The 139,827-nt window shown below is 42.6% G+C and overlaps 13 protein-coding genes across 15 annotated transcripts in view; 3 read left to right on the top strand and 10 right to left on the bottom strand.

The window, feature by feature from the left end:
- Positions 1–662: 662 nt before the first annotated feature.
- LOC115829779 (proline-rich transmembrane protein 2) lies at positions 663–2,173 on the bottom strand. Its single transcript, XM_030793943.1, has 3 exons — positions 1,912–2,173; positions 1,165–1,478; positions 663–827 (listed from the first exon to the last, which is right to left on the bottom strand). The coding sequence occupies exons 1-3, from the start codon at positions 2,171–2,173 to the stop codon at positions 663–665; spliced, it is 741 nt and encodes a 246-aa protein (XP_030649803.1).
- Positions 2,174–5,264: 3,091 nt separating this feature from the next.
- Positions 5,265–21,479, bottom strand: mvp (major vault protein). The gene is made up of 18 exons (XM_030793606.1): positions 21,414–21,479; positions 19,403–19,484; positions 18,959–19,125; positions 17,390–17,585; positions 16,715–16,838; positions 15,641–15,772; positions 14,751–14,845; positions 14,180–14,416; positions 13,611–13,709; positions 12,049–12,255; positions 11,015–11,250; positions 10,363–10,560; positions 9,085–9,229; positions 8,546–8,757; positions 8,005–8,121; positions 6,791–6,917; positions 6,384–6,572; positions 5,265–5,941 (listed from the first exon to the last, which is right to left on the bottom strand). Exons 3-18 carry the CDS (start codon positions 19,123–19,125, stop codon positions 5,819–5,821), a joined length of 2,604 nt encoding a protein of 867 aa, XP_030649466.1. The 5' UTR covers positions 19,403–19,484; positions 21,414–21,479; the 3' UTR covers positions 5,265–5,818.
- Positions 21,480–30,112: 8,633 nt separating this feature from the next.
- tlcd3ba (TLC domain containing 3Ba) lies at positions 30,113–36,460 on the bottom strand. The gene is made up of 6 exons (XM_030793643.1): positions 36,336–36,460; positions 35,199–35,282; positions 33,418–33,640; positions 32,648–32,743; positions 31,346–31,455; positions 30,113–30,356 (listed from the first exon to the last, which is right to left on the bottom strand). The coding sequence occupies exons 1-6, from the start codon at positions 36,458–36,460 to the stop codon at positions 30,113–30,115; spliced, it is 882 nt and encodes a 293-aa protein (XP_030649503.1).
- Positions 36,461–43,570: 7,110 nt separating this feature from the next.
- Positions 43,571–49,371, bottom strand: nlk1 (nemo-like kinase, type 1). The gene is made up of 11 exons (XM_030793623.1): positions 48,785–49,371; positions 48,486–48,615; positions 47,602–47,657; positions 47,257–47,363; positions 46,375–46,460; positions 45,731–45,940; positions 45,437–45,538; positions 44,813–44,899; positions 44,344–44,542; positions 43,950–44,043; positions 43,571–43,792 (listed from the first exon to the last, which is right to left on the bottom strand). Exons 1-11 carry the CDS (start codon positions 49,150–49,152, stop codon positions 43,744–43,746), a joined length of 1,488 nt encoding a protein of 495 aa, XP_030649483.1. The 5' UTR covers positions 49,153–49,371; the 3' UTR covers positions 43,571–43,743.
- Positions 49,372–51,749: 2,378 nt separating this feature from the next.
- maza (MYC-associated zinc finger protein a (purine-binding transcription factor)) lies at positions 51,750–57,675 on the bottom strand. The gene is made up of 8 exons (XM_030793624.1): positions 57,608–57,675; positions 57,246–57,396; positions 56,484–56,848; positions 55,448–55,779; positions 53,972–54,035; positions 53,166–53,337; positions 52,499–52,919; positions 51,750–52,312 (listed from the first exon to the last, which is right to left on the bottom strand). The coding sequence occupies exons 1-7, from the start codon at positions 57,638–57,640 to the stop codon at positions 52,591–52,593; spliced, it is 1,446 nt and encodes a 481-aa protein (XP_030649484.1). The 5' UTR covers positions 57,641–57,675; the 3' UTR covers positions 51,750–52,312; positions 52,499–52,590.
- A 1,961-nt stretch (positions 57,676–59,636) lies between these two features.
- Positions 59,637–62,751, bottom strand: cdipt (CDP-diacylglycerol--inositol 3-phosphatidyltransferase (phosphatidylinositol synthase)). Of its 2 annotated transcripts, XM_030793648.1 has the most exons (6): positions 62,616–62,751; positions 61,972–62,106; positions 61,723–61,876; positions 61,279–61,360; positions 61,112–61,193; positions 59,637–60,293 (listed from the first exon to the last, which is right to left on the bottom strand). In XM_030793648.1, the coding sequence occupies exons 1-6, from the start codon at positions 62,656–62,658 to the stop codon at positions 60,148–60,150; spliced, it is 642 nt and encodes a 213-aa protein (XP_030649508.1). In that variant the 5' UTR covers positions 62,659–62,751; the 3' UTR covers positions 59,637–60,147. The 2 variants fall into 2 exon arrangements, with proteins under 2 accessions (XP_030649508.1, XP_030649509.1); XM_030793649.1 differs by lacking the exon at positions 61,972–62,106.
- Positions 62,752–66,568: 3,817 nt separating this feature from the next.
- taok2a (TAO kinase 2a) lies at positions 66,569–83,497 on the bottom strand. Its single transcript, XM_030793600.1, has 20 exons — positions 83,012–83,497; positions 77,909–78,049; positions 75,668–75,739; positions 75,278–75,379; positions 75,043–75,088; positions 74,776–74,872; positions 74,440–74,553; positions 74,048–74,139; positions 73,510–73,603; positions 73,122–73,203; positions 72,595–72,762; positions 72,055–72,252; positions 71,777–71,923; positions 71,416–71,652; positions 70,651–70,779; positions 70,267–70,470; positions 69,637–69,876; positions 68,933–69,145; positions 67,943–68,125; positions 66,569–67,623 (listed from the first exon to the last, which is right to left on the bottom strand). Exons 2-20 carry the CDS (start codon positions 78,038–78,040, stop codon positions 66,706–66,708), a joined length of 3,468 nt encoding a protein of 1,155 aa, XP_030649460.1. The 5' UTR covers positions 78,041–78,049; positions 83,012–83,497; the 3' UTR covers positions 66,569–66,705.
- A 6,326-nt stretch (positions 83,498–89,823) lies between these two features.
- Positions 89,824–101,716, top strand: LOC115829778 (prostasin-like; the record flags this gene model as incomplete). Its single annotated transcript, XM_030793942.1, has 9 exons — positions 89,824–89,857; positions 90,086–90,251; positions 90,655–90,926; positions 92,733–92,875; positions 93,196–93,381; positions 99,454–99,626; positions 99,969–100,240; positions 100,985–101,124; positions 101,438–101,716. Coding segments are annotated over 9 exons (1,665 nt in total), but the record flags the coding sequence as incomplete, so codon positions are not given.
- Positions 101,717–103,043: 1,327 nt separating this feature from the next.
- Positions 103,044–108,033, bottom strand: hirip3 (HIRA interacting protein 3). Its single transcript, XM_030793987.1, has 8 exons — positions 107,966–108,033; positions 106,868–106,988; positions 106,595–106,760; positions 105,541–106,247; positions 105,222–105,425; positions 103,852–104,002; positions 103,398–103,496; positions 103,044–103,243 (listed from the first exon to the last, which is right to left on the bottom strand). Exons 1-8 carry the CDS (start codon positions 108,031–108,033, stop codon positions 103,044–103,046), a joined length of 1,716 nt encoding a protein of 571 aa, XP_030649847.1.
- Positions 108,034–109,578: 1,545 nt separating this feature from the next.
- kctd13 (potassium channel tetramerization domain containing 13) lies at positions 109,579–115,027 on the bottom strand. 2 transcript variants are annotated; one of them, XM_030793689.1, is made up of 7 exons: positions 114,897–115,027; positions 113,807–114,095; positions 111,544–111,713; positions 111,266–111,355; positions 110,836–110,888; positions 109,956–110,151; positions 109,585–109,839 (listed from the first exon to the last, which is right to left on the bottom strand). In XM_030793689.1, exons 2-7 carry the CDS (start codon positions 114,036–114,038, stop codon positions 109,585–109,587), a joined length of 996 nt encoding a protein of 331 aa, XP_030649549.1. In that variant the 5' UTR covers positions 114,039–114,095; positions 114,897–115,027. The 2 variants fall into 2 exon arrangements, with proteins under 2 accessions (XP_030649548.1, XP_030649549.1); XM_030793688.1 differs by lacking the exon at positions 114,897–115,027 and having other exon boundaries at positions 109,579–109,839; positions 113,807–114,038.
- A 2,044-nt stretch (positions 115,028–117,071) lies between these two features.
- On the bottom strand, positions 117,072–127,521 carry sez6l2 (seizure related 6 homolog (mouse)-like 2). Its single transcript, XM_030793683.1, has 18 exons — positions 127,461–127,521; positions 127,174–127,299; positions 126,586–126,807; positions 124,779–124,912; positions 124,358–124,550; positions 124,062–124,247; positions 123,522–123,723; positions 121,827–121,990; positions 121,165–121,359; positions 120,649–120,787; positions 120,200–120,396; positions 119,883–120,098; positions 118,508–118,702; positions 118,140–118,331; positions 118,005–118,043; positions 117,772–117,889; positions 117,419–117,530; positions 117,072–117,101 (listed from the first exon to the last, which is right to left on the bottom strand). Exons 1-18 carry the CDS (start codon positions 127,519–127,521, stop codon positions 117,072–117,074), a joined length of 2,721 nt encoding a protein of 906 aa, XP_030649543.1.
- A 3,169-nt stretch (positions 127,522–130,690) lies between these two features.
- On the top strand, positions 130,691–133,691 carry asphd1 (aspartate beta-hydroxylase domain containing 1). Its single transcript, XM_030793994.1, has 5 exons — positions 130,691–131,131; positions 131,538–131,744; positions 132,311–132,518; positions 133,257–133,370; positions 133,582–133,691. The coding sequence occupies exons 1-5, from the start codon at positions 130,691–130,693 to the stop codon at positions 133,689–133,691; spliced, it is 1,080 nt and encodes a 359-aa protein (XP_030649854.1).
- A 4,858-nt stretch (positions 133,692–138,549) lies between these two features.
- The window catches only part of cabp5b (calcium binding protein 5b), a 5,914-nt gene continuing 4,636 nt past the window's right edge, over positions 138,550–139,827 (top strand). The window contains exon 1 of the mRNA XM_030793789.1: positions 138,550–138,603. Within this exon, the coding sequence (XP_030649649.1) occupies positions 138,556–138,603 (48 nt within the window). The 5' untranslated portion in view covers positions 138,550–138,555. The remainder of the gene's footprint in view (positions 138,604–139,827) is intronic.

Below are 139,827 nucleotides of genomic sequence, written 5' to 3'. Positions count from 1 at the left end.
CAGATAAACAAAAGTCAGCAGTTAAAAAAAACAACAACAAAAATCTCAGAGCAGAGGTTCTGAGCAGACTCTTTCCTGAAGCAGCAAAATCAGTTCATGCACAACACGGATTCCGATCCCAGATCGAACATAAATTCAAATCCATCTAAGCAAAAAAGTACATATTAAAACTAAACTGAATTCATAACAAAATACCCTACCTAAGTCAAGTCTTGAGTATCCCAAGGTTAGTTCAACCAACGTGACAGGGTGTACCGGAATGTTACGTTGGGATGAGTTAAAACCTTTGTTTTAGGATGATGTTGCGATCTGCACTGCACAGTTTGATTTTTGTTATTAGGTTCTCTAGCCTTGTTGTACGTTAATCACATCCGCAAGACAGCACTTTTCTTATCAGGACTGTCCGATGTCAGCAAGGCTCTGTTGCGTTTTGTAAATGTTTGTTACGTCATTCGCTTCAGATAAAAATGTCTACCAGATGAATATATGTGGATATAAAATGTAACCAAACCGACATAAAGAGTGAACCACGAGTCCTATTCAACTCCAATTTTAACAAATGAATTAATTGAGCCACAAATTCAACCATCCATCAGTTCAACCCCAAACCCATACTCATACCCTGTTTACACTTTATCTTGATCTAAAACCAAAACCCCAGTTCAGACCCAGATCCCAGTAACAGGACACTCACGTCCCCAGTTGATGACGATGGCAGCGGCGATGATGAGGAACCCGCCCACCAGTGAGACGATTGACAGGACCTTTGCGTTTCGTCCCAGGCGACGGGCTCCGTCCACGTTCCCCTGCTGCAGGCTGTTACGAGACTGAGAGAGGGAACGAGGGAGGAGAAGGAGGAGTGAGGAGGAAGGAGAGCAGAGAAGAGAAAACACAAAGGGGAAAGATGAAAGGTGCGGTAAAACTCTTTTGAGCTATACGCAAAGAACCACAGAAAATTCAGTCCCTTCTTCTCACTCAGTTTTAGACGGTGACGTTTCAATCTGTGATTGAAGTGTTCTTGAGACTTAACTACTTAGTATCTCTCTCTCTCTCTCTCTCTCTCAAACACACACACACACATACACACACACACACACACACACACACACACACACACACACACACACAGACACACACACGCACCCCACATATCCAAACACGTACCATCACAGAGAACGTCAGTCCCACAATGTTGATTGGCCACACAGGACAGAAGCAGGCCAAGATGGCCAGAATGAGGTAATCGTTGGGTTTGGACCCGTCTCCTGCCGGGTCCGTGGCAGCGCTGGGCTGTCGGGTCAAAGACGGGCGCGGGGAGCCCACGTGGCTCACCGAGCTCGAGCGGCTTCCGAGGCGGGCGCGCCCGTTCAGGTGGTGGGCGGGGCCGTGTCCAGGTTTGGCGTGCTGCTGGCGTGGAGGAGAAGAGCGTGTGGAGGCAGGAGGTGAAACCTCTATAGCGTTAGGACAAACGCCATTACCTACAGAGGGGAAAGAGAGGGAGAAGACATGAAGGAGCGCAGAGAGTAGGTGAGGGAGATTTAGGGGAAGAGACAGACATGCAACACTTTATGTGCATGTTTGCGTGTGTGTGTACGTGAGAGAAAGAGAGAGAGCGAGAGAGAGAGAGAGAGAAAGAAAGAAAGAAAGAAAGAAAGAAAGAAAGAAAGAAAGAAAGAAAGAAAGAAAGAAAGAAAGACAGAAGTAGGTTAGTATCATCAAATCATAAGAGGGAAGTCCCTCTGATGTAATCTAAGTCTTGGAATAATTGAGAAACGCTGTGTTGTGTGTGTGTGTGTGTGTGTGTGTCTCTGTTGGTATGGAAAGCTGGTATGTCACAATACGAAGTATGTCCTGCATATCAGTATGCTACACATGCTGGAGAGGGGTGTCTGCATTTAAATATTGATTTACTTATTTCCATCTTTTCGCTGATCACTGTCAGTTGGCCCACTGGTGGGTCGTCTTTCTGGGTATCAGGGTCTGCAACAGAGGTGGGTTCAGAAGCAGGGGGCGGGTCTTGCTGGTCAGACCTCACTTGTTCTGAGGAGACAGGGGTGTGGCCAGCCTCCACATCGTGCTGGGGATTGGCTACTTGTTCTGTTTGTTGGTGCTGTTCTTCCTCCACAGTAGTGGGGGCGGTAGTAGGTTGGCTGGTTTCTGTGTTCAAAGCCATCTTGAGATTCAAACTTCTGTATATAATCCACTTATTTTTTGTAGCTTGATGTCAGTTTTTTTTCTTCTTTTTTTTAGTCCTTTCCCTTTTTCGGTGGGGGAAGAGAGGTGTTAACTGTGGAAGCAAACAGTAAAATCTTTACTGTCAGTTCTTAAAAATGCATTATCTGTACTCACATCGAAAAACAAGGATTTTATAAGAACACTTCCAAAACCAAAATAAGCGAAAACAACTGCCACCATTTTCCTGTTAAAAATAAAGTCTTGATTCGCTAATACACAACAAACTACCTTAGCACAAATGAGGTTGAATAAACAGATTTACCTCCAGTATCCCAGTGACTGCAGTTCACTGGATTTAAACCCACTTGTGAGAAGGAACCCACTTTACAGTGTGTGTGTCACCTATTATGGGTTTTCGCCTCAGGTAATTTTCTCCTTCACTGGCTACCGAGTCGGGACAGATGGCACAACGAAGGAAAAGTCTGGATGGTGCCTTGTTCTTATCACTGGCCCTTAATCACTGACTTGCCCGTGCGCCAGGAGTTTTGTAGCCTATTTGAACATCAGTCTCGTTTCTCTCACTGGAGAAATCATTAAACCAAGTTCTTTTAACAGCTTCACTCTCTCCGTGTACTCCATGAAACGTCGGCAAGCTTACACACACGGATCACATGGTAACGTATCTCCTTAAACATTTTGGCTGTTCAAATCGTTTTAACTGCTGCGACTGGACACAGAGCGTCGTCAGCTCGTCGAGACTGTTCACTTTTGAAACCCAATAAATTGTATTAATTGTTAATCATGAAAAAAAATATCATTTTCCTGTGATTATTATGCCAACCAGAAAAGATCAAATTTGAGAAAATGGTGGAGGCTTGTACGTTGCATTTTTCTGCCTGGTTTATTTTCTGGGTGTGATTCTGAATGTTCTGATATGAAATGAAACGATATGAAATATACTCCCATATCAAAACATGTTCAACATGTTTATCTGTACCAGTAACACAGCAGCATGACAGGTAGTCAACCAATATTGTGTTATGCTGTCAAAACATGCCCTGCTTAAATTAATTCAAAACCATTGGCTGCACTGAAAACGTCAATATGCCAGAACTGTATGTGTGATATGTGACAATGCTTATTCATCGTAAACGCACGGGGAGAAAAACAGTAAGAGGTGTGTGTGTGTGTGTGTGTGTGTGTGTGTCTGTGTGTATTTGTATGTGTCTGTGTGTATGTAATCATGAGAGAAAGAAAGAGAGAGAGGGTGACGTGAATATCACTTAATTACATTTTTTGTTAGGAATTTTTAAGGACACACCCATCTCAATGGAAATATGATTTTACACGGAGTTAAAAACACTGAATGCATAAAGTAATGTGGCACGTTCATACAGACATAACCTATATTAAAACACCCTCGTGCTTAAACAAACTCAGCTCGCAATACCTTACACCGTTACAGGGGCAGTAGAGTAATTATATGCTTTCCCACATTTGTGTAAATAACGATTTTCTAACTAAGCAATGTTCACATCCGCGCACACTCACACACGTAAACATACACACGCACACAAAACAGAGCTCTTTCATATCTCTACTATAATCGGCTATATATGCTTTATCAAAATGGCTCACGATTAGTATGTAATAAAGTATAGAACATAGTACATAGTACAAGTATAGAACATAGTGCTATGTAGTAAAGTGCAGTATTAACTTCACATCTCCCTTTGAACACGCACGCACGCACGCACGCACGCGGGCAAACACACACACACACACACACACACACACACACACACACACACACAAGGCGACGCGTATTTTGTAGGCTACACTAAGTGAGGAATAGAAAGCAACATATGCAACTGTCCATCATGTGAGCTACATAGCAGCATGCAGAGCGTAACTGCACCCACCTTATTCTACAGCCAGCGAAGATAATATATTCCGATAATCATTCTCATTTTGGATCAATAACAAATACCCGATATTTGTCAAAAGAGACGCAAGTCTGCTGAGACTGATTTTTTCTCTCTCTTTTTTTTTTTGTAAATCAAATCCAGGATAGCCCGTATAAAGCCAGATAAGTGACCGTTTTGTATGAAAGGGATAAAAACACGCGATGAGCTGTACTCCTAAGTCTGCTACCTCAGCTCTCTCCCTCTCTCCCTCCCTCTCTTCTCTCTGTCTCGCACTGCCGAGATGCGAGGATCTCGATATACGGCGGGGTAGAGCAGAAAGATTGGAAGCGGAGGAAGGAGGGGCTAGAGCGGGATGGATATGACTGGAAACTAATTTCACTGGAAGCGCGTAATGAGAGGGGCACCTGCAGTGCGAGTCCTTCTCACTCACTCTCCATTTACTCTGCTGATAAAGCAAGTGGTCTTTTCCCCACCTCCTTCCCGAACAACCCCGCTAACCAGTAAGTAAATAATAATAAAAAAGAACAAATAAATAAATAAATCCGATCGGAAACAATATGGTACTGTAAGTTATATACAGTCAGCTTGTAATTCAAGAAAAAAAAAATTACCTTTTGGCCAGTATGATTTTTTGAGGTTGGTAATACAACCAACATAAAAAATATATCATCCGAGTTATCATTGTTTATTAATGGGCACTTAGTTTCCATATAAGTGGTCATATAAACACTTCTTTAAGTTTTGACCTATTTCCCATCGCATCACGTAGACGAAACTCCTGCAGGACGTCTGGGTACAGGCTGCAGGTGCTTCACTAATTTTAGCTCCACCGTGTGGCAAAGTATTGTTATTACATCTTGCTTCAGCCTTGTCGCACTCCAGTGTGCGGTTTCGAAAGTGTTACAACCGGGCACTGGGTTACCGACTTATCTTCATTGCTGCAGTAGCAGCATTCCAGCACGGTGGACAAGTCAATTTCAATAGCCATTGCTGTTAACCTAGCCACAGTCATCACACATACGATTTTGTTTTCTTCATATGTAAGTTTATTTGTCAGAAACAAGTAAAGCAGCGTCTACGGCTACAGAAATTGCATATAGACGGTATATCGACCGAGAACAACAGAAATGCGTCTCCGTAATACACAAAAAGGCAAAGGCAAAGGCAACAGCGTTTGGTTTGACAGAGTAACAAGAGTGTACTAAGCATTGAGCACGAGGATGCAGGGAAGACGCATTCAGCACATTCGATCGCAATAAGGCACGTTGAACTCATAACTTTAGGCACATCCTAGATTCTAAATGTGACATTATAAACTCCTGACAGTGAGTTTGAAAAAGAGATGGGGAACAGAATTTTTCACAGGTAAACTTATCAAAGGTAACCATGTAAACCGTTTATTTATTTACTAGCGGGAGAATGGGTTCAAGGTACGTTTCTTGAGATAAGTTGAATATATTTCTTACGTATTTTGTACGTAATGTATTTTGTAAATGTTCTGAAAACGTAACTGACTTTAAAATTCACGTTACTGGCTGTTGTCACGCTTTATTGTTCGTCAGTAAATTTAGCAAGGCAACACCAATCATTCTAAAACAGGCTCAACATTCAACAGTGTTCCAGATATTGTCGGGGGACCGTTACAAGAATAGACAGCGCGAACGTCGGTAACTGTACGTCTGACTCTTGCTCTTGCTCATGTTTCCAGTCAGTCGTCACTCGCCCTCTTTGCCCTGCAGCGTGCCGAGAAGGCCATGGGCCGTATTGAAAAGATTGATTGGAGTCGAGCCATCTGTGATCAGTGTCGACTTCAGACCCAAAGACTGCAGCAGCTTCACCTAGAGAAGGAGAAAGAGAGAGAGAAAGAAATAAAGAAAGAAATAATGAAAGAAAGACAGAAAGAAAGAAAAAGAGAGAGGAAGAAAGACAGAAGAGAAGAGATAGAGAGAGAGAGACAGAAAACAGAAAGAAAGAGTTACAGAGGAGGTTTCTTAATGTTCAAAAATCCAGGTCTAAAACACTACAAGGATGGGCATTGCTTCTGTGAGAATATGTATCGCCTGAGATTTAAAGAGTTGGTTTAGCAATACGTCAGGACAAACCAATACTCAGGTGACTCATACATCCACAGCAGAGAAAAAAAAAGACACCAGTACACCACCCCTGCTAAGGTGGGTGTTTGGGCGGAGGTTGTTTCTATGGCAACAGTTACCGTGACTTCACTGCAGTGACTATTAGAGGATAATGAGAATAGCCTAAAAAGGTGAAGGGAAGTTGTACCTGTAGCTCTGGTCCAGCTCTGGCTATGTCTGCCAGCGTGTTGCTTCCCAAACTCTCCACAAGCTGTTTGAAGCGCTGGCTCTCGATTTCGGCCAGCTTCTGCTGTTTCTCCACCTCCAGATGATCCATCTCCTTCTTATATTTCAGTTCCTGTTCGCGTGCCTTCTCCAGCCGAAGTAGCTCTGCCTCCTACAATTGCCCAAAGAGCAAAGAACCACCTCATACATAACAAGGCCTCAGAAGTGCAGATTGTCACATAACCAGGGAGACAGATACCGAGAGAGACGGAGAGAGAGAACCAATAAGAAGTTGGGGTTGTGACACAGGGTTTCATATGGGGGATGTGGAACGAGAGAAGAACTATAAAAAAAGAGTGAGAGGGAGGAAGAAAGGAGAGATATACGTACCGCTTCTATCCGTAGTGCCTCTGCTTTGAGCTTGGCTTCGTTGACTGCTGCTTCTCCCTGAATGCGAGCAGCCTCGGCTCTGGACTGGGCTTCTGCTTTCGCTGCTCCTGTGCTCTCCACTGCAGCACTGAGAACACACACACACACACACACACACACACACACACACCACACACATAGACACACACACACACGCACACGCACACCACACATACGCGCATACACACATACGCGCACACCACACATACACGCACACCACACATACACGCACACACACATACGCGCACACCACACATACGCGCACACACACATACGCGCACACCACACATACGCGCACACCACACATACACGCACACACACACCACACACACACACACCACACACACACATCACACCACACACACACACACATCACACATCACACACACACATCACACACATCACACATCAAACAGCCTGTCAAAGAAAGCTTAACAGAATTCTGAACCTGTAAAGCCAGCAGCAATTTGAAGCCTAAGTATAAGTAGCTGTATTCTGCGACCTTGAGAAATCTAGTTATGTTTTTAAACCTTGAGAAACACTCAGACACCGATGTTGTGACAATCTGAACATAAGGTATGTCGTATAACGAGTACTTAGCACACAGCTAGCCGTGTTTTGGCACCTCAAGGTAAACCTTTGGTACCTTGAGGTTAAGTTTTGGCACCTTGGAGTAAAACTAGTCATGATCTGAGATCTTAAGGAACACCTGGTCAAGTTTAGAAGTAATAACACACAGTTAGGTGCACTGTACCTTAACACCACAGCCTGCCAAGTTTTGAGACACTGAAGGGTTCAGTTAGATGTGTATTAGAAGCTCTGAACCAAAGTAAGCTTTATACTGTATAGCTCAGGTCTTAGCATGCAAGATTAGCAGGCCATTAGTAAAGAGGAGTTCAGTCAGTACAGGCCTTTCTCGGTAAGTGCATTAGGTGATGTGGACTGAGCCACAAGGTTTCTATGGAAACCAACAGGTCAAAGGAAGGTGAACATAAGTGAAAGCGGAGTTGGTAAGCTAGCATGGTCGCGTATACTGGCGCAGAGTATGTGGGAATGTTTTAGCTATCAGTTACGTTACGCTCTTCAGGTTTTGCTCAGAACTGTCGAACGGTAACATTTTCCCTTGGTTATTACGGCTTTTTTTTTGTCTTCATTAAGATGTGTCGTGGTCTCACCTGAGTGCCTCCAACTCTAGCAGCTCTTTCCTGGCTCTCTCAGCCTCCGCCTGATCCGTGATCTTCTGTCTCTCCAGACGACCCCGTGCCTCCTGCTCCAGACGCTCTGCTTCATGTCTGAGAGAGAGAGAGAGAGAGACAGAGAGACAGACAGACAGACAGAGAGAGAGAGACAGAGAGACAGACAGACAGACAGAGAGAGACAGACAGACAGAGAGAGAGAGAGACAGAGAGAGAGAGAGAGACAGAGAGACAGACAGACAGAGAGAGAGAGAGAGAGACAGACAGACAGAAAGAGAGACAGACAGAGAGAGAGAGAGAGACAGAGACAGAGAGAGAGAGAGACAGAGAGAGAGAGAGAGAGAGAGAGACAGGGAGAGAGAGACAGAGACAGAGACAGAGAGAGAGAAAGAGGGAGGAAACAACTTAGACTTGGCAGATTCTGGAATAATTTGAGCAGGAGTCTCTCCTAAAAAGAGAATGCATGAGGAAAAAAACAGACAAAAAAAAAAAGAGAGAGAAATCCATTGTTTTGTCTAACCGTGCAGTGGCCTCCTGCGAGTTGGTGGTGATCTCAATGGCCAACTGGACGCTCTTCTGCAAGGCGTCTCTGGTTCTCTGATCCACCGGCTCAACCGTCTGGATGTCCACACTGCTGATGACCAGACCGTTCTGACTGAACTTCAGGCTGGAACGCAGTGCCATTTTGTCGTCAAAGCCGAAAACGGCGGAGCAGATGATGCGGTTGGAGTTCTGTCAAGGACGAAAAAGGAATCAGAAATAAGATGTGAGGGCTGGATTCAAGACAGAACGAAAAAATGACTCTGAAAATTACTCTGAATTATTCTGACCTCAGGTCAACATCTGAGTTAAAGAAATAATGAAGTACAGTAGTCTGAATCCAACGGAATTATTTCAAATTTTACGTACATCTGTATATTCGTCTGTTTTGATGAATGGTTAAACAGCAAACTGAAAACCAACCAAAAAAAGGGCAAAGAACAGAACGAGTCAGAGGTGCCCGTGACACGTATGGAGGTCGTTGTGGCGACCGATGACATCACCGACAGACGGGGTTACCTTGTGAAAGTCGTCGAACTGCACGCCGGCGACCGCGCCCCTGATCTTGGACGCGATGGCCTTGCACGCGTCGCCAACAAAGTCGGGCACAGAGAACAGAGCGGCAGCTTTGGCGCGGTCTGAATTGTCCTTAACATCAAAGTGCCTGAGAGTGAACAAGTGACATATCGAAAATCTTTTACGTACAGAAAACGTTTTACATCTAGAAAACTTTTCGCATATAGAAAACGTTACATTTTGATACTTCTTTTAACTGACGCCTCGTTTGGGGTATGAACCTGTAACTTGTTCAGTTCAAAACCCAAACCACTAAACTTGATGGATTATTAATCTCGCCGTTGTAGCTGGAGAAATTAAGCGGTAAAAGATGAGGTGAACAGTTCAGCGCCCTGGTGTTTAGGTAGTTATGAAGAAATACAACGCAATCTTTATTACTGCCTATCTTACAGACATGTGTTTATAGAAATTCACCACTGACAACTCTTGGGTTGAGTTATGTGTCGAGGGTCCAAACAAACTGTGAGTCTTTGGGTATCACTACCCTGGTAATATGCACATACTACTGAATATTCTACACTGTTAAATTTCCCATCTTGGCTGGAACTGAGCCCGTATTTAAAAAACAAAGACAAGAGACAGGAAGGAGAGACAGAGAAAGAAAGAGACAAAAGAAAGAGTTTGTACAAAAACGTGAATAGATAATGCTACTATGTTTCACTACAAGCTATATTTGAATATGCAAATACACACACATACACACGTGTGTGTGTGTCTATGTGTGTGTATGTGTATGTGTGTGCGTGTGTGTGTATGTGTGTGTGTGTGTGTGTTTGTGTGTATGTGTATGTGTGTGCATGTGTGTGTGTGTATGTGTGTGCGTGTGTGTGTGTGTGTATGTGTGTGCGTGTGTGTGTGTGTGTGTGTGTGTGTATGTGTGTGCGTGTGTGTGCGTGTATGTGTGTGTGTCTACGTGTGTGCGTGTGTGTGTGTGTATGTGTGTGCGTGTGTGTGCCTGTGTGTGTGCCTGTGTGTGTGCGTGTGTGTGCGTATGTGTGTGCGTATGTGTGTGCGTGTGTGTGTGTATGTGTGTGCGTGTGTGTGTCGTGTGCGTGTGTGTGTGTGTGTGTGTGTGTGTATGTGTGTGTGCGTGTGTGTGCGTGCGTGTGTGAGTGTGTGTGTGTATGTGTGTGCGTGTGTGTGTCGTGTGCGTGTGTGTGTGTGTGTGTATGTGTGTGTGCGTGTGTGTGCGTGCGTGTGTGAGTGTGTGTGGAAACATACCAGTTGTAAGAAAGCTGAAGCTGCAGGCGGGCGTGGTCAGCTGTTTCTATGTTTATGATGTCGGTGCAGAAGTCGGGTCCAAGCAAGAGGCAGATGGCCTTGATGACGTTGGCCCGTTTGGGTTTGTCTCCGGAGAGAGACAGAACCGTAAACTGTTCATCTGGACCCAGCATCACCAACTCAGGGCCAAACACCACTCTGAGAGAGAGAGAGAGAGAGAGAGAGAGACAGGAAGAGAGAGAGAGAGAGAGAGAATGACCTTTATGGATCTACTCAGCTCAAATCATTAACGTGGTGTTCAGTACAGCTATATCCTCATTAGCTGAGACAGAATACACTTATTAAAATGACAAGGGCCTTTTTGCAGTCATACCAAAATGTCAAAGTCAACTGAAGTGTTAGGGTGGAAACTCTAAAGGAATCAGCCTCAAACTCAGCAACCACTGATGAAAAATCTACAAGCACAAACTCCTCACATATCTACAAAAACTAATTATTTACAAAAGTTATTTTCACCAAGTCGACGACTCCCATCTCACTTTCGCACTCATCTGACAGGAAAACTGACTGTAACTTCAGACTATTCAGAAACGCTGACCCTTAGAAAGAGTACCGACCAATCAGGACAAGGCGTAAGCTTGTGCCGTCCTACCTGGCCTTTTTCTCTCTGTAGTCGTAGACCTGCACAGCTGCATTGTGGGGGACGCGGTACGACACCACCCTGGTTTTGTCTCTTTGGTCACCGTCGCTCCTCTGCCTGCGTTCTGACCGATCGCTCAGCGGGTCCCGATTGGACGCCAGGAGCGTCTCCACATTCGGGGGGAGCTCTTTCTCCCACAATTCCTCATCCTGTGTCAGCATGTAGGTGTGGCCGATGACTGCGCGGACCTGGGTGAGGCACCAAAATCAAAAGTTCCTTTTATAACATCAGTGGTCAGAGGAATCAGCTCCTTATATGACCCATTGTTTGTGGTTTCACTATGTGTGTGTGTTGGATTTCTGTAAATGATAGTGTAGATGACGGTACCCGTAGCAACAGCTGTAAAATGACTGTACACGAAGTAACTGGATATAGGTACTGTTCCCAGTAGTTTGGAAAGAAATGAGTAATTGGCGTGTGGTAAATGGTTTCAAAAGTTGCCTAGCAACATCACCACAGAATGTTTTCATCAGCCTCAGAAATCAAATACATCTTTTGCACTATATATATGTGTGTGTGTGTGTGCGTGTTTGTGTGTGCATGTGCAAAAAAAGGATTACGAAGATTACACAGCACTTTTTCCCTGCCACTCTTGGAACTGTCTACAGATATTTTGCAGTGCATCCATATTAATTCTTTCTAAAATTCACGTTTTTTAAAATATGTCTTCAGCTACTCAATGGCTATTTGCTTGGTTTTTTATTCCGCCTGTGTTGGGAGTCGCTTTTGGATAAAAGTGCTTGATAAAATTAACAAATGTAAATAAATGTAAATATTGGTTTTATGTCCTCTTATTTTTCTTTAATGTAATTTTATTAAAACCGTTTTTATATGGTTTGTGGGCGTACATGTTAATGTTACTATTGACGTCTAACTAACGTACTATTAACGTATTATTAATGTATTAACACGTTGTAGTGGTTCTGTGAAGGTCTTTGTGGTCTGCGGATTGCTCTGTGCTCAGAATCAGCAGAGTCAGAACTTACTTTTCCAGTTTTGATGTCTCGAACATAAATCCCCTCGTTTTCGTCCAAGGGGATGGCTTGTCGCCGTAGCACCACCTCCACAGTGGCCGGTGGGACGTACTCGATTGGCCCACGCAGCATCCAGCGGTCACCCGGGCGACGCTGGATAGTGCGCCTCCTGGACAGCCCCTCCCTCTCCTCGTCTTCCAGGTCTTCATCCTCATCTTGCTGATGGAGAGAAAGGGAAAGAGAAGGAGTGAGAGAAAAGAGAGAGACAGGTGATAATAGCACGAGAATGAAATTTGAATGTAATTTGTGGACAGAGCGCGAGCGTACGTGTCAGTGTGAGTGTGTGTGGATGGAGGGATGCAATCCCAAAGGCAAAAAAAGCGAAAGTATTAAAATAAAAAAAAAAATAATGCCAAACAAAAAACGAAAAAAATTAAAAGTGCACGTAGAAAGATAAATGGAGATTAAAGGAAAAGAAGAAGAGAAGTTAGGAAGATGATGGATATGTGCTTTTTTTTTCAAGTTCAGAGTGAGCTTGTTTACCGAAGACAAACCCCTAGCCTGTGGTGAATTCCTCATTCATTGTAAGGCTTTCTACAAAACAATAAAGTTTGTGAGACAGACTGTGCCGTATTCTGAGATTCTGGCTCAACAAGTAAGATTTGTGTGCCCAGTGGGAGGCGTCGAAACATTGTTTGGGTTTTACTTGGTTTTTCACTGCAGCAGTAAAACACAACCGCTCCCTCCAAATGCCAGCATGGCACAGAATCCCTCCTTCTCTCTTTCTCTCTCTCTCTCTCTCTCTCTCTCTCTCGCTCCGAGGTCGCTCAAACCTGCTACAGCCCGTACTCTTAACACTTTCAGTCTAATTTCTCCACCTCTTTCAACCTTCCTCTCTTTCTTTATCTCCTACTTTTCTTCTTTTCTCTATTTTTTCTCTCCCACTTATATTTTTGTCTGACCGTCTAAAAAACCGAATCTTTCCACCTCCCCTCAACCTCAAACCCCCTCCTCTCTCTCTCTTTCTCTTTGTCCCTCCACTTCTTTCTCACCCCGTCAGTGCGTGTTTTCCCCGTGATTGCGTGGGTTTCCGCCGGGTGCTCTGGTTTCCTCCCACCATCAAAGACATGTATGTTAGTGTTGATACTCCGGTCAATGCCCTTGACCAAGGCACTGGCAAAAGAACTAGAGTTGCACTGTGGCTACCCACTGCTCCTGGTGTGTGTGTGCTCACTGCTCCTAGTGTGTGTGTGCTCACTGCTCACAGCTCCTAGTGTGTGTGTGCTCATTGTTCACTGCTCCTAGTATGTGTGTGTGCTCACTGTTCACTGCTCCTAGTGTGTGTGTACTCACTGCTCCTAGTGTGTGTGTACTCACTGCTCCTAGTGTGTGTGTACTCACTGTTCACTGCTCCTGGTGTGTGTGTGCTCACTGCTCACTGCTCCTAGTGTGTGTGTGCTCACTGTTCACTGCTCCTAGTGTGGGTGTGCATATATGATGGGTGAAATGCAGAGGATAAGTTTCCCCATGGGGGTGGATAAAAGTACCTTATCTTCTTCAGTGAAGGCCTCCACGGCTCGTAGAAGGAGCCCCTCCTCCTCTGACAACACGTACACGTCCTGAATACCGTTCTCGAGCCTCTCCCCCGGCCGCAGGAAGAACGAACGCTCACCCTGGAAGGACAAGAAAATGAAAGAGAGAGAGAGAGAGAGAACGGGAGAGGGGGAGAGAGAGAGAGAGAGGGAGTATAAATATTTTGTGCCTGACTCACTCTTTAATTCCTCGCACATGCTTGCAACCGAAACGAAGTCGAGAGCTGAGGAGACGAGAGGCTGAAACAGCTGTGTGTGAACATGAGCCGACTCAAAAATTCATTTAAAGGTAAAAAAAAAAGATCATGAAGGGATGGAGGAGGAAATAAAAAAAAAAATTCTAGAACACACAGAGTCAGATCACACACTGCCCAGCCTCTCATAGGCATAGACGAAGAAACCACAGTGGATTAATTATCTAAAGAGTAAGTGAATTATCAAAAAAAAAAAAAAATCGAAATAGTTATGTGGGATACTTTCTAATGCACACCACTCTGGTCTCTATGGCCCTATATGTATATCTGCAGTCTGGTGAGGAAGAGGAGTCTGACCTTCACCACTCTCTTCTGTCCCAGCTGTGGTTTACCATCCGGGCCGACGGGGTCCAGAACCACACAGTACTGCCTGCTGCTCAGCGTCGTCACGTCAACCACCCCGACGACCTCCTCGGCGACCGAGGGGATGTGCGCCTCGCGGTCGGCCAGAGTCACGAGCCACTCCTCCCCGGTGCGGTGGTCCCGCCCACCTTGATCCCGGAAAGGCCGCAAGGCCCGCACGTGCAGCGCTTTCTAAAGGGGAGGAAGAAAAAGAAAATGAAAGGATTAAAAGGGAAAAGAGAAGTATAGAATGGGAATAAGAGACAGAGAGAGAGAGAGAGAGAGAGAGAGAGATTAACGAGCAAGTGCACACGGTGACCGCTTAAGCCGCGGCTTAATTAAACTTCTGCCTTGTCGACGTTGAAATGTAATCTGTCTCATAACAACGGCCTTTACAGTAAAAGTTTGAAACCAATTTACTGCCACTCCAACCTCATTAACCAGTGTTCTCACGAGAGACTGAACTAAAGACAGAGCGAGAGAAGGACAGAGAGAAGGGGGGGGGGGGGGGCAGAGAGCCTCTTACCTTGTCAGTAAGGATAAACGCATTGACGATGTCAATAACCTCCTCGTGTGCTCCAGGCAAGTATGCTCCCACCTTGCTCACCTGCCACTCCTCACCTAAACACACAAACACACTCACTCAAGCCTGTGTGTGTGTGTGTGTGGGTGTGGGCGTGGGCGTGGGTGTGAATTCACAATGGGTGTGAATACACATTGTGTCTTTCATGTGCATGTGTGTCATTTCATTTTGTTTTTCTTTACTGATGAGATTTTCAGAATTTTTATTTAGATGTTGAATTTATTTTTACTGACACCCATGACACAATGTATAATATAAACACAAATCTAATGCAACATAGGTTACCATCCGGACCTACTGGATCTAGAATCACACAGTACTGCATACCACTCATTCCAGTCACAGTACTATTGGCTGGATCATTTGTTCTGAGAGTGCATGTTCACTGGCAGGGATAAAATAGCACAGGAACTAAAGCTCCTCTATATATTTGCTTGTTTTGCAAGGGAAATAATCAATTTGTAGTTTTGCTGAGCTGGCTTTTCTTGAGGGAGGCCAAACTTTTTATAGATGTATGAACAAGTTCGACTTCAGTTAACTTTTTACAATGCGTTCGTAAATTTGACCAGTAGTTGGCCAGCGTGATGTGTGTATAATATAATAATATTGTTTTCTTCAACAATTTGATGGTCTAGTGAGATACTGTGAATCTGTGTGGAGGTGTGTGTGTGTGTGCAAACAGTGTGTTTGTGTATGCCTGTATGTATGCAAACAAAACCCTGTAAACATACAGTTTGTCTTCTCCTTTATCTGTATGAACTCTCATATAAAACATGTGTGTGCGTGTGTGTGTGGGTGGGTGTGTACACCTGTATTTATGTGTGGACTCTCACCTGTGACTCTGCGCACGCCCCCGCGGTCTACTCCCTCTTTGCGCGCTCTGAGACGGATGGCCTGATTCTCTCTGATAACCGTGGCTTTAATGGTCTCCAGAACCGCCACCTCCTTTCTGGGGATGTACGTCCCTGCAGGGGATCAAATTTCAGGGTCAATGGTCAAGATGTCTCATTTCTTGAAGTTAAGGTCAGATCCTACACTTTTAAAGGACTGGATGAAATGCGGCAAATTAGACTGCGTCCTGTCACTGCCGTTTCCACTTTGAAGCTTTCAGCGTTACCACCGCCGTTTGCCGTGCTCCGAGAGGTTCGGCCGGACGGGATACTCTTTCCGCCGCTATGCTATATTATCTCCTAGCGTCAGTGTGGCGCCCCCACGCTTGCAGGCGAATCCAGGAAATAGGCGCGGGCCCCGACACATGTCACGTTTCCCGTAGATACGCTTCTAAACAGGTGGAAAAGAACCGTCGGCTGACCACGCACGTAACTCAGGACCCAACCGCGGATTCACGCCGTTCCTCGATTCCGTTAGGATGCGTGTGACGACTGGGATTTAGGATAGTATGGGAAACTTTCCATTTCAAAATGGGATTAAAAAAAATTCCAAAAGAAAAAAAAAAAAAAGAAAAGAAAATGAGTCTTACATCCAGCAGCACACGAGAGAAAAAAGTAATTAAAAAGTAATTAGCAGTAAACTGCGATTTTGGATTTAACTTATACTCTCATCCAAGGTAACTCAGCTATCGATTTTCTTTCTCAGACGCAACACGCGCAATTGAAAGATAACCGCGTTTGCTTCAACTGTGAGACTTTGTCGTTGGTGAGTGGAAAGAGACACAAAAGGTAAAAACATAATGACATTCCCTCTAAAAGCTGGCAGCTGAACCCAGAAACGTCCGCCAGCCGGGTCATTTCCTCTATCCCTAGGCTATTGACGCCACAATAATGGCGACTGCGGGCAAGCAGTGCTTTAAATAATGAGGTGAGATCCACGTAAAGCTTTCAATTCAAAGTATCTGCGACATAATGTAAGCACAAGAGCGGATTTAGGGGGGGGGGGGGGGAGTGTACCTGGCCCCTCAAACAACCATTCATCTCCCGCCACCCTCTTCTCGCCGTTCTTCTCCTCAAAGTCCAGCAGCGCCTGCAGACGCAGGGCCGTGTCAGGATACACAACCTGCAGTGGGGTCACATCCTGAGAGAGAGAGAGAGAGAGAGAGAGAGAGAGGGAGGGAGAGCGGAATTAATCACGATATTTATTCAAAAGACAAAAGTCATCTGTCGGTTTTATTACACCACGGTGAGACTGAAAAACAAAGGGAGGGCAGCTGTTATTGCAGAACATGAAGGATTATAAAACTAACCTAATCATTACCTTGTTTATTACTTCATGGGACATGTGCCCAAGACATGTTCAGCTATACTAAGCGGGATGAAACCCAACTCTTAAGCTTTTCACAGCGGCAACCTGTCAGAAACCACAACCAACAAAAAGTCTTTTTTTTTTTTTTTTTTTTTTCTTAAACGTCCTTCTCGAGTGGCATCAGACCAATTCCTGTCCTGGGAGCCCACAAGACAACGCATTTTTTTGCACTAGCCTAGGATTACCGCTGAGAAATACTGGTATGAATGCCTGATAAAGATGTAAATCTCACAAGTCCAATGACATTAATGTGTTAATGAAGGCTATTGAGAAGAGGAGGTGTTTGTGAGACAGTGTCTGAGTGGAAGACCAGAAGCCCGTACTTGTTGCATCTCTTCTCCAGGGTAGAGGGGAAAAGGGTCCTGGGTGAGGCGAATCTCCAGGTCGGCATGACGTAGCTTGGCCTGACCTGACGAATCAAACAGGACCTGCCCTTCTTCGTCACGGGCGACGGGATTTAGCACGATACAGTAATGACGGGGTGGTACCATGGTCATTCGCAATGGGTTGAAAAGAACTCTAGATGGGAAAGAGAGAAAGAGAGGGAGAAAGAGAGAGAGGGAGACAGGAATCAGAGAGGCAAGCACAAATATGTTTCTTATTTCTTATTACTCATTCTTAGTTGTTTTTCTCTCTCTCTCTCTAGCAACTGTGAAATCTAGCAACTGTGGCAACTTCAAAGAAGTATGATTTTAAAGAAGTCACATACTGCGCCCATCAACTGATGGGAAAACCCGGTAATAATAAGGCTATGTGTTTTTAATGTACATTGTACAAAATTAGAGAGCACGTAATCTTAAAACACACATTGTCTCTCTAACATGAAACTGGGAAATACAAGCCAGAGTTAATGGTGTGTTTGACGTCAAAGCAGGGGGGGGGGGGTAGCGGTTGTCTTCACTGAAAACATTTCTGATGTCAGACCCAGCCAAAATGACAGACCCAGCTCTGAGTTATAGACTAGAGAACAACAAACCTGTCCTCTTTTATCTCACAGTTCTGTGGTTTACAGTGAAGCAAAAACAGTTTTCTTTTCGAAACAATCTCAGGCCTCACACACTTAATTACGTCGACCTGCACAAACAGACTCCACCCACTTGCATCAAATAGCAAAGGCAGAGTGAGATCTTGTTTGAAGAACAACAGTGAAAAGAAATAAAGGCCAACAAGAACAGTATGCCTTCTATGTAGCTACATCCTCTTCATTCAGCATTCAGCTAGGAATGCATATTACTGAATTACCAATTCGGCTGGTAATACATAAAGGGATTTTACATTGGAAATCTTTTTTTCTTTGTTCCCACATTTGATGTCACTCTCTACACATATTCCGCAAAGAACGGGCTGCTTTTTGAATGCGGTTAGCATCTCCAAAATCTGTGCATTTAAAGGTTCCTAAAAGAAGCCACCCAAAATTGTGCACACGAGCTGGCAAACGTCTGATGACCTATCTGACATGTTTGTATTAGTGTGCTGTCATTCGCTGTCATTTTGGAGTGGTTCACGTCTTTCGGAATCAGCTAAATTTCTATAGAAAATTTGTATGGAGAAATAAATTGATAAAATGAACCAAAACGACTGGAAAAAAAACTTCAGCCATCAGAATCATGGCCAGTGAGTAAGCACACAGTTACAAATTAGGGAAATTATTGGTGTAATACCAGAACAAAAAAATGACAGACACCAAAGGTAGACTGGGTGCCATAGCCATCCTGGGAATGCAAATTGAACTTGTCTGAGAAAAGCAAATATATGTAAAAATGACTTGGTATACTTAAGGAGGGGCTTGGAGAGGTTTTTTTTTTTACTTTTTTTAAATATTGCATTAATACATTCATTTACCTTGGATGTGATTAAGCTGATTTGGCGAGAGCGGACATAGGTCATCTCACCTTTCATTGTCCTGGCGAATGTAGGTGAGCGGGCCAATCTCAACCCGAGCGATGTTGGTGTTCTGATCCAGCACATGAATGTAGTGGTGGGGTGGGATCCTGATGATTGACGCATCCGTTGGCCCCTCAGCCTCCAGCCCTCTAGTCGCGCCCTTTCTATTTGCCATCTACGATTGGGACACAGTAAGTCGATATGATCACTGTACAGTTACAACCTGACTCATGATAAATAGAGTGGGAGAGAGAGAAAAAAGACCAGCAATAAGTCATAGACTTTAAAGCTTTTCGCTTTTCAGACTCTCACAATAGGGCTTAAATGTATGACTTGTCTGTGTTAAAACACGAACATTCTGTCTTTCCACCAGTTTAAAGTAAACTTTCAAACTGGTCTAATGACATTCTTTCATCACTAACCAGTTTTTTTTCCACAATGGAAAGATTTACCTTGTCAGACAGAAATGCAGCAAACAAGCAGAGGATGTAAATGACCTTCTTGTGGATTTGAGGTCAGAATGCACCTCCTTTCCTTGAGCCGAGAACACAGAGTAATGGAATCAATACATGCCAACAATTCAAAACTATCAATGGAAAACACTTCAGAACACACACACACACACACACAAAAACACACACACACACACACACATACACTCATCCATCACTTAATAGGGGATATATGAATGACAGTGGTACAAACACCAACAAATGTCATTGACAAGTAGGTTTTTTTTTTTTAGTTAAATGTAAAGAATTTATGTCTTTAATGCATTTCCTTAGTTGTATCGAACATGCTCATCAATTCTGAAGTATACTCTGAGAGTTACGAATGTTTGTTTTACGTTTACAGAATTAAACTAGAGACCTCTTCCCGTGGTTGCTGAGCTAAACAGAGACTTGACCTGAATCTTCTCTTCTTTTTGTATGAGAGAGCTGACTGAGAACTAAGTCTGCAGCAGGTCGCTGTAAGTTAATATTTATCTCCCTACGTTCCACAATAGCTTCTTAGAAAATTACAGGACAGTGCGATTTCCCATTGACAAACTGCTGTGTTGTATGCGACGGTATTCCACGTCTATCCGCCCACTGATAATGTTACGGTCTGAATGCACTTCTTTGCCTGAGTCGTTTGGCCTTATCATCACACACTAAAGATAAAGAAAAACTTCCTCTGACCCTACAAGTAACATATCATGTATGTCTGTCATTTTATCTCGTTGCTTCTCACTAACATACACACCTAAGAGCAGGTCAAAGGGTACACAAGTAAAACGACTTTTTTTTTCACATAGCCGTTGGTTTAGATGAATGACACTGACATTACAGAGGTCTGTATTCAAAGCTTGTTGAACAGAGACCTGCAGCCAGTAGAACATACGGAAGAAAAACAGGCTGAGCCAGGTGAACCACAGCGATCGGAAAGTAAGCGCAGTGGATTGTGGGTGGGTGGGAGTTTAAAAGGTTCATCTGTAAAAACTCTGACCTGTTCTTTTCTAAAGATACACAGTCTACTCCCTGTACAAACAAATCTATCATTCCTGTCGAAACAAAGAGGTGACTGAGCGTGAAGGACGGTGGTGGTGATGGTGATGATGAGGAGGATGATGAAGATTGCGTGCGCTAGTCGTTTCTAGGGTGACAAACAAAACAAGCCTGTCAGACCGCGCCTCAAATACATGTGTTAAAATGCTACACAACTTTCACACTATGAAAACATGGTAACTACTCGAACACTGCAGCTCAGTTACGGCAAAGAAGAGGAAAACTCTCCGAGGCGCACGTAATTTACTGCACGCGCTGCTGGTGCAGCTGAGAAGTGAAAGTAGAACGGTGGTTGCGGTGGCGAAGGAAAACATGAAGCAACTCACAGAGTAAATAAACGATTGATTATTGAGATCGATTCTCCTGGTAGAGGATGAACAGAGACGCTCACATTAGACATCACACAAGTTTGACTCGTCATACTAAAAAAAAACCCAAAACAGATGGAACGGCGGAAACAGAGACGATACATTAATTGCATGCTTGCTTGCTTATGTTTAGAACTTTGAAATGACATGTAGAATCAAGAGGCAAACTGCGGGTTGACACAAGCCAAAACCCAATAGATAACTAAATATCTAAACATACATACTTAAATACGTTTAGTTCTAAACATGCGTAAATACGTTCAGGTAGAGGTTCGTGATGAACAGATTCAGCCCAGATAATATCTGTATATGTCTAGCATTGTTCCTATTTAAAGTAGCCATAATAAGTACAAGATGTTTCGCATGGGGCCTTTATATACGACTTAAGAAGAGGCAAACGTCATATTTTAAAGGGAAACGTTACCTACATGACTATCGTGTGATTAAATAAGCTATCTTACGACTTAGTTAAACCACCAAGTTAGTAGCAACGGCATGCTCCAGTGAACGACTAGTAAAAAATCTTGTCAAGCACAAAATCGTGGTACCTTAATACAGCAGGAGAGAAGGTCTCTTGAATCGTCCCGTAGACAGAACACAACGCTTCCTAGCTGGTTCCTATTTAATGAGTAGGCGTGCCGGTAGGAGGCAGTACCGGGAAATAACATGTGATCAAAAGATCTTTGGCGTGACTAAGAGGCAAAACCTCTCAGTCCCATTTGGCTGAAGTTTTTGATTCTTCTCCATTCTCCACCAAAAAATAATAAAACCGATAGAAATGTTCTGCTCTGGGGAGCCAAGCTACCGTTACCAGTGTAAAGGCTTATGTAAGTTAACCGCAGTTAAACGTACTGTCTTCTTTTACAACTTCATGGACATATGCAATTTATACATTACATTTATGTATCTTCGTTTTCAGTCTTAAAGTCTAAACTATTTTTTTTAGGCTATGTAAAAAGTGGTGCTTTTATTTTGAAAGACATTCCTGTTGTGTTCGCAGTTATTCCAGGAAAATTAGCTGTACTGACGGACGTAACAGCTGAGTTGACAGTGTAGTGCACACTTATGTTTCACGGAGAGATTCAGAGGCCACAGTGTGTAAAGTTAAAATTTAATGTTAGAATAATCTGCTTCTAATTTCATTGAATGATTTTCCATTGTAATGTGTTATATTGTCACGTATTTGTTTTAATTCTAAAATACATGCCCCCACCCCACCCCAGCCCACCCCGCCCAGACACAGACACGCACACACACACTGTTGTTTTTAGGTCTCCATTCTTGCGGTAAGAGATACTTTCCACATAATCCATGCTTGGAATAAAACAGTTTTACCTTTCTTTTTTTTTTATGGACATATTTTCATACTTCCTGACGTAGCTGCTCACTGCAAACGATTTTCTCCTGAAAAGACAAAATTAAAGGGCTTGAGCTATATTAGTTTAATAGTTATTTTAGCATTATTTTAAATGATTATATATAATTACTATATAATAAATTATACTTTTTAAAATATAAATTATATCTAATTTATATACTTATTTTCATATAAATTATTACTTATTTTAGTACAGTTATTGAACGCGTTCGTGTTTGCTTTCACACCACACCTGTTTCCTGTGGACGGGAACAGGTGTGGTGTGAAACGGGAGGTAAGTTCCTAAGTTTCTCAAAAATGTATCTAGAGCCTGAGAAGGTTCCGGCAGTAGAAAAGCACCTATGTAGTTTTTTTTTTTTTTTTTAACAGAAACTACATCATCTCATGAGTTACAACTCACCTTAAGTCATAGCCTTCTCTCCGTACTTCTGTTACAGCTCAATACCCAGCAGCAGTAAGCAGGGGAGCAGGGCTTACTGAAAAGGCTGAGCTTTATTCAGCCAACTTCAATTATTACGGCTCCTTTCAAATGCTCTTTTAAAATGTCATTTTAAAATGGTTTGGAAGTACTGAAAAAGACCAAAATCAGATTTGAGGACAGACTTAATATCTAGTGGCAGTGGTGAAAATGCAGTGGATGTGGGGTGGATTCTAAATAATTTGTTTATTTAATTGAATTACAACATTTAAGAATGGGATCATTTGAATTGAGGGCAAGTCCTCAGTTTGATAGAAAATGAACAGCTAAATCAACTTACTTCACAGTATCAGTAAATATTTCTTTTAATCCCATTTTTAATCCCTAAATGCATACTCAAGCCTCTCACCCCCCCCCCCCCCCCCCCCCCCATTTCACAAACACAAACACAAACACACAAACATACAATAAATGACGTGGAATTCCCTCACTGATGTAAGGACCGAAAAAGCCACAGGTGGGTTTCCAGAAAAGTCATTTTGGCTCCAAGAGCTTTCATCACAGTCTTGTTACAAAAAAAGAAAAAAAAGAAAGTTTATCTTTTTTTTTTTTCTCAGAAATGTGTTTATTGCGTAAGAAAAATGTTGAGTAGTCCTCGAAAGCTGTATGAAGATTAAGATGCGTGAGGAAGCCTTACGCCGCCTCCACTGGCCTCCATCTTCGTCTCCGTCTCCGGGCCCATCGGAGTCTCCGGAACCTCCTTCTGATGTTGTCGAGCTTCTCCGTCATAAGGTGTAAATACTCACCCTTACAAAAGAAAGAGAGGTCCAGAGAGAGAGGAAAAGAGGGACTGTCAGATAGAGTGGCAATGAAGTGGTTTAGAAACGGTTCCGGGTTTCCTCAGTGACAGAATGTCTGGATACACAGCACGTCAGGAATGCACGCCCTTTCCTTACAGCTACGACGGGCGAATTCATTTCACTCTAGTTAACGGACTGAAAAGTATCACAGGCTGGGGAAAACGAACTTGAAACTTTTGTTCTATCATCTGACCACTATGGTGAATAGGTCTAAAAGCATGGGGGAGTTGTCAAGGCGACCGGGTCCGATCTTCGGTTCCGTAGTCAGCTGATGTACTGGGTACCCTCTGGCCTGTGTCATGTGCCAGCTTACCTGGCTTTTGGGCACCGTGGTAGATTCTCCTCTCAATTATACAGACAGAGGCCGCAACGTTTCTAAAGCGGAGATTGTGCCGATTCTGTAGGTGGGGATAAGGGAGGGCAGCATATATGCTGTAGGATGAACAGAAATGAACATATAACAGTTAAGAGGAGAGAAAACATTGCTTTATGAGTTATCCGTAGCGGGATAAAGGTCAAACATTAGGCGAGGAGTTGAGCTAGCATCAGTTCAGTGAATGTCAGTGGAATACAGTCGAATAAATTCTTGACAGAGATATGTAAAAGAAAAAGATCATTAGGGACATAACAACCGAAATGCTATTTAGGGTCAGTTAACATGTGAAGATTATGTGCTTATCAAAAAAAAAAAAAATCCTTTTTGAGGAGGAGAGTTGGTCCTGAATCAAATTCAAACTCGAAACTCAACCCAGGATGGTCATAACACGTCTTATCTTTACACGTTATATCTTTATATGTTCATGATAACATCACATAACAGTTACAGTGTAGTTGAGGGTACAGGCTTACAGTTCACACATGAGGGCTAACCGTCCACGCAAGGTGATGTGATCACGCCAGTTCTTCTCCACATCAGTCATCTCTGTGTACAAGAGAGAGATTTGAGAGTTAAACGATGAAAATGTTGGGACAGCCCAAACCTTGTTAAGCAGGTATAGTCAGAACCTTTCAGTAATATGCATGACATGCGTAATCTGCCATATGTTGTGTGATATTCTACCAATCCACTCTTTGTGATCAGTTTGAAAGTAATAATAATAATAATAATAATAACAATAATAATAATAATAATAACAATAATATAGATTTCATGGTAAATTATAGTTCGAGAGGTTACAGTGTTTCACAGGCCAGAGACAAGGCTTAGCACAACAACTTAATGGGACAATGTGGGTCAGTGTGCCTGCAGCCCCCTGGTGGCAAATCACCGTCATTACAACACCCATGATACTATACAAGACAGTGCCCCTAGAGAAAGTGTGACCACTTACTTTCACTTTCTAAATGCAAAACGCCAATACTCAATACTTACACTTAAAAGGAAGATACATGCTTTTTGAGATAGTAGCCCCGAAACTTTTTCCTCGCTTATTTTCACAATGGTCTAATTAAACAATTTAATCGTTAAAGAAATTATGACTGGTTTTCACTTTTACAAAAAGTAGATCATTCTTATTCTTGAACGTTTTATACATCGGATGTGGCTGGCGGGTAAATAACTGTAAATTATTACTAACAGTTTTTATTATTACGAAACGTAGGAACAACCAAAATGCAGTCAATGTTTCACAGAGGAATGTATCATTTGTGTGGAAGGCAGGTCATCGCCTGAGTGTCGTCGAGCTATCTCAAATTCTGTTCCCTTTGCTATGTTATGCTGTGTTGTTCCATTCCGAAGGCTACCTCAGAGCAAACCGACAATTAAACGCAACTGTACTCAGGTGAAAAGCGCACGACTCACCAAACAGAAATCAATTTACAGAGGGATTGTCTTACCTTAAGGACATTGGTAATATGAGACTAGATTAAGTGATTAGATCACTCGAAACGAATCTTACCGCTGAAATAACACTTAGTGGTATCTTGTTTTGCTGTAAACTGTGTGTTTTGGTTTGGGCTTTTACTTACTAGGGGGTGTTCAAGAAAGCGGGTTTAGTGAAAACTCAGAGTTGGCTAACTCAGAGTTAGGTAGTAAACCTCCGAATAGAAGAGCCATAGAGCTCTTCTGTTAGGAGGTTTACTACTTGCTTTGAGTTAACTAACTGTTGAGTTTTCAGTTCTGTTCTCCATCTCAATAAAGGATCGGGTGCAATCGATTTCATTCTCTTCCTCTCCCTTACTTACATGCAGCACTGAACAATAATCAGTCCTCATTCCATTTTTATAGTCGACGTCACAAAAAGAACGCATTACACATAATACATGCGTGTAACAAAAGCGTGGTCGTAAACCACATAATATTGGGGACATATAATTTTAACATGTTATAGGCTATTTTACAATTTAACAGACAATATAACAAATATTATAACTGATGAGAGCATATAACTCAACACTTAGAGTTTTCACTAAACCCGCTTTCTGGAATACCCCCCTGATGATAATCTTTAATTCGTCTGCGCCTCCTCTGATTTTGACACGTAGACCAATGTCGTTTCCTTATTAGGCAGCATTTTCTACACATGTACGTGATTTTGTCTCTTATTTTGGCAATCCACATGAATGCCAACAAAATAATGGAACTCTTGAATCCGTTCAGCAGTTAATAAGTGGGTGTTTTCATCCTGGAATTCAGAACCATCTTTAGGGAAGAATATTTTGGAAATGTGGTGCATCAAGCATGGTTTTCTACTCCTTGATCATAACTCTACCATGCAAATTACACCTAAAACTAAGATCCTTTGGCAGGATGGTCCACACCTTTACAAATCAGTTTTGTTTTAATCAGGAAATATATGTAAAAAGACTTCAGTTGGCCTGCGATGGACTGGCGACTTGTCCAGGGTGTTTCCCCGCCTTTCGCCCTATGAGAGCTGGGATAGGTTCCAGCCACCCCCGCAACCCTAATTAGGATAAGCGGCTTAGATACTGAGTGAGTGAGTGAGAGAGAGTGGACTCGCGACCTGTCCAGGATGTTTCCCCGTATTTCACCCAATGAACGCTGGGATAGGCTCCAGCAACCCCCGCGATCCTAATTAGGATAAGCGGCTTTGAAAATAGGTGAGTGAGAAAGAGACTTTATTTGGCTCTCCCCAAACATAAACCTCGGCGACTTTGCGGATAAAAAGTCTCCCACACACAAGTAGTAAGTTAATTTAAGGGGGAAAAAGGAAAAGCAATCGGCTACTGAACCGTAAAAGTTTTTCTCCTTTTTAAAATACGCATTAGCCTGGGTTTTTGACAATTGGTACCTAATTGCCGTAACTTTTGTAACAATTTGTCGGAACAGTTGAGTTCTGAGACTGTTTCACAGAAGTTGAAAATTCAGCTGCGTGGTCATTTTAAGACATAGTTTTGTGGATTTTTAGCGACTACCTTGCTAGTGAAGTTTGACTTGTAAAATATGATTCGTTCACGAATTGACTCGTTTGACGTATCCCGTTCTGATCCTGGTACTGTGTGAACGTACCATTCTGCGGAATGAGCGTCAAGCCTATTTGACCCATCTCGATCTCTTGTGTCGTTTCCGAAAGATCGAAAATCGTGATATTAACACATTTAGACCAGAAAAATACTGAGGAGAAAAACAGACTAGACAGAGTAAACTTGCGCTAATGTTTGGGGAACATGAACTCAGTTTAAACAAGTTGTAAACAAAGGCACAGAGGGAAGGACCGAAAACGCACTGGCGGCTAATGGCTTTCCAAGTGACAGTATCAGCACGTTGTATCATACCCAGGGCCTAACGACCTTGCTCAAGGGCACAACGGCAGTGGCCAGAGGAAGGCCCGAGGACATTCAAACTCACTGTCCTAGAGTAACATCCCCAGGTACCTGTCCCGGGTTACACGCCCAAAATCCCAATGTCTCAACCAGAGCGCGAATTATACAATGACGGGGAGAGTCAACAATTTCTCCAGGGCTGTATAGCATAGGACGTATAGGATGTATAGCAGAGGATACAGCATAGCATAGGATGTATGAAATAACCACTGCAGACTTATAATGAATTGGTTCACTGAATCTAGTCACAAAAAACTGGGAAAGTACAATTTTCCTGTCTGAGGATCAAGATGACTGAGGACTGAGTTTGAGCAAACAATGAAGAGAATTTAGAATTGAGCACAAAAAGAAGGTGTTTTGTTGTTGTTATTGTTTTTTTGCACAAAAGAAATAATATTTTACGGTGACTCTGCAACATTCTGATACTACAGCTCCAGACAATGTCCTCTTCCGTACAGTAAACACAGCAGACACAACCTTAGTACCAGCTTAAAAAAGAAAAAAAAAAAAGAGAGCGAGAGAAAGAAAGAACAAATAAAAACCAAATCACACTCTGCAAGAGCACAGGAGTATATTTGAGCCAAGAGAATATGAGTTATAAGAGCAGCCTGCAGTCAGGCAAATCAGCCAGCCACAAAAACAGAAGCCCAGTCAGCAGAAACACTTAACATACACAGTTCATTTATGTACATTCAGCTCTCTCATCAAAATAAATACAGCGATGAAAGGAATAAATAATATCTTTTAATAAAATCAACACAAAAATAAATGAAAAACAGTAGTGCTTATTAAATGACTGTATTTCTTTCCCTTGGTTTGTTGGCTGTTTCGGCTCCTTGATACTGGCCCCTCAGTTGAGCTGTGGTTCCCTTTATTCAGTGCTGGTTACGTGCTAGTACATCCTAGTACAGGACTAGTTCCTAGCCATACAGTTATGATTACTTAACATGTACTTAATGTGGCTACATCTGCGCCTTTGGGCACACAAAAAAGCTGTCACACACAACTATTAACATTAACCAAAAAAACCCCCAAAAAAAACAGCCACTCAACCATAACAGTTTTTTTTTTTTTTTTAAGTGCTTGAGAGCTTCTTGTCAATGAGTTGTAACGCATTGTGTTTAATTAGAATGCTAATTTAACATCCTTTACTCTCATACAATCTCACTCAGTCACTCGAACACACACACACACACACACACACACACACACTCTCAAAGTAGCTACACGATAAGCAATGCAATAAGAAGCAGTCCCTTCTTCACATTCTAAATAATACTATTTGTTGATAAAATGGTGTCGCTGTAAGTGCTAACACTCCTCATGACTTGAATGAATCAGAAAAAAAACAACAAAGAAAAAAAATCAAAAACACGTCATTACATTTCAGGCTGGTTGCTTAAAATCACTTCACAGTGGCAACATTGTGTATTCTATAATCGTTGTATGAATGTACTAGAAAACTAACATTCATGACGATGTCTCCTTTGATTCAACACTGCACAGTTCCCCGACTTGACAGCTTAAGTTCCGTTGCAATGAACTGCACAGTAAAAATAATAATAAATAAATAAGAGACAGAAAGAAAGTGTGGTTCAGATTGCCCATGGTGCACTGTCACGTCCTACCTCTCTTTTCTTTTTCTCTTTCACTCCGCTCTCTCTCTCGTTCCACATGGGAACTGGCAGAGCACGTTAGAGGTAAAAATCACCCAACCAGACTAAATCTATCAGAATGAATAAATAAGCCATGATAATAAAACAATAAATATTAATAAAAACCAAACAAACAATCTCTACATAAATTGACAAATTTAAAAAAAACCCAAAACACTAAATGATTAAAATGACGTTATGTACACATATGATGCTAATGGAAAAGCCTTGCTGTTCCCTTTTTCAACGCTCCTTTTGGGAAAAAAAAAAAAAAAAAAAAAAAAAAAAAAAAATCAATAAAAAAAAAATTAAACAAACAGATAAGCAAACGCAACAAGAGAGAAAGAGAGAAAGATACTGCCAGATGGGATAAGGCAGACAAACGCGCGGCGATCTCTCCATCTCTCTTACTCTCTCTCTCTCTCTCCCCCCTTCACTTCAAAAATCCATTCTTACTTCTGTCCTTGGGCTGAACACATAATTGACTACACAGCAGATGGAACACAGACAAGTTGAAATACTGTCATTTGTTTTTTTTTTTGTTTTTTTTTCCCTCTTCTTCCTCCCATCCGTTGTGCAGTCCCTTTTCTTCCTGCAGCTAAGATAATTTGGTAATCTACAAATAATGAAGTACCTTATTTTTGTTTTGTTTTTTTTCTCTATACAATATGATACATCCCCCAAAATTCTAAATCTTTTTTTTTTTTTTTTTTTATAAATAAATACAAGTTATAATGACAGGAGACTGTTGGAACACTCTAAAGAATACAATCTGTTTGTTTCTCTGCCCCAGCCATCATTTCAGTCTCTTTTTCCAAATACTCGCACGAGATTATAAAGAAGGGAAAGAAATAAAAGGTAGAGACATTCGTCTGCTTCATCCCTCTCTCCTTCTCCACGTTGTAATGTCCTCTCTTACTGATTCAGACACCCATGATGCTCCATGTTTCTCAAATTTGGTCGACAACTTTCAAACCCCCTGTCGTGTCCTCCTGACCCCACCCCCCGCGCTCCCCCTCCCACCCCGCCCCCCCCTCCCTTTTTCTCAGTGCCTACGGTCCCTTTACCCCTCTCTTTCTCTCTCTCCCCCCCCCCCCCATCTCTCTCTCCCCCCCCCCCCCCATCTCTCTCTCCCCCCCCCCCCATCTCTCTCTCAGTGTGTATCCGTCTCTCGAGGGCTGTATCCGTTGGCGGGCGGCAGAGTGGCTTTGGGCTCGGGGTCTGAGTCCGTCTTGTCCAGGGGGGGTCGGGTACGGGAGGCTCCGGAGAAGAGGCGGAAAGCGCCCCTGCAGATGAGGGAGAACCAGTAGACCTGCGGTGCCATGAGCAGAGCCGCGCCGAGGTTACAGTGCCAGGGTACGGACAGCGGGACCATGTACAGAGGGATGGATGCGTACCTGACACACAGACAGACAGGCACACAGAGAGAGAGAGAGAGAGAGAGAGAGAGAGAGAGAGAGAGAGAGAGAGAGAGAGAGAGAGACACATTCACACAGACACAGACAGAAAGACACACCCACACAGAGACAGACACACCCAGAGACAGACAGGCACACAGACCGACAGACGGACACACCCACAGAGACAGACAGGCACACACAGACCGGCAGAGACAGACAGACCCACACAAACAGACAGACACACACAAACAGACAGGCACATAGACAGAGACAGAGAGACCGTCAGAGACAAAGACACAGTTAATTGATCAGCATTGGACCACAGGAGAGAGAGAAAACAAAAAACAGGAAGTAGCTTGACCACTGAGCTAGAATGACTTGACAGGGAGATTTCTCATAACTAAGAAGCCACAGCTGTGACTCGATACATCTGTAAACCCATCTACTCTAGACAGGCTATGAAATGCAGGCAGTCTTAAATACAAGAAAGACTTTTTTTTTTTACCTTTTAAAATGATCTAAATCTAACAGTTACAGTGACAAGCATAACGAGATAATCATCCATAACCTGATCAATTCAACACTTTATAGCTGTCCTCACCGCTCATGTCAAAACTACAATCCAGTTTCATAGAGAAACACACAGACAAACAGTATTTTATTATAGTGTACTTATATGGTGGTTGACACCAGCTATTGTGTTTATTCATAACCATGGAGATCCGGCCATTACGGATCAGTGTCTATGCTAACGTCACGTCAAATGACTGATCTCCATGTTTTTACACTCAATGTAATCACTGAACGGATGGACCGGATCTCATTGATCTTATGATCACCTAGACTCAGAGAGAGAGAAAGGAGAATCAAGGACGAGAGAGAGAGAGAGAGAGAGAGAGAGAGAGAGAGAGAGAGAGAAATGGAGTTAGAGAGAGGGAAGCCATGAGAGAGAGAGAGAGAGAGAGAGAGAGAGAGAGAGAACATACCTGCCGTATGCGTAGTAGAGGTAGGGGAAGAGAAGAACTCGACAGACGAAAAAAGTGACCAGCATGACAGCTCCATTCACTTTATGAAGAAGTGTGTGCTGCTGTTTATACTGAGAGACGGATGAAAAACCCCACAGAGAGTGAAGGAGAAAGAGAGAGAAAGAGAGAGAGAGAGAGAGAGGGGTGAGTAACAGAGACTGTAGGAAAGTGAGAGAGAGAATGTTATCAAGCCATGCTTTGCTTCCACTAATTTCTGATCATTGTGATTCACAAACCCCAACAGATTATTAAATATATGAGAGAAACAGATTACCAAATTTATGAGAGAAACAAAGGGAGAGAGAGAAAGGGAAAAAGAAAGACGGAGAGATACCCTTTTCAGACACAGAGCGACAGTACAGGAATGTTTGTCTAAGAGCTTATTTGGACCCTCACGGACACGGAAACGATTTGGAGTTTTGGAGGCGTAATAACCTTGGTGGAAACTGCGGAAAAACCTTTTAAAAAGGACAGAACTTGACTGTTGTGTTCAAGTCCAGTGTCACCTTGGTCTGTCCTCCACCAATGCAAAGGGGCGTCTCAGAATCGAATTCGGCCCAAGCGACCCCACGGTCTGTTTCGACAACTGTACTTTTGTCGTGTTTTGTGATTTCTTTTGAGTGAGATTCTGTAGAAGCAGTGTGAGAATTTGATCATTCAGCTGCCACAAAGTCTGTCAGCCTAGTTCCACAGAAAGCAGACAGACAAGGTGTTGAGAAAGAATTTAAAAAAAAGAAACGCAAGACTGGCAGTGAGAGAAAAGTTACAGTACTGTCTTACATCACTCTGTTCTGAGAGAGAGAGAGAGAGAGACAGAAAGACAGAGAGAGATATACAAAGCTGAAGACCCCATTATTACTTACCCCATAACTGCAAAAAAAAAAAAAGAACCCCCCCCCCCCCCCCCCCCCCCCCCCCCCCCCCCCCCCCCCCCCCCCGACATTTCCTCCCAGAAAAACAGGATTGTAAATGTCTGAGGGTAAACAGTGTTACTGAGAGTTAGGAGAATCATAACCTAATGAAAGGCAGCAGAAATACATGAACTGAAAAGAGAAAGAATACAAAACCAGTGGAAGAATGACTGAACAGAGTCTTGCTGGAGAAAGAAAGAAAGAAAGAAAGAAAGAGAGAGAGAGGGGAGAGAGAGAGAGGGAGAGAGAGAGAAAGAGAGGGGAGAGAGAGACAGAGAGAGAGAGAGAGAGAGAGAGAGAGAGCGAGAGAGCTTGAGTGCTGAAAAGTGGAGAAAGTGATGGTAAGGATCACCTGGATGAGAATTTTGCCCAGGCAGACGGACGGCGTGCTGAGCTCAGCAAGGAACATGACACCCTGAAAATAATCCCCCTTCCCCTGTCTCCAGAACTGAGAGAGAGAGAGAGAGAGAGAGAGAGAGAGAGAGAGAGAGAGAGGGAGATCAATAACTCTGAATAAAAATAACAAGAGACACAACACATGCTGCCGGAGATACAAAGTGGATGCACTGGTTTCCCTTACATCACAGTGGCTTCTGACTTATCTATCTCAAAACACGCTCGCACCCTTTAGACTCAAGGCAACGCTCGAGCGGCGCGTCGTAGCCGACGGTAACCGTTTCCATGGCTCCAGATGGAGCAGATGGGCATGGGTACTGACAGGGTAAAGGTACAGAGGCCTGTTGGGGCCCACATTTAGCCTCAGAACAGACCACGCTACCATCTGACCAACTTTCTCCATGTGGACTTCAGGGAGAATGAGAGTGTGTGTGTGTGTGTGTGTGTGAGAAAAGGAGAGATGGAGAGAGAGAGCTTGGGTCTGTGTTCTATGTTCAAACAGACTAAAAATACACAAAATGGATCCAAAACCTACATATCACATTTCCTCACGGACACTGAGCTGTGTATGTGGAAGAGGCAAGAGCAAGTCCACAACACCACCACCACCACAGCAACTAAAACAGAACTGCCAATGTCACACACACACACACACATACACACACACACACACACACACAAAAAAGAAGTTTTCAGAGATGACAGAGAAAAAAAAAAAAAAGTTACCACAGAAACGGGGAAGCAGACGGTGACCATGACGACGTGGTGCAGCACCATGAGGAACTCCCGCCGCAGGTAGCTGCTCACGGCGGCCCTCACCGACGGCCCTTTGCCCTCCTCTTCGTGACCTTTCACCTGGATCTTGTACCAGTAGCACATGAACATGGCGTAGATGTCGTACACAAAGTAAGGGACGGCGAAGAGGATGTAGGTACTGGTCAGCCAATGCCTGGCAGGAAAGAACAGAGGACAAAAAAAGAAAGAGAGAGAGAAAGAACAAATGAACAAACATACAGAGAGAGAGAAGAAAGAGAGAGAAGAAAGAGAGAGAGAGAGAAGAAAGAAAGAGGGAAAGAAGGAATGAACAAACATACAGAGAGAGAGAGAGAAGAAAGAGAGAGAGAAGAGAGAGATCTGCTGTGTCAGGTGGAGGGACAGAGAGCGCCCAAGATAAGTCGGCGCGGGTCAATTTAATTGAACAAAGTGCATTGGACTCAGGACTTGACGTGTAGACGCGCCACACGCGTGGAGCCCTGGAAGAGCTGCTAGCCATTTTAAAACGACCCTTCTGAAAGATGAAACAACTGCTCAGAAAAGGGTTTTTAAAATGGCTAACGTCCAAACTTGCTGACTAGGGGCGATTGCGGACTAAAGTCTCCTTCGCGCCGGCTCCCATTAGCTTTTAGGCGAGGATGCTAACAGTAGCATTATTTTAGACTTTACTGAGAGCCCGTGAGAGGTAATAAGGCTCCGTAGACAAAGTTCTCGTGGTAAGAAAAAAACGTTTGGTAAGATGCCGGTCCACGAGTGGAAAATTCCTCTTTAAGGCAGTTAAAAAAGCTTGTTAACACCAAGAACAAAGCTGAGGAGAATTTTACTATTCAAACTAGAATTTGAATTTGACGATTTCCTTTCCTTCTGGGGATTAATAAAAGTAAACCATCTTTCCATCTATCTGTCTATTTGCCTTGGCATGTGTGCTCTGGATTTGACTGGCAAATCTCAGTGAAATTGTGTGCTTTTTCTCTGCTTCTGTCATTTGCTTTTTGCATCCATTCCTCATGATTTCCCTAAGTGCCTCCCTCCCTGGCCTCCCTCCCGCCCCCCCCCCCAGTTTCACCTTCAGGTGACACACAGTCATGCCTACTGTAGTGAGGGCTAAGAATTAAACTCACTCTATATGACAACATACACATCTTAACTTGAGTCTGAATCTCACATCACGTTTGAATCCGAGTCCGAATCTCCGCCCGACGTTTCCCCCTCATCTTTAAAGTACCACAGCGGATTTACAGATAAAGCCTAATTAGGTTGAGAGACTAATTAGATTACCAGAGATGCAAGGTGAGCAAAGAGGGGATGGGTACTGCATCTTGTCCACTCAAACTCACACACAGAGAGAGAGAGAGAGAGAGAGAGAGAGAGAGAGAGAGAGAATCACACTTTCGTTTGGGGTGCACACTGATATTCTCAGAGAGGTGTCTCTAAAAGAATCAGACCACAGAGGAAATAACACAATCCCCAAGTCAGAAAAAAAGGAGAGAGAACAAGGAAGAAGAGGAAGAGATAAAAGAAGAAGAGGAATAGGAAGAAGAAGAAAAGGAGGAAGGAGAAGAAGAAGAAGAAGAGGCTAAACGAGGCCCGGAGGTAATTGTGATGACTCAGTGGGAATCTGAGAATAGCAGACGGCATTAGTCCAAACATCTAAAACAAGTGGATCACTTAAAAACAACCTCTCCTCCTCGAGGAACAAACTAGCAATAAAGATGTCATCATCTGACACTCACTGGTCCTCAATGATATCCTTACAGGAAGATGCAATGATGTAACCAGCAGAGGAAGCCATGATGGCCTGAATGGAGGAAACCAACCTAAGAGAGTGAGAGACAGAACGACAACGTGAGAACAACAAAAGCAATAAATAAATAAATAAATCCAATAAATAAAAAACTGACTCTTCTTGTAAACTTAGCAGTGTACCAGTGAACTCAATCATTATTCACTCATTCAATTATCACTCGCTCATTTTAGGAATATTTCTCATCTGATGGGTGTCAAAAAAATATCAAACCCGCTTGACTGTTCTTATATACAAACTACAAAAGCCAGAGGTGACTGGGGGGAGGGAGGGGGGGTTGCAGTTTCTAAAAGAAGTTTAAAAAAAAAAAGATCCATTCTGAGTGTTTCTCTGTGTTTCTCCTCAAAAAAAAAAGTCTCTTGATCAAACAACATCTACACAAATGAACCTGAAGTAAAGCTACACTAAACAGATAAAAATTTCTTTCAGATACCTGCAGCATGGTCGCTCTGTCCCTAACGCAGACACAATGAACCTCTCCTGGTCTGATCTATAGCTCATCAAACCTTTCCTTTTCCTGTTACATGCTGATAATACAGTCTGAAAATGAAATTTACCAAGGGTAATCTGTACACGCTTTTAGATCCTTAAACAATTCTGACAGTGATGTAAATTCATATCCTCACACCTACTGTGATAAGATGTCAGCGGAGTCGAGGGAAATAATCTCTCTCTGGGGGAAACAGTATTACTTTGAGCCGAATGACACGGAGGTATACAAAGAGAGACTGATAATACGGGATCTCCTTTTTCTGTTCTTTTCTTTTCTTTTCTTTTTTTTTTTTTTTTCAAGCCCTAATGGCTCCTTCTGCCCGTGGAATGAGTTGTTCTTCTAAAAAAAAAAAAAAAAAAAAAAAGAAAAAGAAAAAAAAAAAACCCAAACCCTCGGGTAGTTCCAATAGAGGGACATGCTGAAGATTGACTTCTGGGGGGGGGGGGGGGGGGAGTTTTCGTGACACAGATATTGGGCTAAAAACAAAATTGGTAAACAGTCTCCCTGATGCCAAAACAGCCTCAAGCACCCTCTCTCTCTCTCTCTCTCTCTTTCTTTCTGTCTGTCCTTTACCTGGCAGAGACGATAACAGCATCTCGTTCGCTCCACCTTAGGCCCGGTGTGTGTTTGAGGCAGCGCTTGGACAGCAGGAAGAGGCCAGGGAAAAAGACGGATCCGGCCGCGAGGATACTCAACATGGTGCTGGGGAGGGCGGGGGGGGGGGGGCTTGTGTCCGTTTGTCAAGTCTGTCTGAGGAAAGAGAAGCAACGCAGGGTCTCAGCGCCTCTGTATGGACAGGCCAGCCCCAATTCATCTTTTATGAACACTGTCCACACGTCTGAAATGATCCGAGGACCAACGCAATTAAAGATATAACCGACTTATTACAGAGGTATCGACAGGTTAGATGTCATTAGTGTTACGCTGTAATGTGTTCGTGTGTCTTCTTCAGAGTCACTGCGGGAAAACAGTTGCATGAAAAACTTAATTCCACTAGGAGTTAGGTAAGACAACATTATTGAGAATTTACTGATTATTCTCTGAACATCATTTTCCAGTTCCATGTCTAAGACTGTGACTAGTTTTAAACACTTAATCCTCACAAGTATCCGCGCGTACGAGAGGAAAAGAAGAGAAAGAAGTTGGACAGATGGAGGGATGAGATAAGCAGGAAGAGAGCAGAGGGGAAAGGCTCACTAATCACAATGAGTGAAGAGATGCATCCAGTGGCAACTTGATTAAAAAAAAAAAACAGTAGCACAAGTATTATTATGGTGAATTCACTCGGTAAGCAAACTTGCAGTGACTGGAAGCCTACTAAACGAGTAATTCGACAAACAAAAACAAGGATCCTGTGAAAATCCTGTGAAACCTGACAGTGTAGCGAGAATGTTTATGGGAAATGTAGGCTACCTGTGTACTAAGGGATTTTTCCAGCATAACAATGCCATTTAAAGTATGTATAATCTAGATTAACATATTGTTTGCTATGAAATCCTTAAATAATTCTGGGTGAATGAGCTCTGGACTCCTTCTGTTTGATCCATATTTATACTGAGACAGAAAGGGGGGGGGGGGGGGGGGGTCATACCAAAATAGACTCGGAAAGGATTAGCAGGCAGGAGATTTAGAAAGATTACTGCAGGGAGAGGGAGTAGAGATGGACAGAGAGAGAGAGAGAGAGAGAGAGAGAGAGAGAGAGAGAGAGAGAGAGAGAGAGCGCGAGCAAGGGAGGAAGAGTGGCACCACATGGTACAGTAGCTAGACAGGCTAGAAAGGGTAGGCGATGGGGGGTATTGTTCTCTTGTCAGAATGGGGCAAAGACATCTCTGGATACAGCAAAGGTATCTTAGCGTTCACTCTGTTCTACCACTAGTCACACGCATCTTCTGCAAACTCTTTAGAGTTGGCGTGTCGTACACGGATACTGTCAATATAATACTTTCTTGTGTCAAAATCTCTGATATCGTGTCTCGCCGTGGACTTAGTTATCGTTAGGAGACTTTGAAAGTAGCAGGGATGCCAGAAGAAAAACAAAACAGTATTTATCGATAGTATTACACATACGAAGTACAAACCAGACACACAGTTAACAGGCTTTTCTAAGAATCACAAGTGCAAAATGTCCCTTTTATTCCCCCGTCGTGTTCTAAATTATTAATTTAGACATATTTATCAAAGTGAACGTGCCCAAATCTCTTGTAAAATGCGCTGGCTTTTATTTTTCTCATGTTTCAGTCAAAATAACGATGTACTCCTAGCCCTTTCAAGCCAAAACATTACGAAATCTGTTCGCTGGCTACCATACATAGTTTCGGCCACAAAATGCTACACGTCCGTGATGATGTTAACCTCCCCCCTCCAAAATAGCGATACAGTTAATGAATAGGTCTTTATGTGAGACCCGAATTACGATAAATCGCCAAATGTTCAGGCAAACGTATTTAGAGCACGGCCAAATCTTACACAATAATACGCATGCACCACCTTAGCTATATTTTGGCTAGCCAGCCAGCTAGTAGCATCCTTCCTATTGTTATCCAGTTTCGACCGCTAACAGGTTGCAGTAGCCCCATGATATCTTCCACACTAGCCTATACTTCACTTCTTATTATGCTTGTCCTCTATGAGCAAATGTTGGTCTAAAGACAAACCGTTAAAATAAACGCACATTTTCCAACAATGAGGGGTCGGTGAATTAGATAAGACCCCGTAAATGAAGGTAATGTTGGGGTGAAATGGGGTAACAGCTACGGGTCAAATCCCCCAAAATACAACAGTGATCCTGTAAAATAGTTACTTCAGCAAAGCACTTCTGTTAACTGTAGAAAGCAAAATACGTGAGACGTCTGCTAGTGTGTTACTGGGTAAATTGGATATGGAATGGAGGCCAAGGTGAAGAATAAGAGTGTTTAGCAAGCAAAATGCCAAAAGAAGACTCATTTTTACATCAGGGGGTTCAACGGCGATGTCCGTTCAGCTTGCCTTGATGAAGCCTGTCACAGCCAGGGGAAAATCTGTGCACACGGGCCGGGGGGCATCCGGGATACGGTCCACATGTCGGTTAAGGTTTGCGGTAAGTCTTGGATCCCAGAAAGCTTTGACAGAGAGTAGGGGAGGGAGAGAGGGAGAGAGAGAAGTCAGATGCGCAATTTACAAAGGAGACATTGTAACAGTCTCCGTTAGAGTCCGCCATCCATCTCCATCACAACTCACACAGCGAAAATAACCCTAGCTCCGATAACCCATGTCAGATTAACGTTTCTGACTCGCTAAAGAAATAGCTAACTAGCTAACTTGGTTCATTTACGGAACTGGCGCTAGCCTACCTATCGGTCTCTTAAAGTCCGCCCCATGCCGTAGCGGGCTAACTGAATAGAACGATTCAATTCACAGACACTCATTCAGCACGTTCACCAATCGGCTATGGCAAACTAGCAAAAATACTTCACTGTGAACAAAAACAAAGAGAGTGAAGTAATGTTTGCAGTCGCAGCCCCAGCCTTCATGCCAAAGCAGCTCTCTCTATTGTCCTTGTATTTGCCACTGCTAATTATCAGGATTTTAAAGCTGTGTGGATTGGAGTCGCCCCAGATAAGGGTTGAAAGGTCGACTAGGATATAAAGATCCACATTTTCCTCGAAAAACAGCTAACTGCAAGCCTACTAGGGAAGACCGTTAGGTGGGCAAACTCGCTGACATGTAAATTCGGGGATACATGCCGACGTTTGTCTTATAGCGCTCTACTGTAGTTCACAGAGTGGCTGTAGTTTAGCGCGTTGCTAACTCTACTGAAATGGGACTATTATTCTTTAAGATAGATAGTGATATCTATTACGAAGTCTGGATTATCTGGCTACAGCCGCTGAATGATGCTACCTGACAGACAAACAAGAATTATTTAGATATAAACGTTACCAAAACAGTTAAAATCTACTCAGTCTTTTACCTTATGGTGCATCACTTTGGGGCCAAACACGGCATCCGCACTTAAATGCAACACTGACTTCGTCTCTTATGCAGCATGAGAGCAGCTCATTTTACTTTTAAATCTGGGCCGCGTATCCGGGCAACTCATCGCGGATAGGCTGAGAGCTACTGGATCATCCCTCTTGCTTGTCATTCTTTGGATGTGATGTTAATTGATGGAATTATTGGCCAATAGAAAGTAAAAATAAAGTGACCTGATGGCGAAAGCAGGAAGTTAACCATTTGTTAATTTTCACAAATCTCAGTTCTGACTCAATGAATAAGACGACAAACAAATGTTCAGAGTTTTCAATGTTTTATCTCCATTCGGAGACCTGACTGCTCGAAATTCTGATTTTCTCTCTAAAATCAATCTCGTCTGTTTGCAAATCGCACAACTAGCATTTAAATATTTAATGACTATTGTTTGAATTAAACGGGGAGTACCAACTGCAGACTGTACAACCTTTGGTCAAGACAGCGCAATGAAATATTCAAAGGCTGAATGCGTAATGTCTAAGATAATAAAAAAATATCCTTGTAGACTGTTACACTGGTGTACTTTGCAAGATTTACTGACAGAGAGGTCACTTTGATGTTTTTTGCCCCTTCTGCATTTTCCGTTTGCCTGTGGGATTTGGTCCTAACAGCGCTCACACGACTGATAAGGTGGTTTCAACCCCAATTCTGAGACACCATCGCTGAAAACTTTGATTCTGTTTCTAAACTCACCCTCGTAATGATCACGTTTAAGGTTTTTGGTGCAGATTTCGCAATCTACTCCAAAATCTAGCCATTTTCTCAATGTTACTGTAATGTCCGACCCTCTGCGGTTTAGTGCTTTTAGTAGTAACAAATCAGGGTTTACATTCATAAATAAAGTGCCTCGTCCTGGGGGTTACGTGTAACAAAATGTGAACTCCATTACTGTGTCTATTTTGCAGCAATTAAAGGTCTCTGTGAGAACTCCAGTAGTGACTCATGTTCTGCCCTTTTGGCTAGCGCCTATTTTCTATCTGCAGATTGACTAGACAACACAACACAGTCTTCAAGTCTCCAGTGTCTATCATTTTATTGACTAGTCCACTCTAACCATCTTCTTTTTTTCCTTAAGAAATTCAAGTATTTGTCTGGAACACTCATGTCCAAAACATTTTCTTTCAAATGCAGAGACAAAGGGGGAAAAAAATCAAATAAAATAATAAAAACAACATACCAACAACAATTTCAAAAACAGCGTTTTCCAATGTTTTCATATCCATAATAATAACACAAGTATCAAGTATTCTTTTTTTTTTCATCTTTAAAAAAGCCTAACATCTATGTCCTCACGACTAATGCACTTTTTTTTCTCCATTAATTGTCTTTCTCACGCTGTCACTGGCAGTCAGCCAGTTGCTTCAACTAAGAAAAACTGACCATTGATATTATTTCTTCCTTGGTTGCTATAATGCTAAGATTACTACCAACACAACAATAGCAAAAGTGGTCAAACAAACCTAGACTTCCAAAAAAAAAGAAAAAAGAAAAAAAAAAAAACCCAAAGAAGAATACAAAATCAAAATCTCAGTCTAAACTTGGTCACAATACAGAGACATAAAATCCATCCACGAGGGGGAAAAACAAACAAACAAAAAAATCCAAACAGGAACTCAACTTCCCCCCCCATACTAAAATTAAATAACATTATCACAAACAGGGTTTAAAGTTCACTTCAACTCCTGATACACTGCAAATCCTAAAGTGAAGTCCTTATTAAATGCACACGTGCAAATCCTCGACAACTTTCTTGACCGGAGGCAGATGTGTTTTGTCTGTTGGTGCTCTCTGCTCTAATTCGCCCAGGTCGCCATCTAGTGGCAAGATGTAGACAGTCTCGGTTTTCGCGCTAGTTGCATCACCTTGCAGAGCATATATATGTGTGTGTGTGTGTGTGTGTGTGTGTGTGTGTGTGTGTGTGTGTGGGAACACCAGGAATAACGGTAATGAGGGTCAGGTAAATGGGCCTGGCTTGAACAATGTCTCTGTACAGTCTGGTCCATGGTCTGCTGTTAAAAACCTGAGCTCTGGACTTTTAACCATAAAGTGAAAAAAAAAAAAAAAAAATATATGAATGAGCAGCAGCAGCATTTTCCCAACAATATGTGACAGCTGACCACCATTCCAACATCTCTCTTTGAAGAGGTGGAGAGGGAGGGAGAGAGAGAGAGAGAGAGAGAGAGATGTAGAGACAGCGGTACAGTGGTGTGGTTCTGTGCAGAGAACTGATATCATTGTAGATCACAATGCAGTATATGCCATTAGTAACTGTGCGATTTACGTTATACACACTTGCCAAGGGCACTATGGGACATCTGAGGTAATGAGATTATTAACAACACAACACTGCACTTTCCCCAAAGCACAACACACACACACACACACACACACACACACACACACACACACACACACACACACACTCACTCGCTCGAGCAACAAACCTGACAAACACACGGCAACAAACAAAGGCCATAACTGAATATCTTGAAGAGTGTACATGTGTTCTTCGATAAAAACACATGAGTGTGGTCTCACTCACACACGCACGCACGCACGCACGCACACGCACTGCAATCAAGCCTACATAAAACATAAAGGAGCTTAAACACACCAACATTAAATAAATTAAAATCGTAAATAAATACAACCCAGAAGTATTCAACCAGCACACTAATGTCCCAGCTCCTTCCATTTCCACCCCAATAACAGAACAGAACATTGCTGTCATGTTCAGTATGGAACAGGGGCAGGACTCCGAAAGGGTGATTCAGGTTACAAGCCATAAAAGGAAACATTGTGTGACATCACAATACCCAGGAGGACAGTGCAGGACTCCATGGCAACGGTTAAATGAACTGCATTGGTTAAGAATCGTACAGTACGGTTGATTTTGTGAGGATTTTTCTTTTTCTATTTTTTTTTTTTTTTTACACGTGTAACAGCGACTTACTCAGCTGTGCTTTAAGCGACAGAAGGACAGCCTAAAAATATCCTAAAAAAAAAAGAACGCGCAAGAAACAAAAACTATAAGTTAGAAAGAATAAAGGGATACTATATCTTTGAAATGTAAATATGAGAAACACATAGGCTTTGCAAAGACATTTAAATTAAGGGGAATGTAACAGGGCCAAAAAAAAAAAAAAAAAAGAAGAAGAAGAAAAAGAAAAAGAATTTAAAAATCCAGAGATATTTTAGGATCACGTAAGCAATACTGTAAAGTAGATTGCGGAAGATGATGAAGACGGACCAAAGAATGTGGTTGAGCGTGGGAGGGAAAGTGCAGAAGCTTCAGACACACTGTCAAAGTTGAGCAAAGCACATGACTTTCAGTGACACTAGACAGAAAACCTAATGTAAGAGGATAATGTGATACGGAAAGATTAAGAATGGAAGATACAGTATAGTGTTCTATAACCCTGGTGTGATGGTACCACTTTTTTTTTTTTCCTTTTTTTTTTTTTTTTTTAAACCACTTTTCACACCATTTTCGGTGAAGTTCATATTGCACAAAGCTAAAATGCCCTCTTTGAAAATCAACAGATAACATATGAGGCATAAGTTCACACAGGTAATCGGATTTGGGTTGGATTTTTTTTTTTGTGTGTGTTTTTTTTTTTCTTTCTTTCTTTTTTTTTTAAACAGTTAACAAATCCATAGTTTTCATAATATTCCTCCGCACAATCACTCAGAAAACACAGCAGCAGATAATCTTAATTAGTGTTGACAAATGTAGTCCTCTAAAATGGGGGGGGGGGGGGGGGGGGGGGAAATGATTTTGTTTTTGTCATCAGTGGTAGGGGAGGGTCTGTAAAATCTAACGCTGTGTGTCATGAGGCCAGTGGGCCTTGTAATTCAGACCCCTGTCACTCCAGTAAGAACCCAAATCGACTGAGTCAATCACCTCCAGGCCACACCTTCTCCTCTAATGAACTTCATTTCCCATGATTCCCTCTGTTTTCAACTATGCTCTTCATCTTTCCTCTTTTCGGGAGACTTTTGAGGAATGCCAGGCAGTAGACCTTAGAGAGAGAGACAGATAGCGAGAGAGAGAGAGAGAGAGAGAGAGAGAGAAGAGAAAGAAAAACAAAGAAAAGAGCATAAAACACAGTCTCTCAAAAATATGAGCAATACCAGAATAAAAGCTTTCCTCCTTTTTTGCTTTCTCCTCTTCCTCACCTGATGAAGGTTTTGAAGGCAGCACTCTGAGGGTTGATACAGAGAGGAACGCGTTTGCCCTGCTGATGCTCCGTGATGAAACGATGGATCAGTTCTGAAAAAGGTGAAAGTGAAAGGAGTGAGAGAGAGAGATACAGAGAAAATTAGCATGTAAATAAACCCATCCAAATATTCTCTCAGTATTAAAGCTGAAAGTGGTAAACATACGGTGAAATGTTACTAAGAAGAGGGAGATAAAGTCGGGGAAGAATAGACTGAGAGAGGAAAAAAAAAGAACATCAAAGAGGGCGGAGTTAGTGAGAGTTACTGTTGTTGAGGAATCTTAGCTGAAATCCGTATGTGATAAAGACAAACTGAAGGGCAGAGAGACAGAAAGGGGTGGTGTTGCGGTCACCTTTGCCCTGCCACACGGAGAGCATGCTGTCCTCATAACTGTGACTGAAGGGCCTGTCTGCCGGCGGCTCGAAGTCGCGGGTGTACACACGCCCGCTGGGCACTGAGTAACAGCATTGGCACATACAGGTGTGATACCGCAGACGACCCTCGTCCAGGTACGGGTGAGACAGGGCGTCGCTGCCCGAGATTCTCTTGGCCTATGCACACACACGCACACACACGCACACAAACACACACACACACACACACACACACACACACACACACATTAACAAAACAAAGGATGTCTGGTCAAGTTTTTTTCAGGTCATAGCTTTACTTGGCTGTTTAATGCAATAGTTTAAGCTAGGTGTGTGTGTTTTTTAATACACAAACATAAGAGCAGAGATCAACCATTCTGAGTGCAATGGAGAGGGAGTGTGTTGTTGTTTGTGTGTGTGTGTGTGTGTGTGTGTGTATGCGCTCACAGGATCAAAGACCAGCATTCGGCATAGCAGGTGAACGGCCTCGTGGGTAGCTCCATCCGACAACATGTAGAGAACAGAGAGTGAAGGCTGAAAGGGAAATGAGGCATGGGGAGAGAGAGAGAGAGAGAGCGAGAGAGAAAGAGAGAGCGAGAGAGCGAGAGCGAGAGAGAGAGAGAGAGCGAGAGAGCGAGAGAGCGAGAGAGCGAGAGAGAGAGCGAGAGGGAGGGAGGGAGAGAGAGAATGCCATCATTAAATGAGGCTGGTTCACACCGGTGAAACTAATACCAAAGACATTTATCCAAAACAAAACTCTTAAGTTAAGGCCGAAAAACAGATTATAGGCTTTACTGCAAAGCTGAGAAACATATTATTGGTTTGTAAAGTACACTTCAGAGTGGTGCAGGATGTCTTACTGGTTTTGTTGAGTAGATCACTGGTCTAGTGGAGCATACTGCAGAGTCGTGCAATGTGTTACTGGTTTGTAGAGAGTATTACTGGTTTTGTGCTGTACATTACTGGTTTAGTAGAGCGCACTGCAGTAGTGTAACGTAGAGTATGTTACTGGTTTCGCGGCGTGCATTACTGGTTTAGTAGAGCACACTGCAGAGTGGTGAAGTACATTACCGGTTTGTGGGGTCCTCTCAAAATGTGAGCCCGCGCCCCCTCACATGCCGACGCCATAGCAGAGAGAGGAGGAGTGCCCAAAAGATCAGTGATCAGATCCAACTGAGAGAGAGAGAGAGAGAGAGAACAAAAGCATTGTTTTTGCTTGTCTTGATTCATTAGTCAAAAAAAGACAAACAAACAAACAAATAAATAAACAAACAGACTAAAACCCGGGTGCCTGTAAGCTATATCGCCGGTCTCTAACAGAGCCAGCATTAGATGGTAGCTTTCAGAGCGACTTTGGTTCTGTACCTGCTGAATGGGACTCTGGGCCTGGAAGAGGATCCTTCGGCCCAGCAGCTCGGCAAAGATGCAGCCCACGGACCAGATATCGATGGCAGAGTCGTAATGTCGGCTTCCCATCAGTACCTCCGGAGCCCTGTAGTACTGAGTCACCACCTCCTGGGTCATGTGACGCGACGGGTCCGGCTCCTCTACTCGGGCCAGCCCAAAATCACAGATCTGAGACAGAGACAGAGAGAGAGAGAGAGACAGCATTAAGACACAGAAACACATAGGAGGTAAACAGATATACAGAGATTTGAGCATAAAATCTGCCTGATATTTTACCCTGCTCATTAGTGTTGAGTCAGCATCTCTCTGACAAGACACGTTCAGTGGAAAATTATACTAAATAAATCTGACCAGTAACTCAAAAATATACCACTAAAATAGTGTTTGGCTGGCCTTCCGTGAGATAAACTTTCCAGTTTACAGTAAAATGACTGACAGGCTAAATAATGTTTGTCATTCAAAATAAAATGGCCCTCTTGAAGGCAAATTTCAAATCCGTGATGAGGACTGTGATTTCAACGTTTGAATTTCAAATGAAGGAGCTCTGCGGTCCAGTGTGTGTGTGTGTGTGTGTGTGTGTGTGTGTGTATACCGTCGCTTACCTTCAGCAGACAGTTGCTGTTTACCAGGAGGTTTCCAGGTTTGATGTCTCTGTGCAGGATTCCAGCAGAGTGCAGGTACTTCAGACCTGAGAGAGAGACAGAGAGAAAGAGAGAGAGAGAAAGAGGAGCATAACAAGGAAAAAGAAAGAAAAAGTGAATATTCCCTGAGGAATGTAGAAAAATAAAATGAAGCAACACTCCTGGGTCTATCCAGGCGTCATTGCCACGACCCATGGCGGTCACGGAGACTCTGAGCATGGCTTTCCGTCCACTGCTCTGTACTCCCAGAATGTCTCAGTGACAGATTTAGTGGAGGGTGGACTGGAAATGGATCTGACATGGGGCGGTCTCTTCAGGCTCCAGACATAACAACATGTGGTAACTGGCTGAAGGGTATTGTGAAACAGATTTCTTAATTCCGTCTAACAACAGGACCTAGAAACAGCGACCAAAGACTACTTGTAATGATATTCAACCATCAGTATGGAAGATGATGTCCAGAAGAACAAAGAAAAAAAACATTAAAATCTGTGCAGAGAATGGAGAAGGGGGTGGGGGTGGGGGGTAACATGCACTTGGAGTTTGTGGCCCTTCTGTGCTCTCCACTGGACTCTGAAGCACAGACCTTATCTGTGCCTGATAAAGTTGCAGGCTTCAACATGTACCTTACATAAAAGGCCCCAAAATACATAAACACTACAACTCTCCCAAGACAACTGATCAAGTGACTAGACACAACGTGAAGTGTATACAAAATCAAACCAGACTCACACATAGCAGGTCAGGATGCAACACTGGTTTGCCCCTTCCTGATACTACACAACAGCACAGATGATCGGAATCTCTCCTTTGACACACACACACAGACACACACACACTCACCCCTGAGTATCTGGTAGAGGAACACCTTGATGTGATCAGTTGTGAGGGGCTGAGGAGAAACGATGACTTTATGTAGATCGCTCTGCATCAGCTCTGTGATCACATAGCTACGGCCAAGTTAAGGAAAACAAACCAACACACCTCAATTTCTGCTGCGTACACAACTTACAACACCTACATCCACATCCAAAGGTATATGAATGAGAATCATTGCTATGTTTTACTAATCATCTAACAGAGATGACCCAGACCCAGATTACAGGAGGGGGAGGTGGGGCCACTCAGAGCAGGAAAAATAATGGTTAGGGAAAAATGAACTGATGTTAAAGAAGGTGAAAAGGATACATTTCTTCAAAGCAGTCAATCTGTGGAGGCTGTAGGATGTCTAAAGCCGACAACACCTGTAACGATGAGAAAGTAAACTCTGAACACAGCCAATCATTGACATCAATGCAATCCACATTCAGCAGTCAAATCACCCCTTATGTATGTATGGTTTACTGCAAGCAGTCTTAAAGCAGGTGGTGTTATGGACTGAGATAACATCAGCAGGTCTGTGGTCAGTCTTGTAGTTTGCTAAGCATGTGGTGCATAAACACTGACGCTACGTCAGTGTTTATGCACCACATGCACGATCACTGATCTCAGATCAGCATTAAAGCCCGCTGTTCTAACTAATAAATGTAAGTAGTCAAGAAATCCATTGGAAAAAGGAGTCCTTTCTTTCTTTCTGGCTCATAAAAAAGATTATTTGGCCAAGCCCTCTCTGAATCGTTGGAAAAGCCCCAAGGATTAACGAAACTGATCCTCCATAAAATTCTTAAAATCACCAGCTCACTCATTCTGTCGTGTACTAATGATACCGCAAGACTCTGCTAATACTGTCTCCTCCCAATTAAAGTACAAATTCCAATCCATTGAGCCACATACTATCATTCTGACTCATCACTAACACACCTAATTGAGTTAATGTTCAAAGGCTTGATAAACAGTTGATGAATTGAATCAAGACAGGGTTAGAACAGTTAGTTATGATACTATCTTGTAGCTGACCCTTACTAGAATTCAGCAACACATCAAAAAGAATTAGCTACTGCAACAGCTTTCCAGTTAAGATATGCTCCTGTTTGCCTCTAAAATAAGATGAGGTAAGATGTCAGTTTGTCTGTGTCTACATACAGAAGTACTCAGAATATCATCTATCCCTTTCCTTTTCCCCCGGGTCTTACGTTATCATGTTTGAAGAAACACAGCATGCGGAGTTCTCTGAAAACCCGCTTGCAAGAGACCAAGTTCTGGAAGACGTTAGGCATCTTCTTCAGAGCGACCTTCCGTCCGTCACGAGGATCTGTCACGGACCTAGGTGATAGTAGGTAACGGGATGTTTAAAAAATATATACAATTAGGTGCAATATATATATATATATTCACACACACAAACATATCTAAAGCATACAAACAAGTTTTTACTATAACATGATGTGGCGTCAAGGCGACTCGAATCATGAGTGTAATGTGAAACACTCACCAAACGACCCCAAATGCTCCGTAGCCAATAGGTCTGTCGGGTTCCATCTCGGCCGGACTTGGCACTTCACTGGCGGGGCTGCTATGAGGTTGTGGAACGGCTGCTCCTCCGCCTGTGCTACCTCCAAGAGATGTTGGGTGTCGGGGTGTCCCAGTTGGTGCGTTTGGGGCGCTGGGATTTGGAGTGGCGCTGAGGCCGGTAGAGGTAGAACCGGTGGTGGTGGTGTTAACACAGAAATACTTGTGGCCTACCTCTGAGCTAGGGAACAAGTTACCACATACAGTCGGCCGGATAGACCCATGAAATGCCATTATATTGCAGGGCTGTTCTCGAGACTGCAATAGGTTCTGTCGATTTGTAGCTAGCATTCAGCAGAAGAAACGATTAAGAGCACATTTCGTAATTTGTATTCTCAGACGGACAAGCCACCAAAAATGCAACGTATGTAAACAATGCGGTCTGGTTCAAGTTGTTGGGGCAATTCCGGCTAGCTAACAGTCGTGTTGAGGTAGATACTGGCAAGCGGGTATTTCTTGAAACATTAAACTAACTTTGAAAGTTACCTGAACGTTGAAAAATGGTGAATGATCCAAAATTTACAATTTAATGTCTGGGGGAAACACGCAAACACCTAACTCGAAGACATTTTTTGCTATTCGGACACAGCTTATCAAGCCCGTTTAACATAGGCAATAATAACAATTGCTAAGTTACTGTTGAGCTCAAGAGACTAGTCCAGCAATCTAAAACGAAAGACCGGTGTTGTGTAAAAGCGCAATAATTTCTGTCTTAACAGACAAACGATGATTTTTTCAACATGTTGTAGGTACCAAGACTAGGACAGCCAAACAGGGTTACTTGCCAAGTCAATTACACTTCATGATCCACATCTTTGTTAGGGTCTAAATGGCACTATCCCAGAGAGCGTTAGCTGGCTAGCTCAATATTTGTGTGTTAGCAGATGATAGTTGTTCTTGTATTACTCTGTCAACCTAGGCTGCCGCATTTATGCTGACTTTGTAGCCTCCGTTTGTTACCATAAGACCATTTCGGGGTTTTTCTTTTGCAAGCGCGAAATGTCGGTCAATGAGACTCGGGGCTGTAGTTAGCTTCGGCTAGCTCACCAGCTGTTCCCTTGCTTAGCTGGCTAATTAGCGGTTATTTGACCTATATATTTTATTTAGTGCATAAATTTCCTTATAGACAAATAAGAACGTTTACGCATCCGATACGTAATTTGACGACTGTAAAAATGTCAAGGGACGACACCTTAGCAAAATTATCGTTAATAACGTGAATAAACGCACGTTAGCTACAGATGTTTTAAAGTTAGCCTTAGCAATAGTTATGTTGTAAATCCAGCAGACTGCACACCCGAGTTTATCCGAGCGGAATGTCCAAAACAGACCTCAGTCCCATGATAAAGTCCCGTATCTCTCCGGCTCGTTCTTGTACTGCTTTTTTCCCGAATCGTGTCTTTCTCTCCCTTTGAATCAGCTGTTAGTAACAGCGCTTGAGTGAGAGAGAGAGAGAGAGAGAGAGGGAGGAGTTGGGGGGATGGATACGGAGTCAAAGAAAGGAGAGAGAGAGAGAGACAGAGAGTGAGAGAGAGAGAGAGAATGGGGGAGGGTAGGACCACCGGTGTAAACAATGCATGCGACACAATTTAACCGTTTGCTACCTAGTTCTACGGTGTTAGGTCCTCTTCCCGACTTTCTTACATATAGTACATTCAGTACAACAGAAATAAAATACTGGGATGTACAATACATATCAAAAGAGACACATCCGTCTGAAAAGATCGAGAAACAAATTCCGCTTGGGGCGCTTGAGACATCGAAAAGGGCGACATGGGTTAACAAACGTCATTATAATTAGATGCATGTGCGTTATTTGTCCTTGGATTAATAAAGATTTTTCTTTTTTAACAGTGACAGCAACACAGATTTGCGTTCAACAAGCTTCAACAATAACAGATAGATGCACTGTTAAGGAAAGCAGCAATATATGCAGCCTTACACGCAACAAATTTAACAATATGATTCAGTCCTTAATCAAAAATTTAACGTAAATCATTAATTAAGACAATCATTAGAAAACAAAAAGCAAAGGAGGTATTTAACAATAACTGTTTCAATCTGTGTTCATACAATTAAATACATACATAAGAGAAATATACATTACAAATATAACTCAGTCTCTTTTGACTGATTGAACCCTTTTTAAATGTGAGGAATTCATTATGGAAGATGGCACACTTTTGGGGGCGTTCTATCAATAAGCTAGAAATCCTTTTATGAAAGTGCTCCCTGGTTCTAACACACAAATATGATCCAACAAAACATTAATTCAATCTTCAATGTATTTATAATAAACAATAAATGGTAACCCAAAGTCAAAAATGTTTCAATGACCATATCAAGTGACATGTCATGTTTGGATATCTGGGGGTTTAGTGTCACTCAATAATGGGAATGTTTTTTCAAAGGCAGATTCAGCAAGATGACCTAGTCAGGGATCACACACTAACCAAGTAAAGGCTCCCTCATTTGCTCCTCCCATTCCAGTGAGACACACCCACTCAGGGAGGGGTCAATAATAGAAATGTACAATGTCTGGGTCACTAAATATAATGAAAATAATGTGCAAAAGTGTGCAACAATTTTGAGGTACGTTTGCTGGTTGTAACCACATACAGCACAAAATAAAAGAATGACTTTTTATAATAATTTTTTTTTAAATAATTAATGATTTTGTTATGAAGCTAGCAAACAGATTAAGATATGGTGAAAGACATGCATGATTTTAGTTTATTCTCCATCATTTCATAATTTCCATCCTAATTTTCCTTTTTTCCATCTCCAACCACTTGTTTTGATGTTGAGAAAACAATCGATTATTTGTTAATTTGTAATTAATAAAATGTAAGATATAAATAGCCTACACCTCTTAATTTGTGATTTAGAAAATGAGTGAATGCTGATATTTCTAGAAATCATTATACATTTTGACGAAACAGATTAATTTGTGGAAAAAAAAGGGAAGGTATGACTCCTCTCATCCACGGGTGACGGCGCCTTGACGATTGGACATCAGCGAATACTGCTTTCATCTTGCTGAATCCACCAAGAACTTGGGGAAGTCTGAATATACTTTATAAACTATAAATTTCTCTTGAAGGTCTCGCCCAATGTCACTAACCAACGTCCCAATCACTTAGTCCATTAACTCTTCACACGTTTCACGTGTTATCCTTTGAAAGACCGGATCAGACCACGCGGGACCGCATACAAGTGGTTCTGACAGATCTTTAAACGCTGTCGGTTGGGATAGTTAGTTAAGCTGTCTGTAGTGAACATGTTGAAATGACTCGATGGCCTCTCTCGAGTTCCCTGCATTCAAAAAATTCCCACTTATTTAAGTTGGATGTTGTGGACTAGTGTCAAGGTCAGGGGTGGACTAGGGAGGGCGGTGTTGGGCGGTTAGAGTTTCCATAGCGACTGTTTCACTTGGGTCCACACAGCAGTTCTGTGAGGAGTAAAGATTGAAGACTCTGATCAGTACATTTAAAATGTGCATAGATAAAAACGCATGCACAAAGATGGACACATACCATGAAAAACCCACGCAGTCGTACATATAAAGATACGTCCTAAACATTCAAACGCAGCATTTTGAAAATATAAAGCAACAAAGAAGAAGAGTGGCTCTCACCTCGCTGGTTTTAACTGCTTTGCTGCTGCTCCAGGCCACTCCCCCACCTCGCCCAGCCCCACCCTGGGCCCGCCCCACAGGGGGGCGGGGTTCTAGCTGTGGGGTTGTTGAGCGATGCTGGAGCAGTCAGTCACCAGCAAGCCCACGGTGGCGGTGCTGGGGACGGCCGTGCCCGTGACAGTACCGGTGTCGGTGCTGGTGCTGGTGCTGATTGGGACGGGCGTGGCCTGCTGGGCGGCGTGCGTGGCCATGTGACCCTGGAGCTGAGTAGGTGTCTTGCAGTGCACCCCGCACAGCTGGCACAGCAGCACGCCCCCTGCCCCCACACCCCCGAAAGCACCCCGCATGCCCCCGCTCTCCTTCCACTCCTGCTCGTGGTGTTTCTGAGCGTGCACCCGCAGGTAGTTAAGTGTGGTGAAACCTGGAGGAAAGACAGAAATGTTTTATTACGGTCACAAAGTCATTTTCAGCATCAGTATCAGCGACTTAGATATGCCCACGAAGCCGAATTTGAAGGAATATGAAGGGGGAGAGACAATGAGAGAAAACATTGGTATTTTCATAGACAGATAAAGCTAGAATTCAGAGTATTCCTGAGGTTGGTGGTTGGGGCAAGATACAGAATTATATCTTTTGCAAAGTCTGTACGTCTAAGAACGAGACTCACTGCGATTGCACAGGTGACAGACGTGATGCTGTGATTGGTTGTGGACCCTCATGTGATCGGTGATGTAAGCGGGTGACAGCAGCTTGCCGCAGATGTGGCACGGAACCTTGTCCTCGTGTCGGATCATGTGAGCGCGCAGTCGGTCTTTTGTGGCAAACGCAGACTCGCACGTCTGCATGGAGTGGAGATGGAGAAGAATGAGAGTGAACACATAACTGCGCTGGACGCAAGCATATAGTACATACTATATTTATTCAGACTCAGAAATATGACACAGACATCTCTTCTCTCTTACAGAAACACAACACACAGACACAAACACACACACACACACACACACACACACACACACACACGAGGCCAGAGAGGCTGAAGATAAAGAACCCTGTCTTAAGAGTCTGAACGGAAAGAACAGGATGCTGTACTTCACTGCAAAGTCATGTGTTCTGGACATGACAAGCCATCAGAGGTAACGGAAATAACCAGAAGGAGAAAGGAGAGGTTTTATGAGAGGGTGACCAAGAGGAGCTCGGGTTTGGAAGAGGAAGAAGAGCGCAAAAACACGACTAGGAGAAGACAGTAAGAGGAGGAACAGAAGGAATAAGGGGAAAAAAAGAGGACAAGGCAAGAGACAGAGAGAGAGAGAGAGAGAGAGCAGGAGGGACAAAGCAAGAAGAAAAAGTGAGTGAGAAGGGGAGAGGGAAGGGGGGGGGGGGCAGGGAGAGAAGGCTCCAGAGAGGGAGAGACAGAGGGCGGGAGGCAGGAGAGAGAAGGAGCGAGGAGAAGAGGAGTGTAGGCGAGATTACCGGACACTTAAAAGGCCTCTCTGTGGAGTGCACCTGCCTTACGTGACTGTTGAGATGATCTGGCCTGAGGGAGACAGAAAACAGACTTTACCTTACTGTACAACACAGAGAGAGAGAGAGAGAGAAAATCTGTGTGTGTGTGTGTGTGCATGTGTCTGATACACAGCGGTAGAGAAAGGGTAAGGAAATCCATTGGGGCTGAGTTTTCAGGGCAAAAGTCAGACAAAGTCCAGGATTAAAAAGCCTTTTTTTTACTGGAGAATACTCACCAGCAGAGACACTTAGTCAACAACTATCTGTGTCTTGAAAACTACACGCAAAAAAAAAAAAAAAAAAAAAAGAGAGAGAGAGAGATCATCCGACACATATACGTGTATATGTATGAGAAAGAGAGAGAGAGAGAGAGTGCCAGAGAGGAAAGAAAAGAAAAACCGGACAGGGATGAAAATTGAGGTTATCTGATGTGTATGTATGCGTGAGTGTTTCTCATAGTGAAAGGGATATGTACAGAATAGAGGTCCGTTTCTCCAGTCACACTGACCCGTTTTCAGTCTCAAATTAGTAATGAGGCCATCTCTCAACAGCTTTCAATTAGACTGAGGCATTTTTATCTCATAGTGTAGACAACACTTCACACAGTGCAGGAAACCGGCGTGTGTGAGCTGACCAGCACACCAGCTCATGCTGTACTGAAAATCCATAGGTAGGGTTATACTGAGGGTACACATGTAGGAGAAGTAACAGCTAACTGAGCTGCGTGCGTGCGTGCATGAGTGCGTGTGTGTGTGTGCTTGTTTTTGACAACTTCATTTTACTGAAATCACACTATTCTGCTGAGAATGCTTTGTTAAACTGGGGTCAAAATCAAAGTCCCTACTGATAAAAAAACCCCCCAAAAAAACAAAAACCGAACAGGTGCTTTCCTTCATAAAAGCTATAACTGTTATGCATTAAAACCAGAAGTGTGAGTGTTTTATGGTTAGAATCAGGGTTAAGGGTTACGTTAAAGTTGGGTTGCTGCTCTTCACTTTGTAATAACGGAAGTCAGTGGAGGATCCAGAGGAGGTATGTCTGTAATATAAGGTATATATATGTGTGTGTGTGTGTATGTGCATGCATATGTGTGTGTTTGTGTGTCTACTATTCAATCCTTTTGCCAAAGATCTTACACTAAACCACATTCAACTCAGCCAATCACAGCTCTGTGGAGCATCGAAATACTAGAATCTTCTATCTTTACACGAAAGGGCAGGAGAGCAAGCACCAGACCGTTCCCCTTTCGACAGACGACTAAATCAGTAAAAGCAAAATGGAAGCCGCTCAAGACCGATACAACATTACCATGATAGCAATCTAACAAAGACTGATGCATCCAACGAAGGGGAACCGAAAGCGATCAAGCCTGGCTTTGGTGTTGGTGTGCTGGTATGGGGTGTGTGTGGGTTGTGGGTGTTTCTCTCCGTGTGTTTACTGTACCGTGAAAAGCCTTTGGCGCAGTGGGGACAGACGTACGGTTTCTCGACGCCGCCCTGATGCGACCGGACGTGGTAGCTCATGCGGTCCTTTCTCTTAAACCGCTGCTGGCAGATTGGGCAGGAATAGGGTTTCTCGTCAGAGTGGGACAACCTGTGTCGATTCAGATGATACACGTCCCGGAAGGCCTTGCCACACGCCTCGCACGCGTGGTTCTTCCGCACCGGGTTCGGGTTCGGGTTCGGGGTCGGGGTCGGGGCCGGGGCCGCGGCTTGGATTTGGATCGGGATCGGGTTAGGGGTCGGGTTCTCGTTGGTGTTACTGGTTTGTGGAGCCTTGAAAAGAGAGCGAGAAGAAATGTAGAGGCAAAGAGAATCAACAAAGTTCCCGAGCGCGCTGCTAAACTGAGTCGGCGTGTTACACGTAGGCAAAAAAGATGAAAAGATGGCATCAAAAAAAACCCCTAAAATGAAGACTTTTTTTTGTGAGTCGGGAGCGTGAGGTGCGTCGCTTAAGCCATCTCTCACAATGGAAAGTGAGGGGATGAGTCATTTGTTATACAACCTCTGACGCACTACTGTGATATTTGGGGGAAGAGACCCTATGTTGCAGACTTCAGTTCTGTTGACTCATAGTAACTGTATCCCTTTTTTTTTAATGGCAACAACACAGGTATAGAAATGCCCTGTTAAAGCGAAGCAAAGAAAGAAAAAAGAAAGAAAGAAAGAAAGAAAGAAAGAAAGTGAGATAAAGAGAAGAAGAGAAAGAATCTAAGATGGAGGAGCAGAGATAGATCAAAAGACACAGAGACAAAGAGAATATGAATATGGAGAACATGAAGAGGGAGAAGAATGAAAGTATGGTGACGAGTGTAGGAGAAAGGCAAGTAGAAACATAGGGAGATGAAGGTCAAGAGAGAGAAGGACGAGGGGAAAAAAGGGAGAGAGAGAGAGAGAGAGAGAGGGAGAGAGAGAGAGAGAGAGAGAGGGAGAGAGAGAGAGAGAAGTAATAAAACACAAAACCAAGCCAAAATACCAACCGGCACTAAGGAGGCAGAGACCACGACAGCTGCGGGGAGAGGCTGTGGCGCGGCCATGGTAACGGTTGCCGTGGCGATGGACACCGCAACGGTCTCCACCTGCTGACTGCCGAGCGGGGAGGGATGGGTCAGCGGGTCAGTGACGGTGGAGAGAGTGGACGGGATGGAGAGCTGGAGGAGAGAGAGAGGGACCGTCTGTCTCTCCACCCGTCCGCCCGTCTTCGTCCCGTCCTCCTTCTCGCGGGTCTTCATTTTCACGCCGGTGTGGACGGACTGATGGCGTCTCAGGTTGTAACTGTTCTTGAACTGCTTGTTACATATAGAGCAGATGTGGGCAGGACGGGGAGGACGGGATACGGGTTTTACTGGGACGAGGAGAGAGAGGGAAATGTGTTTCAGGAATTTCACACTATAACCATCAATATGCGTCTTTCGTTATTATCTCTACGCTTATTTTAGTAATATTAATTCGCAAATAAGGCAATGTAGCCAGGCACTCATACCTGTAGACCATAAGCCACTTTCACCCTCCAAACAACGCCATACTTACAAAAGAAAGTTCAAAATACGTTGGAATAGTAACAGACCTGATCTCATGACCTTACGGACCACAGCTATGGTCAGCAAGGTCATTTCTAATAAGAAATTTTTCCACTTAAAAAAACTTTCCCAAACTGTACAGCAGTTATACTTCAGTGCTGAGACCCCCTCCTCTCCCCTTCTCCTAGCCCCTCCCTTTCCCCTCCTTCACCCCTCCCTCACCTGGGACAGGCTCTTCATTCAGTGCTGCTGTGTCCACTGTGGAAGGAGGCGAGACTATGTGTTCTGTGGGCGGGCTCTGGGCAGTGTCTGTCAGCTCTGGGAGAAGATCTGATTGGAGAGTTGTCTCAGTTTGGCTTTGTGAAGGTGTGGTCTGAAAAACGAAGGGGGTACAACAACTTTTTTTAATTTGAAGTTAAAAGTGCACTTCCTCAAACACTTGTTTAGCAGTGATTTTAATGCTAGATGATTAATATGTATGGAATGTGAGCAAGAACAGGCATGTATTAACAACACTCTGTTGCTCTCTCTCTCTCTGGCACATATTCTAACGTGTCGGCATGTTGTCGCTCATGACAGCTTACCTGAAACAGGAAATTGCTCCAAGCAGCATCCATATTGACTTGCAATGATGAAACTGTGCACGCAGTGAGTTGATCAAATTATAAGAGCGTTACGCAAGAGCGTATGCAGTAGCCTATGTTTGCACTGTAAAGAGTGATTGACCTCTATGTACTAAGTCAGTCAGTTAACGTAGTAAAGACACTCACAGTAGCCACTGAAATTTGTTTTAAGTAGTTGGCGTGGTGAATGACAGATAAAAAAATTGATTTGCCCTCGCTGACGGAGGTGTTATTAGAATGTGAGTTATGGTGACACGAAAATAATAATGAACATCTCGTACATATACGTGAAATTGTTATTAACTTTTTGACATCATTATATATCCAGCACGTTATAAAAATACAACTTGATTATGAATATTTTCACCAACACCTGTCTTGAAGTAATTTAACTTTTCTAGCGGACACAACGACACATTCGCAGACTTGAAATTTCGGCAACGGTTACATTTATCATGCTTCTAATAATGCACTAAATAAATCTTGGCTCATTAGCTGAATTACAATGAAAAACAATGAGTGTAATAGTGCATGCAATAATAGCATTAATTTTTGATTAAAAAGAGAGAGAGTTTAATGTTGCAGTCGCTCTGTATGTTGCGTGGGGGGAAATAAAAAATCAGTCAGTTTTATTATCAGATTCCCCTCTCCAGGCCCGAGCGGTATCTGAAAACGCCTCGGTGTTGCGTTAAATATTATTCCTGTCTCGCGCTCTGTTCAACGGTCGTTGTCCAAGCTCCGCCTCGGCGTTTCAATCGAGAGGATGACATCTTTTTTTTTCTGTAACACTCTCCCTCCCGCCCTCGCGCTCTTTCTTCCTTTTCTTTTTTTATCCCTTCTTCTTCTCTCACCCGCTATCTCTCCCCCACCGCCGTGTCCCCCTTGTTTTAAAGGGATAGTATTTTGAGCGTACACCCCCTCTCTCTGTCTTCGTCCCCTCCTCCATGCGATATTTTCAAGCTGCCGTGTGTCGTCCTCTCAGCCCCCACCAACGCTTGAGCTTTGGCCGACGGAAATTTAGCTATTTAAAAAATACCGAATATCGCAAAAAACGTATAATAGGGTCTTCGAGGATGTACAACGATTTTCTGGAGAAAACAGATGTGAGCAAGCTAACAGTTTTGAGGTTTCATGTAAGCGCTAGAGGAGAATGAAAAAAAAAAAGATGTCGTAGGCCCTTAAAGGTAAAGACTCACGCAGACGTAAGAGCAGTCGGTCAATAATAAACACTACATCACCGTTTTCTGATAGGTACATCATCTGTTACTCGAAACTCTAGTATAAAATTACAGCAAAGCAAATCCAATAAACAGATTCAGAGTAAAAAAATCGCACCCAAAAACAGTTGTATGTGTTTTTATTTTCAAAACAAATATTACAGTACATTTTGTCTTCCCCAGTATTGTATCTGCAAGCCATAGGCACTGCATAATATGTAGGCTTAGACAATAATACATATTTAGAAGCAATTTCACAATTCCAATGTTCCAGCTCACAGCAACAGACTTCAAGTTGCAAATATATTCACCTACAACTACCCAGTGATACATTCATAGGGTTACGGACAAAACTGGCAATTTTGGTCACACTTCTTCCTATGGGGCTGGAACACAACAACAGGCAAAGGAAGTTGGTTGTTGTTCTCTCTACATCACTCATCATTTATCACATAAACAACAGTGTAAACCAAACCAAACAGTGATTTAAAAAAAAACAAAAAAACAAAAGCTTGAATAATCAAACAACATTAAGCACTGAACGCCAAAACAAAACATAAATAGCCATAAAACTGTAATACTTTAGTGGCCTATATTTCAAGTGAGGAATGCGTAGATGTTGTTGGTGTGTATGATCAGTATGTTTGTGTGAGTGTGTGCATGTGAGTGTGCATATATATATAAATAAGTTTATATATATATATATATATATATAAATTTCTTTATTCCCTGTCCCACCTTAATAATGCCAACCCACTCTGATACAGTATACATACATATATTTATATAGAATCATTTCCTCATCCTCCATAATTATTTAGAAATCAAATAAACAAACAAACAACAACAAAAAAAACAGCACTTAGAGAATGATTAAAATCACAACTTGTGATACATCAGCATAACTTACTGATAACGCACACTTCTAGTGCAACTATAAAACATCACAACTGATAAAAATATAAGATACAGAAATAAACCAGCATCAAAGGAATTCCACCGAAAATAACAGGAGCAAAAAGTTCATTTTCTCAGATATATTAAGCTCTATCCATCTATGACTAAATACAATAGCAATCATAAGAATGGCTTTTAAAAGGTCCCGCAGTTTTTCACCTTTTACCCATATTCATCTATATATTCATCTGGCCTTCATCCGTCCTCCTCTTCCTCCTCCACTCTTTTATTTCACTGCTTCTACATGCTTCTTTCTGGCCGTTTCTCTTTCTCTCTCTCTCTCTCTCTCTTCCTCCCATCACACCCTTTTTTCTCTCAACATTCTCCTCACTGTGTTTTGCTCCTCTCTTTCTCCCGTTCAGCCACGTCAATAGCTGCCATGTTGCGGGATGCTACGATAAGATGGAGTGCGCTGATGCCAGACTTGAGCAGACAGACCACGCCACACACTGCAAGCAGCCATTGTAACCACACTGCAGAGGGACATAGAAAACAGAGCACAAAAACAAAACAAAACAAAACATGAGCATCAGTACCAACCGCTGTGCATGTATATATATGTATATATGTACATGTGAGAGGAAGAAGTGGCATGTTTTCTATATTTAAATGACAGCATCTTTAGCCCAATCTGTAAACCTATGCAATGATCTAATAATGATGTTCATGACATTGCTCTAACTCAGCATTTCTCAAACTACTGGGCCGCGGACCTGCGTTGGTCCACAGAGCCCTGCCACTATGCCAGTCGCCAGTCAAATTATACTCAGTGCTTCTGTTGCTCGGCAGGTGAAAACAGTAACGTTTAATTCAAGATTCTAGAATGTTGGGAAAGTTCTCATGGGTGGGAACACTTAACATTCTAGAATCTTGAATTAAACATTACTATTTTCAAAGTAGGAAGTTCAGTCAAAGGACCTGGCAGTTTCCTCGGCGCCGGTCCGCAGCCCATAGTTTGAGAAACGCTGCTCTAGTTCATTCATTTCTTTCAGACGGAAAGATCAGATTAGGACACGGAGCTGTGATTAGACACTGGGAAATGTTCTGTGAGCTACAGTATATGAATTTGTATTTGACCCTGATCTGTTATGTGTCTATGAATATGTTTCCATTAATGTATAGCATGTAAACAAACATTTTTATTAGCACAGCTATACAGGTTGGCATGTTTTAACAACATATTCACAAACGTGTTCATAAAATGTGTCTCAAAACATGTAAGTTCATTCCTACATGGTCACATCAGAGAGGGGGAGAGAGAGAGAGAGAGAGAGAGAGAGCAAATACTCACCATGTGGTTCTTCAATGTGGTACATCACATACAGAAGGCAGAAGAACAGCTCGTTCCCCATACACATGAAAAACAGTACCGGCTGTGGACAACAGAACAGTTAGATGAGGCCCAGGCCTGAGTGAATGTGAGTGTGTATGTGACAGTGTGGTAAATGTGTAAATTACCCTGGAGGTATAGTAGAGTCTGAGAATAGGGTTGCCAGAGAGATCAATGGTCTTGTGACTAGACGCTCCCTTCATGATGGAACTTGGTGAGAGAGAGAGCGAGAGAGAGAAACAGAAGAGGAAATAGTTTCAAAGCAAAGCAAAGATTAACACCTTACACTAATAACAAAAAGAATAGTACACATATGCTACATAAGTAGAAGAAGTCTGAGAATAACAGTGTCCTAAATTTTGGGTCTCTCTGTGACTTGTGCAGGTGAGGAAAGTTTTTACCGTTGCACATGACATTAAAATTAATTTTCCAGGTGAAACATAATATGTTGCTTCACTAATACGGGGGAGAATTTCTTTTTTTTTTTCCACTTTGCAAGTGAAGCTGTGTTTTTGTTCTCACCTGTGTAGGTAAAATTTTTTTTTTTTTTTTTTTTTTTTTGCCTGTCTTACCTGTGCAGGTGCAACCAGTGGCTAGCCACATCCAGACTCATGCTGAGCTGAAACAGGAAGGTGTAGGATGGGTAAAGCAGTGCTAGATTGACCAGCAGACACATGGTGGCACATCTATCAGTCAGCATATCCAGCATGGCACCAAACTTTGTACCTGTCAATATGACAAAAGGGGATATTTCAAAGCTTATGCATAAGAAAGAAATAGTTAAGTGATTAGAATATGCGTAGAAATGATAGTATCGTTACCTTGATTGAGGGCTCGGGCCGCATGCCCATCGAACGCGTCCAGAAGGGCGCTGAGGAGGTAACAGATGATGGCTGGTGTGGGGCAGGATGGCATAAGGTAAAATGCCAAAAGCGCCAACACAATACGCGCATAGCCTGAGAGAGAGAAAGAGAGAAGGAGGCAGAAAGACAGGAACAGCGAGTGTAGGAGAGGTGGACTCTGGGTGCTAATAGATACGATTAAGTTAAAGACCACGAGGTAGTTTACAGTTCAAAGTACAAGATCACAGAAGTAAGTGGGTAGACATCAGGAAAAGCGTGTTTGGTCGTTGTACTTAAGTACAGAATCGATTCAATAAACCAATGAGAATTTCTCCAGAATCAAAATATACACTCCCCATATTTATTTGCTGCCTGCGCCCCATCACTAGACTTCTCCCCAATCAAAAACCCTTCGGCAGCGCAAAATATGGTGCGCCACAATCTTAAAATAGACACACAGCTGATGACCTTGATAGCATTTCATTCACTAACGATAAACTGGTTGGCAATAAACCCACAGCACACACTTTTGGATTGTGAACTGCCTTCGAGTTGAAACCATACTGTGCAACACACTGCAATGAAACAGGTCTCTCAATCGATATACATGAGCGTGAACTTACCTATCAAATTCGGAACGAATAGAAAAATGTTTTCTTGGGCCATTGTAGCGGCCGTAAAGCTTACTCCTTAGCGGGGCGCCTTCCTCGGATACAGGCTGAAATATTTTTCTATTTCCCTCTACAACCCTTCCGACCGAACAGGGATTTCAGACAGTGTTAGGTGACGACAAATTTCCGGTATGTGCAACGCTCAAGCGGTTAAAGGAAACCTCCCCTTTAATCGTCACCAGCTCCATCTTGAACTCACTTTACGACCATGACAACACTTCTAGGATCGGTTTTTATTACTGTAAATCCCTTGTCAGCTAAGGAACACTAATACACATGTAATAAGAAAATCGTCTACGAGCTTTTCCAGGAAGTGACGCTCTGTAGCTCGGAATAACATGTCACAGACAAACTACTACATTTGATTTAAATCTTCAGAATTATCGCGGTTTCCAGGGCAACCGCTTCATTCCGAGGCCCTGTTTCTTGTAACTTTAACATGACCCATTGACGTCTCTCTAGACGGATGGCCTCTGATACACGATATAAGCCAGAAAAAAAATGTACAGATTAAAGGGTTTAAATAAACATGTACGACTTGGGAAACAACATTTTATAACTATTATGATAAAACTATTATAAAAAAAAAAGTTTTATTTGTTGTGGGCATGTAAAGCCCTTTGAGACTTTAAATAGTGATACTGGGCTCTAAATAAACTTGGACTTTGAACTTTAAACTTCCCTTTGAGTAAAGGAAATAAAACGTTTTAGACCGAATAACAAGAAACACAAAGAAATGTCACTTTTTTTTTTTTTATCCTTTTTTTTAATGACTTGTTAATTATTTCTGTACAACAAAATCTTCAATGTCCATCTCTGAGTTGTCTTGTATAACCTGAACAAAGTTTGGCCATTCTCTGTACAACATATTTGTCTGAATCATTTACCCAACCGTAACACTTCCATTGGCACACGTCACTCACACACTCTCTCTCTCACACACACACACACACACACACACACACGTCACTCTCACACACAAAACTCACATTTCTTTGACAAGCTGAGGTGCACTCTCACACACATCATTTCTCACCTGCACTCCTCTGGTGAGCACACGCTCATACATACACACGTACACACCTGCTTGCACGCACACCCACCAACCCCGTTCTCTTGGCTCTGCCATCAGACCTCAGTTTGACAACATGAGGGCAATGACCTCACATACTCTTCCAACGTATCCCCTATCTCAGTGAGAACACCCCCTTCAGACACACTAATAGAAATCCAGCATGTTTTGCTGTAAACACATCTTAACAGGACTCTCCTAAATCTAGCCCTCTGGATAGGAACTGAGGTTCTAGAGTCACTCTCCCCCACCTGTCCCTTGAACAGTTTTAGTGAGGGAGTAACAGTAGTAGTTAGGGAGAGATAAAGACAAAAAAAAAAGGAAGAAAGAGAATGAGGGAGGCGTGAAACGGATCACAGGGGACCAGAGTGGGGAAGGAAGGAGAGGGGTAAGTCCAGAGAAGTGTGAAGTGGAGCCAGGCACGAGGGAAGTGAGTGAGTGAGTGTGAGTGTGTGACGTGTGTGTCCGTGGAGTGAGGTACTGCATGTCTCCTTTGTGTCACAGAGAGAGAGAGAGAGAGAGAGAGAGAGAGAGAGAGAGAGAGAGAGAGAGAGAGAGATCAGGAGCTCGCTGGTGCATACTGAGTTGGCAGTGTAGGTTCGGAGACTGCTCCACCAGACATTTTTAACATGAACTGTTAGAACTCTTTACCGCCTCTGTGATAACTGCTGAGGTCTACTGAAGGTTTGGTTCAATGTAAACTGCTTGAATTCTCTCTGGTCCCAGTCAAACAAACAAAAAAAAAAAAGAAAAGAATTCTATAAAAAGAAATAATATGTAATAGGACAGGAAATGATAATATGACGCAAAACCTGCTGGATTGTGGATGGGGATGGGGGGGGGTGTTCAAGGCGCTGTACAGTATCTTCAAATTTTCTATATGGCTAAAAAAAAAAATTTCTTAAAATGTCCTGTACAAGTTTAATACTGGCTCTAAAATACTACAATCCCAACAATGCACTGTGTAAAGACACCTTTCCCTGAGACAAAACAAGGAATGCTGGGATAGGTAGTCTTTTTTTTTTCCTCCTAAAATGAGACTTGTCTCTAGGCTCTCTCTCACAGTAACATTGCTTGCACTTCCCACCTAGTGGTCAATATTGGCAAGAACTTTAACAAAACAAAACAAAACAAAAAACAAAGAAACAAAAAAATTAGAATATCAGAATTAGTGTACAACATAAATATTACAACTGCAGTAGTAGTAATAATGACAATGACAATAATAATAATAATAATAATAATAATAATATCAATAATAACGATAACATCTACACTCATCATGACATACTGCTCAATAATAATAACTAATTATTATTATCATTATTATTATTATTACTATTATTATTATTATTATATACAAGAATTAGAGTTAGTGCTTTTCTGTACACACTCGAGTACAATATTGAGCAAAAGTGTTGAACAGTGAACAATCTTAAATCATACTGCCAAACATTTGACAGCTATTATACACATATTTATATTCATATATAAATGTGTAGTGTGTTTGTATGTATACAAATGATCTCTGTACACTGGTTTCATGCAATGAATTGCAGCAACTCTCATATGCACATATGCATCACATATACACACTCCTCTTTCTGTAAAACAAGGCAAGGAGAAGCAGTTTCTGGTTTTAGCAAGCAAACTTTTTTTTAAAAGCCCTCTCCACCAAAAATGTTCAGAGGTTAGTAAAAGGTACAGTCTTATATCGAGTGTTCTGATGTACAGGCTACCCACCCACATCAGAATGGTCACTGAGAATTATTGCTTGGCCAAAACTAATGACAACTTAGTGGCAGCATGCCCTTAAAGGGACGGTGGGTGCTTTTTGCAATAGGTCAGCCGAACCTTTAGATGGCAGTGTAACAAAAGAATGTGATAAAACACAGAATAATAATAATAATAAAAAAAAAAAACCCACACTACTTCTCCTTGCCCTGCTACAAATGTACGTTTCATTAACCCTAATGAATAAAAATCACTTTGTTTAGTATTGTTTTTTTTTAGTTTTATACACATAATTACATGGCAATTTGTTTAAAGCACCTTCTGAATTTTCTCTCCTGCTACCTACTAATGTCGTTGCAACTTTCTACTAACCCTCCCAAAAAAACCCCGTCTACAATACGTGTAACATCCTAGAAATCCTCTCCCCCTCGCTCATGCTTTCTTTCATTAGGAAAACGTACGCCGTCAGCACTACATACTTCTTGGTCCTGGAAGGGCGGCTAGCTTGACATTTCTTCGTTCTAGCTACAAGACTCATATCTACTATCGAGTCGACAGGCATTACTATTCTCTTCTCAAACCATGAATGGCTGAACGATGACCCAACTCCGTTCAGACCCGACGACGAATTTTTATATTTTTGCTGGGCAAAGTGAGGGAGCGCTAATGCTAAAAAGCATTCTATTCTAGCACCGTATTGCTACATGGAGTGACTGCGCGTGTCGCAGGCCCGTTTAAAGCCACTGATCTCCGGCGTGAGGTTAGCGGTTTATTTGGTGGGAATGGTAGTAGCTCTTATTGGACCTGGGAAAAAAAAACCCCAAAAAAAACCCCCACAACCTCTTCAGATGCCTGACAGCACCGGGACTGTTCTGGTTTTAAAAATAACCCACTGCTCTATTTTCCTGCTACACACACGCTTGGACCGCATGTCTTCTCTTCCGTTTTTTCCACCCCGTTTCCTATACGCCGTTTTATTCTGAGAAAATCTACTTTATTTGTCCTCTACCTGACCCTCTTTGGAACCCCTGAGACCTTGAATGAAAAGGGTTCTTCCCCCTTACACCCTTGATGGTACATCCCAGTTTAAACACTTTGACTTACTGCTCTGGATAATACACCCTTAATGGCTAGGAGTGACCCAGCTGTGTCTGGTAAATGATATAGCCAGTTCCCTCCCCTCAACCCCGACAGTTAGTGTTTGAAAAGTTGTCGCTTGCCCCTGCCTTGCTCCCTCTAGGAATAGGAGAGGTGGGAGCCGTTGGAAATGTGGGAGGTGACCGAGGTGCTGCGGCTTAACCCGCCCTCCCCTGATCCTGCTCCTCCGGGCCCTCCTCCAGAGGCAGTCCTCCTCAAGGGCTGTGGACTGTTCCTCAAGGCCATCAGGCTCGGACCACGAACTACCAGCCCGCCCCCTCCGCCGATGCCTCCGTACCCGCCCTGAGAAGAGGAGGAAGAGGAGGACGAAGGAGGGGAGGTGGAGGAGAGAGAGATAGGGGGTGGAGGTGGAGGCGGAGGCAGGTCGGCGAGGGACTGGGAGGAGGCGTGGTGGGACGACATGTGGTGCGAGTGGCCGTGGGAGGAGGAAGATGACGAGGAGGAGTGATGTCCTCCTCCAACACCTCCCCATTCCCTGTCTCGCTCCCTCTCTCTCTCCCGACTGTCGCGGTACAGGTGCGGCGTGCTCTGGTGGTGGTGGTAGTGCTGAGGAAGGTAATGATGATGGTGATGGGAGGAAGAGGAGGATGACGAAGAGGACGAGGCTGACGAGATGGAGCTCGGCATCCCCCTGCTGCCGCCCATCCCATCCATGTTCCTCTCCCTCTCCCGGCCTGCCATGGACTCCGCCCGGCTGTAGCCTGCCATGCTGTTCTGGCTCCTCCAGGAGGGCGGCGCCGCCGAGTTGTGGACGCTGTGGCTCCAGTGGCTGCCCGAACGCGGGACGGGGCGGGAGGGCCACCCTCCGGGGCCCGAGGGGGGGTTGGAGTAGCCCTGGTTGAAGGCTTCGGCGGGGATGCCCGTCAGTGCCATGTTACTGAACCCCAGACGCATGCTCTCCGAATCGAAAGCCTCAATCTCCCGCGCCTGCCTCTCCAGCAGCGTACGGATCCTCTCTGACCTCTCGTTCTGCAGAGCCAACATCTCCTCCTCGATCTGAGAGAGAGGGAGAGGGAGAGAGAGAGATTAGACAAAAGGTAAATGTACCCACAAGTTTCAGACTTCTACTGGCGTTTAAGCTAGGCTTTGCATGCGAACACCTCCCTCTACAGCAGGTCTCCGATTCTATCTCCAGTACGCATGCACGCACACCCGGAATCTCTTCCTCACTACATATCCTAGCAGGCTTTTGACAGTGTCTTTTCATCCAAAGCAATGACACTAAGTGTTTTCTCTTAGCATCTCAGACCGAAACACACAAACACGCGGAAACCCGTTGACCTTCCGACACACACGCGCACACACAGACACGTACCCTCTGTTCCAGCAGTGCCCTGCGTATGGATACCCTCTGCTCCAGGTCCTTGACCTCTCGCTCGTGTTGGGAGTCTGTGTGCATCTTAATTTTACTCTGGTAGGCGTTCAGCAGCTCTAGCTCCTGCTGCAGCTGCATCCGCAGGGCCTGGTACTCCGCCTCCTGGGTCTCGTCCAATCGCAACTGCAGGGACAACAGAAGAGGTAGCAAATCAGTAGAGAAACGGCAGGTCCGAAGGTTTCAAAGGGATATGACAGATGTGGAATTTGTAGTTTTGCAGCGTGATTTACATTATAGATGTATACAGTGGTCTAGGGCGGTAGGGTGTTTAGATGCAGTGCAGCAGTGTCCCACAATGACGTATGGTTACTCTCTTGTATTGTAATGCAATACTGTGCTGGGGTAGTGAGATGTGGTACACCAGGACAGGTGTATGGTGCAGTTAAGTCGTATGGTCTATAGCACAGAACACATCTATGTAGTGAACACATTTGGTGTACGACGACGTCAGTTATTGCACAGAATAATTTAGGTTTAGGTCGTTCTGAAGGCAGTTCTGAAGGCCCTCGTGTCTTGTATCATTTTGTTGAAAGTGAAGGAGTTGTCTGAGTGTTGTTAGTGTAGATACACAGAATAGCTGTCTATAGAATAACTTTAAACAGAATACTTTGGTCAGCAGTGGAAATGCAGAGCTCAGGGACTGATGCGAGTGAACTGATGGAGCACTGATACAAAACTCCGCAGGGTAGCATGGCCTTGAGGACTAGGTTGAGGATCAGGTTGAAGGTGAAGAGGTGTGTGTGCTGTGGTGTAGTGTAGTGAGACAGTGTGATTTATACAGTAGTATCCAGGGCCTTGAGGACTAGGTTGAGGACCAGGTTGAAGGTGAAGAGGTGTGTGTGCTGTGGTGTAGTGTAGTGAGACAGTGTGATTTATACAGTAGTATCCAGGTGCTTGCGAGGAAGGCCGGTGTGTCCTTGCCTTACTCACAGCCTGTGTGGACAGCATGTCGTTGATGGAGTGGTCGTACTGCTCGGCCAGGATGGCCAGTTTACGCGTCTGCTCCTCCTTCAGCCTCTTCAGCACCGCCTTGTGCTCCGACTTGGGCGTGTTCTCCAGCAGGTGGTTCCGCAGGGCCTTGTACTGTCGCGTCTGGATCTTACACGTCTCCTGGAACTGACGCTTTATCTGAAGCTCTTTGGTCTGAGAGAGACAGAGAGAGAGAGAGAGAGAGACAGAGACAGAGACAGAGATCTGTAAAAGATCCTTCATAACGTGACATGGGTGTTCTACGTAATTTAACAGGTATTCAAGTTCAAGTTTAAGTTTATTTAAAGCACAATATCACTGTTTTCAAAGGGCACAGCAGCACAGAAAGAAGACAAGCCACGAAGAAGGTATTATTTGTAATCAACAGGCATTCTGTGTAACTTCAGCAGGTATTCTGAGTAACCAACAAGCATTCTGCATTCCTTGTAACCTTAGTTACAAGGAATGCAGAACCTTAGTTAGGAATAGCCCCATTCTTTGCAAATCTCCTAACTAAAGAGATATGAGTCTATGAAGATCATATAAACCAATCAGGCTCTATTCGTCACCCCTACCGCTCTTCACAGCAAAATCAATGCCCTGCTGCTGTTCCCAACGGGTGAGGGAGGGTCCAGTTTAAGATGCAGCCCTGACGTCTCTCTCACCTTGAGGCTCTTGGGCTGCTGGCGGACCTCCACCGCGTGTTTCTGCCGTAGCTCCTGTTCGCGGCGTTTGTTGTACTCCATCTGGTTGGTGAGCTCGCTCTGGTGCTGCGTGCGGATCAGCTCGGCCCGCGTGCGCTGGATGGAGGCCAGCTGCCTGAACTCCAGCTCCTGCGTCGACTCGTGGTGCCTCAGTAACATGGCGCATTCCAGATCCTTCTGCGTCTGCTTCTTATTCAGATCCTACAGGGATACAGGGGGGAAAAAAAAAGAAAAAAAGAAAGGTAGACCCTCAGTTTCAAAGCGTCTGTGGAGTTGAAATGTTTTGTCTGTAAGTATGTCTGAATTTAATTTAGCCCAAATGTCTCCAGTAGTGAAAAAAATAAGTCAGATTGTTCACTGTTGTTGTGACTAATCTCTACTATTACAACTTCTTTGAGGTTCCAATTGTTCATTTTGTGTGTGTATGTGTGTGTGTGTGTGTATGTGTGTGCATATGTGTATGTGTTTGTGTATGTGGGTATGTGTGTGTGTGTGTGTGAGTGTATACCTCTCTGAGGTCTATGTGTGAGTGTGAGTGTATGTGTTTGTTTATGTGGGTATGTGTGTGTGTGTGTGTGTGCGTGTGTGTACCTCTCTGAGTAAGTCTTGTTCCAGGTTGTGTCGCGCCAGCAGCATCTTCCTCTTGTACTGTCGACACTGAAGTTCGTAATACTGCCTCTGTCGCCGTAGTAACCCGGCCTCCTCCTCTGCCTGTACCTGCTGCATGCACTCCTTCTGTCGCACCAGCCACTCCTGCTTCTCCCGCTTCGGCGTGGACTGATTCTCACTCAGCTCCTGTGCATTGGGGAAGCATTTTAACATCACACCAGTGGTTCTATTGCCTTCGCATTGTCTATTTTGCCTGTTCTGGTTTTGAGGATTTTGGGTAATACGTGATATACCTGTGTTTATGTACTTATTTCTGAACTCCTTTTGACTGAGTTTGAGTGTGTGTGTGTGTGTGTGTGAACAGACCTCTTTAAGCTGTTCCTTGCGCTGTCTGTACTGGCGCTTCTGAGAATCCAGTAGACTGTTGAGCTCTTTCTTCTGCTGACCCAAAATGTGCTGTTGAAACTTCTTCTCCTCTGCCAGCGCAGCCTTCATCTACACACACACACACACACACACACATAAAAGAGTTAGTAAAATCCTCCACTTCTTCTGCAACACACATAACCAGTCAGGAAAATTCACCCTTTCATCGTCACACACAACTGGTCGGGCAAAATCCCTGTCCTCATCCACTCCTACAGGACCACTCAGAACACTCCTTTATTTTAAAGCACAGCCAAGTGAAGATTTCTTTACCTTTGAACCCTCGAAGTAAACAGCCCCACATCTACGTAGGAAATTCAAGTTTATGACACACTTTATACAAGCTTGAAAAAAAAAAAAAAAAAGAGTTTCCACCCTCAGCGGTTTTCTCTGTTTTCATCCTTCCTTGTTTCTATTACTGTTCAAGGCATTTCACTTAACAAGTACATAACATCCGTTCCCCTGGCTCTCTGCTTTTTCTCCTCTGTTTCATGGAGACCCGCACTTGGTTTCTGTCTCTCTCTCGCTCACTCATACTCATTTCCATTATTCATATCTCTCTACACTTCAATCCACTGATTCTCCCAGAACACACACACGCCCACACACACGCACACCCGCGCGCACGCGCACACACGCACACACACAGGCACACACACAGGCACACACACAGGCACACACACACGCACACACACACGCACACACCTCTTTCTCCAGGATGGCCTGGTGTTTCTTGCTCAGTTTGTCAGCCTCGCTGCTGAAGTTGTTTCTCTGGGTCTCCAGCTCTTTGTCCAGTCTGAGCTGATGTTCGTCCATCTCCGTTTTGAGTTTGTTCTCCAGGGCCAGGAGCTGCTTCTGGTGCTGCCTCCTCATGCGTTTGTACCCGGACATCTGCTCCCTCAGGGCCGAGCCCTGCTCGTGCTCCTGGATCTGACGTGTCACCTGAACACGGGCGGGAGACGCACAACTTCAGCAAAGACGCACACCTTTAGCGAGTTGTGTGTGTGTGCGCATGTCCGTGCGTGTTTGAGAGTGTGTGTGTGTGTGTGTTTGGACCGGTGCTGACCAGTGAGGCGGTGCGGATGGTGGCGAAGTGGTCTCGGTTGCGGTAGTGAGCTCTGCGGCGTGTCCCAGAGGCAGACTGAGGCTCACGCTGCTGCTGCAGACAGTCCACCTCAGGCTGGTACGGGTCATCATAGATATTATCATGGCCCTGACACACAGAGACAGAGAGACAGGGAGGGGGGTGAGAGAGAGACAGAGGCAGAGATAAAGTCAGTAAAAAACGGACGAGATTTCATTCCAGAGCAGTAGCTCTGTGAGTCACTGGTCTGTCAGACTCACGGTAGGGCGGTGTATGATGGAGGTGACGGTTTGCTCCCCCTCCTGCATCATGGCCATCTCGGCGCTGTCGTCCGAGCCGTCGGCCAGGCTGTTGACTGAGGAGCTCTGAGAACTGGCGCTGATGGACATGGACGGCACCGAATGAGAACTCTCCATACTGTTCACTGTGCCCGACCGCAACAGGTACTGCTCCACGTCCTACGCGCACACACACACACACACACACACACATCACATCACACACATACATCACACACACACACATCACATCACACACATCACACACACACACACATCACACACACACACACATCACATCACACACACACACACACACCACATCACACACACACACACCAATCACACCACATACATCACACACCCGCAGAGACAGGAAAGGCAGATGGTTAGTGAGAATTTTATTGAAATTCAATGTACTGGATGAAAGAGCAACAGAATATTTATGAGGTGTTGATAGAAAGTAAGACTCAGAGAGAGAGAGAGAGAGAGAGAGAGAGAGAGAGAGAGACACACACAAACCTCCTCTTCCTCTCCTCCTTCTTGTGTGGGTCCATTGTGCGTCTCCTGAAAGAGGATCTTCTTCATTTTCCTGTACTGCAGGTTATCCAGCTCCCGCACAGCGTCTTTAGTGCGCGCTATCAGATCCATGACCACCGACAGGGGGCGCTCTCGACACAGAAAACGATGCTGGCGTGAGAGAGAAAGAGAGAGAGTATGTGTGAGAGAGAGAGACACAAAGAAAACATGTGCTCACAGGTTCTGTGGAAACAGATCTATTCTCAGCACAGGTTGGAATAAGTGTCTGAATTTGTCTTCAAGGGTATTGTGAGTGAGAGCACGTGATGATGTCAGAGTCACTGTGTGTGTGTGTGTGTGTGCGTGCATATGTGTGTGTTTCACTTCCCGTATGTTTGATGTGAAGGAAATTCTGTTATAACCGCATTTCGTTATATATATACATACATATATGTGTGTGTGTGTGTGTGTATGTATATCTATATATATAAAGTCTGAATCTTGAAGTGCGTGTGTGCGTGTATGCTTACATTCAGCAGCACGTCAGAGGTAGGCCGGTCCTGAGGAATCTTCTGCAGACAGGAGTCCACAAAGTTACGAAAGTAGTCAGACCTGAACGAGAGAGAAAAATCAGAGAGCAAATACACAGCACCCCGCCAGGAAAAAAAAACCCCCAAAAACCCACACATATCAAAGAGAAAGGGTTTGAAAAGAAAAAGTGGCACTGATCAAAACAGGAACACAACAGACAGGGGGGAAAAAAAACAATGAAAAAAAAAAAAGAGGAGAGAGAGAGAGAGACAGACAGAGGCAGAGAGTGAGTGAGTGAGAGAGACAGACAGACAGACAGTGTGAGTGAGAGACAGACAGTGAGAAAGAGAGAGTGAGAGAGAGAGAGAGAGATTTAAGAATGCTCACCAGTGATTGGACTGCAGGACTGGGCTCTCGTTTTGAGCGATGTGGTATAAGGCACTCATAGCATTCATATTGAACAAGGGTGGCTTCCTCTCCGCTGGAGAGAGAGAGAGAGAAAAAAAGGGCTCAAGAAACCAAAAACAAGGCATGGAACCAGAGCCAGACAGAAAGAGGATATACAACACATAGAGAGCAAATCCAGAGAGTGGATAGTGAGTTGGGGAGAAGAAAGCAGGAGAGAGGGAGAGAGAGAGAGAGAGAGAAAGAAAGAGAGGCATCAACAAGTAGTTAGCTTACAACTAAAGCAGCTTAAAGAAACTCTGAAACACTAATTCCATCTGACCAAGCAGTCCCGCTCAGACACAACACACACACACACACAAGTGTCAGCTCGCTGTCCCAGATAACATCCACCTCTGCCGGCGAAGCCCTCCCACTCCACCCCTGCTTGACCTGTTCCCCCTCACACGCTGCTCTGGCACGCCGACGTGGCGTTAAGGTCGAGACCTTTCGGAAGCCTGTTGCCCGCGGTAACACTCACCCAGCTCGATGCAGGTGATGCCCAGAGACCAGACGTCCACTTTGCCGTCGTACTGACCTTCGTCCATGGCCAGGATGACTTCGGGGGCCATCCTGCGTGACAGGTCAAAGGTCAAAGGAAAATTAGAATTCCATACATAAGGGAAGAGACATAAATGATAAATATAAATATATATTTATGTGTGTGTGAATGTGAGAACTACTGAGTGGGGGTGTGTTTGTGTGCAAGAGTGTATATGTATATTTAATCGTACGTGTCTTTACCGGTGTATGTGTGAGGGGGGGGGTGTGCGTGTGTGTGTGTTTGACATCTGTATGTTTACCTGTATCTGTGTTTGTGTATTTGCAGTGTGACAGTGTGATGAGATGTGTCAGTGTGGGCGTGTCTCTCACCAATAGGGCGTGCCCACAAAAGAGTTGGCCGGGGCGACGATGGAGGCTGAACCGAAATCCCCCAGTTTCACCTGCCCTGGTTCAGTCAGGAGGATATTACCTGCCTTCACATCTCTGAGAGAGAGACAGAGAGAGAGAGAGAGAGACAGAGAGAGAAGAAGATTAGGGTTGTGTAACCTACAGAAAGACTGAGAGATAAAGGGGGAAGTAAAGAAAATAAAGGGAAGGACAGTCAGGAGGCCGGGGGGGGGGGGGGGGGGGGGGTGGGGGGGGGGGGGGGGGGGGGGGGGGGGGGTTTGAGGCTGAGTATGTTTCTCCAGAGTAGGACTTCCTCACCTGTGAATCATATTGTGGGAGTGAAGATACGCCAAGCCTTGCAGTGCACCATGGGTAATAGCAGCTATTTCCACTTCCTGGAGTGGCTTCTTATGAACTGCAGAGAGGGAGAATAAAGAGATCTGACATTTAAACAAGCACGCCTGCACTCACAAACAGGAAAAAAAAAAACATGACAGGAGAAAAATGGACCGAAACCTTGAAACCGTTCATTAAATCATTTCAAAGTCCTAGTGGTTTTTTTTCTTGAGTCACCGCAGAACTCACCTTCTAAAAGATCGGAGGCGGAGCCAAGACAATACTCCATTACCAGCTGCATGTGTGAGAGAGAGAGAGAGAAGAAGAGAGAGAGAGGGAGTGAGAGAGAGGGAGAGACAGAGAGAGAGAGAGAGTGCGAGCGAGGGAGGCAGAGAGAGAGAGAATGAATCACTAACAGTAAATTCAGGTACAACACAGTATCCAACAAAATGCAGAAAAGTCTCTGTCCCTCACACACACTCACCCAGGCGGTGTGCTCTCTCAGGTAGCATCCTCTGTACTCGATGATGTTGGGGTGTCGCAGCTTCTGAAGAAACTTCACCTCTTTGATAATGTCCTGCCATTTCTACATACAGAATTTGACACATCAAACACTGTTCTGCTGCTGCTCCTGATACGACACGTGTTCCGTGGAACATTCTAGAATGTCTGTAAAATTTGTGTGGAGTCTTGACTGCAGTGTTCAGGGGCAATTTATCGTGTTGTGTTTTGGTTACAATACACAATGTTTTATAAGTGAACAAAAAAAGATACTTCACATGGGAAAAAGTGAGTGGGTGTGTGTGTGTCTGTGTGTGTATATGTGTGTGTGTGGTGTATGTGTGTGTGTGCGCGAGTGTGTGTGTAGGCATGCCTCGTTTGACTGTTTGCCGCTGTAAGACATCTTCTTGATGGCCACCACTTCGTTGGAACGGACATCTCTGGCCTGGAACAGGTAGAGAACAGTTAGGACACACACACGCACACAAGCCCAGCATACAAATCTACAACATATGTGTCATGTTTAAAAAAAAAAAAAAAACCCCTATTATAACAGCCCATCGAATTGCAGTAAAAATATACGGGTCTACATCATGCAGGTAGCAATTTTACCACCCACACACAGATACATCTGAGGCAACACAGTTTTGTATCATTTCAAGGCAAGCACACGCGCAAACGCAAACGCGCTTGTGGAACGGAGAGAGTTAAGACACTTGTGGAACGGGGAGAGTTAAGACACTTGTGGAACGGGGAGAGTTAAGACACTTGTGGAACGGGGAGAGTTAAGACACTTGTGGAACGGGGAGAGTTAAGACACTTGTGGAACGGAGAGAGTTAAGACACTTGTGGAACGGGGAGAGTTAAGACACTTGTGGAACGGAGAGAGTTAAGACACTTGTGGAACGGAGAGAGTTAAGACACTTGTGGAACAGAGAGAGTTAAGACACTTGTGGAGCGGAGAGAGTTAAGACACTTGTGATACGGCGAGAGTTAAGACACTTGTGGAACAGAGAGAGTTAAGACACTTGTGGAGCGGAGAGAGTTAAGACACTTGTGATACGGCGAGAGTTAAGACACTTGTGATACGGCGAGAGTTAAGACACTTCTGATACGGCGAGAGTTAAGACACTTGTGGAACGGAGAGAGTTAAGACACTTGTGGAACGGAGAGAGTTAAGACACTTGTGATACGGCGAGAGTTAAGACACTTGTGATACAGAGAGAGTTAAGACACTTGTGATACAGAGAGAGTTAAGACACTTGTGATACAGAGAGAGTTAAGACACTTGTGGAACGGAGAGAGTTAAGACACTTGTGGAACGGGGAGAGTTAAGACACTTGTGGAGAGAGAGTTAAGACACTTGTGGAACGGAGAGAGTTAAGACACTTGTGGAGCGGAGAGAGTTAAGACACTTGTGGAGCGGAGAGAGTTAAGACACTTGTGATACGGCGAGAGTTAAGACACTTGTGGAACAGAGAGAGTTAAGACACTTGTGGAGCGGAGAGAGTTAAGACACTTGTGGAGCGGAGAGAGTTAAGACACTTGTGGAACGGAGAGAGTTAAGACACTTGTGATACGGCAAGAGTTAAGACACTTGTGATACAGAGAGAGTTAAGACACTTGTGATACGGCGAGAGTTAAGACACTTGTGATACAGAGAGAGTTAAGACACTTGTGGAGCGGAGAGAGTTAAGACACTTTGATACGGCGAGAGTTAAGACACTTGTGATACGGCGAGAGTTAAGACACTTGTGATACGGCGAGAGTTAAGACACTTGTGATACGGCGAGAGTTAAGACACTTGTGGAACGGCGAGAGTTAAGACACTTGTGATACAGAGAGAGTTAAGACACTTGTGATACAGAGAGAGTTAAGACACTTGTGATACGGCGAGAGTTAAGACACTTGTGATACGGCGAGAGTTAAGACACTTGTGGAACGGTGAGAGTTAAGACACTTGTGGAACGGGGAGAGTTAAGACACTTGTGATACAGAGAGAGTTAAGACACTTGTGGAACGGTGAGAGTTAAGACACTTGTGGAACGGAGAGAGTTAAGACACTTGTGGAGCGGAGAGAGTTAAGACACTTGTGGAACGGAGAGAGTTAAGACACTTGTGGAGCGGAGAGAGTTAAGACACTTGTGGAACGGAGAGAGTTAAGACACTTGTGGAGCGGAGAGAGTTAAGACACTTGTGGAGCGGAGAGAGTTAAGACACTTGTGATACGGCGAGAGTTAAGACACTTGTGGAACGGAGAGAGTTAAGACACTTGTGGAGCGGAGAGAGTTAAGACACTTGTGGAACGGAGAGAGTTAAGACACTTGTGGAGCGGAGAGAGTTAAGACACTTGTGGAGCGGAGAGAGTTAAGACACTTGTGGAACGGAGAGAGTTAAGACACTTGTGGAGCGGAGAGAGTTAAGACACTTGTGATACAGAGAGAGTTAAGACACTTGTGATACGGCGAGAGTTAAGACACTTGTGGAACGGAGAGAGTTAAGACACTTGTGATACAGAGAGAGTTAAGACACTTGTGATACGGCGAGAGTTAAGACACTTGTGGAACGGAGAGAGTTAAGACACTTGTGATACAGAGAGAGTTAAGACACTTACGAAGTAGACGGCGCCGAAGCTGCCGTGGCCGATCTCGCGCAGGTCAGCGAAGAGTTTCTCTGGGTCATCTCTGCAGAAGAGCTCAGCCACCTCTGGGTCTTTCAGGCTCCCCGCACGCACACTCGCAGGCATGGCCAGCTCCTGTTATACACACACACACACACACACACACCATACACACCACACAGTGTCACACACACACACCATACACGCGCGCGCACACACACACACACACACCATACACCACACAGTCACACACACCATACACACCACACCACACAGTGTCACATACACACACACAGCGTCACACACACACACACACACACACACACACAAATAAGATCAATTGGTTAGCGTAGTTTATTGCTAAGTCAGTTAATCACAGCATGACCAAAAAAAAAAAAGCAAAACAAAGATGTTTACGAGGTAAACAAAACCAGAGCGGTCAATACGTCCTCACCCACAACCATTATCACGTAATAAAAAAAAAAAAAAAAAGAGTGAACGAAGGAAACGGTTAGAGATGCGTGAGAATGAATGTACCGCGGACGTGTCACATCACCACGTGACAAATCACCACAGGACAAACGCTCCGCAGAAATGACAGACGACCAGAGAGGAAGAAAAGGTGTTACAGACGAGGGGCAGGAGAGAGGACCACGAGAAGAGAAGACCAAGACCGGAGGAGACAGGAAGAGGGGAGGGAGAGAGAGAGAGAGAGAGAACAAGAGCGAGAGAACAAGAGAAGGGGGGGGGGGGGGTGCTACAGTAAAAGTGCCTCAAGCCAAGGGTGAGACGTTATCAGCCGAGACATGGGTGAAAAATCTCGTTACGCACACAGGCATGCTCGCAAGCGCACGGGCCGTCCTCGGACGATCCGAGATTTGAGGTTAACCCCGCTCTCTCTCGTCTTTCCTCGTCCTAATCTGACGTGAGTAATCTCTTGATTTTCATTTCGGGCAGCTGTGCCCGACCGATGCCGGTTAGCGGGCAGAGACGAGACACAAAGATCCCAGTTCTGGATGAAAAGTCCACAAGTCTATGAGACCCACAACTAAAAACCACCACGCAGTGAGGGTTTCCATGTGTTGTGCACTCACCGACTCAACCATTATAAAATGAACTCAATGCGCCAATCAACAGCTGGAGAAAATGAACCAGAACATGGTATAACGAATCATTTCCTCTCTGCTGCACAATAAAGAATTTGCATGGAAAGACTCCTTCGCTTGAAACAAACTGAACTCAAGTCAAGAACAAAACTTAACTCAAACACGGATACTATACATATATTTGCATTTATTAAAAACAAACAAACAAACAAACAAAAAAAACCCCCACAAAAATCGGTTAGCACGACCAGGGTGTCCGACTTTAAATGCGGTGACTCTCCGATCGGGATGGGGTTTCGACCCAATGCTGTTTCCAAAAAAGCCCCTCTCTCTTCCCCCCTGGATGACTCTCAGTGCTTTATCACTGCCATGTGAGAGCAATACCGCTGAAGCACTGCCGTCACGTCTCCCATTCACCGTCTCTCTCTCTCTCTCTGTCTGTCTGTCTCTCTCTCTCTCTCTCTGTCTCACCGTCTCTCTCTCTCTCTCTGTCTCTCTCTCTGTCTCTGTTTCTCTCTCTGTCTCTCTCTCTCTCTCTGTCTCACCGTCTCTCTGTCTCTCTCTCTGTCTCTCTCTCTCTGTCTCTGTGTCTCTCTCTGTCTCGCTCTCTCTCTCTGTGTCTCTCTCTCTCTCCCTCCCTCTCTCCCTCTCTGTCCCTCTCTCTCTCTCTCCGTCTCTCTCTCTCTGTCGCCGTCCGCCTTTCACGTCAGCACAGGCGTACGGTGCAGAAAGAGAAACCGGAGGAGGATGAATCTGTTTCACTCATTCACTCTCTCTCTCTCTTTTAATTCACGTGCTCTGTCTATCCAGTCTGCTCTGACATGGAGAGTCAGGAGCTGAGTGTGTGTGTGTGTGTGTGTGTGCGTGCGTGCGTGTGGTTTTTAGTGAAGCCAGAGAGAATACACTAAAAAGACTTTGCCTCAGGCTCTCAGCTCACTGCGTCTCTATACAGGACAATCTCTTACAGAGCAGGCCTATGGAGAGGCTAGTCTGTGTGTGTGTGTGTGTGTGTGTGTGTGTGTGTGTGATCTGTGCATTCTTCAGAATGCTTATTCGCTGGTCTGTCAAAAAGCAAAATTATATGGTGTCTTATAGAAGAAACAGTGTGTGTTGTTGTGTGTGTGTGTGTGTGTGTGATCTGTGCATTCTTCAGAATGTTTATATGCTGGTCTGTCAAAAAGCAAAATGATATGGTGTCTTACAGAAGAAACAGTGTGTGTGTGTGTGTGTGTGTGTGTTCTGAACCCTTTCCACGGCCCATTTCCGAATGACAACTGTCCTCTTTTTCAGAAGTAACTGCCTTGTCTCTCTGTGTCATGTTCTCATCAAAGCAAAATGATGTGTCTGTTCCTGAATGATGAAACCGACTGTGAGAACGTCTGAGAATTTCTACGCCGACAGACAGCGGCAGGCGTAACCAAATTCTGACTTCCACCGAACGACTGCGGAGGAAGAAACGTGTTTGGCGTTCCGCCAGGACACGTTACGGTGCTGGTTAGCCACCTTCTTTTCCCATGACACGGGATTATTTGCCTTAGAAAAACAAACTGTTTACAGCTTCTCTGTTTGACATGTCAGCTGCCAACGCCAGCGTCGATCGATCTTTACGACAGAGTTGGGAGGTGGCGCCTTTGTGCCGGTCGAAACGACTCCGTGTGCCACCGCGGAAGACTTATCTTAAAAGTTAATGGCATTTACGCCACGGCTGAATAAACAGTGAGAAACCAGTATAAAAATCAACGGCTTTGAGGGTGTTGTCCGTCTATTCTCCCGTTGCCAATGTAAGAATGCTCACAGAGGCAAGGAAGAAAGACAAGGAAATGTTTGACTGAAGATAAAATTGTCAATATTACCAAAAAAAAAAAAAAAAACACAGGTTGTGAACTGACAGACGTGAAACCCGGGCATCTGCACTGATAACGGAGTGCCCATGCCAGGAGCAGGACTTTCAAGGAACAGAGCATGACGCTGTAGTCTTCCCAAGTTTCGACGCTTGCGGCATTAAAACATTCCCAGTAAAGTGACATAACGAGGGCCGACTTTGAATCTCACGGGTACTAAAACAACAAGGCACGAAAACCCTCTCCACAAAAAAAAAAAAAAAAAGGTGGGTGTTTTTTTGGACGTACGAAAGAGGCAGCGTCGAGAGTCTTTCAAGGCTGTTATGTCTGATTCATTTAACCCAGTCGTGCGTCTCACACCACTTCCCTGTCTCTAATCGTTTCATTCTTTCCCCATCTGCGCTGCTCGTCCAAATGGTTCCGCGTGGCAGGGTGATGGTTTATCTCGCTGGGGAAAAAACAAAACAAAACAAAACAAAAAAAACCCTTTTCCTGCTAAGGCGGGCGTGTTGAAACTCTTGAAAATAAACAGCTTTGCATTCCTTTGAAGATCAACAGGTATTCTTTGGAAGCGTAGAGAAGGAAAAAAAAATAGGTTATGAGTTACATAAACAGATTCCCTCCTGATGCAATCAGACATGGCTTTCATTAGAAAGGATGTCTATATATAGTTTTGAGACGGTCATGTAAAGAGCTAGCAGCAAGGCTTAATTAAGCGTCTAAATGAACTTTTGGCCATTTCTGGTGCTCCTCTTATCTCTCTCACACTTGGGGGTAAACTCAGGAAAAGATGCGATACAAATTCACACCGAGTCTCCGAGCGACGAAGCATTTTGGAACGTCATCCTTGGGATACAGCATAGAGAGAAAATACACGATTATGAGAACAAACTGATTTTAGAGTGACGGTGTGGAGGACAATAAGTAGTGTTACACAGCTTTAGGGAAAGTTCAAGGAAGAGAAGTCAGAGGGTGCCACTACGTTTTGCCATGGCGTATGCAGTTTGGTGAATGAAGGAATGGGCAGATGTCGTTTAGTCTTTCTGAAAAAGTTGGTGACGACTGCAAATTGTAGAATTGTGTTGGCAGACTATGTATTTTATACGAGTCCCCCTGAAAACAAACTCCCAATGTATTGATCCTGTAGTGTGATGGTCACACTGCATATTCTTTTGCCAAGAATGGTTTTGTATTTGAAGATGGGAAAATAAAAAGTCTTTGGAACACAACGGTCTAGTCATGTTTCCTGCTCAACGGCGGGTGGAGAGCTGCACCCTTAGAGAGACAAAAATCTTCCTGAGAAAATATCTTCCTGACAAAGCAACAACAAAAAGAGGTGGTAACAGGCTGCCTAAATGCATCAATGACACGAAGTTCTCCGGCCATAAAAAAAAAAAAAAACCCTACACGCTGCACGAGGCGGTGGGCTTTAATGCAAATGTTGATGCTTTGTACAGGAGACCACTAATGTCGTCAAGTCATTGTAAGTATGCTAATCAGAATTCAGCTCGCATCAGTTTCCGGCCCATAAAATGGCAACTTTTCAAACACGAGTACAACAGTAAATGTAGGAAAAAAAGAGAAACTCTACATTAAAACTAGGGAGAAGATGAAAGCAGCTGCATCTTATAAAACTTTTAACACAAGCAGGCGTGCTCTACCAAAACCTACAAAAAGCCGCAAAGACGTGACACAAAGCAAAGATCAAGCAATGAGCTTAACTTTTGCAGACAGTTGATTCGGGTTGTTAACAAAGGAATCATTTTTGAAGCGACGTATGTCAAATTCCGAACAGCTGTGACACTAGCTGCCAAGTTCTGACAAACGTTCGTTTTTACAGCGCTGAACAACTCTTCTCAAGTGGACAGGCTGTTCAAATCAGCTGGTATAAAATCAAATGATCTCACAGCACATCTGTTTCAACGGCAACACTCCTTTCTTTAAACAGCCACGTTACTGTACGGCTGATTTGTGATAGTAACATCATACGATGAGATTAATGGTTAAATAGACCCATTGTTTTATGTTTATATCTGGATAACGTGATAGCAGACTTTGAAGGCATTCTGGTACTAGAAATCCTCGGGTTTATCAAACGACAAAATAATAAAATGACAGACTTGATCTCAGAGCAAAGTACTTTGACTTACCACGGTTTTATTGTGGTACCAATCCTGCAACGAATAAATCGTTAGCTATCTCACAATATCAGTAGCTAGGTTTTAGCTACTTGCTCGTCTTCGTCGGGACGTTTTCAGATCAATATATGATCCATTCTTTTTTTATCGACACTCTTCAGCCGCGTTGCATTAGTATTCTCTCTTGTTGAAAGAAATGTATAATGTTCCGGTGCTTGCAAATCAGAAAGCAGGATTTGTGAGCAGGCTAACTTACAGGTCAAACGTATCTTTCTCTCTATCTCTCAAACTATGCTATGTTAACCCGCTAGTTACATTGGCTACGCTAGCTACCTAGCGATAGCTAGCTCAGTGTGTCCAATTTTAATATGAGGCGCGGCTGATGTTCCTCCTCGCCTGCTCCCCTTCCTCTCATACTGTAGCGTTACATCTGCATTTATTCCTTCTTTATGTTATTTCCAGTGAATTACCCCACCTATGTCTGTTTGTCTGTCTGTCTCACCCTTTTTTTTTGTTCAGAAAACACAAGATGGCTACGTGGGGCGGGAGCGCACCGGAAAGAGGACGGAAAGGTTAAGACTGCGAAAGGAATTTCCTGTTCGGTTATTGACTAGAATTATTCGCCATTCTGAGAAGGTCCAGGGACTTTGGCATGGGACCACGAGCAAATAATGTGACGCCCCATCAACCAGGACCAAATTACCTTGATAAAGTGGCGACTATCGATTAATATCCTGGCTAATACTCTGGGTCGCACATTTTTTGTCCTTTCTACACACATATGTTCATTCAAAATCAGTTCAGAATCTAGGAGGACAATTTGTCTCTGTTTCTAGTCACGGACAACACAGTCCTTCACCACCGTACACTGGAGGAGGACGCTCTAAAGGAGAGCTGATATTTTAATTCTCTCTCATCTCTTCAGGGCTGGTGGCACCTAAGCGCTCCGGAGATGAACATACCTAAAGCCCAAATTGCATGGTCATGTCACCGACCCCTCCCATCAGCTGGTTCTCAAGTTTAGGAAAAGTCTCTCAAGGGACATGTCTCAAGATACCAAGAGCAACTAACTATCACAAAGTCAATGGAGATTTCCAGACCATGTTTTTGTTTTGTGGAGAAATAAAGGAGCTTGCTCACCCAATTCAATAAACATACTACTTCTGAGTATGTGTGTTTTACTGCTTAGCTCCTAAGAGTCCATGCTTTAAAATCAGTCTAACATAGCTTACTTAACAGACTGTTCTTATGCTTTGAGTCATGTGTATAATCAGAGCACACTGCTTCAGCACTTTGCATGTTTACAACTCCAAGTCAAAACATGTTTGGAAATATGACATTTGTTTCAAATCACAATCTAATCTAATTACCTTAAATGTCACTCATAAATCAATTGCTCTCAAGCTCACAATGGAGGAGCATTAGTCAGGAATTAAAAGTAATGAGCAGAGAACCTCACTGACTGTATGTGTGTGTGTGTGTGTTTCTTGTCTTTGTGTTGAAACATGCTGTTTCAAAGTTTTATTGACATTATTATAGTCACATGATGTTGAAATACCACCAACAAAAATATACCACTCCCAAAAGACAGGTAGTGGAAAACTAGGGCGGCTTTTTGCTGCCTCCTAAAAGCGTTTGACTTGAACTGTGTATTTGACCCCGTGATTCTACTGGTTTATGTCTCATTTGTTTCCTGGGTGACAGTCTGATAAAAGTTTCACAAGCGTCAGTTGAATGCTTCTGTTGGGCAACAGTTTTCAGCCCTAACTGAGAACTCAAGATTCTTTGACTTTGTATACGGTGGTTTTCTCGATGTTAATCCCAAATGAGGTACAAGAAAACTTAATAAAAAAAAAACATAAATATGGAATGTATTGCTGTCTTTGCTGGCAAAGCAGGATGTATCAGACCGTATTCATAACGTAATGTAAACACCAGACGGGGCATGACAAACACTACAGAATCATGTGTGGCAGCTAATCATTAATGTCGATGAGGTGGCGGCAATCACCACGGACTGGTTTGCAGGCTAATGGTTGAAATAAACTGAGCCAGAAAGATGAGCTGTACGATATGTTAGTATTTTGGAATTTCAGGGCTAGGGTAGGGGAAATGTTCATGCGCTGTCAGTTTGTAGTAATATGATGTGTTTGAGTATGCAGGTCAGGATGTTACAAATACAAGATTACACCATCGTGAGCTATATGGCCAGTGATTTCAGCCGATTCAGTCCGACCAGAAAGGTAATGTCATAACCTGGGTTTTTTTTGCCTGTTAGGTCTGCTGATAGAGTTGGACATCAGTGACTTCTTTGATGTGGCCAAAACAGTGGATTTTCTTGAGCGAGAATGGTCATAGAGTATAGTATTTCAAGCTCTGTTTGATAGTTGCGTCTTGAAATGACTATTGATATACGGTACTGTATTGTAACCACTACTATTAGGAACCACTAAAAATGCAGTAGAATACAGTAAAATATGCTTTTGCATTTAAAAAAATCTCATTTGTATATATGACTGTAAAAATACAGTAATACACTGTAATTAAAGTAATAGTTCTCTTTCTTGCTCATTATCTGATCCGCTTATAATAGCGCTCATAGGGCAAAAGGTGGGGAAACACCCTGGACAGGTCGCCAGTCCATTCAAGTTGCCAGTCCATTGCAGGGGCAATTTACCTAACCTTTGGACTGTGGGAGGAAACCAGAGCTCCCAGAGGAAACCCACGCAGACACGGGGAGAACATGCAAACTCCACACAGAAAGGACCCTGGACGCCCGGCCGGGAATCAAACCCGAGACCCTCTTGCTGTGGGGCAACAGCGCTACCCACTGCGCCACTGTGCCACCCTAAAGTAATAGTTGCAGTAATTTATTGTTTACCTGTTTCACAAATACTTACTGTAAGCTGCATTTTACAGTCCTGTTCACTGGGCTCTGAAAATGAGTGTAAAATTTACAAGAACCTTTTTTCAGTGTATTGCTCGCTGACAAGACATTTGTTGTACATTAACAGATTACAAATAAGGTTTAAAGGTGAAGATTTGCAGAAGGAGTGTTCAATATAAAACTCAGGTGGTAGAGCAAAGGATGGCAAGAATCTTAAGGTTGAGAGAGTGTTGGTAACAGAAAGAAGGTATTATCTACTGATGTCAAAGGACAACTAAGCAAAAGACACTCAGAAGCCATAGTGTAGACAGAAATCAAGATGACCTTGTGGAAGCTTGTGTGTGCTGTTGTGGTTATTTTACTTGCAGCCAAAGGTAAGATCAATTTAGTGAATTGGTGCTTTTATGCTTATGGGCAATGATTTAACATGACTATCAAATTCAGCCAGAATGAAATGAAATTACACTGTGGAACAACTAGAACAGAGATGTACAACATGTTTTATCTCTGAGATTAAAAGGTAGTGGAAAAATTCAAGTATTGATTTTTGAAACAAGATAATAACCAATACAATAGGACGTAATTTTACTAGAAATGATCAATTTTATGATCAAAATAATGAGGTAGTACCTTTTATGGTGATACACTCCATTTATATTTCAAAAAGAAGTTCAATACATTTTATGATTCGCAAAAAATGAAACCGTATAAATTTTAACGTGTTTAAGGTTACGAAAATTATTTGATTATGTATTCGAATTCTAAAAAGGTATTTACACATACGTATGTTCCTAAAAAAAGTGGGATGACAGTGGATTTGGTTAACACATAACCACACTCATATTTATGTTATCCTAAAAGTGCAACCTCATGATCATTTTGAATATTTCTTCTTTTAATTATTATTTTTACCTCCTGCATATCACCTGCCATTTAGGAATTGGTTGCTTTTGAATCTGGATTGATTCTGAATGTACGATAAAGCCATTAAATGTACAGTAAAGCCATTAAAACTGCAATTCTCATTCCTGCAGTCAGGTTAGGAAAGAAGTTTGCAACAGTTAAAGAAAAGGGGACGTATAGCACACACTGTCATAAAATCAAACATTAAAAAAAAAAACTTTTTTATAAAGGATATATCTGTAATCCAGTAAGTGAAGGAAGGTCAAAGTTTGCAGTCTGGAGTATACAGTCAGGTTAGTGTCTGTACTGTTTGAGGATTGGACTAAATATAGGTAGTATTTGTAAATTAATAAAGAAATATACATACATTAACACACACACATAGAAGATCTCTGTCCAGAAGAGCACAGTCCTAAGAACAGCTAAGATACTGCGCAGGGCCCTCAAGCTCCCAGGCTTGGAGGGGAAAGAGGACTGCCCACAGAGGCGAGGGGGGGAATTTGTGTGTGTGTGTATCCGTATAAGAGATATGTGTACAATAAATTGCATACTTACAACCAGTGGTGGAGGAAGTACTCAAACACTGTACTTAAGTAAAAGTACAAATAAACAGACAAAAATGTACTCTAGTAAAAGTAAAAGTACCACATTAACCTTTTTACTTGAGTAAAAGTAAGTAAGTACCTGATTTTAAATATACTTAAAGTATTAAAAGTAAAAGTAATTGCTGAATGTATTCCCTAATACAATGGTCTACAATATCATTAAGTGCACCTACTGTATGTATATTTTGTTTAATACATCAATTGTATGGGCTGTGCCATTTTGATTAACAATGCTGCAGATGATGCTACTGATAACACTGGCAAACAATCTCTTATCAATTATTTGAAAGGTTATTGTTTTTATTGTGTTTACCCTCTGTGACACAGTTCACACTTGGACTTACGATTCTGTGAATCAGAATTTCAGGGGTGACCTGCAGAGTTAAATGTCATTAAGCAAAACAAGAAAGAGGACTGATTATACCTTTGAAAGTTTTTATTTAACTGTAAATAAAACCAAACACGATATAACACAATGCAAGACCATTGTGTTATACTGACTGCAGTAAACACATTCAAGTCAAAGTTGTCTGCCTGAAAAAAGGGGCATTAAACACACCTAACAAAGGAATAGGCACTGATCCTAACACAGGATTTCAACATATTATCTATTACAAAATTTATACTTTTGCCAGCCTGTTTTTACAGGAGATGGAAATTTGGTTTGGCTCAATCTAAGCATGCCAAGTATGGTTGACAGTCTGACTTTTAAATTCCATTTTAGTGTAATTAAGACAAAGGTATCTTTAAAGTAATTACTACGATGTTAATCCTGTCATTCTATAATACCAACTAATTTTAAACCTTAACTCTGAAGGAGCACAGGGCTAAAGAGCCCCTAGGCACACAAGCAACATAACCACCGCTGTTCCCGGGATCTAGCATTCAAGCAAACACCCAGGACCAAGACTACATCGCGTTAGCAACATGCATGTGTTACTTGCCAGTTAACGCTAGATTATAATAATTTAATCGTGTTTACTTGTTGCTAGTGGTGCATTTGAACAAGAGGCTAGCCAAGGTTACATAAGACTTCACTAACCTGAATTAATGTAACATGCAAGAGTCAGGTAGCGTTAAGCAACCTAATTTACCTCAATATTTTTCTTCAAATTTGACGGCGAATTTTTGAAAGCTAGTATCTCGTGTTTTCGAGGGAGACAAAGATGGCACCGGAATCTCCATGAATCATTTTTAGAACCGGTTATCTCAAACAACTCTTTAAAATAAGGCCAATGTACTTAAGTACAGTAACAAAGTACTTGTACTTCGTTACATTCCACCACTGCTTACAACACAAATCATTTTTTAAAAAAAGTCAACAAAATTAACCATATTAGGAACCATAATGCCAATATGACAAAGTGTTCAGCTATGTCAGGGCAAAAAGTTTAAGGTAGAACAAAAAATAGGCACTAAAAGTGTAAGTACACAGCAAAATTCTCACAGCTGATTTTCTGGTGTTAAGCAAAAGTGTTAAATATAGAGTTGAATTGACACTGTAAAAACATGATTTAACACTAAAGGAGTCAATAGCAAAAGAGAGTTGGTGTCACTGAGAAGTGTTGGAGATTCAACTTGTACTACAGAGTTATGAAACCAGTGTGGCAAGTAGATAACACTCTCTGGTGTTAAGCAGAGTTAATTGCATAGAGTTATTTTAACACTGCATCTCAGTTGTATCATTAACACTTTGGGAAGTGTTAAATTAACACTGCAAAGATTGGGACAAAGTAAACAACAGCATAGTGTTAAAATGAACTCTCTCAGAGTAGAATTAACACCATAGAATTTGCTGTGTAGGAGTGACAACGAGGTTCTCTAAAAAGCTTTTTGAGGAGAGCGATAAGACTTTTTTTACAATCACATTGTTCAGGATATCATTAGATATGAGTAATACATCAAGCAACAAGATCTTGGTAATGGTGGTAATTTCCAGACAGTTAGCTGTAATATCAAACTTACTTTTCATTATCATTGCTCATCCCTGTGTTATCACTATTTTACCATCCATTGACCGTTGACACAACTTTTGTTTTTCTTTTTTTTTCTTCTTTTTTCCCCTTTCCTCCTACTCCTCCTCCTCTTTCTTGCTCTTCTTCTTCTTCTTCTTCTTCTTCCTCTTCAATACCTCCCCACTTTCACTCAGTGAAAACTAGTCATGACAATGCACATTAACTGGCATATGTCATTAACGGCACAGTATAAAGTCCCTTTATGGTACTACAGCAATCAGTTTGACAGGACATCCCAGCTACCCAGTTTATATTCATCAAAAAATACAGTGTGTTTCGCTAAAACAAAAAGTGACAGACAATATTTATCTTCATGTATACAGGAGTGTATGGGTTTTGTGACATCAACTAATGTCAAATTTATGATTGCGAAAAATGAATATGTTTGTTTCTGAATTTTTAACATTTTGTCTTTCTCTGCCCTCAGATGCACAGGCTCAGTTAGATGGTAAGTTTCATTATAGTCCCGCCTTAACTTCCATAATCCCCAGCAAAGCCCTAAATCTTCAAATTCCCCATCAGAGAAAACAGTTCATTTCAATGTTACATTTTTACGTTAGTACTAATGATATTAGTCTATAGTGTAGAGTTGTAATTCTTTATAAGGGTGTGTTTTTGAAGTACATATGGTAAGAGTTCTATAAAGAGTTCCACTAAAAGACTTCCTCTCTTATAGTGTGTGGACTGGCTCCCCTCAACAGCAAGATAGTGGGGGGTCAGGATGCTCGCCCCGGTGCCTGGCCCTGGCAGGTCAGCTTGAAGATTGCGTCAAACATACATTTCTGTGGAGGCTCCTTGATCAACAAGCACTGGGTGATGACGGCAGCTCACTGTGTTGACAGGTTTCATTCAAATGCTTTCGTAGTCACAATTTTACTATCTTTTGACCCCTCACACATGCATAAACATTTCACTGCAAATGGAGGGAGATTACTGTACATTTTTATCACTGATAAAATTCGTTGTAGTGCTCTTTTTCTCTGACACGCTGGTTTACCAACTGCGGCCTTTTCGGAAAACAGCGTTTTTTTTCCCCTCTCCATGTGTCCTTTTAAATTTTTTTCTTACTTTTTTAAAAATATTTTTTTACTTACTTACGATTCTTAATTACTTTTTGCTGCCCCAGTGTGCATGACACAAATACAGCAATAAACACCACCACCAACAACAACAACACAATAATAATAATAATAATAATAATAATAATAATAATAATAAACCTGTTATTACTTGCTTCTTTTTTAGTCCAGAGACCTCACATGCTTCCATCCACTTGGGTCTGCAGAATCAGCAGGCGGCCAACCCAAATGAAATGACCCTGGAGATCTCCCAGCTTGTCCTTCATGAAAACTACGACCAATACACAAAAGATAACGATATCGCTCTGCTGCGGCTCTCCAGGCCTGTCACTTTCACGGACTACGTTCGGCCAGTGTGTCTGGCCGCATCAAACAGCTCCATCAAGACAGGAACTAACACCTGGGTCACTGGCTGGGGAGCCATCAATCAAGATGGAAGTGAGTACTTACACCGGAGAGGTCATTAAAAAAGCAGTATCTCACATTCATTGTAAGCTGTATCGTCCATATCAGAGTTTCGTGGAAAAAGGTGAGTCTTTATGCATTTCTTGAAGGTTGTGAAGGGGGGGTCAGCAGACCGAATGGAGTCGGGCCACTCGTTTCACCACAGAGGAACCGCGTATGCAAAGTTTGTTCAGTCGGTGACTCTCTTTTTTTCTTTGTTATTCTGCTACGGGCGATGGAACAGCCAAGAACTGTTCCCTAGTGCACCATCAGTGGGCGGGATGGGACATAAGGTCTTCATAAGTGACCCAGTGCGTGGTGGAACAGTTCCATTGGTTGATCTTCAAAGCCAGCATCAGAGGCTTAAACCTGATGCAGGCAGGTACAGGGAGCCCGTGGAAGGAGACGAAGACGGGGTGTGACATGTGCCTGCTGTGGCTGATGGAAGACCAGGCGTGCAACAGCATTTTGAATGATCTGGAGGGGTCTCGTAAGACATGCCAGTAGACCTGCCAGAGGAGAGTTGCAGTAGTCGAGTTCGGACTTGAAAAGTGCCTGGACCAGGAGTTGGGCTGCACGCTCTGACAAATATGGTCTGATTTTTCTTTATGATGTACAAGGTGAATGTGCAAGATCGGGAAATTGCTGTAATGCAGTCGTTTACGGTCAGCTGGTCATTCATCACCACTTTCTAGGTTTCTGGAAAACTTGAGGAAGTGAGGAAGAGCCAAGTCTGATGGAGATGTTCTGAGGAATCGAGAGACTGGCTAGGATAACCAGGGGGGTGTTCCAGAAAATAGGTTTAGCGAAAATTCTGGGTCAAGAGTCAGAACAAGCAGGAAACCTCTGAATAGAAGAGCCCTATGGCTTTGTTTTGCTGGGAGAACGAAGCCATAGGGCTCTTCTATTAGGAGGTTTACTACTTACTCTGAGTTAATTAACTCTGAGTTTTCACTAAACCTGCTTTCTGGAATACCCCCAGGAGTTCAATTTTAGACAGGTTGGGGTGGCATTCCTTCATCCAAACAGCAATGTTTGTGAGGCATGCAGAGATTCATGAGTAAATAGAGGAATCCGGAAGGACAAGAGGCGGTAAGAGTTAACAAATGAATAATTACAAATACATCATGTTTCACATGAAATGACCTGTAAACAAAGAAGCAGAGTGTCACAAATGTGTTCATTTTGTGAACTGTGACTTTTGGCCGCAATTCACAGACATATGTTTTCCCAAAAACTGAACAGCCTATTCAAATTGTGAGAAGCAAGTTGCAGTTCACAACAGCAGGTGGTGCTATTTATAAAATTATAAATTTCTCCAGTGGAAAATTTTACTTCTAAGACCTCTGATTCTGCATTCATGTACATTGTAAGGCTTTTCAGCAGTATTTCAGTGCTTTGGGTATTAAATAGACTTAGTGTGCTAAATATGTAAATTCCATCAGGTACTGTTCGACCTACACTCTACTTGTTAAATGTTTCCAAAATACATAGAGTTTGTTTGTGAACTGTAGAATATTTGAAAAACGAAAACCTATTGTTTTTTTTTTTTGGCTCCATAAAAAATGACTGAATCTATCTGAGCATCACGTCCATAGCTATCAAAATATTAATGCAAGTATTAATGGTGTGTGCATTATTTATCCGCATCCCAAGTGTATGTACTAATTCGAAATATTTACATATATCTCACTTCAAAAAGAGCCCAGTGAAATCATACGTATAATTGCCTTTTTTTTTCCCCCCCTGAATGACCGATATACTTTGTCACCATGTTAACACAAATTAATCTCATTACAGCCACTCTACCTTTCCCCCAGACGCTACAGGAAGTAGAGGTGCCAGTGGCAGACACTAAAAAGTGTAACTCCGTTTATGGTGGCACAATCACAGACAACATGATCTGTGCCGGTTTGGAGGAGGGAGGCAAAGATTCTTGCCAGGTAAGTCATCATTCACCCAACCCTCATGCTGAACAACATGTACAGGATTTCAGGTTTCTTAAAGTTAAGCAATCACGTTACTCGTTCTTGTAAGGTACAATTTTGATTGTTAAGTGTGGGTGGCTCAGCTGACAGATGATCGTTTTTTTCCCCTGAAGATCCACGATGGATTTCCTGCAAATCACATACAGTATTGACAAAAGTCTGTCTTCATTTTGCTTATCATCGCTAGGAAGTCCCTGGTTGATTTAAAAAAAAAAAAAAAAAAAAAAATTTAAACAGACCTTGTAAATGTTTGAAAATTGTAATATTCCATGCAGGGAGACTCAGGAGGGCCAATGGTGATCAAGCAAGGATCTCGCTGGATCCAGGCTGGCGTTGTGAGCTCCGGCGCTGGCTGTGCTTTGCCAGATGTTCCTGGTGTGTATACCAAAGTGTCCCGGTATGAGAGCTGGATCAAATCTAAGACCAACAATGATGAGATTGGTTTTGTTGCATTGAACTTGGCATGCAAATGTAGTGTGTTCCTTCCTTTTGTCCTCTTTCTGTCCTTTATCTCCATCCTCATCTCCTGAAGTACCTTTTCCTAAAGACATAAGGTATTTCATAAACAAATGGTTCTAATCAGCAAATCACTTAAAAAACAAAAACAAAAAAAAAAACAAAGGGTAAATTGTTCCCTATGTAACACTGAAGTAAAACGAAATAGGTTCACTTTACCATAGAAGATTCATTTTGCCAGAATAGATTAGAAACAAAACCAAATAATAAACAGATCAAAACTGACTTTTCTTTTCTTGTTCTATGTGCTATTTCCACAATTAAAATAATGATGATTTCAGCAGGTGTGACAAAATATCTGAGTTTCAGCGAGCGAAATGAGAAAACAGTTTCACGTATATTTATTCTTTTTGAATTTGGTTTTTGCTATGGTTTTTATACGAAAAATAATAAATATTGTTCTTGTAAAATGGAAATGCGAAAGAACTGTCACTGTAAGACAAGAAAAGAAAAACGTGCTTCTCAACCGTCAATCATTCTTACTGTCACCGTGTTGTCCTATCACAATGTCTTTTCGTGTCATCATCAGATCATTATACAGCTAATGTTTAAGCAGAACACTTAAGCAGAAATTCAACACGTCTCTCCCTCAAAGCTGGGAAGACGGAAAATGAATAGAGAAATCAGTTCCAGCTAGGTTGGACCGACAAGTATTTGTTCGCTTTGCCGGCCACATCAACCATCAAACCAATCTGATTATTGTTCAGCAAAAGTATAACAGTGATCAAACAAAAAAAAGACAACCTGAAGAACTACTACAAGTTACAACATGGCTCGTATTCCTCCGGTTTTTCAGAGGGATCAGAAGAACGGCAAGTGAACGTGTAGCACTTAACATCTTTACAGATTGAAAGTTTCATTATTCATCTTGTATTAGCCCATGGATTTCAGGATATGGTCCGTATTCTTTTGAAGCACCCTTAGCCCGGTCGCCTTTGATGTTGATGGTGTTACAAACAGGCCAATGTGCTGACAAAACGATGATTATTTTATTTTGCTTTTTTTTCTCAGTGATACAACTTTATGGATATGGCCCTGTTCTGAAAGAGGTGTGGTTGATTGGTTTAGTAAATATATGCCATGCTTTGCACTGCTACATTACCTTTGTATTGTGTACGGATTGGCTTTTATGTGGGACTGATTTTCATGACAAGAATAAAAGAAAAGTGATAAACTTTACTATTTTAACAGATCTATTGTGCTACTATTTTCGGGTATAGCTTTTCGTTGACAAGGTATTCTGGCTCAGCCTGTACAGTTTGGTGCAATTGTTAGAGAAGTCGTGGAACAGTATAGTATGATATAGTTACTATTGTAAGGACTTAACATTATGCATGAACATAAATACATGGGATAAATACAGAGACAGGGATAGAAACTGCTTGTAGCTCCTGTACCAAATGATGTGATCTCTTTAATTTATGTTTATATATATATTATATAATCTCTTTAATCTCTTTTTAACAATATAATCTCTCGGATCTCTTTAATATCTATCTATCTATCTATCTATCTATATAAACATATATATTTTGTAATATTAATACTTTTGTAAATATAGCATTGAGGACGGGGAGGAAACTCCTTTGTACATGTTAGAGATATACAAGAAACAGAAAAGGCTTAAAGTATTGAAGCTTCGTCTCAGATCGATGATGTCACCTCGGAACGTGTGATTGCATCAAGAAACCACCGCCCAATACTGTCATACCACATAGCATTTAACCTAAATTCAGTGCAATTGTATTTGAGACTGAACATACAGTGTGGGTGGGTACAGTACAAAAACATAAGAAACATGCAGGAAACAATAGTCATTCCATTCCTTACCTATTCAAAACAAACCAACTTGTTTTCTGATGTCATCCATTGTGTATATGAATGCATAGAACACAAAGCATTGCAGACAACATTCATAGCCTCCATCTGATTAAGTCATGGTGAATTGGTACCGTAAGAAAAAATTAGGGGGTATGTACTGTACTAAGGGCATGAATGTACAAATGAGATGTAGACAATGTACAAATGAGATGTAATATAGTTATAAAATCCAGGAGAGATAGAGCTCTTGGGGGTGGGTTTGAGGGGGTTTGAGGGGGTGTCAGTGGAGATGGGTGTGTTCTACACACTCATTCCGTGGACAAATGGCTTTTGAGAAGCAGTTGTGTAGATGAGATGCATGTTTAGTCATTCAAATCCTCATTCAAACTACATTCAAAGCGTGAGGCTGAGGAGCAACATATTAGTTGTAAACTTTAACATACGAAGAACCCAGAGCCAAACAACAAGGCCAAAAAAAAAACATGTAAGCATTTGATATTTCTATCTATCTATCTATCTATCTATCTATCTATCTATCTATCTATCTATCTATCTATCTATCTATCTACCATAGACATGGATATAGACATAGATATAGATACAGGTATACATATGTCTACATATATATATACACACACACACATATACATATACATACATACACACACACACACACACACACACACACACACACACACACACACACACACACACACACAAATATATATATATATATATTCAGTGATTCAGTCTATATATGAAACATTAATTTTATGTATTCAATATTCATGACATTATTCATTTGAAATATAATGATAAATATTCATTATATTATTCATTATAAACATCACAATCGGGTACATATATATTTGTTATTATTTTTGAGGAGGACAATCAGGGGCCAGTCAGAAGACTTAGACAAGCGCTGGAAAAGGAGAGGCTGGCAGGGAGGGGCGGGCCGGGTCGTCAGTGTGACATGAGGGTAAGCAAAAGGGAAGTCAAACATACCAAGATAAAAAAAAAACAAAAAAAACAGGTGGAGCATGAGCCCTGAGTGTTTAAGAGACAGGGAGTGCTGTCAACAGACAGAATCTACAACCACTTACATCAGAGGACAACTACGCGAAACAAAGACAAAGACAAGAAGAGAAACGTTAGAATGACTTTGTGGAAGGTTGCGTCTCTTGTCGTCCTTGCTCTGCTTGCAGCAAAAGGTAAGATCAGAGCAATCAATGCTGATGTGCTTGTTGGCTTTAGTAAGTGGGGTGTGACAAACTCTAATATAGCTGTTGGTAATCCTTTTTTCAATTCATTACACTAACAGGGAATGAAATGAAACACAGCTCATTAAAAGTAAAACTTTTCCATGTCAATTTTGAAATGAGAATTTTGTACAGTTTCCTGAGGCTACTTTGTTATGAGATAGCTGACTCACACCCTGATGTCTTTACATGAGCTTACATCAGCTAGAATTCGGACGAAGAGCATATCTTAAATGACAAACACGACTGAAAAAACACACCTCAAATTTTATTTCTCAGAAAACAAAGTCATTAATCAGTCCTGTTGTATGTTAATTAATCAAGATTGAACTATTTCACCTTAAATTTAAATCTAACATTTCATTGAAAAAATATTGTAGAAATTTTCTCATACTCCTAAAAAAAGTCTAAATACATGTCAAAAATCAAGACTTGGATACTTTATGCTTTAATACTGTGGCTGGTGCCAGATCAGTACAGAGTGTGTCCCTCTCCAGATAGGGGTATATAAATAATCCCTTGGGAGAAGTTGTAGATTTAAGTAGATGACCCATGACTCTGCCGAGCCTCTGCCTCTCATATGAGCCTGAATTTTACCTGAATTTATACTCACTACGCTAGCTTTGGAAGTGTGCACTTCAAAACCATACAAAGCCATAAGACAGTACCAACAGAAAGAGGACAATCCAACCCCTTTTCAGTCATTTGGTTTGGGCATATCCATTTTTTTTTTTTTTTTAAAAAGTAACAAAAACAAAAAATAAAATATAAAATTTTTTTTTTTCCAAAGTTACCATACATGTTAACTTTCACAAGAACCACTCTTGTATAATACTGTATATTTTTTTCCTAAACTGACCTACTTTTGTACAAGGATATACTCCTTATGCTGGTATTTGGAACACTGGTTACATACCCTAAATACAGGTTTGATTCAGCAACAGGTCTAGGAACAGGACAGTGGCTGTTCCTCTTTTGTTCTTATCCCACGGAAAATGGTTTAAGTTTAAGTTGGGTTTTTTTTTTTAAAGTTTGCTTTAAATAAGTCGCCCCACATTGTCGACTTGACTTCTGTTGGACCAGTTTAAATTTCTAGTTATCAGTTCACCCATTTTAAAACTTGACATAACTAGTGTTAAAGTGAAGTAGTGCAAATCGCTTGACAATGAACTTGAACGTGCATCTGTACAAAGGGGTTCAAACAGTTTAACTATAGATAATTGAGTGATGCAACGTGTGTACCAGACAATAAAATCACACCATTGTCAGCATGAACTCAACCTATTGTTAGTATGACATTTTTAACGCTTAAGCTTCTAGAAAATGTCCAAGCACTCTAAACGATCCTTCCACCTCCCTCTGACGTCATTATGTATGTAAAATTCCTCTCTGAAATGTTTTTTTTTTTCTTATGTTTATCTTTACATCATGAAAAAGGACACTCTTTACTCGAGGCCTGACATCATGTGATCATCAGTATGATGTAGTTCTCAACGAATTTGTCAAATTATTGTGGCTTAAAGTTCAGGTTAGAGGTTAAGGTTATCTCTCAGCAGATCTGTAAATAACATTAGTCACCATTCCCCTGTTTAGCCTGTCCCACAGTTGACACAGAGAGTATTCCTTCCACTAGCAATGTTGTTAGTTTAGGCATTACAACAATGACAATGTATTCTGCCTCTCATCAGGAAAAACCTGTTGGGTCACCCAGCTTCCTCATGAAGAGGTTTTCTGAGCAGTTAAGACAAGAAAGAAGTACTATATGAATTGTGCCACAGAAATCCTGGATGTTTGCCAAACACAAAAAAGTTGGGTTTTTTTTACACACTTAGGGTGTATGATTAGGGAAATTCACAGCTAATATTGAAAAAAGTGCATATTTAAGTCGAAGGCTGTGCTACATGGGAGCGCCACTCTCTCTTGTTCCTTAAATCATCTCATACATTTCATCTTTTCAGCTTCTCTGTTATTTCACACATTATCACATTGCATTAAATGTCGGATGAAAAATCACATGCTTAACGTGCTTCTCACACATTTTATTAATATGTGAAAATATTTTGAATATGAATATATTTGCTGACAAAAGTGATATTTATGAAATGTTTACCATCTTAACATATTTACTGTTTAAGTGTCAATTTAAAAAACAACAACAAAAAACCCTTTTGAGACCTTTTTGTCTCAAATGCTGAGCTTTGATATTTGGCTTACGTAATATAAAAATTTACTTTTTGCGGGGCTTGACACATTATTCAAAACAAAATGAAGTTTAGAGATGTTTCATTTGCAAGTATATGGGTGGCAGAAATTAATGGGGAAATGACAAAATGTATCAAAATATAAAATATCAAATATCAAATATATTAAACATAAAGGAGAGCTCTCTCACTGAAGAAAGATAGATTAATATCCCAATATACAGACAAATAGGTCAAGAGATAGATAGATAGATAGATAGATAGATAGATAGATAGATAAATAGATAGATAGATAGATAGATAGATAGATAGTTAGATAGATAGATAGATAGATAGATAGATAGATAGATAGATAGATAAAATAAACTTTTTAAAAGCACATATTCACACAAAGACGTATATGCAATGTATATGACAACGTTAGTGAAATTAACCAAAATGATCATGAAAACTGTTTATGTACATCTCTAAATTCTTCACATTTTGTCTTTCTCTTCCCTTAGATGTACAGTGTCAATTAGATGGTAAGTTTTATTTTACTGACTCCCACCCTCATCTCTCCACCCCTTAACCCCCAAAACTGCATAGTCTTCAAATACACCATTTGACAAAATAGTTCATTTCAGTGTTAGATTACTGCATTAGTAGTGCTAATATTAATGTATAGTTTACAGTATCAGTTCTTTACCTGGGTGTGTTTTTGAAGTGTGCACGGTACAGCTGAATTTCTCTTTTTCCATCAGTGTGTGGACAGGCTCCACTTAACACCAAGATCGTGGGGGGTCAGGACGCCCCTGCTGGTGCCTGGCCCTGGCAGGTCAGCTTGCACACATCTGGCGGCCATTTCTGTGGCGGCTCCTTAATCAACAAAGACTGGGTGCTGTCAGCGGCTCACTGCTTTACGAGGTTTGGAGTTCACTATATCGTTGACTTACCAACTTAGAAGCTTCTCTGGTATGATTTTTTTTCATAGAAAGAGTTTGATACATGCAGAATAGTAGAATTCATTTCAAATTCATTGTTCTCTGGGTTCTGTAGTCTATCAACGAGCTCCGACAGTTGTGGTCAATTTATGTGTTCTTTTTTTTTTTTTTTTTTTTTTAACATTTTAAGGTTTTGGGTTTTTTTTGTGATTTTTCAACTTCATAAATGTTAAGTACCCGATCATGTAAAATGTTCACAGTGAATAACAACAGCAACAGTAATAATTCTTCTTCTTCAACAATTACTACCACTTTAACCTTGCAGAGTTAGCGCTTCACAAGTGACTGTCTACCTGGGTCGCCTAACACAGGAGGGAACCAACACAAACGAGGTTTCCCGAACAGTCTCCCAGATCATCAGTCACCCCAGCTACAGCAGCAGCTCCACCGACAATGATATTGCCCTGCTGCGCCTCTCCTCTTCAGTGACTTTCACAGACTACGTCAGGCCGGTATGCCTGGCTGCATCAAGCAGCAGCTTTGCGGCCGGGACCGAGACCTGGATAACGGGATGGGGAACGATCAATGAGGATGGAAGTGAGTGGTTACACTGGTCAGACCAGCGAATTCAATGTCTCCTATTCTAAAAAAAAAAAAGTTTTATCTCAACCTGTAACTTTTTCATTTCATTCTGTTTGGTATGTCTGATTCAGTGCACTATTTTAAGTTCGCTACATTACACAAACCTGATGCCTACCTGGGGGGGGGGTCATGGTAAGCGCATGCATGGTTTGACACATGCGCAGCTAGAACATTTTCACATGCCAGTTTACACATATCTCCATGGCAACTCATGTGCACGTAGAGACCCACGCAGTTCCCTTGGATTTTCTGGCTAGTGCTCAGGAATCCTACTGGCTACAGGAGTCACTTAAATGCCATGAAAATGAGATACCCTGTCTGGCTGACCCTCCTAGAACATGGTCAACATGGTCAACAGTGTTATTTGCAATAGTGGCGCCTTGTGGGTACAGTCCAACCTGTGATAACCCTCATTTGTCACTAAACTCCCCGGGTACCCCATCCATAACTGTACTTAAATAACGATGAAAGCATTTGCATCTTAAATGTATTTCATTTACTTGAGTTACATCGAACAAGATGCGCCGGAGACAAATGTCGTCAGACGTTTAAAACGCACGTTATGAGAAGGTTCTTTTTGTCAAATTGTTAAGCGTGTCAACCGTTTTTTCTGTGTGGGAGATGGAAACCTGGTGACCGCTCAGTACGGCTCATTGGCTCTGCTCTTTTAACGACCGCTCCTGTCGTGTCTCTTCACAGCGAGTCTGCCCTCCCCTCAGACGCTACAGGAAGTACAAGTGCCGGTGGTTTCCAACACGGACTGTAACAATGCGTATGGCGGCATTACAAACAATATGATCTGTGCTGGTTTGACTGACGGCGGCAAAGACTCCTGCCAGGTAAGCCTACATTCCATCTCATGCCGCCTGCATCACCACATTCACGACGCACACACCTAGAGTGCTAAAGCTTTAAACAGGCCAATCAGGCATTGCTATCTTATGAAATATGACTTTGTTTGTGGAAGGGTTGAGAGCTATGGAAGGTCCCCATGACAAGCGAGTTATGGGATCCCGTAAACTATATGCCACCTATATTACCGACGGCGCATCTGGTGGCCGTGTCTGGCAGCCATTTTCTCACGTTAAACGGCGAAAAAAATAGACTGTAAATGTCGTATTTGATGTTGGAAACCTCTAATACTCTCAACAGGGAGATTCCGGTGGACCAATGGTGATAAAACAGGGCACTCAGTGGATTCAAGCCGGCGTTGTGAGTTTTGGCAGAGGCTGTGCTCAAGCCGGTTTCCCCGGCGTTTACGCGAGAGTGTCTGAGTACCAAAGCTGGATCAACTCCCAGATCACCACCGACCAGCCCGGTTTCGTCACATTCACCTCAACCTCCGCAAGCACCAGCAGCTCAACCCGCCTTCTCTTGTCATTCTCTCTGGCTGTCATCCCCACCTTTCTCTTCCACTATGTCTTTGCCTGAAGATGAACATATAAATATATAAAGATCATCTGATAGATTAGGAACTTTTATAGTTAGATTTTGACATAATAGGCTCATAGTCTGCTACCATCCAGAAGATTAAAGGTGATTTAGATATATATGTATATTTTTTTATTTGTTTGTGTTTTGCGTGTTTAGGGGTGCTACAACAGAAGGTTCTCTTATCCCAACTTTATCTGAAGAGGGTGTGAGCATCTTCAGCATTGTTAGAATATTGTGTCCATTTTATTAAAAAATGTCATTTGGGAATCTTTGAGGGAAAAGACACATCACTTTAAAGACCTAAATCAAGATGTCCTTGGTAAGAACATCCCCTCAAGACAAACAGCGTCATAACTTGACCTCCTCTTTAATAACGTCACACATTCTATGCAGTTGCAGTCTGCAGTTTTGTGACTCCGCTGGCCAGTTTAGGTGTCAAACCCTGCTGTGACTTCTAAAATGCATCTGTGGGTTGGTAACCACTGTGAAACGGCTCAGAGAAGTTACCTTATGTGGCAGTCAGTTAGACTGGATAAGCTGAAATACTTAATACTGGAACATTGTCATCTAAGTTAATTTGTGAATAATCTTACATCATTTAACAAAGTGTCCAGGCTTCAGCGTACACACGTTGATGTTATTGAGCAAAAAAAGAGAATAAATTCTGTGTAGTTTTAACTGTTTTCTTTTTTTTTTTTTTTTTACGCTGAACAGTTATTATTATTTTTAAATTATTACACTCCTTTTGCACGCTATGAAAACAAGATTTACCTGTTTAATCATAAAATGAAGATAATCAAAGAGACCCAATGGATGACTCCTGTGTTGACAATGTGAGGATTCCATCCCTGAATCTTACGACACTTTCAGTGCAAACTCTGTGGTTTTTTTCAATAAAACAAACATAATAAATCAGTTGTCAAGCACTGAAAAGTATGTGTTGAATGTCTCTGAACTCCCTGGCAAAACAATGGGCCTGTTTATTAGAAAGGGTGCGGACACCTCAGAATGTGGTGTGATTTTTTAAGCAAGAACTTCGAAGTAAATACCGATTGCTTTCATACAAATGAGATTTTATTTATTATTTATCAAAATGCGAGAAGGACACATACGTAAAAAAAAAAGCGATAAATCGATAAATATTTGAACAATGACGCATTAAAACACAGTTCCAAAAAAAAAAAGAGGAAAAAGAGAGAGATGGGGCACACATTTTAAGCATTGGTTACTGGTGCCATCTGCACAAAAAATGTTTTGGTTTTTTTTTTTTTTTACATATTTGACACAAAGTGATTGGTCAGCACCAAAGAGACGCGCCGATTGGCTAATCGCTGTCGGCGTCGTCGCTAATGATTCCTCGTAAGTTGCTCCAGGCGACGGCCTTCTTGCGGCCCGCGTCTTTGTGGCTGTCTTCGCTGCCCGAGTCCGAGTCCGAGTCCACCGTGCGCTTGTACGAGGACGAGGATGGAGGGAGTGAATCCTGAGACGGAGGCCAAACGGACGCGGTTCTACGCTTAGGACGTCCTATAACCAGAGCGAAAGAAGGAGAGAGTGAAAGAAGGAGAGAGAGAGAGAGAGAGAGAGAGAGATGTTTCAACTTGTCAGTACTATTATTGCCAAAATAACGGCGTAACACCAGTACCAGTACGTTAACTATGATGGCAGTGAATACGTGTACCTTTGGTTGTTATAATATTACTTATATCCAGTTCTGCCAGTTCCTGGGCTTCCTCTCTCTTCAGCCGTGCCTTCTTACACTTCTCTATGGATGGTTGGCCTAGGATCAACAGACGCTTGAGTTGCACAAACTGTCAGAAATGATACGCAGGTCTTTACCCACGAATGAGTGATGTTCACCGTGTGAATGACACTCATTCACACGGTGCATAAAAGGTCACAGGTCGGCATTCCACATAAAGAAATCGAAGCTTTCCGGGAATGGGTAGGGTAGCGATGAAGACATGCCTACACTATTTGTGGGCACCAGCACTTTATTCACTGAACTTGTTTTTGGTGAGATTAAGAAGGCTAAAAAAAAGTGTATCAATTATAACAGTGTGTATACTCTCTTTCTCTCTCACACACTCACACACACACACACACACACACGCACCCTCACTGTAGGAACATACCTTTCACACCCAGTTCTTCCAGCTCTGTCTTTAACACGGCGACCTTTGACTTGACAGAGCGACACCCCTCGAAGAGTTTCTTGTAGTTCCGCCGGACGCCGCAAAGACTAATGTATCGCTTTAGCCTTGTGATCGCTTTATGTTCCTCATCCTGTGGGAGTGGACATTCAAGAGATTCTTCTCAGGGGTTAACTTAAACAAACACGCTATAAAACCCATGAGCATTTCACATGGAATTTTTGTCCAAAAACTAGAATAACTATGGAGATAAACATATATATTTTTTTCTTCTGAGTAGGTACAAGGAACCTCCTAAACAAAAAAGCTTTTAAACACTTTTTTAGTGATAAACCTTATCCTAACTCATGTCATTTCGGGACCAAAAGCTGTAGCACACTCTGTCTGCAGCATACCTCGACGCTGAACATAACTGTAATCATAACTGTCAAATTATGACGCCGCATTCCATTTCAAGTATTACTGCAGGAAATGGAGGGGATGATACTCAGCGTGACACCTGGCTGCCTTTGAGTCTCTGTATGTGGAAAAAAACTGTACGTTTTCACGCCTTTACAGGCTTAATGAAGCTCCGACAGTCGAAAAACGTCTTATCAGTATGTCTATCAAAAGGCGTATTGTTTGTTGCCGAAGACAATATGAGGCGGATTCTCTTTCAGACAGTCCTGATTTATTTTTTTTAAAAAAAAGGTTCATTACAATACATTTGCATCTATTCATTTAGCAAGACGCTTTTATCCTACGCAACGTCCAAGAGAGACACAACACACGCTAATCGTGCAGCCATTAAGGAGCCGTCTGCGGCACGAGCAAAGACACTAAGTTCAGCATCAGACCAGATACAAACAGGAGAAATGCTGAAAGACAGTAAGACAGTGAACTACAGACTGATAGCTTATATATTACAGGGCTGTAGACCCATTTCTATCGTGTACCTCCGGCATAAAGAAACACTAGAACCAGTGGTATGTAGTACTTGTCACGGAGGGAAGGAAATCATAAAAAGCAAGTGCACACAAGACAGTATAAGTATCAGTACAGATTGACAGTATTTATAAGGGGATGCCATGAAGTGGACATCATAAAGAAACAATACCCGAGCTATCAGGACAGTAGGTAAGGGTCAAGGGGGGGGGTGGTCTTTTTTTTAATTTTTTTTTTTTACTCACATTTCCCTTCTTCTCAAGAGTAAATGTTCAATTTCAAAGCAGAGGCAAATCTGATTCCAGATTTGGGATAGGGGAAGTTATCAATCATAACTAAACAACAGGCGATACAGTTGAGTGTTAAAATTCAAAATTGACAGTGACCGGGGTGATGGGGGGAAACAGGTCACTGGTGTGACTCCTTACCTTTCCTCCTCTGGCTGTTTTCTCCCTCTCCTCCTCCTTTTTTTGGTTCTTCGCGACGTTCTTTTTCCTGTCTTTCGTACCCCCCTGCTTCGTTTTCTCCTTCTTCTCCTCCTCCTCCTCCTCCTCGTCCTCCAGAGACGGAAGGGAAGAGGAGTCAGAGTCCTCAGCCATTTCTTTCTTTTCGTTGTTGTCTTTCTCGTCTTTCTCTGGAAAGGAGAAGAGGATCAGAGAAGGTACTGTGCCGTTTTTTTTTTTGGTTACGTTCTTAAAAAAAACGCCCAAAGCGCAAACCTGAGCGGAACTTACTGTCTTCTTCAGCCTCTTCGTCGCTGGAGGAGATGTTTGCGGCATCTTTCTTTTTGTTCTCCTCTCCGTCGCTCTCGCTACAGGAGTCGCTCTCCTCCTGCTTTAAGGCTTGCTTCTTTCCTTTCTTCTCGGGGGATCTCTGTTTCTCCTCTTCCTCTTCCTCATCCTCTCCGTGACTCTCAGAGTCACTTTCGGCGACCTGTTTTTGCTTTTTGCGCTCAGCGACGCTCCGCCTTGACTTGTCTGCTTCTTTTTGTGGCCTCCTTTGTTTCGCCCTTGCGGTTTTCTCTTTTGTCTCGTTCTCAGAGTCATCCTCGGAATCGCCGGACTCAGTCCTTCGTGCTTTCTCTTTTATCTCCTTCTTTTCCTCTCGCTCGCTGTCTGAACGCGATCCATCTTTCCTTTTACTCTCGCTCCTCCCTTTTCTCACGTCTCCCTCCTCTTCTCCAGAGCCCTCAGGCTCCTCCTCCTCCTCCTCCTCGCTGTCTGGATAATTCCCTCTTTTCTTCTGTTTCTTTCTTTCCTCTCCCCCCTTTCCCGGCCTAACCGCTTTCGCCTTCTGTTTCACTCTTCCGTCCCCTTTCTTTGCGCTTTTCTTTTTCGTCCCTTCGTTTTCCTCGTTGTTCCCCTCCTCCGCCTCCTCCTCGCTCGTCTCCTCCGCGCCCTCGTCTTTCTGTCCTCCTTCGTTTGCTGCTCTCTCTATTCCGGAGTCGGGGGAGTCTGCTGAAACAACGTCGTAAAAGTAACAATATAGTCCACGTTTTCAACGTACAGACACACACAAACACCCCAATTACAATATAAAAATACAAAAAAACCCAAAAAACCAAAAAAACATAAGGACCCCAGGTTAGAAAAGGGCGCTGCATAACTGGAACACAAGTGGTTTCAGGTAATGGCACCACTGCTGAAGCATTTCACACCCTCACCTAGTGTTGAATTTCTGGACCCCCCCCCCCCCCCCCCAAAAAAAAAAAAACAATAAACAAAACCAAAAACACCAACACCAGCACCACCAATAACACATAGAAACTAGACATAGCACAACACAACCACATCTGTAGCACCTGGTGGAGATATTTCAAGCCTAGATTTCTTCCTCTTTGCCACATCTTCAGTATTCATTTCTTCCAAACTTTCATTCTCATTTTCTTCCTCTTCTTCTTCTTCCTCCCTCTTTCGTTTCTTTTTAGAGGCTGTGTACTTCACAAGAGGTTCATCATCACTGCTTTCCTGGGGGGAGGGTGTGTCCAGACACATTTGATTTTAGAAAGAAGATGGTTCAATGACAGACAGTTCAAGATTACAGACTAAGGGGTTTGTAGCCCCGCCCAACTTACCTGCATCTTCAAAAGCTCCTCTTCAACAATTCGTTTCAGTAACTGTTTGCCATCAGGTGCGAGGGATTCACAGCCAATGTGCTCTAAATACCTCCGCCGCAGTATTCCGACTGTTAAATTACTAGACGAGAGCAGAATTTCATTAAAGAAAAACATAAGCAATAATTAAAACAAAACCCCAAATAAATTCTGTTAATATTTCCCGTTTTAAATAAAGGCATACACTGAGTTGACGCATTACAGAAAAAAAAAACACGCAGACGTTTGCGGTGTTCACGCTCACATCATGGACCGCGTCAATTCTTACGCCGTCAGCGGTCAAATCTAATAGGAATCTGACTCAAGTGTCATAGCACAAATTCTCAGATCACCAACAGTATGAGAGCTCCCCACCACTGAAATGAGCCGAGGACCAGTGTGTGTGCTAAAGGGCAGTAAAGTCGATATGTTTCTTCACTACTGAAATGAACTGAGGGCGAATGTGTGTTAAAAGCCACTGAAGAGTGCTAAAGATGATATGTTCCCCAAACTGAGACATATTTGACCGCTTATTTTTATACATCGCAAACACTGTGGTGTCGTTGCGCGCGCTAGTGTGTGTGCTCACTTGTCTGACTGAAGATCTGGACCTTGAAGGCCTTAACATGAACTGTCTTAGTGAAATACATAACATCGTGGAAACAAAACAACATATGACTAGAGACATAAAATCACGAAAAATCACAACAAAAGGAAAGTATGTCAGTGCCTGAGTCTTTGGGTACGCAAAGTTCAACCCGAAAGCCAAGCGCCATCCAAGTGTCAAAAACAGTCCGACACAAACGCGTGCTCATAGCATGTTCACTAGTCTTCCGATTACAGAGCCACGTTAGGGCCACATACTTAGAGCTGTCGCTCAAGCACATTCAACAACAAATGGGACTTTCTCGGTCTGCTAAAATATTGGCCCAATATTAGATGGCGATGGCTTATTGCAGCAGAAAATTTCAGTAATACTAGGAAACGAACTCATGAGAACCCACAACATTACTGGCTGAAAGTTTCCCTCTCAGAACCACATTGTCGTTACTGTTGTTATTCATTGTCATTGCTAGTTACCTGAGGTCGGGACACTGACGTAGTTGCCTCACAACAAACTTACGAATGTCTCTTTCCTCGGACATCATATTTTGTAGACTCAAGGACTACAAAACGCAAATCATTACGTTGTTTTGCACATCGGGGTTTGGTTTGGCGCGTGCGAACGGTTTCCTTCACGTCGAAATGCGTCATGACGTTTCTGCCTGTCTGCGCGCTCCCGCCCCCTCACTGCACACTCATAAAAATAAACAGGTAACTTAGTCATGATACGTATTTTATGGCGGATCAGCACTGAAAAATGCAACAACGAACAGACTCGAGAGACATTTTTGAAAGCCTTTTATTGAGAATGTAAATGGACGTTTAATTACATTTGGGTAAGACAACAAGGGTCCTTTTTTTGGGACGAAACTGGTTTGTGCAGACCCCTTGCAATTGGCAGGTTTAAGGAGTGATTTTTTTTAATTTTTTTTTTTGGTTAAGGACTGTATGTGAGTGAGCCTGACTGGCTTTCACTGGTCAGTAAACATGTCAATCAAGTAAGAAAACATTTTTTAACTCATCAGTAAGCAGAAGATCATAAAGTACATTGCCCTTGTTAAAAAATGATGTGATGTTTTGTTATAACACTAGTTGTATGCAAATGCCCACATTGGAGGGCATTGCCAGAGATCCATGACAGATTCATGACCTGAGTAAAGATTCCACTGCAGGCTTTCCAGACTTTTCTTTTTTTTTTTTTTAAATATGTGGCTCCATATTCTGCTAACCCCTGTGCTCTGACTCTCTCACATGTGCCAGTTCAAGCACAGAGACAGAAACAGAGGCAGACACAGACAGACACACACACACACACACACACACACCCTCAGACACAGACGCACACACAAAGGGAAAAAATCTGAAAACCTGCCACGGACATCCAGGCTACATTGTGTCAGTTTTTACGATGGTGAGAAATGACATCACAGTGACATCATCATGTTATTCCAGCCCCCACCCATTTCTCAGTACCTTCGTCTTCCTGTCACTCATCGACGTACCAAAAAAAAAAAAAGTGTCAAGTTCCCGTTAAGCATTTGAAAATACCTCGCACTACATCGCCTGTGCACACGGAAAACATTAATAACAAAATAATAACTTACTCCACACCTTAAAAAAAACATGGAAAGTTCTTCACAATAAATTAACAATGCAATAAATTAATTGCAAAAAAAAAAAAAGAAAAAAAAGAGAAAAACATACATTCATTCTTAAAGAAAATATTCATTCTTAAAGAAAATAGACGAGATAAAATGAAATCCACGCTGTGGCTTTTCACGGACCAATCTCTACACCAACTCATTATCATAACCCCGCCCAACACCCCGCCCACCTCCCTCAGTGCAGTGTTTAAGTACCAAATACACCTTGTGACTTCCTCCCTCCTTTTCATCTATTCACTCATCTATCCATCCTTCCTGCCAGTCGTTCACTCTTTCATACTCTTTTTTTTTTTTTTTTTTTCAGTTAGTGAGATTCTCTATCTTTTCGAACCATTTGAAAAATTTCATATTTTTTGTCTTCCATTTAAGCCATCTACCTTTCGCTGTATTTTTTTTTTTTTTTTTAATTTCTTTCTCTCTCTCTTCTGTCTCTCAGTCCTTATACACAGTCTGCTGTCCATGCCCTCTCTCGTCATGCATTATGTGCCTCCGCACATGGATCCGCCTTACTCTTCTGTCTCCACCCCCAATCCCCACTCCATCTTCCTCTGATTGGCCCGCACCTGGCGACGAACTGACACCTCCAGACTCCAGGTAGGCCACGCCCCCTGGGCCAGAACCCCGGCCGTTCTCGTAGATCAGAATGTTCAGGGTCTCCTCAAAGATTCGAGCTTCAGGAAACTCAACCTGTGAGAATAAGAGAGAGAGAGAGAGAAAATAAATGGAAAAAATGATAAAGAACCTAGACTCACCGCATCTCAGGAAAAAAAAAAAAAAAATCAGCCCCGAGCGAGATCGCTTACTTTGGTCTGTTTCTTCTCGGTGGCGTAGACGATGGAGGTGCAGCAGACTTCGGCGATTTTGCGCCCCTCGCCGTAGAACGACCAGCAGCAGATCTCGTCCCCCAGTACGTCCTTAATGAAGAGCACCCTCCCGTTAAACCGCAGGCCCAGTTTGTCAAAGAGCTCAATGTTCTTCAGCAGGTTGTCATCCGAGTTACTGCGGGGGCAGAAGTCACAGACGCACCATACATGAGATAGGTGCTTGCTCACGCACACACATGTGCACACGATTAGTAGGTTTTTCAGTTTGTTTGGTTGTTTTGGCATGGGATTGCATTGGAGTGTGTCCGCTGTCAGTGCTGTTGTGTGGAGAAAGTTAGATGCTGAGAACTCTCAGATAGTGGGTACGGTACTGGGCAACCAGGAAAGGATCAAATGCCAGGAGGAAACGAGACAGAACTTAAGGTTATATTATATTACAACCCACATAAGTGAAATTCAAGAGACAGGAAATGGGGGAGGTCCGAGACATTCATTTTCTAAAAATAGTTTGTCAAGTGTGTGTTTGTTTTGGCCAGGGCGCATGGTTGTTAAAACGTAAAGCCGACGGCTGCTTATGGACAGTCATTCATACTTGCGGGTTTTGTTTAACGTCATGTACATGCAGCTGGAATGTCTGAGTCAACGACTGTCGCATTTAGTTCAGAATTAGTAACAATTTTGGGTGAGTCCTTTTTCGGTAGAGTTACGAAACTTGGTTACATGAAAGCACTTGATTTAAGGGTGTGTGTGTGTGTGCGTGTTTGTTTTTGTGTATGTGTGTGTGTGTGTGTGTGTGTGTGTGTGTATGTGTGTGTGTGCGCGTGTGTGCGCGTGTGTGCGCGTGTCTGTAAAAAATTACCTGGTGTAAGAGTACTTGTTGTTCCCTCTATTGTTCTGTAGTTTTACAACAGGCTAAGATATGAGCAGAAAAGATAGTCATCAATTTATTCACTCCTGTTTCTTTAACATTTTCTGACAAGCAACTTAAGCTGACTCTTCCAATATTATCTCTCTACACGAACCCTCTTCTAGATTTGATTGGTCGAGGTAAGATGATGGTAACTCCGGCTTGACTCAGATACTAATACCAGTTCTCCCATTAAAGACCTAAATAACTTTTTCTTTCCGCAGGGAGTTCAAATTACATGCTGCTAATGGACTTCACGTCCGCCGATTTCCGATAATGTCTGATAATCTCAGATCATTACAGGAGCATATTCTCTTAGTAAATTTAAAGAGGGCACCTGTGTGTTAAAACAAGAGGCTGATTTTCACGCTTTCTCTCTCACCTTCCGACAGGAGGTGATCATCATCTGCTCCTCTTTGGCGGAGGTGATCATGGGAATTCGACAGGCTCCTTCATAAACATCTCTACGTTTCTGTGAAAAACACAAAAACAAACAAACAAACATACAAACCATTAGACGCCTCACATTTACAGCTAATAAACCCAATGCTAGTTCAGGGTAGCAAAACAGAAACAGTGAGAGCCTGTTGCCTCATCTCATTAACACAGTGAATAAACAGCTTTAGGTGAGAGCACAGAGGAATGGAGGTGTCTTGAAACCTGCAACGTGGAGAGGCAGTGTTGCACAAGACCCTGTAGTTGGTAGTACTGCGCCTCCTTCAGCACCTCCTCCAGCTCCCGCGTAGTCTCTGGGAGAGGCACCGTCCCGTCCCGCAGGAAGTTCAGGACCAGGTTAAAGTGTCGGCCGCACCTGTCCACTACCACCCATCCTATAAAGATAAAAGGATTAACAGGACGGTCACAGCGTGACCTTTTGACCTGTGATATATGGCTGTAACGGTACCTTTCGATCTGGACAGGTTTTGTTTTTCTTTTCGAAGTCACGCTTTTGACCTTTGTCGTATAGTCTCGAACTGATACTTTTTTTTTTTTTTTTTGGAAGGAACTCTCAATTATTCAAAGGCACAGAAAGCATAACTGACCCAAAGACAAACATTTTGTCTTTAAGCGAAATGTGAAAAAAAAAATCTGTCTTGGTTAAACTTCATTTTAAAATCAGTTCCTTAAAATAAAACACACAGTCACGAAACATCGTCGTCGTGTGTGAGCGTAACACACATTCGAATACATCAAGACTCGCTACCCATCAAAACAAACGAAACAAAATAAACACCATCAGTCGCATGTCATCTGGATTGTTTGATTTATGTCACCGTAGGATCACTCTTACTCATGTAATTAGCCTCGGGCGCCGTTCACCTCACCGCGCGAGTCGGCTCTCTGATGAGTTCTCCCAGTGCCTTCCTGAACGGGACGTAGTGCTATCTGATTTTCACAACATCGTCTACAGGAGACGTCCCTGATAAACCCTCATCTGCTTCACTTCGGCGATAGCGTCTTCGAATTGGGGGTCACTTTTGTGCTTATCTGGCCGTTGAACATTTCATGTCTGACTGTTACTTTTGAAAGATTTGGAGAAATATTATATCTCAAGCAGAGTTGGGTAGTAACGGATTACATGTAATCGGGATTACGTAATCAGCTTGCAAAAAATAAGTAACTACAATCATCCCAGTTTATATTTGAAAAAATGTGTAATTAGATTATAGTTTCATGGTCAAGGAATACTTGATTACATTTACATTTTTGATTACGTCTTTGAAATATGGCAATTTTAAAATCATGAACTTTTTTCTTTCATGATAACCAACAAAAACTTAAACAAAAGAAACAGTACAGTACACCTGTAGACATTTATGCCGGCGTGTTTTTGTAAGGGTCATCTGATTTGATCAATTCTAAATGCCGAATATGTTCCACTGTATATCAAAGTGCGTTACTCCTCTCAGGTTGCCAGTTTTGCTGACGGTGACTTAACTAATATTTGTTTTTGTTTTTGAATGATAATTTATGGATAATGAACATTTTGAGTTAGTGCTCTTTGTGCGTTACAAGAGCAAAGTCCTCCATGTGGCCTACGATTAAAAAAACAGCAGCAACAAAAACTTACACAAAAGAAACAGCGTCCCACACGTAGAACACACACAGTGCACCTGTAGTTTGTGCCAGTACTGTTTTTGTAAGGGTCATTTGATTTGACTAACTGTAAATGCTGAAAATGCAAAATTTATTTGCACTGAAAATTTTTTGAGATGTTTAAAGAGAAAAAGGAAGATTTGCGGATTTGACGCGTCCATTTTTTAGCAATATTTTCAATGTTTGATTTTGAAGTAATCCAAAGGTAATCCAAAAGCATTCAGATTAGATTACATTTTTTGTGTAATCCAGTGGATTACGTTACTTATTACAAAAACTGCCATGTAACTTGCATTCAATAACTGACTCCATTTCAAAAGTAATCTGGCCCTACCCTTATCCCAAGTCAACAACACCTACAGAGAATCCAGTGTGGGTATCTGAGGTTTGGAGAACAGTATGATTCATTTTAATTTCCATGTGATGTAACATTGCATAATGGGGAAGGGGCAGGGGAAATACATCATTCAAAGTGAAACAAACATACACACACACACACACAAAACAATGCTGTACAATTCTCTCACACTTATCCTGACTACCACATAATGTATATGTCTCTCATAAAAATTTTTTCTCCCATCACACACACACACACACACACGTGCACTCTATTTCATTTCTATCCCTCTCAAACATACGCAAGGATTTTTTTTTTCTTACGCAAACAAACACGCTCCCTCCTGCTTTCACCCTCTCTCTCTCTCTCTCTCTCTCTCACTCTCTTTCTCCACCTTGTGCTCTCTCTCTCACCCCCTCTAGCTCACTCGCTCTCGCTCTCTCTCTCTCTTTCTCTCTCTCTCTCCCACACACGCATTTTGCTTACCTTCAGAGTCGATGGTGACCTCCGTGCTCCCGTCACACATGCTGCGGAGCAGACTGTCCTCCTTACTGAGGGTCTGAATGGTAGTGTAATGAAGACACCCTCCAACATTCAGCTTCACGTACTTACTGCCGGCCAGACCTCTGCCTCCTTTCTCCTCCACCAAACGGGAGGGAGAGGACGGGGCAGCGGGCGGGGCCGACCCCACACCTTCTATAGAGGCCTCAGCAGACATCAGAGGTGTGTGTGTGTGTGTGTGTGTGTGTGTGTATGCGTAGCGGCAAATGAATTTCTGTAAGGAAAGAAAGAAGAGAACGGAAAAGATTCTGACGGTGAACGGGTTAAAAGAAAACAGAGGATAATGTGGACAAAGTAATCTGTAGAAAGGTTGAGAAGACACAGTGACATTGGACAATTACTCTTTCTATCTTTCTGCATCTCTCTCTGTCTCTCTCCCTCTCTCTCTCTCTCCCTCTCCATCTCTCTCATTCTATTACATGTATACAAATGCTCTGCAAGATGTTGCAAGAATGTGAGTGTACTCTTCGACGTGTTCCCACACTCCTTGCGACATTTCCTCTTCAAAACCCCAATCTGTGATAAACACTACAGAATGACATCATGTCACGCTCCAAAATAGCAGTGTACAAATAAACAGAAGTTAAGCCCCTCTCTCGCTCAGATAACTGCGGCGTTTTCTTTGGTTAAACGTTAAGCTGTAGTTATATGGAATTTCTCGTAGATTTAAGATTCAACCAGATAATTCTACTGTATCATGACAAAACTGAAGCCACGAGGTGGAATTAGGTCAACATATTGGGGGCAGATCTTGATCGGATAGGCGAGATGGTGTGAGAACGGACTAATCTCCAGAAATCACACTAAATCAGCTTCACGTTGTTCTTTACGATAGTTTGTTTGTCAGAATGACTTCACGTCCAGAGATACCCTCCTAAATTCGCGTAAACACTAGAGAGCTTGTTTGTGTCGGCACAGATACGCTAATTTGCTGCTATAACTAGCATGCTAGTTTTATTGCTGGATTTAACAATCCAAGTGAGGCTGATCAGGACAAGCTTAACAAGCAACTCACCGATCTAGACAGGCCGCGACGTCGTTTCCGTGCGCAAACGTATCCACATTCGAAGGAGACACGGCAAAATACAATGACAGCAAAGTGAATTACATATACAATGCCATTTTCCGTTAACTCCTCAGTTTGACTTTCTTCCTCTTTCTGTTTCTACCGTACAAATTACAATGGCTGCCTCCCCTAGACGGATCTTGGCGATAGGTGATTGGTCGAAATACATGTCTGTCAGAAGAATAGGCACCACCTTTTATCCTATTTCATTCAATTTGATTGGAACCGGTATGTTTTGGTCTCCAAATTCAACCAATGATGACGTTATACTTAAATAGGTCAAATATGTGTTTATCGTCTCGGGAATCAACGTTTAGAAATTTGCTTCCGTTTCGGTCTAAGATGGCTACGTGACATGTATGAGGGAACTGTTTAAGAAATCTATATTCATATACATGGGGCGAGAGAGAGACAGACAGACAGAGAGAGAGAGACTCATCACACAAAAAGGTCAAACAGCTAAATTTCACCATCCAACAAAGACTTTTATTGAATCTTGAATTTTAGCAAACAAATGTCTTCATGACAATATATCATGTCAATAAATAAATAATATTAACAGTTGATTAATACTTCAATGCGACAGAGTCCTCCGCACACTCAGGAGCCCTGTGATGGCACAGTGAAAAAGACGCAAAAAACTCACTGTATATTGACGATGAACCGTTAAATAAATTTTTTTTAAAAATTAAAAGGGAAAAAAAATTTTTAAAAAAAGGAAAAAAAACATTTCGATTCAATACTGCATCACAGCAAGCAGCCATTTTTCTTCTATATATGTATATATTCTTTTGTTTTTAAACATAGTGCATATGCAACAACATCAACTTTGCACTGGTAACAATGATAAATACCGCAGAGGATGAATTTTAAGCAAAAGCGATAAAATATACAATCGTTGCGTGCCTCGCGCGTGAAGACATTCCCCTTAGCTTTTACCTTACATAATTCTCATAATTTTTGACATTACGCAGAAAGATTCTTAAGAAACAGCAAAGAACGATATGAAACGCTGGCGTCAATCATTATTACATTTCATGGCAGAATTACTATGGCAACGTATTTGGAACATGAAGCGTCACATTATGAATCACATTATGGGATGTTGATATTTTGGCACCAAAATCAGTTTCTGTATATATAAGCCTCAATATTCAGTCATAATATTTACATTCAATTTGTGTAATTTGCATGTGTGTGCGTGTGTATTTTTTTTTTTTCTGTTTAAGTTAAAGTTTGTATTCATATGCATGAGAGTATGAAGATAAAGTTTTAATGTGTGTGTGTGTGTGTGTGCGTGTGTGAATCTGCCAGTTTCTCAAACTCTCTGCCCTTGTTAATTTTGGGCTAGATGACCTGTTTGTTATACACTCTTTCCCTGTCTTAGTTTCTGTGTCACCTTTTACACTCTCTCTAAGGCACCACTCCAAATATCAGAGCAACTGTCTGAACGTCTGAAAAATAACGTACAATGGTAAGATAGTATCACACACCCACACACAAACAACAAATACACACACGGCCACACACAAAGGCGCACTCGCACACACACACACACACACACACACACACACACACACACACACACACACACACACAACCTACTCACGCACACATGCGTACGCGCGCACACACACACACACACACAGATCGTAAGAGAGAGAGGGAGAGAGAAAGATCAAAAAGATTAACTCTTTCTTAGAGTGAATAAACCCTTTCTCAAAGGTAAAATAGTATCACACACCCACATACACACAAATACAGTTAGAGAAAGAGAGAGAGAGAGAGAGAGAGAGAGAGAGAGAGAGAGAGAGAGAGAGAGAGAGAAACAGGTAAACTACACACACGCATGCACACACACACACCCACGCACACACACGCAAAAACCATATCTGTAAGTTATACTACGTCCCCAACCTAGAGAGAAAGTGCGAGAGAGAGACACAGACAGAGAGAAAGAAAGACGGACTGACAGACAGATGAAACGAGATAAGAGGAGAGAGCATAGAAGAAAGGAATGATCAGTAATACATCAAGGTCGAAGGGGAATGAAAGTGTTTGATGAAAAGAGAAATAAATGTCATCCCCTCTTTTCCTTTCTTCTGTCCATCCTTGAGTTGAAACTCAGATAGATACCTCGTACTCTCTTGTGTCCTAAAATCAGAGAACAACACAAAGAAAAATGAACAAACAAACCTTTCAGGCAACCAAACGGCCATGACCAGGCAAACAATGCTGTGTTGGTTTAGCGACTTGTGCAGCAGCTTAGGCAAATCTCAATTCAATAGCGCAAGAAACGCTCCAGCAAACTGATAGCATATGCTAAGAGATGAAATGTGTTGCTTACAGAAGAGTTTTGCGAAGCTGTTAAGCCTCTGGTGAAATAAAACAGTGCCACACTAATCTCATAAAGTACAGTGCTGCTGTTTATGGCTATTAGGTTGTGGATATGACAAATTATTTGGAGTTACCCCTGCTTCATATAGAGGATTGTTAAAATCCGACTCCACCGTAATGGGACTATAGGAGTGGGTGTGGGTGAGAGACTTCCAGAACATTGGTTTCCACTGCAGCCGACACACACTGTGAGCAAATGTAAAAAAGAGAGAGAGAGAGAGAGGATAGAGAGAGAAAGAATGATGAGGAGGAGGTTGAGTTTTAGGAAGTGAAATTAGTGAGGGGGGAGGAGATAAGGAGAGTGAAAGAAAGATGAACAGAGAGAAGGAGAGAGGACAGAAAGATGTCACAAGTGCAGTGTAGATTCCCTGCTGACCAAAAACGAATAACCTCCACAATAAATCAATAATACAGCTCCTTGACTTACTTAGTGTAATACATGTAGATTCCACCAATCAAAAGGATGACCAGGATGATTGGCAGGATGATAGCCAATGCAATGTTTTCACTGATCATTAAGTGGGAGGTTTCTAATGCGTTGGAGACTAGACAGGTGAGACAAAAAATACAATCATATGAGTATTCTGGAAGGCAGTTCATAACCGCAGAAATACAACAGATAGGCAACTGTTAAATCATATCTATGGAAATTCTCCTCACTTTCCATTTTATGGTCATCCAACAACTCCTCATAAGCCACTGCGGATGAAAAATACAAATAATCATCAATCTCTTACAGTCAACACTGAGTGCTCCCCCATCCCTTATAATGGACTATTCCCATTCTCTTAATACCTTTGCAAAACGGTGGTGGGCTGTTCCATTGAGAGGGGTGACCAGGGACACAGTTAATGATAACCTCCCCAATTAGCTCATAGCCTTCGTAGCAGAAGAAGCGCAGTGTCTCCCCTGCCTGGTAGCTGTGTTTATACAAAGTCTGGTAACCGTTATCGGGTACGCCAGGGTTCGGGCACGGGTCGTACTTCACTGTGTGTGAGGAGAAAACGGAGAATGAGAGAGACTTAGAAACAGTGGTGCTTGAGATGTTGCGTACTTTGAGTACATTAGAAAGAACCTCCGTCTCTCTCTCTCTCTCTCTCCCACAGACAGACAGACAAACAGACACACACACACACACACACACACACACACACACGACTTACAGACGCATTTGGGACTGCGGTCGCTCCATTTCGGTGTGCCGGTGTCCCTGCCGTGACAGGTAATGTGACTGGGCCCTTCCAGCTGGTAACCTTGGTTACAGGTGAAGCGTACCACCGTTCCCACGGCAAAGCCTGATTCTGGGTGCACTGAGCGCGCTCCGTTCACCACCTCTCCGGGGTCAGGGCACTGATGGACTAAGAGGGAGTTAAAGGAAAGGTAACCATTAAAACCTTTTACCGGTTTTACAGTACATAAAGAAATATGAGTGGCCTGACGTTCAACAGCTCTTTGTGTTCTCTCCTTTTGTAATGACTAATGGTCCACTCACACTGGCCGCGACAAAGCAGCCGGAAGTCATTCATTTCCAATGGGCGCTGGGGTACAATGAGCGACACAGCGCGGGCGAGTCGCCTCACGACAAAATTTCCGCAACTGCCGCAAAATTGCCAAGAAAAGAAAAGAAAAGTTGAACAAAGTTCAACTTTATGCAAATAAGCAGCGACAGAGTTCGAGCAGCTGCCGGTCAGAGGGCGGATGCGTTCCTCTTGCGGTCAGAGGGCGGATGCGTTCCTCTTGCGGTCAGAGGGCGGATGCGTTCCTCTTATATTCTTTCACCGTGAAACGTTTTCTTAAACTTTAGTTCCTATATTAGCATTTTAGTTTCCGTAGCTGACATGGAGGAGAAAGGGACTGCAGCTGTTGTTGGCTTTAACGTCTTTTACGATGCATCCCTGCCCGTTTACAGGGACATTAATAATTTAAAAAAATGATACATGAAGGAAGTTCTCCGAGAATGCTTGGATGAGTGACGAGGTTTAATGCAGTGAATGGTAAATTTGAGCAGTTGTCGATGATGCTAGCTAAAATTCCTCATGAACGATACATGTCTGAATGACTGTGAAAAGGCCTTTTTTAATAATATTTATTAGTATATACATTGTTTTGGTTTTTTTTTTTTTTTAGAAAATTGATGCATCTCCTGTCACTTGTAGCCCAATTCCTCAAAACTACGTTAGCAACACCCACAAGCTGGCTGCAAGTGACAGCGAAGCGACGGCGACATACAGCGTCAAAGTGGCTGTCGGCGTGAGTGCAGCTTTAGCTTTTGCAGCTTCTAACCTTCTTCTTCTTTTCTTTTTGTATTTACAATTATAAATAGTAAACTATGTAGTTTGTAACTACTGTGTAGCTATAAAAATGGTGAAAATGTGTTTTCTAAATAAATCCACTTTACTTCAAGAGTCAAATACATGACCTACGAGTTCTGCTTATATAACATGTAAATAAAATGTGGGAATGAAAGTATTTGCCCTGTAAAGTAGTATTCGCCCAATAAAGTAGTATTCGCCCTGTAAAGCTTTGCTTCAAATTAACCAACTACATTTAAGATCTCACTTTTCACACAAGTGGGCGGGCTGTTGCTCCAGGACAGATCCCACTGACAGGTAATGATATCAGAGCCGATGATGTCATATCCAGGCTGACACTGATAGGTGAGAACGCTGCCCCTTACTAGGGATGGGTGGGAGGAGCTACTCCAGCCAAATTCAATTGGTGGGAGGGCGGGGCAAGTGTCATTTGGCTCCACCTCTGCATAAAAAGGTGAGAAAACACATTTAAATACCGAATTAAACAAAAAAAGTTAAATCAAAAGTATCTTATTTTAGATGAGAAAGAAGAAGTATAAAAACCTCGATAATGAATGAGAAAGCCTTGACTCAGGATGAAAGTGGAGTCGTCCGGATCACTCTGGAACTGAATTGTGACCTCTGATCCTCCAGACACGACCCGGAAACGCTCTCGTGACCCAAGGTATTGGCCAATCACATGGGACATGAGGTCACGGCCATCAAATATGGTAAGAACATCATTATGACGGATGTTTAGACTTCACATGGAAAAAACCAAAGGCCATATTGTTATAACAGAAATCATGAGTAGAGTGCAAATAGAAGATCAATAAAATGTGAAAATAATTTTTTTTTATCTTAAACTTTATACTTATTTTTCATTGAATTATAAGTTGAGTTATGTAGGCTATTTATTTTAGTTATTCTATCCTAAACATTCCGACACACGGACACAGACACAGACACACATGCACACACACACACACACACACACATTTGGTGGAACTCACATTTGCACATCCAATTCAATGCGCTTGTCTTCATTAACATGAATCTGCCAAACACAGTCCTGCCCCTTCGAATAGCTCTGTGGCCAATCAGGAGAGAGTACAGTTCCTACTGGGTCCGTCAACTCCCCTCCACACAGGGCTGCGGATCAAAAGAGAGAGAGGATAGAAAATAGAGAGAGAGAGACAAAAAAGGTGCAAACAGGGGACATGAAAAGAAGGTGAAATGAATTTCATTGTATTTTTTCCCTCCTGGACTACTAAGGGAAAAATTGCATTTAAGCAAGGGATAGGAATTTTGAATAATTGCAGTATTTATATTTTACATGCATTCTTTGTGCATGTCTGTATGAGTTTTGACTGTGTTTTCCTGGGGTTTAAAAAACAATAACAACATATCAGCAAACAAACAACTTATATCTAATACACGTACACAAGTTCGTATGGAACGCCTCTGTAATAAGACTTATCGTATATTTTTCATTAGAATAATTCATAGCTGTATGAGGTGTTCCTTACCCCTGCACATGGGTTCACTCTCGTTCCAGTGGGGGTCGTTGGGGTCGACGCACTCGATGACCCCAGAACCCTGCTCCATGACGAAACCCGGAGAGCAGGAGAAGGTCACGGTTGTGCCCAGTGGGAAGGTGATGTCAGTGCTGCTAAAGTTCCCATGAGCCAGGAAGGGTTCGTAACAGTGCTCTCCATCAAACGCTGAGAGAGAGAGAGAGAGAGAGAGAGAGAGAGTGAGAGACAGAGGGGAGAGACACAGAGAGAGTTGTTTCAGTATTGGAAATTCCATTACACACTCTCTCTCTCTCACACACACACACACACACACACACACGTGTGCACACACACGTGCACACACACACACACACACACACACATGCACACACACACACACACACACACAATACTGAAAATACTTTAACCGTATGGCATTAAAATTGTAGTGGGTGAAGATGTAAAGTGAGATCAAAGGAGAGAATACTGTGAAGAGATGGAGGGAGTAAACACATGAGATTTGCACAGCTCTCTCTCTCTCTCTCTCTCTCTCTCTCTCTCACCCTCTCTCTCTCTCTCTCTCTCTCTCTCCCTCTCCCCCCCCCCTCCCTCTCTCTCTCTCCCTCTCTCTCTCTCCCTCTCTCTCTCTCTCCCTCTCTCCCTCACTCTCTCACCCTCGTAGCGTAACGCCAACAGCAGCGGGATGGAGGAGGAGTCGGCTGTGAGCTCCAGATACAGTGAGTTTCCCTCGCTCACGATCCCTCTCTCCGGAACGTCATCCAGGTCTGAGTCAAACAGCAGAGGAGCCACGGAACTGTTCCCACTACGCACGATCAGCCTAGAGCGAGAGAGAGAGAGAGAGGGATGCAGAGAAAGAGAAGAACGGATAGAGAAACGGGAGCGAAAGTGAAAAAGAAGTAATTATAAGAAGCACTTTTGTCACTAAATGGAAATTAGTGACCCTTGAAAAATTAACCAAGTTCACCCTTGCTGATATAGCAGACCCATCAAGATTAATTAGCTCCTTGTAATTGAGTGGATGATGTGACTGATCTGATTCATTTAGGCTGATTCAAGGGCTGAATTCACTTAGAGCACAAATGACAGCAAATTAATTTGCTTATGCGGAAATCTCCTACTTCCTTATCTATTAATATAGATGTAAAGATTGATAACAGCTAAACGACCGCATTTCAATAACTGCTCGGACCTTTAAATAATCTGTTTGCGTTTGTTATCTAAAAAAGCCAAACGTGGAGCGAGCGTTCTCTCGACTTCGCGTCGTGCTCGGGCGATGTCTTCTTCTCGCCGCGAGAACGTAATCTTCACGTGTTGCGTAGAGGTTTGCACTTGCCTTGCTAAAGCGCTTAATGCCGACAGCAACCGTTCCTCTAACAACCACGGTCAAGCACTGCGAATCACAATAAGGGGGTGAATACATCTGTTAGCATGACGCAGACTCGCTCTTCTCACCATCCGCCTTCATTCTGTGATTTGTATGACCCTAAGTTTGAACCTTTAGTATGAACCCAAGTGTCTTTTTAGATACACCCTGGAGTACAGATTAACGTGACCCTCCAGTTTAAGAAAAACAAACCTCTAATTCCAGCTTTTCGCGATTGTTTTACCTGCGTTCGAAGCTTTACGTGCGTTAAACAACGGGTAAGGTTTCATGTGACCGGTCCTTAACCTGTTTTTCTTGTTTGTTTAAGTTCAGTGAATACATCAATGCTGAGCTTTTGTGGTCTTACTGTATGAAAATGGCTTTATGTCCTGTCCTTAAGACCAAAGGCAAACACTGCTTTTGTGCCTCTGTTTATAACAACAAATGAGAGTAATTTCCAGAGAATTACACATCACACAGAAAACTGCCTGCTGCCAATAAAAAATATTATTTCATGTCCACTGACATTCTGAAAATCATTTTCTTGGAAAATCACTATTGACACAGTCAACACCATTTCACGACACGGGAAATAAATGCAACTTTGAGAGCGTTTTAGGTCATTACAGATCATGTATGTTTACGGTGAAAAATAAACAAAACTGAACATTTCAGTGTGAAAACCCAAACAAGATGAAGGTTATATTGTTCCTTTCTGTACAAATGGGTAAACTTCCCTGTTAAGCATGTTGTAACAAATATTACAGCTGTAAGGCAGTACGTGTCAGATGTGAATGTAACACATTGTTACTCTTTGAAACTACATTACCATCCTTCAACTAAACGGCTGGTTCCATTGGTAGAACGCTCTTTGACAGTGTTCAGATACATACTGATTTATGGCGACTGCTTACTTAAATGTACCTCACTAAACATCCACAGTTTGTAAGGTGGGTGGGGTCATCCGATTGACAGCAACACTCACTTATCATCATCCTCATCCAGGGCCACCCTTTCGAAATGGAGGTGGAGCCTGTGGCCTTCCTTAGCTTCCAATAGCCAATGGCAGCTTAGATTGCTGTTACTGCTGCTGCTACTGCTGGTGCTGTGGTTACTGGCAGAGGGAATGGTAGGGGAGAGAATACGTCCCACTGTGGCGTTTCTGATCCAGCCTCCACAGGATACAGCTACAGTGTGTAGAAACACGGGAGAAAAGAATCGTGACGTTACCGCCTTAGTCATCATTACTCATAAAGGCTATTAGCTATTACAAACTTCTTTTAACATGTCGTTTCTAAAAAAAACAACATGCTGAAAAAAAAAGGATGTTGATGATTTAGACTCTCAGGAATGTCGGTTTGATGTGTTAGACTCACAAAAGATGCGCTACTGAACAGTTGGAGAGACAAAAGAGGGGAAGTCAAAGCACAAGACTTCTTGTGAGTATAGGGCTGAAGAAAGGAGGGGAGAACAGGAGGGATAAAAGAGTAGAATGACAGATGGACAGTAAGGAGGGGCTACTTACGAACACACTGGGGCTCGGGTGTGCTCCAGTGAGGTCGTGTAGAGTTCAAACAGGTTGCCACCTCATGACCTCTGACCTGGAAGCCAGGGTCACAGTGGAAGTGGGCCTTACCACCAGGGTGGATATCTGTCACTGTTACGCCACCTCCCTCAGGAGAGACAGGGAATGAACAGGAGAGGAGGAACGCTGAAAGGACAGATAGAGAGAGTGAGACAGCAAAAGAGCAGTTTGAGATAGTTCATATTATTTTATGCTCACAAACAGATACAGTAAGGGGAAAAGATTAAAGATGATACCTTGGTAGTGGAGGCTGAAAATGCCGTGATTGGTCTGTTTGAGGCTCCGGTAATGAATCTGCACCTGATTGGTTGAACTGCGAATCACCTGACCCTCACTCAACAGCGTCTCATTGGCTAAGAGCTCTGGCTCAGCTCCGCCCAGGCCCATGACAGTGAGAGACTCCTCTTTTGACAGGTTCACTTTCTTAACCTTAGGGAGAGGAAGTGAGAGAGAGAGAGAGAGAGAGAGAGTGTTACTATGACAACAACAAAAAATGAAATTTCACAAGGTCTCCTTCAAGTCACAGAGTCAGTATTTATGCCGTTGCCGATTTCATCTAAGCACATGAATGCATGCAAATTACAGTTATTAGAGTAAAAGTAACCATTAGGAGATAACGGTGATTATTACAGTGACCGTGACACTGTGAGAGGGTACCTGTATCTCCACTCCATATCCAGGATAGACAGTGATGCTGTAGGTGCACTCCAGAGAGGAAAACACAGGTGATGAGAGAGGGTCCGGGGATTCCACAATCCCCTCCATCCCAGACAGGCTAGCATTACATTGCACTGACAGAGAGAGGGAGAGAGATAGAGAGAGAAAGAGAGAAAGAGAGAGAAAGAGAAAGAGAGAGAGAAAGAGAGGGAGAGAGATAAAGAGAGAAAGAGGGGGGCAGAGAGGGGAGGAGACAGAAGGGGGGTTAGCTTTACTCGCTTTACTGGTGTGACCAAGAGCTGAGATTGGGGGGGGGGGCATCAGATTATCATGTTAATAATCAATTATTAACGTTACGACGTCAGAGCTGTAAAACGACACGAAAGAGAGGGGGCCTTCACGTACTCTAACCCACTCAGAAAGGAAGAGGAAGAAGAAGTGGAGGAAAAAGAAGAAGAAGAAGTGGTCAGTTTCATTCTGAGGGACATAACCATACACAGGACTCTTTCAGGATTTGTTTGGAGGCGCCGTCAAATATCAAAGACAGACTGAAAGCAGGCTCATGGGCAGTATATTCATAATATATATATGTATATATATATGAATATTCATATAAGATATATTAATATTCATATAAGATATATGAATATTCATATTTCGCTTTGCAAAGGTTCAGATAAGGTCAGGCACGTGTCTATTACCACAGTGACATTGACATTGCCAGATTTTACTTGAACTTTTTCTTTCATAAAAGCTACTTTCAGCGTCACGAGGCATTCGCACACGGCAATTTTAACCACATGAGGTGGAATTTATAAAGACAATATTTTTCATGTTTTATAATATCGACACTCACCAGGGAAAATGCAACGCGGAATTTCTCCAACACACTGCCTTTCACTAAAATATTGTTAACACTGTCGATATCAGCAGGTGTAAAAAAAACAAAACAAAAAAAAACTGCGAAGGTCCAAGGGGACATTCCAGTTGAAAATCAACATTCACACATTTGCTGTGTCACAATTTCTTGGAACACGCGATACACAAAACATCTGCTGTTACATTATTACTATAGACGCACACTAATTCACAGCACACCCAAATAGTTCAGCGCTTATTAATCAGAACAGTAACTCTGTTATTTTGTGTTTGACACTTCCACGTGTCATTCTTATGTGTTTCATAGTACTGTTATTACAATGAGTGTCAGTCAAGCACATCTGCCTACAGAGTGAGAGTTTGGAACAATAAGCACTTGAATATAATTTGGGTGTGGTATGAATTGCAATGTCATATGAGATTTGAGGTGACCTTTGCATGTTGTTCTTTTTTTATTCATTTATGTTTTTTTAATAAGTCTCATGAAATATTCTTGAAGGAAAATTAGACATGCCATCCATAGGCGGGTGTTGAAGAGTCGTCACGGAAACGGCCCTGCGTTCAGAAGATTACGGGTTCAAGACGCAAGCGTTAACACTGAAGTACTCTTATGGCCTTCAGCTTAACACATGACTGTATATGTTTTGGGATTGGAGAATCGTTTGAATGAATAAAAATAATCCAGGAAAGATCACAAATAATGAAAAAATCTTTATGTAATCTCATTTCTGATTTCTACATGCAAATTTGGCTTTTTTCAAAGAACAAGCATACCAAAGATTTAAGAATTTGAACTGATGTCACTATTACAGTACAGGCTAATTTGTGGCCATTTATTACCCCTGTTTTGATTGATTTCTGACAAAATAACGTACGCATATTAGTTTTGTGGCCTTGCCCTTCGATGACCTCTGATTGTGTTCTGTACCTGGTGTGTGTACAGTAGTAATTGTTGTTGTGGTGATCAGAGTTGTGGTGGTCTCTTCCTCAGCTGGGGGTGATGTCACAGCACTCCCTGCTCCTGACTGGCCAGACTGAGGGGCTGCAGATGAGGTCACGGCAGTGGTGAGAACCCCTGGTGACATCATAGTGGAGGTGGGCTCTGTCTGTCTGATTGACGGGACAGCTTGGGTCGGATTGGCGGTCGTGCCTTTGAGGAACAACCACAGGGTTGAGACAGGCACACACACACACACACACACACACACACGCACACGCACACACACACACACACACACACACACACACATACACACACACACACAGACACACACACACATACTTATGCCATTTGAAATTACTGCAGTGTCTTAGAATTTGTTTCAGGCTGTACCTACTATACACTTCACTTTCTCCCTTGAATACAATTGAAACCATAGGAAACATACAATTAAAGCCATGATTTCAGCTAATATAGTTAAAGTCTTAATACCATCAAACACAAGTAGGAAAGTCACTTTAGTTAGGGTTGCTATCTGCAGCTGTGACTTTTCAGAATAGACAAAGCGTCTCTCACCGGTATCGCTTCCCGATTGGCCGAGATATTCCTTGCTGAGAAGTGCTGCATGGATCAGTTCTCCCAGGGGGTGGAGCGTAGACGTTGTTGTGGGTGGGGCCTCTGGATGAGATATCAAAAAGAGGAAGAAAGATGCAGCATAATGATGCAAAACTGTCTGCCCTCAACACTGCCACGAAAAAAAATTGCAAAAACATTCCGTATTCATATGTTTCTGTGTAAGACTCTTCCCACCCAGCCACCCACCTACACACACACACACACACACACACACACACACACTTTGTTACCTGTACTCAGTTGTATGAGTGTGACAAATAGTGTCACAGTGAGAACTGCAGACCCCATGATTTACAGATTAGACCTGAGAGAAAGAAAGAAAGAAAGAAAGAAAGAAAGAAAGAAAGAAAGAAAGAAAGAATTAGGCTGAAAAGAACAGTATGAAAAAGACTCAGTGTGACTTTGAGATTGAGAATTGACGGGAGCCCTCACGTGGTTATTGTAATCCAAGCATTCATATCAGGTTACCATGGGACAGGTTATAAAAAGTTACAAGCTATTTTTTTTGAGCAAAACATCCGCCGAAAAGGGTTTGTTCGGACTCCTCCCTTCCTTATTAAGCATTTACATGTAACTCCCTTGTCCTCACTTAATCCGTTAAGCTAAATATCAATATTATTAAGGATGTATTCAAAAGCCGCGGTGATCATTCTTATTGTGGTAATTGTAATGACATCGGTAACCGCCCTTATTGCACGTTTTACAGTGATTATTTTTAGTCTTTGTTATTGGAGGCCGTGTTTCATGTATACACTTACCCGTGGCTCTTTTTCCAGAACTGCCACGCCATAGCTTTCTTTAAAAAAAAAAAAAAAAAAGACGAACCTGCCTATAGAGGTGCGTCACCTCTGCCAAATCTTAACGCGGATATCTGTTCGGGTGCTTGTTGCGTTTCATTATGTCTCGCCGTTCCTTCACGGGCCCGGGGGGCCTTGAAGACGCGCGGGGATCAGTGACATATGGCCGCCGTCATGCCACATGTTCCCTGATCTGATGGGTGATGTCACCCCCACCCTCCGTTTACCATAGATCCAACACATCTCGGTAACCGAAACCTCCGAGTCCCAATGCGAGAAGTGGACCAGTTATTGTGAAATAGGGCTCAGTGAATATACATAAGAGATACAATCGGAAACCTCGCTTGCAACATTTTTCTTGATTCAGCGCCTAAAACAATCCAGTGGTATTTATGGTGGCCTAAGCAATACCGTTATCAATAAGCGATGATGTGATACATTGATATCTAGTGAGCAGGGCTAAGGAGTTAATGTGTATAATTAAGAGTTATCGCGAGCACTGCGGGAAAAATGATTAGGTCTATTTTTATTCAGTTTGTCGTTCACCCCCTTGTCTGCACCCACTGTGCGTTCTTTAAAAAAAAAAACCCGAAGCTAAACACAAGACGCCCCTCTTCTCAACGACATCAAAATAGATAGCCTTTGTGCACAAGAAATATAATCCCCGAATCAATATTGTTCTTTATTCCCCGTAAAAAAAAAAAATGGTCTTAGCTGACACAGAAATTCTGCTATTTTGATTTTGAACCAATCCAGTCGCTTTACAGGTAACAGTTGTCGTGCAAGGTGACGGAGAGCGCAAAAATACCTTCGCCTTGTAATGCTTTCAAGATGTACAAACATATAGCAGAATAACGTACCTGCAAAATCTAGTCTCCGTCAGTGTTCCTCTGTACAAAAAACTATTCAAATGCCTCCTCGTTTGCAGTTGCGTTCAAAATATTTTGGTTATTTTTTTCTTGCTCTACTGCGTTTCTAGTGCGTTCCTTCGTCTCTCCCCCCCCAACAACCAAAATACCAGAACTGACGCTGCGCGTCAAAGGGGTTTAAATAATCATTCGCTCGTTCCCTGCTTTTATGTAAAATAATACTTTCGGAATTTGCAAAATACTCCTAGACAAAATAACGGATCTTCTCCGTCCTTAAAAAAATGATGTTTTGCCGTTTCCTTCGTTCGTTCTTTTTTTTCATCTGTTTTTTGGGTCTACCAGTGCAGGCCCGGCGCTGGTGAGCAGGTGGGTGGAAGAGATAGCAGGTTCTACCCGTATGGTTGATGCGTTGACTGTCAATGTGCGAGAGTAACTGTGTGTGACTGTGGCATGGATAGGCCTCAAGCGTCATCTAGTGGTATATATGTGTTACTGCAATGCACAAACCAGACTGAGTCTCTGCGAAGGAGCTGTCCAAATAATAGGTGCTGAAACTTGCCTTAACGCAACCGGCAGTTCAACGATTATTCACTGTGTAAATTACAAAATACGAGGGAAAAACGACAAAGAGTCTGCCCCGGTGTACTCCAAATATTTACAATAATGTTGTTACGTAAATGCATAAATGTAATGCTACTTCGGTCATTTCCGTAAAGGAGGAGGGGGGTCTTCGGCGTTTTCCGGAGGTATCGAATGCGGAACATACTGTATTTTCGAGAGTTGCAGCAACGTAAAACCGAGAGAGGTACACTGGGAAAGCTAGAGGGAGGGAGATAGAGAGAGCTCGCTGGGAAAGAGAGATCAAAGCGGATGAAAACGAAAGGGAGGGAGAGAGGTAAGTCACAGTATCACATAATTATTAACCATGCGGCGACAGGTCACCATAAAATGACAAATGCGATGCACGGTTTGTTGATATCTGTGAGCAGAGCCTCAGCTGTCCTCTGGTAACCCCGAAACGATTAGTGTAGCCTGCCTCTCTCCGACCGTTACTATCTTTTGACATCCAAATTTATCCCCCAAAACATGCTAGACAAAACTGTCCGAGAGAGAAGAACCCCCCCCCCCCCCTCACACACACACACAAACAAACACACAAACACACACACACACACATAGGCGAGATTAACAGAGTAACAGAGTGTGTCATAAGAACGAGCCGCTGATTTTAAAACGAGCAAAGAAAACGATGTTTACAAACATAGGGGGTATGTGTGTATGAAACCAGTTTTCCAGATAGTACTGTAAATTACTGTATGTGAGTACGGAGAACTGGATATATCTGTGCTCACTGTGATCCAGGAAGTAATTGCCATGTTTACGTAAATTAGTCATCAGCAAACACCATGAATGTTTGTATTTCTGTCATTAACCATCAATAATTGTTATCTTTTAGAAATACCAGGAAATGTTAGTTTTGAGGAATATGTTTCTATTTCTCTCTTCATTGTTTGCTCTCTCTCTACCCTTCTTTACTACACTATTCTGTGTTCTTCCTCTTCTTTTCCTTTGTATTTCTTTTTCTGTGTCCTCACTCTATCCCTGTTCTTTCTCCTGGCCAACTTATTTGTCCTTAACCTTTTATATTTGTCTCTCCTCTCCTCTCCTCTCCTCTCCACTTCATGTGTCTTCCCATTATTCTTTCATACCCACAATCTGGCTCTATCTTCTCCCTGTCTCACCCTGTCTACTCACTCTCTCCTCAGGTACAGCTGAAGTCAGTCTCCCAGAATGTCCTGGTCTCTGGATTTGGTGCCGTTGCCTCCTTGTATGGAGCTGGGCGGGCAGCCTTTGAGTGGGCTTCTATGGACCCTGCTTCTCCTCTTCCTCTGGTACTGTTACCGGGTCGGTTCCGACCCGCCGGGCATCGGCAGGGTGCACCCCGGAAAACTCAAGTCCGGCTCGGCTCGCTGCTCCCTCTCCCGCTCCTCCAGCTGTTCCGGGTCGGAACCGGGACGCTCAGCGCCCAAAGCCTCGGCCGCTATCGGCAGGGAGACGGGGGAGGAGGAAGAGGAAGGGGCGGAGAGTTACCTGACGCCCGTGTTGAGCCAAGCGCTTTTTCCAGCCCAGGCGGGGGCGGGGACTCGGAAGCTGTACGGAGCGCTGCAGGAATATGCCAAGCGTTACAGCTGGGTGGGGATGGGCCGCATCCACAAAGGGCTCCGCAACCAGGTCAGAGAGCAAAGGGTTAAAGACTCAGACGGCTTTGACGCTCTGAGTATTAGTATGGCATAGAAAAGGAGTAGAAAAACCTATGCCAACCCAGAAGGGGTTTGTTCCAGATGTAAGATTCCCGGTCTGATTGGACGAGTCATTGGTCAGTCTTGACCCCGTTTGGTTAAATCATGTGTATTTGGATAGGGTTGAAACTTGGACCCAAAGCCTGGATAGATTCTGACTCTTAAAAAGGGTCTTGGACATCATAGCTACACGGTGACTTCTAAGGGTTAATTAAGAACTTGATGCTCTCCTCTGATTTGTTCTTTTGTTCTTTTCTTCTCTTCTCTTCTCTTCTCTTCTCTTCTCTTCTCTTCTCTTCTCTTCTCTTCTTGTCTGTCACTCTTGCTCTCCCACACAGGCCAGAATAAACGAGCGTTCTTCGATCCAGAAGCCTCATCTCTTCTACCTCCCAGATGTTCCCAGCATTCCTTTCTTTCCCCGGGATGCACATCGCCATGACATTGATGTTTTGGAGGCCAACTATCCCATAATCCTCGCTGAGTTCCAAGCAGTCTACCAGAGAGGCATTGACACAAAGCTGGGCTGGACCTATCACGGACCAAAGGTATCAAAGACTACATCTCCCAGAACACATCTGGACATCCGAAAAATCTTGCATAGTCACGGCTGCTTGCAAAAAGTATTCTAAGAAGTGACAAAAAAAGAAGTGATCAACCCTGTCTGTCATGCTACATTTCATTAAACATGTTGCTTTTGTCGTTGAACTTTTTCAGGCACATATTTTAGTCACATTATCTGTTTATCGAGTACATGCCTCACTCTGATAACATTTTATAAACTGTTCTTTCTCTCTCTCTCTCTTTGTCTCTCTCTCTCTCTCTCTCTCTCTCCCTCTCTCTCTCCCCCCTCTCTCTCTCTCTGTCAACTCTGAAATCAATAACTGCACTGCACCATGCCAGAAGTCTGTAGTCTCTGTTTTTTTTCCTGCTGTTTGTAATATTGCCTGTAATGTGCCAAAATGAAATCCAACATCACAGCAGTTTCAAATGAACGTATGCATGTATGCGTGTGTATGTGTATGTGTATGTGTATGCTTGCGTGCCTGCGTGTGTGTGTGTGTGTGTGTGTGTGTGTGTGTGTGTGTGTGTGTGTGTATTTTTTTTCTCTCAGGGCCAGGCCGTATTCCCGCTCTATAACGCCGGCGTGTGTGTGGCCAGTAACTGCCGGGCGTGTCCCTGCACGTACCGTACCCTGCTCTCTTTAAGGACCTTCATCAGCAGTAACTCTCTGGGGGCCGCGGGGTTCTGGATCCTGGGCCCCGGGGCCACAATAGGGGGGTCCTACGGCCCCACCAACACGCGTCTGCGCTGTCATCTCGGTCAGTCACGACACCTGGACGGGCTAGGGAAACGTAGTGGATGGGTGTCGTGCCCCAAAATGTGCTCTTGCCGAAAAAAATGCTCCAGTGTTCTAATCCAGCAATTCCTGCCCTCTCAAAACAAGTAGAGGATGTGATAAAAAAATATGAGCTGAAATCACAGACTGTCAGTATACTGTAACTATAACTAGACCATCGGCAGTAAAAGCCTCTCAGATTTACCTGAAACACACAGATATGTTGTAAAAATTTAGATCTTTCGACTGGAGTCGAATAAGATAGCTTAAAATGCAGCGGAGTGACAAAGAAATCAGAAGCGAAGGAATTAGTCGTAGCTAAAAAAACAAAAAAAACGATAAATAAATAAATTAACAGGTAAAAAATGTCAATAGATAAAGGTCGCCAGTGGCGATGGATCGGAAATTAAATAAAAAAATTATGTCGAAATCACATGACCTGATGTCATGCTGAATATTAATCCTCTGGTGTTTTGATTTGATATTGAACTACTTTTTTTGACCCCAGGGTTAAGATAGATTTATTTTTGGTTTGGGGAATAAAAAACAAGAGGGGAAAAAAATAGCCGAATGATTTAGAACGAGTCACACTTCCTGTAATACCCTGTAGCAACTGAGGGTTATTCAGGGATTTCTCTCTGTCTCTCCCTCTCTCTCTCTCTCTGTGTCTCTCTCTCTCTCTCTCTCTCCCTCTCCCTCTCTCTCTGTCCTCAATCCATAGGTCTTCAAACTCCTGCCCAGTGTGAGTTGGTGGTGGGTGGGGAGCCCCAGTGCTGGTCTGAGGGACACTGCCTCCTAGTGGACGATTCTTTCTTGCATACAATCTCGCATAACGGTTAGAAAACCTACACCTCCCACAATACCATGCTTCCAGAACACATTCTTACAGTGACAGTCCAGCGGTGAATGGACAGTGGTACCAAAGCGTAGTAGCAGTGTCATGTCCAACTGTTTTTAAGCTCAAAGAGATATTCTGTTCCTAGTATTCATCTGATACTTGATCAGTCATAGTTTTGATAAATATTTTCTGTGTGTTTGTCTTTCAGGAGGTGCTGAGGATGGCCCAAGAGTGATCTTTAGTGTGGATCTCTGGCACCCCAATGTTGCTGCAGCAGAGAGACAGGCTTTGGACTACATATTTGCCCCAGAGCAATAAAAACTACAATTCCAAACATGCACCAATATTAAATTCCACCTTTTTCCTGTGTAAGAACAGGAACAAGTGGAGTTAAAAAGAAAGTTATGAAAGTCTTCCTGCACTGTGTCCTCTTGCGGTATCCTCCTTATGAGTTTTGGACGTATGAAAATTAAGAATTTATTTCAAAATTTGGGAATTCCCTTCCTGTGGGGCCAGAAGTGTCTGGTAATCAAGACCCTGACTGGTAATGTAATGAACAGTGGATTTGTGTTTTTACAATTATCTTGTGCTGGATTAATTTCGGAGCCAAATTGGGTGTAACACTCAGGCTTTTCAGAACATGGGTGGGGTGGGGTGCAGAGGGGCCTTCCCCAAATTTATCCTCTACTTCTCAATATGCTCATCTAAACACTGAGACAAAGATTCTTTCCAAAGTCCTGCTACAGAGCGTTTGCTATCTGAATGGGAGTTTAAAGCTCTGTGAATGCTCAATTTACACTTATTCACTACATTATAACACATCAAAGCCTCGATTTAAAAAAAAAAAAAATGAACCAAAATTCACTGATAGCTCGAAATACACCAATGTCAATCAGCCTGAGAAACTGTGACTTTAGACATTTCAAAACAGTAACGACAAAAACAAGCAAACAAAGTAGAAACAATTTTTTAAAAAGAAATATTCTTTTTTTTGTTTAAGGTTATATGAAGTCTTAACCTGTGCCTGGTTCTCTGATCGGTTTTCCTGTTCTCTCTCATTTTGTGCCTGATTTCCGTTTCTCCTGATGATGACCTCTGTGTTCTGATATTTGACTGTGATCAATACTGTATGTATTCCAAATGTTTTAGGATTCGGTTTTTTGTTTTTGTTTTTTTGCCTTGGCTGATGGTCTTATTTTATGATATCAGATGTAATTTTATTTTTTTGGACGTATTATATGAAGCACACAGCGAATTCAACATGAATACGACAAAAAAAAAAAAAAGCATGTCTACATTGTGCAGTTTAACCATATTGACAGTAAAATGCATTTGAACTGTTTTTTTTTTGTTGCCAAAGAGAAAAAAAATGGAAGAAAAATGTATAATCTGTTTGAAAAAAAAAAAAAGTAAATAGCTTTATTCAATGATTTGATTCACTGGTCTTTTGATGTACCCAAAACCCCAGGGTTAAAATGGGGAAGTTTCTACCCACCCCCCCCCCCCCAACCCCCCTGCCCCATCACACAAACACAAAGATCAGAACGTGCCCAGAGGCGAGCTGCATGTGCGTCTAGACTGCTGTTCTCTCTTGCTGTATTTTTTTGATGTACGGATAAAGCTCAGATCTCAAATACCCCCTAATGCGGTCAAAACCTCATCTCAGATACCGTTATCTAGCCCAGGTAATCTCTGTGTTTTTCCTCCCCTGTATCCATAAACACAGACCGTTCTGACATTATCGGCATTCAGAGCAAGATCACCATAATAGCTTCTTTCTCTCTCTCTCTCTCTCTCTCTCTTTCTCTCTCTCTCTCTCTCTCTGGTCATACTGCGTCCCACTTATCCGTTCACCTCATCCTCACCTCGTTTCCAGTCTTTCAGTCTCTCAATCCTCGTTATCACACTTGAGCTGAGCTCATACATTTGACCTGAGAAAGGCTTCATTTCCTCGATTTCCTAAAAACTGAAAAAAACAAACAATAAAAACAGGTGTTTCCATGAACCCTCAAGAAACACAAAATATATTTCATAAAACTGCATCCAAAGGGAGTCTGAAATTCTATCTAGTTTTTCTTGCTTTGTGTCTGTAACGTATAATGTAATTCTGTTTTGAGTATGATTTATATTTCGTATAAATATTACAGGGACTGAGTGAGATGGCGTGCACAGTCTCAAACTCTGAACTAATTTGTCTGATTTCATCACGTTATCTCTTCAACTTTATTTGGCCTTTGTTGGGAACTCAGTGCAGCATTCAAATACAAATAGACATTGCATTTGTCTTTCTTGGAGCATTGATGTGATCAGATGTGACCTCTCTCTCTCTCTCTGTCTCTCTCTCTCTCTCTCTCTCTCTCTCTCTCACTCCCTTTCTTTCTCCTGCCCTCGCGGTGTCTTTTCCTCTCCTCTATCTAACTCTCATTTTCTTCGACCCTGTCTCACATCCCTCCATTTCTCCTCCATCTCTCAAGTCCCTCCTCCAGCCTCTTCTCGTGTCTCTCCCTCTATTTTTTTCCCCCTCTTTCTTCTCCTTCTCCGTCCTGATTCTCTTTCCCTCTTTAAGCTGTTTGTCCTCTTTCTGTCACCTTTTCTGTTAACTTCTAACCCCACCCCACCTCACCCCCACCATGCCTTTCTCGTGTCTCCTTTTCTCTGTCTCTCTTTCCTCCGTGTTTCAGTCCATTTTAGATCAGAACTGTGTCTTTTTCCCCACTGAATGTTCCGGACGTTGAGTCGGATAGCACTAACTCTCAAACAAACAAGATTATAATCTCAAAAATTTGCCATCTCTGTGGTAATTCTTTAGCTCTAATCTCATCACATCTGTCTACTCGGCCCCCGTATCATGATGCTCATTGTGCCGCTGCACTCCTCTACCAAGTCCTCCCTTTTTCTTTTCCTTTTCCTTTAGCTTTCATGTCTTTTAGTGACTCACACACATACAGTGTTCTTCTAGAAAGAAATAACGTCTACCATTTTGTTCAAATTTACTCAACCCATACAAATCACTCCTCTCCTCTCCTCTCCTCTCCTCTCCTCTCCTCTCCTCTCCTCTCCTCTCCTCTCATCCCCTCTCCTCTCCTCTCCTCTCCTCTCCTCTCTTCTCTTCTCTTCTCTTCTCTTCTCTTCTCTTCTCTTCTCCTCTCCTCTCCTCTCCTCTCTTCTCCTCTCCTCTCCTCTCCTCTCCTCTCCTCTCTTCTCTTCTCTTCTCTTCTCTTCTCTTCTCTTCTCCTCTCCTCTCCTCTCCTCTCCTCTCCTCTCCTCTCCTCTCTTCTCCTCTCCTCTCCTCCCCTCTCCTCTCCTCCTTCTCTTCTCCTCTCCTCTCCTCTCCTCTTCTTTCTTCTCCTCTCATTTTCTTCTCTTTTTCTTTTCTCTTTTCTACTCCTCTCTATCCCATCCCTGGCTCCCTCTGGCTGTGGGACAGATGAGGAATAGAGGACTGGTCGCAGACGTGGCAGTCCAGTTCTGATAATAAGGATGAATTTGCATCCATTTGGTTCAGATTTAAGACCCCCGGATTAGCGACCATCTCTTACGCAAACACATTTCAGAATAGAGACCAAGATGCTGGGGGGGGGGGGGGGGGGCATTAGCTCTTTATGTAACACAAAGATAGACCCCGTAGATGCATGTATGTGACTGCGAATGCATTTGTGTATGTATTTTCTCTGTGTACATGTGTGTACGTGTGTGCGTGTGTGTATATGTGTCATACTGACACAGACCTAAACAAGGTTAGTGACATAGAAATCCTTATATAACCCTCGCTTTCTCCCCTGTGCACACACACATACACACTGAACATGCAATCATACAAACACTCAACATGCAATCATACAAACACTCAACATGCAATCATACATACACTCAACATGCAATCATACACACGGTCGACATTTGATATTCAATATTTGTTATTCAGATCAGTACAGTGTGTCAATCAGGGACGGCAACATCTGAGAATGTGTGTTGGACTGTTATACTTTGAAAATATGTTAAAACAAACACAAAGGGAGTGAAATGAATCATAAGTGAATTTTGACTTTTGAAACATGTTTTAAACACGGGAAACACTTGATAGCGCATCATAGGAAAGTATATTTGTTGCTGAATTATGAGTTAGATTTAACAGCGGTATTATCCCTCTAATTTGTCTTAAGTCGAATTACTACCACATACTCAACAATTACAGAATGAGTCGGATACCACGTCTGCACGTTGTCTGGCTAGACTGCATTTAAATAAATTAAAACAGATTCATGTGAATCGATACGCATGATGTTTGGATGGATGTCGATCAATTAACAATATTGTTGCAGAATCTGGTTCCATCTGGCACTTCTTAAGTTTAATTTGATCTCTTCTCTCTCTCTCTCTCTCTCTCTCTCTCTCTTTTCTCATTTTATCTCTCTCTCTCTCTGTCCCTCCTTCCCTCCCCTTGCTTGTTTAATAATTCAGTCTCAACTGACAGACAGTGTGGTGGGTTGTTCGCTCTTTCGCTCCACAAGTCAGCAGTAAACAAGAGAAGATAAAAAACACTTGAGTCAGCCTGCAGATGAAAGAGAGAAGACTAAACGAGAAGTAACTTGGAGAGAAAAAAAAAATTAATTTCCTCCCCCTTAAAAGGATTTTTCTCATTTTTTTCCTCATCTTTCGAGGACTGCAGGAGAGGAGAATCGATCAGTAAGGAGTTTGTGACTTTTTTTTTTTTTTTGGTTACTTCATGAACGATGCTTGGTTGACAACAAAATAGTTTTAACAGTATTATCAGACGGTGACTAATTTTGATTAGTTTTCGGACTTCTTGACATAATGTAGAAATTGAAATATCTCATTGACATTTTGCAGGGAAAATAGTAATACCAAATGCACTTTATGTGTGCATGAAGAATACATTATTTCTGAATGGTTGGACTTAAACAGTCATTTGTATGATGGATAACTTTATAGCAAGAGCAACGGGATGAGACTGTCAAAACAAATGAGGTCAAGTTGGACAACACATTAAGGCTTTTTTCTAACTGTTTGTCTTTGCACTTTTTTTCTGCACAGGGCTGCGGTCACTTTATTTTAATCCAAGAGCACACACACACACACACACAAATACACACACAGACACTTACTCTCTCACACACTTCTACTCTGCCGTGAGTAAAGCTGAGACTTGACACAAGAAGCAATGAGTTTTGGACCAGCATGCATCTTCCTGAGGGGGGCCAAAAATACTGTAAGTGTGCAAGAATCTTTCAGTGTGTGTGTGTGTGTGTTTGTGCATTTCTATGTTTGTGTCCAGATATAATCCAAATTTTTTTGTTCGAATAAGGGTATATCGATCAGTGTCAAAGGAAAAGTATAAGATGGTACATTTCAGTTTCACAGAATTTTCACAGAATTTCACCATATTTCTCTTTTTATGCAATCAAAATAACTAGACTATTGACTTTTAAAAAATCTGAAGTGTGTGGCATTGCTTTAAAATAAAATGTCTTCACCCAGTTTTAAATTTCTGATGAAATTCTAATTCTAATTCTAATTCTAATTCCAATTCTAACTCTCATTCTCAATCTCATTCTGATTTTAGTGTTAGTGTTTAGTGTTTAGTGTTGTTTTTAGCCTCTTACTGTACATGGTGTTACTGGTGTGTAATTCTTATGTACAACCTTATTTATTTGATGTTTGTTTGTCTCAAGGCATTTGTCATATTATCTTCCTACAAGCAGTTTAATTTAGCCTATTTAACGTCACACTACATGACTTGCCTCAGTAATACATTTTCCAGAATAATCTACTTGTGTGACATCTTATTGTATACATATCAGTGCAGTGAAGGCATGGAAAAGTAGTTTATAAATAGGTGTATCAAGGCAGAGTGCAACTAAGACTAACACAGGTTATAAACTGTGACACTTTTTACAGGCAGTTTTACAGACGCCTTGGTGATAAATTTATCCACATCATTTCATCCTCTTGTGAACTGACTGCTAAGCTCATAAATCATTTCTTGACTTGAGAGAACGTTAACTTTGCAATCGACCGGTGTAAGTTCGCACACCCCTCTCCTCCGCTGAGTGGAAAGATGGGATTAATATTGGATTAAGAGACTAAGACTGTTGTAGTCTCTGTTGGAGTTTGATCTAGAAAATTCAAAACCTTACAGATGTTTTGACTCCTGTCTTCTCGTTTCATCAAGAGGGAGGGCAGCAAAAAAAAAAAGGATTAAAAATTGCTTGAAATTTTAACGTAATGATGAAAAGTGGTCAAACAGCAAGGAAGTTGCTATATTCCACAGTTAAAAACATAGTACGATTTCTTTTCTTTTCTTTTTTCTTTTCTTTTCTTTCCTTTCCTTTTCTTTTAAAATGCATGTGGTGTGTGGAAACAGTTGCCCTTAAATGTCATTCTAAAGGGCCAAGATAAGTCACTCAGTAGAAAGTAAATTAATAACTGAATA

The sequence above is a fragment of the Chanos chanos genome, chromosome 16, assembly GCF_902362185.1.
Source record: "Chanos chanos chromosome 16, fChaCha1.1, whole genome shotgun sequence".
NCBI classification, from domain to species: domain Eukaryota; kingdom Metazoa; phylum Chordata; class Actinopteri; order Gonorynchiformes; family Chanidae; genus Chanos; species Chanos chanos.
The sequence above is the reverse complement of the archived record's forward strand: the minus strand, read 5'-3'. Positions and strand labels throughout refer to the sequence as shown.

Excerpts from the sequence above, each read along its gene's own strand:
- asphd1 (XM_030793994.1), top strand. The coding sequence starts at position 130,691 with ATGTCCTGGTCTCTGGATTTGGTGCCGTTGCCTCCTTGTATGGAGCTG. Across the intron at positions 132,519-133,256 it reads GCGTCTGCGCTGTCATCTCG|GTCTTCAAACTCCTGCCCAG; the intron begins GTCAGTCACGAC and ends CTCAATCCATAG. Across the intron at positions 133,371-133,581 it reads GCATACAATCTCGCATAACG|GAGGTGCTGAGGATGGCCCA; the intron begins GTTAGAAAACCT and ends TTTGTCTTTCAG.
- taok2a (XM_030793600.1), bottom strand. The coding sequence starts at position 78,040 with ATGCCTGCGAGTGTGCGTGCGGGGAGCCTGAAAGACCCAGAGGTGGCT. Across the intron at positions 75,089-75,277 it reads TGAGAGAGCACACCGCCTGG|CTGGTAATGGAGTATTGTCT; the intron begins GTGAGTGTGTGT and ends TCACACATGCAG. Across the intron at positions 74,140-74,439 it reads TTTGTGGGCACGCCCTATTG|GATGGCCCCCGAAGTCATCC; the intron begins GTGAGAGACACG and ends CCTGTCACGCAG.
- sez6l2 (XM_030793683.1), bottom strand. The coding sequence starts at position 127,521 with ATGGGGTCTGCAGTTCTCACTGTGACACTATTTGTCACACTCATACAA. Across the intron at positions 121,991-123,521 it reads CTGGATGAGGATGATGATAA|GCTGATCGTGCGTAGTGGGA; the intron begins GTGAGTGTTGCT and ends CTCTCGCTCTAG. Across the intron at positions 117,102-117,418 it reads ATCCTCTATATGAAGCAGGG|GACACAAGAGAGTACGAGGT; the intron begins GTAACTCCAAAT and ends CTCTGATTTTAG.
- tlcd3ba (XM_030793643.1), bottom strand. The coding sequence starts at position 36,460 with ATGTTGAGTATCCTCGCGGCCGGATCCGTCTTTTTCCCTGGCCTCTTC. Across the intron at positions 32,744-33,417 it reads TCTGCTTCCCCGTTTCTGTG|TTCTGGAGACAGGGGAAGGG; the intron begins GTAACTTTTTTT and ends TCTCTCTCTCAG. Across the intron at positions 31,456-32,647 it reads TGGGCAAAATTCTCATCCAG|TATAAACAGCAGCACACACT; the intron begins GTGATCCTTACC and ends TCCGTCTCTCAG.
- nlk1 (XM_030793623.1), bottom strand. The coding sequence starts at position 49,152 with ATGCTAGCTACAAATCGACAGAACCTATTGCAGTCTCGAGAACAGCCC. Across the intron at positions 44,900-45,436 it reads TGAGAGGACCCCACAAACCG|CCTTCACTCTCTGTTCTCTA; the intron begins GTAATGTACTTC and ends TTTCCCTTTCAG. Across the intron at positions 43,793-43,949 it reads GCCTTCAAAACCTTCATCAG|GTCTACTGCCTGGCATTCCT; the intron begins GTGAGGAAGAGG and ends TCTCTCTCTAAG.
- cdipt (XM_030793648.1), bottom strand. The coding sequence starts at position 62,658 with ATGGCCCAAGAAAACATTTTTCTATTCGTTCCGAATTTGATAG. Across the intron at positions 61,877-61,971 it reads GGCCCGAGCCCTCAATCAAG|GTACAAAGTTTGGTGCCATG; the intron begins GTAACGATACTA and ends TCATATTGACAG. Across the intron at positions 60,294-61,111 it reads CCACATTGAAGAACCACATG|TGTGGTTACAATGGCTGCTT; the intron begins GTGAGTATTTGC and ends GTCCCTCTGCAG.
- kctd13 (XM_030793689.1), bottom strand. The coding sequence starts at position 114,038 with ATGTCTGCTGAGGCCTCTATAGAAGGTGTGGGGTCGGCCCCGCCCGCT. Across the intron at positions 110,889-111,265 it reads TGATCACCTCCTGTCGGAAG|CCTGTTGTAAAACTACAGAA; the intron begins GTGAGAGAGAAA and ends CTCATATCTTAG. Across the intron at positions 110,152-110,835 it reads AACAAGTACTCTTACACCAG|TAACTCGGATGACAACCTGC; the intron begins GTAATTTTTTAC and ends CTGCCCCCGCAG.
- LOC115829779 (XM_030793943.1), bottom strand. The coding sequence starts at position 2,173 with ATGGCTTTGAACACAGAAACCAGCCAACCTACTACCGCCCCCACTACT. Across the intron at positions 1,479-1,911 it reads CAGCGAAAAGATGGAAATAA|GTAATGGCGTTTGTCCTAAC; the intron begins GTAAATCAATAT and ends TCCCCTCTGTAG. Across the intron at positions 828-1,164 it reads GACTGACGTTCTCTGTGATG|TCTCGTAACAGCCTGCAGCA; the intron begins GTACGTGTTTGG and ends TCCCTCTCTCAG.
- maza (XM_030793624.1), bottom strand. The coding sequence starts at position 57,640 with ATGGATGCTGCTTGGAGCAATTTCCTGTTTCAG. Across the intron at positions 57,397-57,607 it reads GGAGCAATTTCCTGTTTCAG|ACCACACCTTCACAAAGCCA; the intron begins GTAAGCTGTCAT and ends TTCGTTTTTCAG. Across the intron at positions 52,920-53,165 it reads CTGTCACCTGTGCAATCGCA|GTTTCACCACACTTAACTAC; the intron begins GTGAGTCTCGTT and ends TCTTTCCTCCAG.
- hirip3 (XM_030793987.1), bottom strand. The coding sequence starts at position 108,033 with ATGATGTCCGAGGAAAGAGACATTCGTAAGTTTGTTGTGAGGCAACTA. Across the intron at positions 106,989-107,965 it reads CGTCAGTGTCCCGACCTCAG|TAATTTAACAGTCGGAATAC; the intron begins GTAACTAGCAAT and ends GCTCTCGTCTAG. Across the intron at positions 104,003-105,221 it reads AAACAGCCAGAGGAGGAAAG|GATGAGGAACATAAAGCGAT; the intron begins GTAAGGAGTCAC and ends CCACTCCCACAG.
- mvp (XM_030793606.1), bottom strand. The coding sequence starts at position 19,125 with ATGGCAAATAGAAAGGGCGCGACTAGAGGGCTGGAGGCTGAGGGGCCA. Across the intron at positions 17,586-18,958 it reads ATTCGCCAGGACAATGAAAG|AGTTCTTTTCAACCCATTGC; the intron begins GTGAGATGACCT and ends TTTCCCATCTAG. Across the intron at positions 14,846-15,640 it reads GGGCGTGCGCAGAGTCACAG|GTGAGGAGTGGCAGGTGAGC; the intron begins GTGAGAGTCCAC and ends TTGTGTGTTTAG.